This window comes from Peromyscus leucopus, chromosome 1, assembly GCF_004664715.2.
Source record: "Peromyscus leucopus breed LL Stock chromosome 1, UCI_PerLeu_2.1, whole genome shotgun sequence".
NCBI classification, from domain to species: Eukaryota; Metazoa; Chordata; class Mammalia; order Rodentia; family Cricetidae; genus Peromyscus; species Peromyscus leucopus.
Genome location: NC_051063.1, coordinates 56,435,006 through 56,563,431, shown reverse-complemented (window position 1 = coordinate 56,563,431; position 128,426 = coordinate 56,435,006). Strand labels below are relative to the sequence as shown.

Here is a 128,426-nt window from a genome sequence, read left to right as displayed (position 1 = left end):
TTGGGAGCAGAGGCAGGAGGATCTCTGTAAGTTGAGTTTGAGGCCAGCCTGGTCTACAGAGAGAGTTCTAGGATAGCCAGGGCTACACAGAGAGATTCTGTTGGGGCGGGGAGTAAAATAAAATATAAATGTCACTCTACCTGGGTGACCACTTTATCACAGCATATGTATAGCTTACCTATATTGCTATATCCAGGGCTGCTGTAAATACCAGTTGAGGTAAATACCAGTGTGAGGATTCCCTAGGGTGGGAGCCACTGGCCTGTGTTTTTTATAAAACCCCATCAGGCAGGAAGCCGACCATCCCACGAAGTCAAAGGGAAGTGGATTTTTGTGCTATATTAAGGACCTTGGTCTGCGAGCACTGCTCAGAGCATCCCATTACCTGAGCTGAGTGCTGTGGGGCCAGAGGGAGGACAGAAGGAATTCTGACATGCCCCTGAGGCTCCGGCCAGCGCCGTCACTCTGTGACAGCTACCGTTTAGAAGGGAGCTTTTACCCTCCCCCTCTTTTTTATTGCTTTGTTCCTGAGTCCTAGGCTGGCCTCAAACACATGATCCTCCTGCCTCAGCCTCCCAAGAACTGTAATTATAGGAGCATGTTCGATATCTCTGGAATCAGACTGTCTTACTTAGGGTTTCTGTTGCTGTGATAAACACCATGTCCAAAAGCACCCTGGGAGGAAAGGGTTTATTTCATGTTACAGCTTATGTAACATCTAGGGAAGCCAGGGCAGGAAGGATGCAGAGGCCCTGAAGGAATGCTGCTTACTAGCTTGCTCCCCATAGCTTGTTCTGCCTACTTTTTACAGACCCCAGGACTGTTTGCTCAGGGATGGCACCACCCACAATCACATCAATCACTAATGAAGAAAATGAATTCCAGACTGGCCTACAGACAAATCTTATGAAGGCATTTTCTCAATCCAGAGTCCCTCTTCTCCAATGACTCTAGCTTGTGTCAAGTTGACATAAAACTAGTCAGGACAGACAGCTCGGGGTCATCTCCTTGCCACCCCTGCCCCCAATTAAGCTGTGTGTCTGACATGTCACTTGATATCGAGCATATCAACCGACCTATAATGGTGTGATATTAACGGTACTATAAAGGCTGGCTGTAATCGTTAGATGTAGTGATAATAACATTTGAACAGTATTTAGCTCAACATTTGGCACACAGCCCATCCCAATAAACATTGGCTATCATTACCATGCTGGACATGAGCCCAAGGGCTGGTTCCCAGGGCCAGGGAACTAAGATAGATCACTTGCAAAGGTAAACCAACCAGTTAGCAGGTACAAAGATGCTTGGTTGTGCTATCCGTAAATATCCAAAGTGAATTCTAGTGTGGTGTACTTTAGAGTTGGACAGTTCCCTGCCAGCATTGGGTACTATCCCAGGATCCAGGAAGGTGCCCATATTAGGAGAGCACCGGAGGCAGAGGTCAAATCCTAACAGTACAGATGTTTCTCAGAGAAAGTGACAGCTTGACTCTGAAATCGTGTACCTAAAGAGGGGGGCTTACAGACTACTCTTGCTCTCTCTCTGTCTTTTGATTTAACTGAGTTTAAAGTATTTATTATTATTGCTTTTTGAAGATATGTTTTTGTTTGTCTGTTTTGAGACAGGGTTTCTCTGTGTAGTCCTAGCTGTCCTGGAACTCTCTTTGTAGACCAGGCTGGCCTCAAACTCACAGAGATTTGCCTGCCTCTACCTTGATTGCTGGGATCAAAGGTATGTGCAACCACCACAAGCCTTTTATCATTATTATTATTATTATTATTATTATTATTATTATTATGTATCTACATGTGCATAAGTGTGCGGGTGCCTGAGGAGGCCAGAGAGGTATTAGATTACTTGAAATGAGTTATAGGTGGTTGTGGGTGCTGGGAACCGAACAGAAATAATATGTACTGATACCTGCTGCACTAGCCCTCCAAATGCAGAATTGCTGTTCTGCTGGTTGCCTAGCTACCAGGCTTGAAGCTCTCAGCATGACTCAGCAGCAGCCATGGCTCCTTGGCAGAAGCTTACTTTCATCTTGCTAGAAACGTCTCTCACCACCACCCAAACCAGGAGCACTCTCCCAGAAGGATTGAGAGCTGTAATTATAGCCAGCCTATATAGACAGGGAACAAAGATTGTCCAAGATAGCCATTGGGAATGGTGACAGGCACCATTTCTATCCTCACACCTCAGTTCCCCAGCCTGGGTCACTCCAGCATCCTGTCAAGTCAGTGGCATCATCTTTCAGTGGTGATGTGGCCATTGCTACGTTATACTTTTGTAAAAATCATGACAGTTTGGTAGAGCCAGGTAAGCCTTCCCAAAAGCATACAAGCAGGGAAGGCAAATCCATGGCCTGCTGAATCCTTGTGTGACTCTGGGAACTGACTAGAGTAGTAAGAGAATGAAGAAAAGACAGCTGCACAGACAGAACATCTGGGATCAGATGACCTGGGCTCTCTGATGGAGAAGTCTCAGTACCCTGGAAGCTCAGTGTTTCTATAGTTGAACAGATAATTGGGGTTATTACCTACAGACGAATCCAGGAGGAGGGTTTTATGGTCTATGCTCAAACAGCAGGGTTAGCTAATTTCAGTAGGAGTAGTCTTTGTAGGGGGGCAGTACTAGGCTGTAAATATGAGAGGTGGGAGAAAGCTATGGTGAACATTTCTGCACATACTATCAAGATCTAAACATGGGCCAGGGGAAAGCTTGTCAGCCTTCTGAGCCTCGCTCCTGGGGGAAGGCGTTGCCATTTTCCCGTGGGTCTGAGGCAGTTGTCCTTGACATGGCCATGCTGATGTCAGCAGCACATATCCACTCCTCACAGTTCCCACAACTCACTGTTCCACTATGAACCAATCACAAAAACCCTAGCACAGAAGGGCCCTCGAATGTGATTAACTTGACACCATCTGTGATCAAAGGGAAGCCCATTATTAAGCCATATACACCCTGCATCTCATGTTGTCATGGTACTGCACTCGTGGACCAATCGTATAACATCAGGATGAACCCAAACAAAAGCTGGCCAGCATCCACAATGAAATTATGAAACTCAGGCATGCATACACTGCCACCATTCTCCCAGGTCCACTTGCCTTTGATCTCTCAATCACCATCTACAGCATTCGCCACTGCTCAGGATTCCATGCATACCCCTCTTCCAGGCCACTTATTTTTCCTTGCACACCAAGTACATGACCAAGTCTGATGCTTGAAGTTTTTAAACATTTCCTTACACACTGCTGTTTTTTTTTTTTAACTCTGGTTGAGACTGAAGAACCCAAGCAGACCATTTTTGGCTCTTTCTGCTTTCCACTGGCCCATCCCGAGTTTTTCTTCTCCGTTAGTTGGTCATTGGAAACTCCCAAGAGTTAAAGAAGAGGTATTGAGGCAACAGAGACAGGTAGAGCTCAGGCCATATGGCTATGAAACTTGGGCCTTTTGGGTCTTCCCAAGCCTAATACATCACATTGAACTTGGTGAGGCCAATAGTCCCTAATTTGTGATGATCAGGGGCCCAACTGCCGTCTTCTGAACATGAGTAGAGCTCTTTTTTCTCTGGGTCCTACTCAAACCTGGCATCTTTCCAGGGAATGGATCAGAGTAGAATTCCAAGATGACTTACATTGTTATCTAAATACAACAAAAGAAAAACAGAGGATATGGTAGTAGATGCCTTTAATCCCAGCACTGGGGAGACAAATATATATTAACTTGGTGCTGGAGAGATGGCTTAATAGTTAAGAGCACTGGTTGCTCTTCCAGAGGACCTGGGTTTGATCCCCAGCACCCACATGGCAGCTCATCATCAATTCCAGACAATCTAACATCCTCTTCTGTACTCCTTGGAAACCAGGAACACGTGTTCACATGCATACATGCAGGCAAAACACTCACACACATAAAATAATTTGAGACAGGGTTTCTCTATGTAGCCTTGACTGTCCTGGAACTCACTCTGTAGACCAGGCTGTCCTCAAACTCACCTGACTGTTAAATACCGACATGGCCTAAATTGTATTGTGTTGCTAAATCTACCTGTGTTATCCACCACACCTTTGCTGGGGGGGGCTTGTTTGTTTGTTTGTTTGTTTTTTAAGATTTATTTATTATATATACAGTGTTCTGCCTGCAGGCCATAAGAGGGCACCAGATCTCATTATAGATGGTTGTGAGCCACCATGTGGTTGCTGGGAATTGAACTCAGAACCTCTGGAAGAGCAGTCAGTGCTCTTAACCACTGAGCAACCTCTCCAGCTTCCTTTTCTTTTTTTCTTTCTTTTCTTTTTTCTTTTTCTTTTTTCTTTTTGTTTGTTTGTTTGGTTGGTTGGTTGGTTTTTTTCAAGACAGGGTTTCTCTGTATAGTTTTGGTGCCTGTCCTGGATCTCGCTCTGTAGACCAGGCTGGCCTCGAACTCACAGAGATCCACCTGACTCTGCCTCCTGAGTGCTGGGATTAAAGGCATACACTACTGCTGCCTGGCTTGCTGTTTTCTTAATTTTAGCACCATGATTAAAATTAGTGTGCTCAGTCTGGTGGTGGTGGTGCATGCTTTTAATCCCAGCACTCAGGAGGCAGAACCAGGCGGATCTCTGTGAGTTCGAGACCAGCCTCGTCTACAGAGCGAGATCCAGGACAGGCACCAGAACTACACAGAGAAACCCTGTCTCGAAAAAAAAAAGAAAAGTACTTAGTGTGCTCATTGGTGTTATTTCTCTTGCCTTAGAAACATACTAGTCTCTGCCACCAATCACCTTGTTTGTCTCAGGGATTCTTTTAATTAATTAATTAATTAATTAATTAATTTTTGGTCTTTCAAGGCAGGGTTTCTCTGTGTAGCCCTGGTTTTCTTGGAACTCACTCTGTAGACCAGGCCAGCCTTGAACTCACAGGGATCTGTCTGCCTCTCCCTCCTGAATGCTGGGACTAAAGGCGTGCGCCACCATGCCTGTCCCTGTCCCAGGAATTCTTTATCTTCTCCAGTGGCAGTATAGACATGTGGGAGTAAAGAGCAAAGCCCCTGGGTCTTTTCTTGGGACTGTGGCATAGTGTATGTGGGAAGCCTAGTGGTGATAGTTTCATTCCTCATTCCGCTAAGCTCCCAATATTCCCCTGCAGTCTACAGTTCCCTACTTCCTGTTCCAGATCTTGCTCCAGACATCAGCTTTCCTGGTTTGTCTACAGAAATGTTTGAACAGCATCCTTTTGAGCTGATCGTCTTCTTCAACATTGTCCATTTGTTCTCAAGTCAAGGGAGACTTCTCTGTGTTCATCCAGATTGTCATCCCCATCTTCAAGGGATGACATCAGCAGAGGATATGGCCCTCCACACCGATTTCTTCCCTGGTGGAGCCATCTTAGCTTCTTCTTGGCCACGTCACCATCCTACATCCTCTCCTGTGTCCTGTGGCATCTTTCAATCTTGCAGGAAATGCCAGCTCTAATCTCTTTTAGGCCGTCACCCTGACCATATCTGACAGCATCTGTGTCTCCCATGACAGGAGTCCTCCCTCACACATGGTCTCCACTTGACTGCCAAAGACAGCCCAGAGGCTGTGCTGGTGCTGAGGAGCCCTGGTTGGCACAGGGCTGGACAAACTCAAACTGGGGAAGGGCCAGAAGCTGGGCCATGGTCCCCACCATATTTGCCAGTAGGCAAGGTTTGGTTTGCTTGTTTGTTGTGCCTCCCCGCACCTTTTTTTTTTTTTTTTTTTTTTTTTTTTTTTTTTCTTGTTTCTTGTTTTTTCAAAGACCAGGTTTATCTGTAACCCTAGCTGTCCTGGAACTCACTCAGTAGATCAGGCTGGCCTGGAACTCAGAGACTGACCTGCCTCTGCTTCCTGCCTGCTGGGATTAAAGTTGTGTGCTACCAACATCCAGCTGCCTTTTGTTTCCTTCAAAACAAAACAAAATACAATATTTTGAGGCCAGCCTGATGTACATAGCAAGTTCCAGGCCAGCCAGGGCTACATAGTAAGACCTGTATTGAAAAGAAGGAAGGAAGGAAAGAGAAAAAGAAAAAGGATGAATACAGAGAATGTAGCTCAGTAGTAGAGTACTTGCTTAGCAAGGACCTGGGTTCTCCGAAGCACTGGGCAGGGGAAAGGCAGAAAAGACAGGTAATGTATTAGGAAAGAGAGGCACAGCGGGTGTAGCTCAGTGTCATCAGAACCGTTTCTTGAGACAGGATCTTGTGTCTTAGGCTGGTCCTGAACTCAGTGTGTGGTCAAGGATGACCTTGAATTTCATCTCTCAAGTATAGCATGAACCACCAAGTTTATGTGGTGCTAGAGATACCCCAAATGGAGTTTCATGTGGCCCAGGCTGACCTCAACCTACTGTGTAGCTGAAGATAACCTTGAGCTTCTGAGGCTGAGATATAGGCATGCATCACCATGCTTTTTCATCCCTAAAACATACTTTTTTTCTCTTTTTTTAGTGTCCATGTATATGCATTTGTGTGTGTGTGTGTGTGTTCATGCACATGTATAAGAGTGCATTGGTGTTTGTGTGTGTGTGTGTGTGTGCATGCACATGTATGTCAGTGCACTGGTCTCTCTCTCTCTCTGTGTGTATGTGTGTGTGTGTGTGTGTGTGTGTGTGCATGCACATGTATGAGAGTGCACTGGTGTCTGTGTGTGTGTGTAGGTCAGAGGTCAACTTTGGGTGTCTTGTTAATCTCCAATTTATTTTCTTTCTTTTTTCTTTTGATTTTTTTCAGACAAGCTTTCCCTCTGTAACAGCCCTGGCTGTCCTGGAACTCGATCTGTAGACCAGGCTGGCCTCAAACTCACAGAGTTTGCCTGCCTCTGCCTCCCAAGTGCTGGGATTAAAGGTGTGCATCACCTCCTGGCTTCCACCTTATTTTCTTATTTGTTCCTTTCCCTTTTTAATTCTTTCATGTGTATGAATGTGGTGTGTGTTCCTATGTGTGTGTGTGTTCATATGTGTGGGCACATGCTTGTGGAGGCTCTAGGTTGATATCCATAATTTTAATTGCTCTTTCACTTTATTCTTTTTTTAAAAAATATATTTTTATTTATGTGTGTTTGTTAGTATGTGCTTGTGTGTGCTGGTACCCTTAGAGACCAGAAGAGCAGATCCCCTCAAGTTGCCCCTGCACAGACTGATGTGGGTGCTAGGAACAGAGAGCAAGTGCTCTTAACTGATGAGCTATCTATCTCTCCAGCCCCTCCACCTTATTCTTTGAGGCAGAAGATCTAAAACAAACCCAGACTTGTGAACACTAGCCAGCATTCCCCCAGGATATCCTGTCTCTTCCTTCCAAGGCTGGAATTGCAGGTGACTCACCACACACACCTGATAGCCATTGGGTTCTGGAAATCGGAACTCTCGTCTTGCTCCACAAACACCTAAACTGAGCCATCTCCCCAGCCCCTCCGCCTTACTTTGTAATGAGACAGGGTCTCTTACTGAGCCTACTACTGACGGATTTGGTTAAACACTGACCCTCCAGGAGCTTCCTGTCTCCATCCCCACTCAGTGCTGAGGTTATAGACACAAGCCATGTCCAGCTTTCACATAGGCTCTGGGTCTGGAACTCAGGCCCTAATGCTTGCCTCTATGCCTCATTTTATTTTAGATTTATTTAATTTTTTATGTATGAGTGTAATGTTCTCATACATGACAGCACACTATATAATAGTGGCCTGGAGAGGCCGGAAGAGGGTGGTGGGTCCCATGGGACTAGAGTTGTAGATGGTTATAAGCCACCATGTGGGTGCTGGGAATCAAATCTGGCCCTCTGCTAGAGGAGCCAGTGCTCGTAACGGTTGAACCGTCTCCCCAGCTCCCCTCAAATATTTTCAAAAGAGTAAAACTGCTGCCATTTCATTTACAAATATGACAAGGAAACTAAAGCCCCTACGAAATACCAATGAATTAAATTCCATAGTGTGATCAATACACCACAGCCACGTTAGGGCCATCTTCGTTATATGAGCTGGTACAGTTTGTACTATTAGGAAAATTATGCCATTCTCCACAGTAGGAGATAAGCGAGAAAACCACGGATCCTCTGTAGATAAAAGGAAAGTGGTTAATAAAATCAATACTCTTTATCACAAACATTCTTAATAAATAGGACAAGAAATTAAAATAACCTGATCATGGGCATGAACTCCAAATTTAGACAATCTCCATTGAAAACTTTTAATTTGTGTGATTGTTTAGGAAAGACCATCATCAGCTTCTTGAAATCACACACTTATCTTTGGAAAATCAAGATTGTGTACAATCTTTAAAATCAGGATCCGGACTCTTTGTGGTAGATTGGTTATAACAATGGCCCCTAATCTTGTCCTTCTCTGGCAACATCCTTGCAACATGACTTCCTCCTGTGAGAACTAACGCTGCCCGTGAAATGGCTCAGCAGGCACAGGCGCCTGCTGCCAAGCCTTACCACCCAAGTTCCAGCTCAGGACTCAGATGGTGGAAGGAGAGAACCAGCTCTGGAAAGCTGTTCTGACCTTCACACATGATCTGTGGCGAGTATTCGACCACAGACAGACAGACAGACAGAGAGACAGACACACCCATTTAAAATGTGATTTTAAAAGAATAAGGGCCATCAAGATGGCTCAGAGGTAAAAGGACAATGACTTGTGATGACTCCCAGGATCCCACAATGGAAGGAGAGACCAACTCCTAAAAGTCCCGACCTCCATATACATGCTGTGGAATGTGCAAGCTAGTAATCATACACATACATACACACACAATGATAACAAATTAAAATTAGAATTAAAAGAAGCAAGCATTCTACTACTAAGCTACATTCTTTGTATTCATTCTTTTCTTCTTCCTTTCTTTTCAAGCCCTGGCTGGCCTGGAACTTGCTATCTAATTAAAATTTAATTCTAATTTAATTAGAATGAAAAGGATCAGGCTTGTGCTTGCCTAGCATGCACACAGCTCTGAGTTCAATCCCAACAACCACATAGACCCAACATGGTTTCATATGCCTGTGAGTTAGAGGCAGTAAATTAAGAAATTCAAGGTTATCATTGGCTATATACTTAGCTGGAGGCCAGCCTGGGCTATAAGAGGACCCATCTCAAAAATAAATGAATAATAAATGTATTGTAAACCTAGTTTAAAAACATGGGGCTGGGAAATGTCATGTCCTATTAGGGAAGTTACTTGTTTGTTTGCATAAGGGTCTGTCTTAGTCACTGATCTACTGCTGTGAAGAGACATCATGAACAAATCAAGTCTCATAAAAGAAATCATTTAAGTGGAGGCTTTCTTACCATTTCAGAGGATTCCAGTGGGTGACCATCGTGGTGAAAGACATGGCAGCCGGCAAGCAGGTGTGGTGCTGGGGCAGTGGCTGAGAACTTTACATCCCGGTCTGTACACAGCAGTAAGGGAGAGAGGAGGGAGAGGAGAGACTACGGGGGAGAGAGAGAGAGAGAGAGAGAGAGAGAGAGAGAGAGAGAGAGACTGAGACTAACTAGACCTGGACTAAAATCTCAAAGCCTACCCCCCAGTGACATACCTCCTCCAGCAATGCCATACCTCTTAATCCTTCCTAAACAGTCTACTAACTAGGACTAGGAACCAAATATTCAAATAATTACAGCTTCGATCAGTTCTGATCAGAGACACACATCTCAGCCAGCCACGTTGAAATTGTCTTTAGCTGTTTGTAGTCCAAAGCCGATCTTTGGGTGGTGTTTGTCAACTTAATGGCATGACTGTAGTCCTGGTGGAATCGTCCTTGGGGTGCCCAATCTTCTTTTGGAGACTTCAAAGATTGCTGTTAGGCACGGTCATGATTCACTGCAGAAAACTTAAATATTTTAAATGTCATAGGCAGCAGATCTTAAAGAGGTTAAAGAATCATAATTTGTTATATACAAACAGAGTACAAAAGCTTAATTCCTAGTTACCTGATAGAGACTCAAACCTGAAATCATGTACAGGATGTTAAATGAAGTCTTTTTCTAGAATTGGTTAGTACTCTATATGACCATTAATATCATGACAAAAAGTTTTTTAAAATATATATTATAAATTTTTAGATAATATTTATACCTTAAGAAGTTTTAAATGGTCAAAATAAAACCAAAGGATTATGAGATTAGTGGCAATAGAATAGTCCCTTATTTTGGTTTTTCTTCTGTCCCATATCAGGTGGCTCTTCTGACATGAGACAGAGATTTTTGAATTTTCTTTTTAACAAGCATGCTTCAGTTTAGAGAAGGAGAGAGTCACACTACAACTCCAAAGCCAGCTTTAATTTTTTTGTTTGTTTTTTGAGACAGGGTTTCTCTGTGTAGTTTTGGTGCCTGTCCTGGATCACACTCTGTAGACAAGGCTGGCCTCGAACTCACAGAGATCCACCTGGCTCTGCCTCTTGAGAGCTGGGATTAAAGGCATAAGCCACCACCATCCCACTGCCTGGTGCCAGTTTTAATTTTTCATTGAATTGGGACTACAAAAAGACCATTTGTCTTATATGTCTTTAGAGAACAGCAGAAACAAACATTTAGGAAAATTTATGAAATTTTATCCTGTTGGAAATGTGACAGATCAATAGGCCACTTTACTCTTTTTCTTGGGACATTTTCTTTGGATGATTCATTCTTTTTCTTCGGATATCTAATTTGTCCAGTGGTCTTCAGATTCCATAGCTGGTTGCCTTCATTCTCCTGAAAGACAAAAACAAAACCCTGCCCCAACCCTAACTTTGGGGAGTTTCCCTATTGACAAGTTATATCTGATTAAATGAAAAGCATTTGTTAGTTTATAAGTTAGTTTAGATTGAATGGTCATGCTGATTGATGAACTATCACCTCTTCTAATCAAGCAGTCTGTCCTGTTTGAATCTAATCTTTATCAACTTTGATGGTAGCCATAGCTTTTCTTCTCCTGTGGGAACAAAAGCAAATCCTCTTCCCCAACATAACACATATCATAATTTCCATTCTGAGGTCAACACATCTTTAAAGTATACAGGCTGATTTAATTCAGCAGTTTTTTCTATTAACCAATGTCTCTCCTCAGGTGTCGTTCCTTTCTCATTAGCATTTAGAAAATTTAAAGATAATAAAGCACTGTGCAATCTATCTCTGGGGGTCTTTATTACCCCTTTCTGTTTATTAAGCATATCTCTTAGACTTTGATTAGATATTCTATAACTGCTTGCCCTGTAGGATTGTGTGGTATACCTGTTATATGCTTTATATTGTAATATGCAAAAAACTGTTTCATTTTAACAGAGACATATGCTGGAGCATTGTCAGTCTTAATTTGTACAGGTATTCCCATAATGCCGATAACTTCTAACAAATGTGTGATTACAGAATCAGCCTTTTTAGAACTCAAAGCAGTTGCCCATTGAAATACTGTTTATGTATCTATGGTGTGGTATACATATTTTAATTTTCCAAACGCTGCAAAATGAAACATGTCCATTTGCCAAATTTCATTTCTTTGAGTACCCTTTAGATTACTTCCTGCAGTTAGTGGAGTTTGGTTATACAAGGAACAAGTAGGACATTTTCTTATAATTTCCTTGGCTTGTTGCCAAGTGATAGAAAAATCTTCAAACCCTTGCTATTGATATGGTGTTTTTTATGAAATTCTGAGCTTCTAGCACATTTACTACCAATAGTTGATCAATTTCATCATTACCTTGTGCTAGAGGGCCTGGCAGACCCATAGGGGATCTAATATGTGTGTTATATATAAGGGGTGATTTCTATTTCTGATAACTAAATAAATAACAAAGTCAATTCTGTGTCATCTGTAATAAATTCAGCAATTTCAATATGTAAAACAACTCTTTCTGCATATTAAGAGTCAGTAACTGTCTTAAGAGGTTCTAGAAAATCTAATAATACCATGAGAATAGCATATAATTCTGACTTTTGAACAGAATCATAAGGGCTTTGAGCCACTCAATATCAACCAACTTTTTTAAAGATAAACTGAAAGGATGATAAACAGCGCTGATTGCGGCACTCTGCACTGGCAGCATTTGGAGCCCACGTGACTGTGGACTTTGTGGCTGAGAGGCTGCAACAGAAAAAAAAAAAAATCCCAAACCTGCTGGGCAGTGGTGGCACACACCTTTAATCCCATCACTCGGGAGGCAGAGGCAATCAGATCTTTGTGAGTTCGAGGCCAACATGGTCTATAGAGTGAGTTCCAGGACAGCCAGGACTGCTTCACAGAAAACCCTGTCTCAAAAAACCAAAAAAGAGCCGGGCAGTGGTGGCGCACGCCTTTAATCCCAGCACTCGGGAGGCAGAGGCAGGCGGATCTCTGTGAGTTCGAGGCCAGCCTGGTCTCCAAAGCGAGTTCCAGGAAAGGCGCAAAGCTACACAGAGAAACCCTGTCTCGAAAAACCAAAAAAAAAAAAAAAAAAAAAAAAACCAAAAAAGAAAAGAAAAATCCCAACCTCACTTAGAGGGCTTGGGGAAAAAAGAAAGGAAAACCTAGCCAGCGAGGCAGTGACTCCGGCAGAAGCCCTGTCCCCCTGCCCCACTCCTGTCCCCCTCCCGCTCCCCCCCCCCCAGCTCAGGCATGTGCCAGTGGCTTTTTCACACATTCGTGCCCCAACACTTGGATGCCAGATGAAGCATGATCCTAATTAGTCTTAACAATACAAACCTGGAGTCAGATATTAGGGTGAAAGCTAAAAGATCAGAGAAGCAGAGCAGCTAGCTACTGGGACACTTACCTCTACAAATCCTCAGACTGAATGCGATGAGATCCTGTCTCCACCCACCTTATATTCCCATCTCTACCTCCTCAGTGCTGGGATTAAAGGTGTGTTCCACCAGCACCTGGCTCTGTTTCTCTCTCTCTCTCTCTCTCTCTCTCTCTCTCTCTCTCTCTCTCTCTCTCTCTCTCTCTCTGTGTGTGTGTGTCTCTCTCTGTCTCTCTCTTTGGTTTTTTGAGACAGGGTTTCTCTGTCTAGATGTCCTGGACTTGCTCTGAGGCTTAGGTTGGCCTCGAACTCACAGAGATCCTCCTGCCACTGCCTCCTGAGTGTTGGGATTAAAGGTGTGCCGTCCCGTCCCCCGTCCCCCCCCCCAACTGCCTGGCCTGCTCTGTTTCTCTTTTAGACTGATTCAATCTTGTATATCCCAGGGTGGCCTTGAACTCCTGATCTTCCTGCTTCCTTCTTCCAAGTGCTGGGATTAAAGGTGTGTGCCACCACTGCCTGGCCTCTGTGGTTAACTAGTGGCTAGTTCCATCCTCTGATCTCCAGGCAAGCTTTATTTGTCAGAATACAAACAAAATACCATACAACAGTCCCTTTCTTGTTTGAAGATGTTGCTGTTTATAGCTGGCCCTTGAGCTTCCGGAAATTCTCCTGCCTTTTTCTCTCATCTAAGTGCTGGGATTACAGGTGCTACTGCTACCACATGGGCTCTGAGGATTCGAACGCAGCTCTTCGTGCTTACATAGTGAGCACTTACCCATGAGCCATCTCCCTAGCCTGCTGGGGTTCTTTTGTTGTTGTTTTTGTTTTTGTTTTTTTTTTTTTTGCTGTTATAAGACAGAGTCTGACTGCATAGCTCGCTCACACTGTCCTGAAACTTGATATCTTCTGCCTCGGCCTTCTGGGTGCTGGGATTACAGGCAAGGGCCACCATACCTGGCTAATCATTTTCATTCAGTCTACTGATTGTGTGCTGACTTCTTCTAGAAACACCCTCACATGAATACTCAGAAGTGTCTTTTCAGCTATCTGCATGTCTCTTGGGCCATCGTGCTGACAAATGAAGCTAATCATTGCTTGTCCATTGATGAATATTTGGATTATTTTAATGATGGAGGTACAAACATATTTGGCTTCCTGCTTTCCATTTTTTTTTTTGTCTGTATCTAGAAGCAGAATGCTGCATTGTGTAATAAGTCTGCTTATCTTTTTTAGGAGAGCTATTTTATCCCTCAGTGGCTGCACTGTTTTATATTTCCACTCATAGTCTATGTGGTTCAGATCTCCTCCACCCTTCCTATCGTCTGTTTTCCTGATAACACCATCCCAGCACGCTCTCAGTAGGTTTTGTCTCCCTGATAGCTAATGTTCTCAACCATCCTTTCATGACCTATTGGCCATTGATGTTTCTTCTCTGGACAAATGTCTAATTCCATATCCATTTTTGAATTGTTTGGAGGTGTTGTTGGTCTTCTTGTCAATATTAGGTCACTACACTCGTGAATAGTGAACTAGAGAAACAGCTCGGTAGTCCAGAAAAAGCAGAGAACTGGGGTTCAGTTCCTAGCGCTCATCTTGTCTGGCTCACAGTGACTGAATATGAATCCACGTTGAATATATGGTCTGTAGAGTGGGAAGGATCTCAAAGGACTCCTCATAGCCAGAACAATCTGGAAAAGAGAACAAATTTGGAGAAGTAGCACTTCCTGATTTCAAAACTTACTACAGAGCTATAGTAATCAAGAGGGCGCAGTGGGGTAAAGAGTACACATGGGAGGCTGGAGAGATGGCCCAGTGCTTTCGAGTACTTGCTCTCTTGCAGAGGACCCATATTCAGTTCCAGTCACTCTCAATGGGTTGCTCACAAGGGCTTGTAACTCCAGCTCTAGGAGTTCTGCACTTCTGACCTATGAGGGCACTTAAGTGTGTATACTCACACACAAACACACACACACACACACAAACACACACACACATTCTTTTACTTTACTTTTGAGACAGGGACCCACTGTATAGCCTTTGCTGGCCTAGAACTCATAGAAATGGGTCTGCTTCTGCCTCCCAAGTGCTGGGGATTAAAGGTGTATGCCACTATGGCCGGCAGTTAAAAAATAAATACAATAAAATAGGGCTGAATCCACTGAGGTTCCCTATTCTTAGATATGTCTCTAGCTTGTGTCAGCTTGACAGAAAACTAGCCAGCGCACATGTGTTGTAGGTGTTTGTGTGTACAGGTGTGTACTGGTGCACTTGAATGTGCAAGCATGTGGAGATTGACAAGGCATGTTTTCCTTGACCCTGGCCTGTGGGAGGTGAAGAATGAAATTGAGGACAGTGCTATCTTTGTAGACACTGGGTCATAGCCTTCCAGAGACTGACCTTGGGGTCCTTACACATTTAAAAACAGTTGAACTTGTGAACCTTAACAATAGAAGTGGGTTCTATTGGCTGATACACAGAGCTCAGGGCTAGGGCCTAGAGAAGCAACTATGATAAGTATAAGGATAGAGTCTGTTGTGGAGGATGCAAAGAACATGAGGGCTATTTCATAGGGATGCGTTCAGTTCACTGCAGGATTAGGGCCTGAACAGTGCTCAGGCTATGGGGGGCTCAGGTGGGGGCTGGCTCCTAATACAATAGCAAGGAACAGTCTATGACTGAGGAAGTCAGAGCAGGAACTCAGACAGGCCAGGAACCTGGAGTCAGGAGCTGATGTAGAGGCCATGGAGGAGTGCTGCTTACTGGCTTGGTTACAGTTTACAGTTTCAGAGGTTTAACCCATTATCATTATGTGTAAAGCATAGTGGCACACAGGCAGACATGGTGTTGGAGAAATAGCTCAGAGTTCTACATCCAGATCCATAGACAGTAGGAAGAGAGAGACACTGTGACAGGCTTGGCTTTTGAAACCCCATAGCCCACCCCCAGTGACACACTTCCTTCAACAAGGCACACATACTCCAACAAGGCTGCACCTCCTGCTTTCTCTCAAGTAGTGCCACTGCCTGGTGATCAAATATTCAAATATATGAGCCTATGGAGGTCATTCTTATTTAAACCACCACATTCCACTCCTGGCCCCCATATCATAATGCAAAAATGCATTCAGTTCAACTTCAAAAGTCCCCATAATCTATAAAAGTCTCAATACTATTTAAGATTCCAAAGCTCAAAGTCTCTTCTGAGTCTCATGGCAACCTCCTAACTGTAACCCCTGTAAAATCATAATCAAAAAGCAGATCACAGGAGATACATCACCATTTCAAAAGGGAGGAAAGGGAGCTGAGTAGTGAGGAAATGCTGAACCAAACCAAAATCAAAAACCACTTGGCAAACTCCAAACTCTGCATCACCATGTCTGATGTCAAAGCACTCTTCAGATCTCCAACTCCTTTCAGCTTTGTTGACTGCCGCACACTTCTCTCTCCTGGGCTGGATCCACTCCTTGTTAGCAGCTCTCCTCAGCAGGTATCCCATGGCTCTGGCATCTCTAAAGCCACAACCACATGGATGAAGTTAACAAGTAATTTTGATTGCTGGGGCTGGAACTTGGTCCCTCGTTCAAACACATTTCCACTAGCTTTCTGGGTTTTTTGTTTTGTTTGTTTTTGTTTGTTTGTTTGTTTTGATTTTTGTTTTTTTGAGACAGGGTTTCTCTGTGTAGCTTTGCACCTTTCCTGGAACTCACTCTGTAGTCCAGGCTGGCCTCGAACTCACAGAGATCTGCCTGCCTCTGCCTCCCGAGTGCTGGGATTAAAGGCGTGTGCCACCACTGTCCGGCTGCTTTCTGTTTTTGATAGTTCCCTTCACTGCTTAAGCTTTTCTTTAATCCCTTTCACAAGTTGAAAGCTTAGCTGGGTGGGATTTTGTCCTGAGGTCACTACTCCCTTTATTCCATTTAGCATCAGGCTTTTTTCCCCCTTAACTTCTTATCTTCTTGAGCATAGGACTTAGCTCCATTACTTTTCCTGATGCTCCTTTTCTCCTCAAACTATACCTTTTGTATTTTTCCTTTCTCAGCTTACTCCTTTTCGTTATAGACCTTCATAGGACTGGCCACTAATAACACTCGACACAGTCAATACTAAGCTATCCTGAAATCTCTGCCAACATTATTAATTCAAAACTCTTTAATTTAGCCTCAGGCAGATTTTTTTTTTGAACAAGGGCATAAAGCAACCATATTTTTCACCAAAATATCACAAGAATGGTGTCTAGGATACTTACTAATATTCTCCCCCTCTGAAAACTTCTTGAGCTGGGCCTCCACAGTTCAAATCATCCTCAGTGCTGTCTTTCATGCTTCTACTAGTATGGCCCATAAGCTCTGCTTAATGCACTCAATTGCTTTCCTAATCCAAAATCCACATTCCACCAACAAGCAGCACGTCTTCGGGCCTGTCGAAATACCCTGCTCACTGTACCAACCTCTATCTTGGTCACTATTCTATTGCTGTGAAAAGACACCATGACCATGGCAACTCTTATAAAGGAAAATACTCAACTGAGGTGGTGGCCTACAGTTTCAGAGGTTTAGTCCATTATCATCATGGTGGCAAGCATTGTGATATGCAGGCAGACATGGTGCTGGAGAAGTAGCTGAGCGTTCTACATCTAGATCTGCAGGCAGCAGGAAGAGAGAGAGCCACTAAGCCAGGCTTGGGCTTTTGAAATCCCAAAGCCCACCCCCAGTGACACACTCCAACAAGGCCACACCTACTCCAACAAGGCCACACCTACTCCAACAAGGCACATCCTAATCCCTCTCAAGTAGTGCCACTCTGATGATCAAGCATTGAAATATGAGCCTATGGGGGCCATTTGTATTCAAACCACTACACTAACTTAAAACATTTTGTACACTTATGTATTTAGTGTTGAGAGAGAGAGAGAGAGAGAGAGAGAGAGAGAGAGAATGTTAATAGACTTAGGACCTGGAACATTATAGGTAAGTGCCCTATACTGAACCACACATTTCCAGTGTCTCACTATGTTATCCAGACTGGCTCTGAACTTACTCTGTAGCCCAGGTAGCCTTGAACTTGTAATACAAATCCTAATTGGTCTTAATAATAAAAACCTGGAGCCAGATATCAGAGTAAATGCTGAAGACCAGTAAAGGAGTCAGCCAGTAGAGAGACTTCTTACCTCTACTGAATCCTCAGCCTGAAAGGGAGCAAGATCCTGTCTCCACGAATCCTCAGACTAAATGCAATGAGCACCTGTCTCCAACTACCTTATATTCCTCTCTCCTTTCAGCCATATCACTTCCTGTCTCTACCTCCCTAATGCTGGGATTAAAGCTGTGAGATCTCAAGGGCTGGGATCAAAGGTGTGTGCCACCACTGCCTGGCTCTGTTTCTTATTTAGACTAGATCAATCTTGAGTAGCCCAGGGTGGCTTTGAACTCAAAGAGATCTGTCTGCCTTTGCTTCCCGAGTACGGGGATTAAAGGTCTGTGCCACCACTGCCTGGCCTCTAAGGGTAACTAGTGGTTGGCTGTGCACTCTGACCTTTAGGCAAGTTTTATTTGTTAGATCACAAACAAAATATCGCCACATGAACTTTTAATCTTCCTATTTCAACCTCCCTAAGAAGCTGGAATTACAGACCTGTACCACCTGGTTTGCCTGTTTTTTGACAAAAGTGAAATGTTTAAAATAATGAAGGCACTAGGAATGGAGCTCAATGATGGAGTACGTACCCAGGAGGTTGGGAGTCGGTCTCTCCTTCTACCATGGGGTTTCGGGGTTGAAACCCTAGCAATGCAGAGGTGGAGGAAGGGGGACCTGAAGTCCAAGGTAGTGCTCACCATGGACTTAGTGGCCATTGTTTGACTTACTCTGAGTGAATGTGTGGTGTACCTGTCCAGGGTCCACCCAGAAACAAAGACTGCATCCTATATCTGGAGTCCCAGACCAGAGTCCTCAGCCTTTTGAGGGGACACCATGATCTTTGGACTTTTGGGTTTTGCACATAGCATTGACTTTCTCTACTCCTTCACAAGAGAAACTACCCGAACAGCTAATGTCTTTGTTTATTTTCTATTCCACACTTCTCTGCCTCGTGGTTTTTTCTTTTCTCCTCGTTCTCTCAAAGCCCATTCCTTTGAAAAATCGATTTCTGGCTCAGGGGGTGAGGTGTTTACTCACAAACCCAGTGAGCAAACTGTCATCCCCAGAACCCACGTAGTGATGGCAGAAGAAAACTGACTCCACCAAGCTGCCCTCTGCCCCGTCCGTGCATATATGGCATAGCACACAGTAATAGTAAACTCTAAACTAACTACATAAGTCACTTCTGCTGTGTGTGCTGGTGTGTGTCTTTAATCCCAGCACTCAGGAGGAGAGGCAGGCAGATCTCTTTGAGCTCAAGGCCAACCTTGTGTACACAGCCAGTTCCAAGCCAGCCAAGGCTACATAGTGGAGACCCTGTCTCCAAAAGTACCCCTTTTTGAGGACAGGGAATGAATGAACTTTAAGATAGATGAACTTTGGAAATGTGTAACATGAAAAAACCAAAAACCAAATCAGCAGTATTGGTTGTGCTGGTGATGCCTACAGTCCCAGCATTTACGAGCCTGAGGCAAGGGGAGTGTCAAAAGTGAGGCCACCTTGAATTGCACAATGAGTTCTGGTCCAGCCTGGGGTACATAGCAGGACCCCATTTCACAAAGCCAAACAGGCTGAGATGGCTCAGAGGATTAGAAAAGCGCCTGTCACTGGGCAGTAGTGGTAAAAGCATTTAATCCCAGCACTCAGGAGGCAGAGGCAGGCAGATCTCTGAGTTCAAGGCCAGCCTGGTCTATATAGTGAGTTTCAGGACAGCCAAGGCTACATGGAGAAACCCTGTCATGAACCCTTCCCCAAAGAAAGACAGAAAGAAAGGCACTTGTCACATGCCACCAAGTCTGATGGTCTGTTTGATCCCCAGAACCCACATGGTGAAAAGAAAGAATTGAACTGACCCTGGCAAATTGTCCTCTGACCTCCACGTGACTGTAGCATGCTCCCACACGGATGTGTATATGTGAATAGGTTTTTCTTTAAAATGCAGAAATCTGCATGGGAGGAGCCTGAACTCAAGAGAGAAAAAAGGAATGGACAGTGAAGAGCACGCTGGTGGCCATGAGTGAAGTCAGTGTCCTATGTATCCCCTTAATTTTCTTGACTTTTTTTCTGGAGTATTGGATGGAAACCAGGGTCTCCATCATGCTAGGCAAGTGTTGTAGCACTTTGAGACAAAGTTACACTGTGTAGCCCTGGCTGGTCCAGAACTCCCTATGTAAACAAAGCTCTTTTTATTATTTTTTTATTTTGAGTCAGGGTCTATGCCGTCCTTGCTGTCCTGGAACTTGCTATGTAGACTAGACTACACTGACCTCAAACCCAGAGATCCTCCTGCCTCTGCCTCCCGAGTGCTGGGATTAAAGGCGTGCGCCGCCGCCGCCACCCAGTTTATCCTGTGTTTTCTATCTGTTTCTCTCCCTTCTATCTTATCTAATATTTCCTGGTACTTCTACTCAAGAGCACTCTGGGGGAAAGTGGGGGTGGGATGGCCCCCACATACACTGGTATTCGTTTTGATTTGAGTTATATGTCAGTTTTAAAAAGTGGTACATGCGAGGATCAGTGATGGCTGTGCGCCGTTAATCAGAGATCATAATTCATTCTGTCGCCTTGAAGTCCGCCCCCGCAAAACAGTAAACTGCTTTTTCTACTCTCCGCCAACTGAGAGTCTGAAATGAGTGGGAGGGGCGGTAACTATTTTCACTTTTGTCTTCCTGTTTTTTCAGAGCCTGGGAAAGCAAGTCAGAATTTCCAATCTTTTCCAATTCCCACATGATTTCCTAATTTAGAATGAATTCAGAGAAAATAAGTCTTTCTCCATGTGCTGAAGCCTTCTCATTCTGGCATTGGGAAAGCAGCCCGGGGTGGAGAGTACTCCAGCCCAGGTCCCCACACTCAACAGCACACCTAGGTGGCAATTTTCGCACCCTGCAAATGCTTTCATCCCTGGAGCTTGGGCCCCAGTGCTGGGCCTTCAGGAGATGCAAGCAAGATGTGACCCTGGCTGGTTGCGGAGATCCCTGAGGGTTAGACTTTAGCAGTCAGCACCTATCTGCAGAGCCGAAGCCCTGGGGTTGGACCCAGGGCGTCTTCCAGCACTCATTGCCCTCCGGGATTCTTAAATCAAGTCCTTAGAGAGGCGCAGGTGCCCAGCCCTCACCCCACGGCCGCAGTCACGGTGAAGCGGGCGACGCGGAGCACCGCTCCCCGACTCCTGCGCGCACTGGATCTAGGTTGGGGAGCCTGGGGCCTAGAACGCGCCGCGATCCCCAGAAGGCCCGGCACAGTTAGGAAACCGTGTGGAATTCAGTCACCGGCCTCTGCGGGCGCAGCAGGCCCGGGCCTCTCCCTGCTCACGGCGAAGGGCCGCAGCCTGCCAGCAGCCCTGGCTCTGCTCCAGAGCCGGCCTGGGTGACATCACCAAACGTCTGCGATCAGAGCGGGGCGGGGAACGGGACCCGAAATCCCCTAAAAACAGAGTGAGTAATCGCGGGCCCGCCCTCCAGGCGGGGCCGGGACCCCGAGCGAGCTGCGCTACGCTGCGCTGCGCTGCCCCGGAGCGGCCTGCAGCCGGGCGGGCCTCGGGACGAATCGCCTCGGCGCCCGCCCTCCCTCCGCGCCCCGGTGTCCCCGCCTGAGCGCCGCACACCTCCCGAGCCCCGCGCGACCTGCTCGCGGCCCCCACGCGCGGCGGTGGCGGCAGCGCAGCGCGCAGGCGCGGCCGGATTCCGGGCAGTGACGCGACGGCGGGCGCGCGCCGCGCATTTCCGCCTCTGGCGAATGGCTTCGCTTTAGCGCGCCCCGGGCTGAGCTGCGACCCCGGCCCCGCCCCCGGGACCCCGGCCATGGAAGGTGAGGCGGCCCTCTGGCCCCGCGGGGTGGCTGTCCTCGAGCCCCGGGGCCCGCGGCCGGAGCCCCCCCCCCGCGCCGTCTTCCGCCCCTTTCTGCGCCGCGGGGTGCTGCGCAGGGAGCCTCGGGCCGGATGGTGGCGCGGGGCGGGGCGGGCTGCGAGGGGTCTGACTCGGTTACCCCTCTCCGTGGAGGGCGACTTGCCTGACTCGGTGTCCTTCCTGGGTGGGCGTGCGGGTGGATTTTGACTCAGTTTCCTCGGCGCCCCCCACCCCCCCCCCCCCCCACTCCGTGTCGATGCGATTAGCTCTGGCTTCCTTTCCTTGTAAGGGAGAAAGTGTCTGACTCAGTGTCCCCTGAAGAAGAGAGAGGGCTAGTGCCCTTCCTCAGTGTCCCTTATGAACGTAAAACAGGCATTGACTCAGTTTCCCTGGGCAGAGGGCATGCCTCCCTGCCCTCTTTTCTCTAGTAGAGGGATGCTGCCGTCTTTACCGGGCCCCATTCAAGGCAGGCTGTGGGGTCTTGACTCAGTTTCCTTGGGAGGGAGCTTGGCTCTCTCACGCCTTCCCTGGTGGGGATGGGCGGGCAATGGAGTTTTACTGACAACGCGCCTTTCCTTTTCAGATCTATTTCCCCTCATCTTCCCCTCAGGTGAGTGGGCCATCCTTCCTCAGTGGATAGGGGCTGACCTGGAGTGGGGGGCGTGGGGGCAGCACCTGATGGCCCGCTTTGTCACCCACAGAGCCAGCCCAGGCTTCTGGGCCCTATGTGGAGATCATCGAGCAGCCCAAGCAGCGGGGCATGCGGTTCCGCTACAAGTGCGAGGGTCGCTCGGCAGGCAGCATTCCCGGTGAGAGGAGCACAGATACCACCAAGACGCACCCCACCATCAAGGTAGGCACCAGCCCCCGGGGGCTGAGCTGGGCGCTGATGTGGAGGAAGGCACGGTGGAGCCACCCGCCCGGCAGACTTGCCTCCCTGCTGCCGTGCCCTGTGTCTAGGAGCCAGGTTTGGGATTCCTGGCCCCTAGAGTACTCTGTACTTTGGACAGATCAATGGTTACACGGGACCAGGGACAGTGCGCATCTCTCTGGTCACCAAGGACCCACCTCACCGGCCGCATCCACACGAACTCGTGGGGAAAGACTGCCGGGATGGCTTCTATGAGGCTGAACTCTGCCCAGACCGCTGCATCCACAGGTGAGTTCTTTCCAGGCCAGGGCTGGGGTGAGGTCAGGGGATCGGAGGCAGGGTAGGAGCAGGCAGAGGGACAGGCAACTGTTACAGTGTTACCCCTTTCTAGACACAGGCAGAGCTCTGAGTCCTTGCTCTCTCTGTTCCTGGCTCTGCAGACAGGTCTCCTTTGTCTTAAATTCTTTGACAGACAGGAACTCCATGGGATAAGGATCACCTTATCACCTTGGAGCCACAGACCCTTGTGGCTAGACAGGCCAGTCTCTTAGTGTCTGTATGAGGAAGATATCCATAACGGACTCTCCTGGAGCCTAAATACCAGCTGGCAAAACCAGGTGATAAATAATTGTACAAACAGATAGACAAGATACCACTAGAGAATAATCATTTCTGTGATGAAAAGAAAACACAGTAATAAATTGGAAGGAGGAGGATGGCCTCATTACTTGGAGACAGTCTCATATAGCCCAAGCTGGCCTTGAACTCACTAGATTTCACCTGCCTCTTCCTCCCAACTCCAAGGATAACAGGCAGGTACCACCATGTCCTGCTGTTGGTCTCATGACTAGGGTTGGAAGGTTACAGAAGGCCTTTCTGCTAACACTTAAGTGATGAGAAAAACCAGACGAGTCGAAAAGAACATTCCATGCACAAGAAAGAAATGCAGTGACCTTGAGGAGGGAATGAGTATAGTGTGCTTAGGAGTGGGAAAAGACGCCCCTGTGGCTGAGGGACTTGATGGGCTGGGTCCCACAGAGGCTGGCCAGCGGTAAGGAGTGGGTTTCATCGCAGCGCAGTGGGAAGCTGATAGAGGGTGCAAAACCTAGACCTGGACCTGGGGAGGGGGAAAGGAGGAAGGGGCTTTGCCGAAGGCAGTAAACTGATGCCCGAGACACCATAGCTTCCAGAACCTGGGGATCCAGTGTGTGAAGAAGCGAGACCTGGAGCAAGCCATCAGCCAGCGCATCCAGACCAACAACAACCCCTTTCAAGGTAGGAGCAAAGCAAAGACATAGGCCTACCTGGGGTACACGCATCCCCATCACCTTCCCAGGGCCTCTGGCACTCACCTGCCTCCGTGGCCAGACAGACAGTTAAGTGGAATCTCGGTGCCAGTGTGGTTGGTACACGCTCACATTTTACCATGGAGAGTCAGGCCTAGAGAGGGTCCTGCCTTCCGGGTTGCAGTGGAGCCAGTGATGGACGGGTCTACAGTTTGTCTTCCTCTCCAAGCCTTGTGTCTTACGTGTCTCCTCTTCCCTTAGAACTGCCTGCCCGCCCTGACTCCTTGTTTTTCTGACAGTTCCCATAGAGGAGCAGCGTGGGGACTATGACCTGAATGCAGTGCGCCTCTGCTTCCAGGTGACAGTGCGGGACCCAGCAGGCAGGCCCCTCCGCCTGACACCTGTCCTCTCTCATCCGATTTTTGATAACCGTGAGTGGCCAGCTACAGTGAGGGGGAAGGGGGGCCTGGGAAGAGAAAGGAGGCTGGGGTGGGTGGGTGTGGCGTGCGAGAAGAGCTCTGGCTTCCCTTTAGTCATCCAGTTATGCTGGCAGGGGACAGGGCAGAGAAGACCCAGAGCTGCCCTCCATTGGAAGCCTCCAGGATGCCCTGATGGGGAGCGGCTGTTTTCCTTATCTTGCGTTGAGATGCTAGTGTGCCAGGAACTGTGCTCAGGACTTTAGGAAGCAAACTCCCAGGAACCAGATAATGCTAGACAGTGATAATTCAACAGTAACAGCTCACAGGAAGCTGACAGATGACCTGGGCTGATGGATTGCAGTCGTTAACAAGCAGCAGGGTAAATGAAAACAGAGGGGCTCTGGAGCCCCAAGGACTGGAAACCAGTACAAACTGGGAGTGAGGAGGGATGAAGCAAAAGCTGGAAATATGCTTGGTTGGCTGGAGGGAGACAAGGGGTGGTCAGACTGTTTCCTCTGGGCTGTCCGGTCTGTGTTGCTGTGTCCCTCTTTCTAAAGCCGTGCCCCCACAGCAGGGAGATAGTTTTTGAATTGGTGGAGGTGAAGAGCAGGTGGAGTGGTCTGCAGAGTGTGGTGAGCGAGCTGCACAGAGCTGGCTGGGCATGGCTGTCACCTCTCCTGTGGGGTAGGCTGGAGACCTCTGATGGCTCAGGGTTTCCTTCCTTGTCCCATTCTCAGGCGCCCCCAACACCGCTGAGCTCAAGATCTGCCGAGTAAACCGAAACTCTGGGAGCTGCCTTGGCGGGGATGAGATCTTCTTGCTGTGTGACAAGGTGCAGAAAGGTACGCACTGGGCTCTGCCCCCGCCCCCCCCCCGGGGGGAGTGGGGGGGGAGGCTGAGTAGGGTGACGAGTGCCAGGACTCTCAGTGGCTTCAGGGGAAGCAGGGTGGTGTCTCGGGGAAAATGTATCAGGAGTTGGGGACCGAGGTCTGTTGGGGTTCGGACACACTGATCCATACTGCTGCTGTTTCCTGCAGAAGACATCGAGGTGTATTTCACCGGACCAGGCTGGGAGGCACGAGGCTCCTTTTCTCAAGCTGATGTGCACCGGCAAGTGGCCATTGTGTTCCGAACGCCTCCATATGCTGACCCTAGCCTGCAGGCTCCCGTGCGTGTCTCCATGCAGCTTCGGCGGCCCTCTGATCGGGAGCTCAGTGAGCCCATGGAGTTCCAGTACCTGCCAGACACAGGTGTGAAGCTAGGGAGGGCAGTGCCAAGGCTTCTGTACCACGGCTGGGAGAAGACCAGGCTGGATGTCCAGAACCACACTTAGGATTTATGCATCCTGTGTTCATTGCACATAGTGTTTCTGTCAAAGTCAAACCATACATACCATGGTGGTCACATAAGACTGCACGGGCAGTGGTGGCGCACGCCTTTAATCCCAGCTCTTGGGAGGCAGAGGCAAATGGATCTCTGAGTTCGAGGCCAGCCTGGTCTATAGAGTGAGTTCCAGGACAGCCAGGGCTACACAGAGAAAAACCCTGTCTTGTGGGTGTGGGGAGGACTACATTGTCTAGTGATGTAAGTGTCTTAGTCTGTGTAAGTGTACTTTAAGATGTTCATATAATTAGCTGGGTGCTCCAGCAAGCATGTATAACGAGTATGTGGATGGTGTGGACACAGACAGACTGCTAGAACTACTTGGCCAGGCAGCCTTGCTGAATCAAGGTGATCCAGATTCAGTGAGAGGTCCTGGCTCAAAAGATAAAGTGGGCTGGACATGGCAGTGAATCCCTTTAATCCTAGCACTTGGGAGGCAAAGACAGGCAGATCTCTGTGAGTTTGTGGCCAACCTGGTCTACATAACAAGTTCCAGGCCAGTCAGGGCTATATAGTGAGATATTGTCTCAAATCAATCAATCAATCAATCATTCATTCAATCAATCAATCAATCAATCAGGTGGGTGGCACTAGAGAGGTGGCTCAGTGGTTAAGAGCATTTGCTGTTCTTCCAGAGAAGCCAGGCTTTACTCCCAGGACCCACATGGTGGCTCTCAGCCATCCATGTCTCGTTCCAGGGGATCTGACCCTCTTCTGAACTCTGCAGGCACTAGGCAGCATGTGGTGTACACACTACAAACAGGCAGAAAGCTACACAGAGAAACCCTGTGTCTGAAAACAAAAAATAAGGTGTTGAGTGGAATAAGGTGTAGAGGAAGACAGTCAGTATTGAGCCTTGGCACGCTCATGTACCCGTCTGCACACACATGCATACATCTGCATGAACACGTCAGGTACCACACACATAAATAAATGTAATAGTAAAATAGGTGTCCATACAATGACAGATTTGCCAACAGCGTGTCTTAAGATTGTCCCCACTGTTAGCGACGTGGAATTGTAGTCAGGGTCCCTTTCCTCCCTCCTTTAGTTGTGGCACCCAGCTTACTCAGCCCTGCCCACTGCATCTGCCCTTGCGGGGAGCAGCTCCTTAAGTGACTTGACCTTAGCCTCTCGTCACCTTCTGAGGGGACAGAGTGAACGGAACTCCCTAGCAGTAGAGGCTGGGTGCATCTGGACCAAGGTCACTTGGCTTGTGGACTTGGAGCCACCTGTGTCCCTGCCACTACCACGTAACCCAGCTTCATTTGGCTCGAGGCTTAGAGCACAGTCAGGGCCCATGTCTTGTGCTCTACATGAAAAAACCAACGGGACGGGGCTGCAGAGGGCTCAGTGGCTGAGAGCACCGGCTGCTCTTCCAGGGGACCCGGGTTCAATTCCCAGCACCCACATGGCAGCCCACAACCACTGTAACTCCAGTCCCAGGGCTTCGAGGGCACCCGGCATGCACATGGTGCACAGACACACATGCCGGCAAAACCATACACAGACAGTAAATAACTAAATGGGGGGGGGGCTGTGTTTTTGTTTTTTCGAGACAGGGTTTCTCTGTGTTGCTCTAGCTGTCCTGGAACTCACTCTGTAGACTAGGCTGGCCTCCAACTCACAGAGATCCCCCTGCCTCTGTCTCCTGAGTGCTGGGATCAAAGGTGTGCGCCACCAGGCTCTGCTGTTTTGTTTTTATAAATGAGACAAATTCCCTGCCCTTCACAAGCTTAGTAGACAGGTAGAGGTCTAAATGACACACCAAATGGGGATGTGTTCGCATGCTAAGGAAGTGCAGGGGCAGGGAGCTGAAGATGAGGAGGTGGCGTTTACCTGGGAGAAGGACCTGAGGTGTGTTCTTCAGGTCAGTGGCCTAGTCCTGGAAGGACAGGGATGTTGGGGAGTACACAGCCTATTCAGAGACATCTGTGGTGGGAGCTATCTTCAGGCAGTGAGCAAGCCCAGACAAAGGGTGGTCTTGTTAGGCTTAGCTGCATCTGGGGTTCATTCTGAAAGCCCCAGGGAAGAGACTTGACATGAGCTGAGCTGGAGGCTTAGTCTGGCTTCTCTGAGCAGAGTGTTAGAGATGGAGAGACTTGGGGCGGGGCCATAGCTCAGTTGATAGAGGGTCGTCTGTCATTCCAGTTAACTTGAATTCAATCCCACGTATCACTTAAACCAGGGATGGTGCTACACACTGGTAATCCCAGCACTGGGGGGTGGAAGCAGGAGGATCAGAATTCAAGGTCATCATCCTTGACTACATAGTAAGTTTGAGGCCAGCCAAAGCTACATGAGATCTTGTCTCAAAAAAGAAGAGCGCTGACAATATGGCTCTGAGTAAAGACACGTGCCGCTAAGCCTGATGGCCTGAGTTTGATCCACATGGTAAAAGGAGATAATTGACTCTCAAGTTGTCCTCTGACCTCACTCTTGCTGTGGTACACACACACACACACACACACACACACACACACACACACACACACACAACATAATAAATTAGTGGTTTTGTTTGTTTGTTTTGAGACAGGGTTTCTCTGTGCAACCCTGGCTGTCCTGGAACTTGCTCTGTATCCCAGGCTGACCTTGAACTCAGAGATCTGTCTGCCTCTGCCTCCCGAGTGCTGGGATTAAAGGCGTGCGCTGCCGCGCCGCCGCCACCACCACCCAGCTAATTGTTTTAAAAGATTTATTTATGTATTTTATGTATATGAGTGCTCTATTTGCATGTATGCCTGCTTGTCAGAAGAGGGCATCAGATCTCATTCTAGATGGTTGTGAGCCACCATGTGGTTGCTGGGAATTGAACTCAGGACCTCTGGAAGAGCAGCCAGTGCTCCTAACCACTGAGCCATCTCTCCAGCCTCCATAAATTAGTTTTTAAAAATCTGGGACTGACGGGCAGTGGTGGCGAATGCCTTTAATCCCAGCACTTGGGAGTCTGGTCTACAGAGGGAATTCTAAGGCGGCCAGGGATACACAGAGAAACCCTGTCTTGCGGGGGGGGGGGGGGGGGGGGGGGGGACACGCTGAGGCTGGGAGGCCATTTTGGAAGACAGTGCAGTGGTTCAGGAAAAGAAGACGGAGTGTGTGCCTTGTGGAGGGTATGGCAAAGGTGAAGATCACGTCTATCGCTGTCCTCCTAGGTCACCCTTCGGCACCATGGCCTTTTTGCCTGTGACAGACACCAAGCGGCTTCACCTTAGGATGTGTGTGTTGCCATGGCCTCTGCTTGGAATGCTTGGCTTGAGCGTTCATGACCATCTCACACCACCTGTCTTCCCTGAGCACCTCTGTCAGACCTCCCAACTTCACCTCCAGGGCTGCTCCTTATCTTGTTCATGGGTGTGAGCATCCTTGGCACTCTTGGCTTTTTGCTTTGTTTTGTTTTGAAGCAGAATCTCGCTATGCAGTCCTGACTTCCTTGGAACTTGCTATGTAGACAAGGCTAGCCTTGAATTTGCAGAGATCTGCCAACCTTTGAATATATGTGCTGCCACACCTGGCAACACTTTTTAAATTTTATTTATTCGTTTATTTTTACCTTTTATTTATTTGCATGTGTGGAAATCATGCAGGTGGAGATCAGAGAACAACTTGTGGGAGTCAGTTTTTAGTTTTCTCCTTCCACCATGGTGTCCTAGAGACTGAACTCGCCTTTATCTGCTGAGCCAGCTCACTAGCCCAAAGGTTAGAATGGGCATCCTGGCACTCTGTAAGGTCATGTTTTTGAGGATTAAGCCTCTTGTGTTTACCCATCTCCAGTGGCTAGGAGGAAAGCCAGCAGAGGATGTGCTTGGCAAGTTGTGTCGGGGTAGTATTGGAGTAAAAGGAAAGATAATGGTCAGGATAATTCCAGTTTCCAGTTTGGGTGCCAGGACAGACAAGGGGGACACAGGAAAAAGAACTCATTGTGTGACATGAGGTGATGAAGTTCACTTTGGAGGAAAGAAACTGAGGTGCTCTAGGCAGTTCTGAAAGCTTCAAGCTGAAGGCTGGAGCCTTTACCTGAGATGAGTCTGTGGAAGTCTTGGGCTGACTGCGATGCTCAGTACACTCTTGCCCTCTAGGCCTGGGTGGATCCTTAGGTGAGCAGCACAGGGGATGATAGGTGAGCTGCAGCCTCTTGTGCCCTGGGGCATCGATCCCTTACTTAGCATCACCCAGGGGCCAAGATTCAACCAACAAAGCTGGTTGTGGTGATGCAGGCCTTAATCGCAGCACTCTGGAAGCAAAGGCAGGTGAATTTCAGAGTTTGAAGTCAGCCTAGTCTACATCATGAGTTCCAAAACAGCCAGGGCTATATAATGAGAATCTGTCTCCAAAAAACCAAAGGGGGGCAGGGAGATCCATTCAGACCCTTCTCAGAAAGTCACACATCCCTTCTTAATTATTGGGAGAATAGGTCTTAGGAGAAGATGACCCTACTGCCCTCCTGAAAGGGCCCCAGGGAGAACTGGAGCCCAGCTAAGGAGCGTAAACCCTACCGTCCATATTGTTTTCCCAGATGACCGCCACCGAATCGAAGAGAAACGCAAAAGGACCTATGAGACCTTCAAGAGCATCATGAAGAAGAGTCCTTTCAGTGGTGAGCTGAGGAGCCCAGGGGAGGCTTGAGCTGATGGGCCAAGCTCTAGAGTCAGTGAGAGGTGAGAAACACCTGGAGTCTTAAAGCTGACCTAGCTTTTGTCCTGTAGGACCCACTGAACCCCGGCCTCCACCACGGCGTATTGCTGTGCCTTCTCGAAGCGCAACTGTCCCCAAGCCAGGTAAGGAATCCCTTTGTCCTACTTGAATGAGGGTCACATTTGTTCAGACTGGAGTTGCAGTTCTTCTGGAGCAGACATTGGTCTCACCTGCAGAGTTCTGAAGCCTCCCCTCTCTAGGGCCCGTGATTTTCAGGGGTGAGGCCTGAGGTTCTGTCGGATCATCCAGGGGGCAGTGCAGGTGTGGAGTTTTGGGCTCCACACAGGTTGATAAACTTGAGGCTTTGAAAGTGTGGCACAGTAACCAGCAATTTCCTGAGGGTGTTAATGTCCATGGAAGTCTGCAGCCATAATCCAGTTCAAGTCTGAGCCAGGTCCAGGCCTTGTGCTAACGGCCTGCAGTCCCAGCTACTCAGGAGGGTGAGGCAGGAGGTCATGGGTCCAAGGCCATCCTGGACTACAGGGTTTAGTTCAAGGCCATCTTGAAGAACCTTGTTTCAAGTTAAAAAGTGAAAGCAGGGCTAGGATATAGCTCAGTGGTGGAGTGCTTGCCTGGCATGCATGAAGCCCTAGATTCAATACCCAGTACCAAGGGACTAAATAAACCCTGACTTGGATACCTTGAGATACAGACATTGGAAATGGATAGTCCCTGCCCTTGGCTCTTGACTGAATTTAGAAAGAAGAAATCACCTCCAAAGATAGAAGTTATGGGGCTGGAGAAATGGTTCAGAGCTTAAGAGCACTGGCTGCTCTCGCAGAGGACTTGGGCTCTATTCTCAGCACCCACAGGGCAGCTCACAACTGTCTGCAGCTACAGTTCTAGGGGAGCCACTGCCCGCTTCAGGTCTGCAAGGGCACCACATCCACGCAGTGCACATACATAAGAGCAGGCAAACACTCTCACACACACAGTGTAGTAAAGGAAACAACAGGTCGTGAGTTCTGGAGTGTGGCTCAGAAAGTGGCACATGCTCACCACCACCCCAGGTTCCATGGGCTCGTCCTCTCGGTTGCTTTTGCAGTTATTGTGTGAGGAGAACTTTAAACATCAGGGGTGAGAGCTTTGTGAACTCCAGTAGTCAGGGAACACCTCAGTGTGGCCCTTGGAAGTGGACCCTACAAGTCAGATTTTGATCCCCTAGAAGGGGACTGAGTCTAAGCATTCTCGTGAGGGGCTGAGTGTGGAGGATGGGTAGGTAGATATGTCTCTAGTGCTTTTTCTGACCCTTCCCTCTTTGTCTTTTCTCCAGCCCCCCAGTCCTACACCTTCCCAGCACCCCTCAGCACCATCAGCTTTGAGGAGTTTTCCCCCATGGTGTTACCATCTGGGCAGATCTCGAACCAGGCCTTGTCCCTGGCCCCCTCCTCTGCCCCAGTCCTGGCCCAAACCTTGGTCCCCTCCTCTGCCATGGCACCAGCTCTGGCACAGCCCCCAGCCCCTGTCTCAGTTCTAGCCCCAGGTCCTCCCCAAACCCTGGCCCCGCCTCTTCCAAAGAGCACCCAGGCTGGGGAAGGCACACTGTCCGAAGCTCTGCTACATCTGCAGTTTGATGCTGATGACGACTTGGGGGCCTTGCTTGGCGGCAGCTCAGACCCGGGTGTCTTCTCAGACCTGGCATCTGTCGACAACTCAGAGTTCCAGCAGCTCCTGAACCAGGGCGTGTCCATGTCTCATCCCACAGCTGAGCCCATGCTGATGGAGTACCCCGAAGCTATAACTCGGCTAGTGACAGGGTCCCAGAGGCCCCCTGACCCAGCTCCCACATCCCTGGGGACCTCGGGGCTTCCCAATGGCCTCTCAGGGGATGAAGACTTCTCCTCCATTGCGGACATGGACTTCTCAGCTCTTCTGAGTCAGATCAGCTCCTAAGGGGCTGACACGGGCCCTGCTCAGAGCACCAGGTTTCAGGGTATTGGAGCCTTCCCGAAGCACTTACTGATTCTGGGGAGCGTGCTCCAACTGCCCCTGACTTCTTTGGGTGATATCTTCTGGGGGTGGCACATTTTATTCTTTTATTGGCAGTATCTCACTCTCTTTTGGAGGTGCTTAAGCAGAAGCATTAACTTCTCTGGATGGAGCTGGGAGGACTGACTCTTCTCCCATGCCTTGGTAGGGAACTCTGGAATCTCTCTTCCATCCTCCAGTTCTAGCACTCTCCTAGAGAGGGGGGCTTGCTGGAGCTGTGGCCTAAAGGCCATAAAGCCTTATTATCAAGTGTCTTCCTCAACATGGATTCCTGTACACCTTGATGCAAAGCAATGCTCCTAAGAGCAGCCCCTGTGTGGCGCTGCCTGACACCAGCACACGAGGGCCGATTCTCTCCTGTGGCACTCCTGCCCCGCCGCCGCCGGCTCTTTCCATGCTGAGCTGTGGCTGAGGGGAACAGGTGGGACAGTGCTGGCCACCTTCAGGATCCTGAGGGAGTTTGGTCTGAGACATCCCTGCTCCCCCTTTTCTCAAGTGCCTTAATAGCAGGGCAAATTGTGTGGAGTCAGGAGGCGGGCTGGAAGCTCAGCCACAAGACGGTCTTTGAGAAAGCTATTGGACTCTTGCTCTTTCTAACTCTGAACTAATAAATGTGTTACCATGCTGGCAAGAGAGTCGCTGTCTTTCAGCAAACACTGACCACTGCTGATCATTTTAGGTTTGACGATGGTGAAAGAATTGAGTGACTTTGTACTCGTCTAGAGGCCTGGGACCTGCAGATGCCCCCTGAAAGTCTTGGTTCCATCTGGTAGATGTAGCAACTAGGGCAGGGCTCCCACTACTACCACAAAAGGCCCGATAGAGCCCAGGAGTTGTGGGGTGAAGTCTCTTCCAGTGGTGGAGATCCCACTTGCTCCAGGTGTTATGTTAGCAGAGACACAGCCTGGTAAGGAGATGATGCTGAGATTACCCTGGGAATGATGAAGAACCCTGCATAGCAGTTGGGAGGTTGAGGCAGGAGCTTGGCCGAAACAAAATAGCTACTTTGCATCCCAGGTGATCAGTTCAAGGTCATCTCGAGGACTTTGAGTTTGACACCAACCTGAGTTATGTGCAACACTGTCTCAGAACAGCTTGTTCACTCCACCACACCGCCCCCCAAAAAGCTGGGCTTGGTGGTGCATGCCTTTGATCATAGCTTCCCAGAGGCAAAGGCAGGAAGATCTGTTCAAGGCCCGTGATGGCTACACAGGGAGACCTTGTTTCAAAAAAGCAAACTAACAAAAATCTCAAGCCTGCCCCAGTCCTTTTGATACTATGTTCCAAGAGGATCTCTAAAACTTATCGCCCCAGAAACCTAAACAAAGACCAGGCGATGGCTCCTGTGCTAAAGCTGGATACACTTCCGGTTTTGTTTTGCGCGCAGGCGTAGCAGCTAATGGTACCGGCCAGAGGGCCAGTCTATGCGCACGCGCTCTGCAAGAACTTAGCCCCGGGTGGTGTGGCGGCGTGCTTGTGGGGAAACCCCTGTGCTGAGAGACTTAAGTATGTGACGGGCGAGCTGCAAAAGTTAGACCTCTGGGAACAACAGGCCCTCGTGAAGACTCCTCCCTGCGGAGGAGCAGCAAGTGTTGGGCAACTGTCTGTGGTCTCCTACATAAACGCTGGGTGCACAAGCTTAGGGGGCGGGCCTGAAGCAAGGGTGTACTACCCAAGGACCTGGCTAAACACAACTCCAGCTGGGACAGAGCTCCAGCTGGGATCAGACTCCAGAACTTGCCCTGGAGAAGCCGACAGACGACAGAAGGCACTGGCGTTAGCCGCCGCACTTGGGGCGGCACCCCGCGAGTGAGAGGGCATCCTGCTGCGGTCCTTAGTATAGGTTCTCAGCCTCAGTTTGGGCAGTGCCTTGCTCTTGGCTTTCCCAGTGTCCTGCAGTAGCCTCCGGTGACCCCCGGAAGCCCTCTTTTAGCCCTTCCCACACTCCCTGAATGACCTCACCATACGAATGGCTCATCCGTCCCAAGTCTTTGTTTCTAGCCCGGGATTCTGCCTCCCTGGGCGCTAGCCACTGGACGGTTTTATTCAAACTCGCCCTGCTCCAAGTCTACCACCTCCTGCTTCCTCTGTCTTAACTATCACCCTCCCACCCACTAGGGGCTCCAGCCAGAAACTTGGCCACCATCGTGGATATCACCGCTTTTCCCTCACCAGCGTGCACCCAGCCTTTCACGAGGTTCAGGGAAATCCGCCCACTCCTCCCAGTTGTCAGCGTCTCTTGCTTCCGGGACAGCTGCTACAGCCTCCTTCCTCACTGGCCTCCCTGCAGCCAAATAGCTCACCCCCAGACCTTCCTTACCACTCCCCCTTTAAACATCCACCACAAGGTCAGATCCCAGAGCTCTGCAGACACATCCCCAGAGTGGCCAGGGCTTTTCCCTTCCTTCCACACTGCTCCACGAGGCTGCTCACTACAGTCCCTGTGACAGTTAGGCTTCGTTGTCAATTTGACTGGATTTCAGACCATCTAGAAGACATGCCTGGCTTGTTTGAGCCGGAATCCCAGTGAGTTTAACCAGTGGGAGATTATGAGTGGTACCATTCCATGGAGTGGAGTCCCAGGAGATAAAAAGGCAAGGAGGAAGTAGCTCAGCTAGCCAGCTTTCCTTTCCTGCTTCCTAACTAGATACAATGTATGGATCTCCTCCCATTCAGGACTTCTCCACCACGGTGGACTGAATCCCCTCACACTAGAGCCAAAATAAACCCCCTTCCTTAAGTGGTTTTTGTCCCATGTTTTAATCACAGTAATGAGAAAATTGGTCACCAACCAGGAAAGGATAGTGACCTTTGCATGCAGGAACTGCTGATTCCAGATCCCTAGTGCACCTTCTCATGACCCTTTCTGACCTAGCTCCAGTCTCTTTAACCCTGGGTTCCTTCATGTCCCCTAATTTCAGCCCAGTGGACCCTAGTCTGGTCCTACTGGAATACCTCTGACATCTGGTGAACTCAATTTTCCAAATGCAGTCCTCACACTACCTCCTCCAAGAAGCCTTCCTTCTGCTCCTGTCCTCCACTTTGCTACTTATTCTAGCTTATTCTACCACTGTGAGTAAGCCAATTTAGGGCCTGGGTTTCAGCAGAGTAACCCCTGGGTAGGGGCTGATGAGGCAGGTGCCATGTCTGGCCCTCAGCTGAAGCAGAGTGTTAAGATAACGTCCATGTCTGAACAGATGATGCTGGTAAGGGGAAAGGCCCAGCCTGGTGAGCACCGGTGGGTGTCATGCCAGCGAGAGAGAGAAGTAGGCTGAGGGCTACTGTCCTCTGCGATACAGAGAGGAGCCACCACCTTTGGAACGTGGGGCCTGCAAGAGGTGATCAGACGCCTGAGTCAATGATGCTCTCTAGCTCAGCCACTGAAGACATCGGGCCCGTCTGGGGCGATGGACTCCACAGGCATGGCCACACACCACCCTTCCTTGCCCTGCCCTGCAGGCTTGCTCTACTCCCATTCCTGCTCTAAATAAGGCAGATGTGGAATATGGCCACCCACTTCCCAAGAGAACCCAATCAATGAAGAGGAGAAGGGGTGGCCTACCCTCCCGGGCTCCCACCCTCTGCTTGGTGCCAGGTCCGACCAGCCCTAAGTCAATGTTCCTGGGACCTTTCTTACTGGTCCTGGGAGCTTGACGTGGCCTTGGAGACAACCCCCCCCACCCGTGTATCTTGAACAAACACAAATAGGTTTTGTTTTGTTTTTAAACTCTGATGTCCCCTTTTCTTTACAGAATATTTACAAACAGGGACAGGTAGGGGCACTTTCGCCACCGAAGTGGCTGGGAAGTGGGGGCAGTGCTAAGACGCGCCTCAGCGCGGGGAGGAAGTCCTGAGGAAGTTCACTAGGATGACCCAGGTGCCCTGAAGGGCCAGGCAGTTCCAATCAGGTCCGGAATCGGACTAGAGCCCGAGGTGAGCTTCAGGCCAGGTCAGCGGTGGGGGAGCCCAGCTGTCTGGAGGCCAGGAGCAGGCGGGTGGCAGCATTCTCGGACTCGGCCAGCAGGCGTTGGTTGTTGTGCCTGAGGCTCCGGACCTCCTCCTCCAGGGCTGCCCTGTCTGCCTTCTCCTAGGGTGAGGAACAGTAGTCGGAACCCTTTCCTGGGGCAGCCTTGGGCTTCAGGTCCACCCCAGGCCCCTCCTCACCCTCTGCAGGTCCTCCTGGAGCTTCTTGAGCATGGATTCCAGGTGTGAGACCTTTTCTGACAGGCTCCCGGGTTCTGGCCTGAGGACATGTGGTCAGAGTTCAGCAGGAGCAGCTTGGAGCCAGCACCACAGGTTACCTCCCAGACACACTCCTGACTGAGAATAAACCCAACTCTGCCTTCTGAGACTTCAGGTATTGGTGGAAGCAGAGCCTAGATAACATTCAACTCCAGTGCACAGGCAGGGAAGGGACACACACACACACACACACACGCACACGCGCGCACACGAGGGGGCCACGTGAGGGTAGAAGCCTTACTCAGAATCACACTTTGGAGCTCCTTTGGGGTCTCCGCTCTCTGGGATGGGCTGTCCTGTGGGAGAGAGAGACTGTGGGCGGGTCTGAGAGGGATAAAGAAGCCCACTCCAGCCCTCCTCCCTTGTGCCCTAATGGCCTCACCCTCTCGGGACAGTGACTCCAGAATTGTGTTGCAAGTGGAGGCAATCTCTGAGATGGACCGCCACTCATCCTCCAGGGTCTCGCTGCCAGCTTCCGACATAACTGCCAGTTAAAGGAGAAAGGCTTAGAGGGGACCCTAGAACCGGCTACCTTCCCCTGGCCTGCCCCTGACTCCAGACTCACTTTTACTGATGGAATTCCGCAGAGACAAGGTTCTGGGCAGGATGGAGGCCCTCAGTTCAGGTGCGGAGTCACTGGGGTCCTCATGGCTGCTGGGGCTGCCTGAGTGGTCCTGGGGGCAAAAGGGAATGGCCAGGCTGTAACACCCAATGTCATCGCTCCAGATGAATTCATCTCCAGATGTTTCTGCTTACCTGGGAGGGCGGTGTCTCTCTGCCAGTACCAGGTGCTGACGGGTTGTTGGTGGTGACAAGGAGGAGGTCTGGGGTGGTGTTGGGCAGGACTGGAGCCTCATCTGACAGGGAGCTAAGGAGGGAGGGTGCCTCAGAACTGAGAGCCAGCATGGTCCTGAGCTGTGCCTCCAGGTGCTAAAAGGCTGGCCAGAGAAGGGGAAGCCCAGAGGGTGTACCTGCGGGGTGACAGGGAGTTGTGGCTGTGTAGGAACTCCGTTCTCTCTTCAGTCAGGTCCCCAGGCCCTGGAGGAGGGCCACTGCTGTCTTGCAGGCAGAAATGCAGCAGCTGCTTTGTGGGGGGCAGCAGGACCACCTTTATGGCCTCCTCCTGTACTGGCTCTGGGACCCCACGGCGGCTGGGTTCCTTCAGCGACAGTGTGTACAGCTCGGAAAAGCTCCTGGAAGATGAGGGTGGGGGCATCATCAGGGAGCCCTCTCCAGCACCTCCATATCATCAAACCCACCACCCCGAGACTGCCAGAGGCTTCCCAAAGGAGGAGTGCTCCATGCATCCCTACCAACGTTGTCTGTGACAGAGCACTTCCCAGACCTAGGCTAACATGGCTGCTCTGCTCCATGTACCCTAAACAGTTTCCCTATCAATTTTTCTATCAAATGTACTAACAGTGCTGACTTTACTGTAGGCTGTGAGAGTTCAAACAACGTAATGTAAACTGATTAGTATCCACAGTGCACTGTGGTGTGTCCATACATTCTCTGGGATATGAATGAACACACACACACACACACACACACACACACACACACACACACCTGCCCAAGCCGTCTCCAACAGCAGTGCCTGGAGCCAAATCCAGTCCATGCTTTTCTCTTCTCTTTCCTTTCTTTTTATTAGCACACATACCAGTTTTTGAAACTCTTATCGGTTAAGAATAGTTTTTAGGCCAGGCAGTGGTGGTGCACACCTTTAATCCCAGCACTCGGGAGGCAGAGCCAGGCGGATCTCTGTGAGTTCGAGGCCAGCCTGGTCTACAGAGTGAGATCCAGGACAGGCACCAAAGCTACACAGAGAAACCCTGTCTCAGAAAAGCCAAAAAAAGAAAAAAAAAAAAAAAAAAAAAAAAAAAAAAGAAAGAAAGAAAGTAAAGAAAAAAAATTAATTAGTCTAATTTGGGGTTGCGTGCCTTTAATCCCAGCATTTGGAGGCAGAGGCAGGCAAATCTCTGTAAGTTTGAAGCCAGCCTGGTCTACAAAGTGAGTTCCAGGATAGCCAGGGCTGTTACACAGAGAAACCCTGTCTCAAACAAGCCAAAACCAAACCAAAAACAACAACAAAAATATATTACAGTCCGGACTTAATGTATTCCCACTTGGAATTTTTTGACCTTACACTGGATTTTTCAGCAGTAACCTTTATCTTTACAAGATAAAGAGTATCTGTACAAAATCCCGAAATTTCAGTCTCTATGGTTTTAGTGGATGCTCAGCCACACATTCATTTTCCTACTGTGGCAGAGAGCAAGTAGCTCCAAAAGCCTAAAAATATCCACTATTTGGGGCTTTGTGGGGAAAGTTTGCCTACACTGGGTTCAGAATAGTAAACGATCAATTAGTGTGCACATGGAGGGGAGAGCTAATGTCTTCAAATGATGGAAGCTGCTACTTGACCTTTAGAGCAGGGAAAGCATGGGCTTAATCGGTTTCAGTCTAGATGAGTAAAGTACGCTTCAGAGACACCAGAGTCGTGGCATCTTGAGCATGCTGGCGATGCTGACGCGGGAGGTACAGAACGGACCAGCTGCCGAGTCCTCCCACCTCCCCACATGCCGGGTGCCCTGACCTTCGCGGCCGGCCGCTCTCGTCTGGGGGCAGGACGGTGACGCAGACCTTGGGCGCGGAGCGCAGCATCTGGGCAGCAGCTTCTGGCCCCAGCTTGGGCAGCGTCTGGCCACACACTCGCAGCAGGCGTGCTCCGGGCCGGAGCCCCGTGGTCTCCGCGAACGTGAAGCGCTCCACGTGTGTGATAAAGCCCTCCGCATCCACCTCGAAGCCCAGGCGACCTTGGCCGTCTCGGGGCAGGGCCAGTTCTCTGGTCTCACAGCCGCGGCTCACCAGCTGAGCGAAGGGAGCAGGTGAGAGCGCCCCTGGGGGCGTGGCTCCCCAGAGCCGGCCCCCGGCCCCACCCCTGACTCATCGTACTTAACACCGCACGCCTCGGGCCCCTCAGCGCCCCACCTGACAGCTGAGCATCCCCGGCTCTGCGATCAGAAGTCTCCGGTACAAGCCCCTACCTACCCCTCCCGCCTCCGACTAGCCTAACGGGGTTTCCAGGGGGCTACGCCCCCAACACGCACCAGACCCCGGGAGGCTCGTGCCCACTCTTGGGGTTTATACACCCCACGGCCTTAGTGTCCCCCCCAGAGCTCACCTGCAGACGTGCCACAACTTCGCCCACCGCTTGCCCCGGGGGCCCGTCGAGCCGCAGCGTGATCGCCTCCCCGCGCCCGTGGTACAGATCGAGCTGGTGCTCCGAGAAGGTCCAGGCCAACACGTCGCGACAGGCACAGTTAAAGACGACACGGCCGTCGCGCGGGGCCACCAGCACCAGCGTCTCTGCCGAGATGCCCAACAAGCAAGGCACCTCGGCGCCCTCCGGACCGCCCGTCTCAGCTCCCGCCGCCACCCGCGCCCCTGGAGCCGCGCGCACGCCCCACATCAGAGCGCCCGCCGCCTGCAGCTCAGCGCCTGGGCCCCGAGGGGTGGCCCGGCGCCGGCCGCCCAGAGACGGCAGGCCGAACCGCGACGCCGAGTCCAGCGATGTAGTGGTCACTTCATTGGTAGCCAGGTCTTGCAGGTACTGTTGGCGTGTGCGTGTGGCCATGGCGTGGAACTGGCGTGCGTGGCCGGCCGCTTGCTCACCATTGAGCGCCTTGGCCAACAGAAAGGCCCGGAAATCGGCATTGGCTGCGAAGGGGCCTCCGCCACGTGGCAGCGCTGGGCCGAAGGCAGGAGTGTCCTGGGTGCGGCTCACTGCCACCCTGGGTGGAGGAAGGCTGTAGTAAGGGAACGAGGGGCAGGAGGGCGCAGGGAATGGTCCAAGAATTGGTGCCCATAGAAGACCTGAGACCACTCTAGCACCCACCTGTAGGAAGTGTGCGGCGTGCAGGGAGCATGCGCGCGCACCACTAAGAACACGTGCTGGAAGTGCGAGCGGATAGTTGTGGGACAGAAAGGTTTGCTACCCGGTTCCTGGAACACGATGGTCACAATATCATTGCCGATATGACGCTTCCTCAGGAGCTGAGGTATAAAGACAGGGAATGTGAGGTGGGCTTTGTGACCCCCAAATCTCTCCTCATTTTGGCATGGCAAAGCCTGGGCACCAGCAGTTCCTCACCTGCCTCTGGTAAAGGCCTGAGGGAGGTATTTGGGAAGGTGGTACAGCCAGAGGGGAGGGCTGTTGGCATCAGCAGAGCTCATGCCAAACTTCTGATATTGCCAATCAAGTAGCACCCTCCATGGCTTCCCAAAAGGTTTGGGCCTGTCCCAACCCCTCTCACACCTGCTGCTGGTTATTAGGCGTGTAAGGCAGCATCGTGGACACGTGGAACATGATCTCGTGGTCTTGGTAGGTGGTGTAGAGCGAGTGTGTGCCTGTGGAATCCGCTGTATCCAGACAATTGGGGACACAAAGAGAACAGGGGGCGTGTGGGTGACTTGAACGGGTCGGGTCGTCCTTGCCTGCACGTCTTTCTCTCAAGCCACCAGCTTATGCCCAGGCAATGAAGTCCAAGGGCCTCATCCTTGGTGAATTCCCTCCCTTCCCCCATAGGTTACAGCCTCACACCGGGGTGAAGGGGAATCAGGACAGGGATGCTGAAATAGAACAAACCCCAGAAGTGAGAAACGGTCTTGGAGGGAAACTCAGAGATCAGGGTTTCCAGCCCCTCATCCCTGCTGCACAGCTGGACTCTGCAGCTCAGTTCCCACCCTCAGGCCCAGTTCCCGGCCAACACTAAGGAATGCTGACAAAGTTCTGCCCCGGAACCGCGCCCCACCCCCCACCCCCAGCGCCTCACTTTTGGTATCCAGCTGGGCCCGGTAACTTTCAAAGCCTTTGAGCCGCACCACGTCCCCCAGCAAGGTGAGGAACTGCATGAAGGCTGCTCCTGCCTCCTGGTTGTTGTACATCTCTTCCTCGGAGCCCTGGCCGGCCCGGCAGTACAGGATGCCCACCTTGCGTTGGAAGCTCAGCTGAGGAGGCATGGACAACAGAGACAAATGCAGCCCCACCTCTGCCGTGCCTGGGAACAGTGACAACTGGCCTGGGGGCTGGGCTGCCATCTGTGTGGCTTTGCCTATCAAACCTGCCCCTCTTCTTGTGCTCAGGGGGCAGGGGGTGCAGGATTTACTTTTCCAGTGACAGAAGAGATGCCTCACAGAAAGGACCCTATGGACAATGCCTTCACTCCTAACAAATGTCCACACTATCCTCCTCAACTCAAGGCTCTAATGCGCTCTCCCTCAACTCCAACATAGCCTCACCTTTGAGGTTTTTAGCCATCTCTGTCCCCTTCCTATACCCACTTCTTTTTCCTTGTCTTTTTGATACAGTTTTGTACATAGCCCAGGCTGTACTTGAACTCACTATATAGCTAAGGCTGGCCTTGAACTCCTGATCCTCCTGTGTGTACCTCCTAAATGCTGGAATTATAGTCATGTGCCTGGAATTTTTGTTTGTTTGAAACAGTCTTGCTATGTAGCCCAGACTTGGCTTTGAATTCATGCAATCCTCCTGCCTCAGCTGCCTCATACTAGGATTACAGCATACCCCACCACAGCTGGCTTTTCTACATGTTCTTCTCCCAATGTCTTCCCATCGTAGAGAGCTATGACATAGGACCCCATTGATGTAATCTCGCCTCCCACTCCCCAGCGCTCACCTCCCTCCTTCATAGCTGACCTCCGTGTTTGAGGGCCTGCCTAGCATGCCTGGGGTCCAGGCTTCTGTCCCCTAGGGGAGGTGGAGGGAGCAAACAACAGAAGCCACCAGGCCCAGCTCCCCCCAGAGCCCAGAGATATGGCCTCTCCTGGCACTGTTGGCACTGTTGGCCCTGGTGTTGCGGGGACAAGAACCTCTTCTTGCTTGAAGTTTTCCACCTCTGTTCCTCTCCACGATTCCCTCCTCCTCCATGGCAGTTTCCAGCCCAGACCCTTTCCCCAAGCTCCAGGTCTGGTTCACCAGCTGCCAGGTGCCCTTCAATATCTTTTTCTTCTTGAGACGAGTCTCTCTACATAGCCCTCAGTGTCCTGGAACTCACAAAGATCCTCCTGCCTCTGCCTCCTGAGTGCTGGGACTAAAGGCGTGCATCACCAGGCCTGGCCCTTTCCAATATCTTGACCTCTCAACTATGACTCCTCTGCTCTCTGCCTTCTGTCCCTCCTCAAGAGTCCCTGGGCCCACAAAAAACCACAACTCCCAGGGACTAAGACTCGGGGGAATCTCAACTTTCCCACCTTTCAGTCGGCCACAAAGGGCTGGCCACTCTAGACTGTCACCTCCTTATCACCATGACCACGTCTAACCTGGACAACTTCAGCTTTGGGCCTGTTTGCCCTCCAGCCTAGGTCTATGTTGCAGCTAGAGAGTCACTGTGCCTCTCAGATCTGTTCTGAATCCCTCTGTGGCTCCCAATATCTATAAGACACCCCCCCCAAAAAAAAGCCTCCCCCATGCTGGTTCCACAAGCCCTCCACCCACACGAAACATCACGTGACATGCATCAGACCTCTAAACCTGCATTGCATCCCTCTGCCCAGACAACACCGTTCCCTGGCCTGGTTGCCGTCAGCATCCTCTGTGTGCCTCTAAACCCTGCTGCTCCGTCCTTCGGCAGGAGCTCTTGCCCATACTCAGGGACAGCACCTCATCTGGACCTGTTCCAGCGTCTGGTCTAGAGCCTGACACCGGGAAGATAGGAGATGTGTTTGTTCTATGACCCTTATAAACAACAGGATAGTCAGGGCCTCTGGACAGCTTTCAGCACAGAGTAGAGGCTTTCCAACTAGCTTGAGCGTCCTCAAGTGGAACAGGAAGTTCTGGGAAGGTGTGAGCCTCCCATATGGGGAGGAGACCAAGCAGGGCCTGTCAGGGATGACGAGGGAATTGCAGAGCGGCAGGGTGAGTCCGACAGGGTATTCTAGAACTGAGAACCTAGGTCTTAAAAAAAAAAAAAGTGTGGAGCCTGAGTTAGGAGGCCAGGGCTGCAGCCCCAGATTCTGCATTCCTAACAAGTTATGGCTGCTTTATAAGCAAGCCCTCCTTGGTCAAGTAAAGCTCAGATGACCTCTGACCCTTCTCTCTGAAATGCTAGAGGTGGATCACCTCTCCTGAGGTCAGTGCCCAGGTCAGGGTTGGGGAGCTGGGAGCTATCAGGCTGAGTTCAGACTGGTCTCCCTCGGAAACTGAGCCCTCCTTCCTCCTAGGAACTCACCACTTGCTCATCTAGAGTAAGCAGCGTGCGGGGCACCTTGGGAGAAGCTGAACCTAGGCGCAGGCAGGTCGGGCTCAGCCGTGGAGCCACGTGTTCCAGAAGCTTCTTCGGGGATAGGCCCCTTGGGGGACCAGGGGGCAACGCGTCCTCCGAGATGGTGCCACGGAGGGTCCGGAGCTGAGGATGGGATGTAGAGACATTCAGTTTCTGTCCAGGCTGTGGAGGAGGGAGCCCACCTTCTGAGCCTGTGACCCCAGCCCACCTGCGTGGTCCGCACGATGACGCGGTAGGTGTGTAGGGTGCCCCCTCCGCTGCCCTCTCTCTCCTCCCGTCGCAGGCTCACTGCTACCGGACCCAGCGCCTCATCCAGCCCAAAGAAGTTCTGGTGTTCTGGGGTGGGGGTGGGCAGGGGTGATCCGTCAAGCCTCACAGACTGCCCTATACCGTCTCGACCACGCCCACCACAGAAGTACCACCCTGGGCTCCTTCTTGCCAAGTGCTGAACCTGAGAAAAGCTTACTCCCGTCCCCTTCCAGTCCCACCCACAGCACCCTTGTCCCGGCCCCTGGGAACTATCGCCCAAGGGCTCCCAGGTTTAAATGCTGCCCTGGCTCCATCAAAGCTCAACTTCTCTTTCGGGGCCCTGAAGCTGCTTTCCCGATGATGGCGAGAACAAGGTTTCGTCAGACAGGCATGGAGATAGGAAATCGTTCCCTGGCCTACGAAGATGAACCAGATGGAAGGGGTACTCCCTGACTTCAGGGGTGACACCAGAGCTTGGCCTTAAAGCCATCAGAGCTCAATTCAGCTCCTGCTCCTTGGTCCAGCCAGGGACTTGACAGAGAAAGGGCAGCCCATGAGCCTCCTCCTGTGTGCACTGGAGACCCCAGGACCTCTGCCCCAGACCCTCTCCTGCCTCTCCCCGGCTCGCCTGCTCCTTACCTTTGCCATAGAAGTACTTCCGGTAGTAGCCTGCACCCAGATCGGCGTGCTCCAGGCTGTACGCTGTGGTTCGGGTCTGTGGCTCCTCCAGGACCGACACAGCCGCATTAGGCAGAGCAGGGGGCACAGGTGGAGACACCGGTCCACCCAGCCCTAGCTCGCCCTCACCGCCAAGCTCGCTCACAAAGCCAGGTGCCCCAAGCAGTAGATCTGAGGTGGCAGTCTGGTCCTCAGCTACGGCCAGGGTCCCAGGGCTGGCCTCTGTATGGCTTCCTGTCCCCCGAGGTCGTGGGGCCCAGTCAAACAGCAAGCTCTGCACATCATAGTGGGCAAACCACCGGGGTTCCAGCACCGGTGGGAAGGTGGGTTCTGGCTCCTCAGCCGGCAACCCAAAAGTGCTAGAGGGTCAGCGAAGAGCCGAGTGGGGGTTGCAGCAGGGCGGCTGGCATCCTCGTGGCTGTGGGCACGGGCACGGGGGCTGGCGGGTGTAGGGGGCCGAACTTCGCCGGCATCACTGCCACTGCGCAAGAGTGGGCCCCGAGCTGGCCTCGGCTCAAAGGTATGTGGTGTCAGTGGAGGTCGGGAGGGCTGGCGCAGCTTCCGGGCAAAGAGGTCATCTGTGGGTGCAGGGGCCATGCCCCGCCGAGGGCTCCCCACTCCGCCGGCCCACATGGGCATGCTCTGTGGGCCTGACTCTCTGAGGGCCGGGTCGCATTGGTGGGCACGGGTCCTTGGTGCCCAGCCAGCAGGCTGAGGTTTCAGTGATTGGTTCCTGCCCTGAAGGATGAGGGAGCTGCTCAGATGGGCCTGGGGAGAAAACAGGAACTCAGGCCCCCAGCCCAGTCTTCCACAACCCCCGTTGGCTTCCGGCCCCCTCCGGTACCATCAAAGCTGCTTCCGCTTTCCTGGCCACTTCCTTGTCTGCCTGGGGCTGAGGTTTCCAGCCCCCTCCCGGGCTTAGCGCTGGACAAGGCTAGGGGCGCAGCTTTGCCTCTGAGGGTCCCAATGTCTGGGCAGCAGGGGGGGAACCAGGGCCTCCCAGTTCCCACCTGTACACCTTGGGCCTAGTTCCACAGTCAAAGCCACCAAGTTCTGGACAGACAGTTTCCACTGGGACGGAAGTCAGTGTAGCCACTGGTGTCTGGGTCTTGCCCGCTTGACAAAGGGAGGACGTCCTGTCCCCAGAGACCTTCCTCCCTGGGACCTCCCACTTCCTCCAGGGTCCCCGAGGAGCTGAGCACCCAAGACCTGGTCTCAATGCCCTGGTTCCCGTAGCCTCAATACCTCAAGGACACAGGGACTCCTGGGGCAGCTGGGAAGACAGGAAGTGTCCCCAACTCAGCCCCCCCTCCCCCGGCTTGGCCCCTATATCCTGAGGAAGGTGCTCCGGTCACAACAGCTCAGTCACGGGACCCAAGACACCCAGGTCTAAAGACAGGCCTAGCACTAACCTCCTGTGCGTTACTATGCCCACGCCTGGGAGCAAGGGAAGGCCTAACGCTGGCAGAACCCCAGGGACGTCTGTCTACCTGGCCTCACGTGGACAGGGAGGTCCGAACCCCGCGGGACAGAAGGTCACAATGAGGCCTGGTTACGATGAGCTTGCCTGAAGTAGTTCCTCGTTCCAAGGAGAATTTGAACCTGGTCTGAGAATCTCTAGCCCAGTGGTTCTCAACCTTCCAAGCGCTGCGACCCTTTAGTACAGTCCTCATGGTGTGCTGACCCCAACCATAACATTATTTTCATTGCTACCTCATAACTGTAATTTTGCTACTGTTATGAATCGTAAATATCTGATATGCGACCCTGTGAAAGGATCATTTGACCTGTGAGGGGGTCACGGCCCACAGGTTGAGAACCACTGCTCTAGGGCTCCGCAGTGCTGTACCTGCCCCCTCTCCTGGTATGTGTAGGCGGGAGGCCGGTTTGTGAGAGAGGGGAGGTCTCAGGCTCACGGTCCCACAGGATGTAAGGCTGAGACACCCAAGGCCCCAGGGACCTGCTAAGTGCGGAAATGTGGTGAAGGCAGGCTAGGCAGGTGAGAACACGGAGGCCCACCTCTGGTGAACGTGTGGAGTCAACACCAGGGCAGGGGCATGAGAACTCTCAGTGAGGGTGCAGGCATCTGTTGGTGAGTTTTTGTACATCATCCAGTGCCATCAGTGGGGCTAGGCCAGAAGGGGATGGGGAGCCACTCGGTGGAATCACTCAGCTGGGTCTCCAGAACCAAACATGAGAAGACCTCCTCCTCCTCAGGCTCTTCCTGACTTGGTTTCTCCTAAGACAAGCCCTGATGCTGAACTTCTTGTTTTCTTCAAAGACTGCTAGGAAGCCGGGCGGTGGTGGCGCAAGCCTTTAATCCCAGCACTCGGGAGGCAGAGCAGGGAAGGCAGAGCCAGGCAGATCTCTGTGAGTTCGAGACCAGCCTGGTCTATAGAGTGAGATCCAGGAAAGGCACAAAGCTACACAGAGAAACCCGGTCTCAAAAAACAAAACAAAACAAAAAAGACTGCTGGGAAACTTGGAGGGTGAAGCCAGCCAGCTATGTTTGCACGTGGACTATGCAGGTCCCAGTTCCATGGACCAAGCTTTGGGCACATGCAGGCTTGGACTCAGGCTACAATGTAGCGAGTTGAGAGAGAACAGCAGGGAGGGTCTGTGAAGGCCCTTCTCCACATGGCTGCCTCTGTGAGTGTGGGCAGCCCAGCCCATGAGCTGCCTCTTGTTCTGGCCCTGCCTTAAGGGGTGTACTTGGGCTCTGCCCCCCATCCCACTCTTCACACAAGGTCCATTGAGGCCAGGACATTCCTCGGAGCCTGTGTCACTGAGGGGGAAAGGGGGCGCCCCGCCCCCACAGATCCGGAAGGCCTGGCTGCCCCAGGAGGAGGCGCTGGATGTTTCCCAGCACATCTGGAGGTCATGACCCCCTTTCTGTTGCCAGGGAGTGTTACAGATGTTTCCTCCTAGGCCAGACCTAGCATTGCAAAGGCTGGGAAAGAGGTCACACTGGGAGAAGGGGAGCCCCAGAAGATGGGGAACCCCAAAGATACTTAGCAGCAGAAGCAGTTGTAGGTGCTGCTCAGAGAAGTCCTGAGCCAATGACTCCACTCAGCAGCTCGTGCCGAGGAGGGAGTGGGAGCTGCCAGCAGGAGACAGAACTCTGAGCGTGCTGACTGGGGCAGGAGCTAGCGGGGTGCCGGCAGTGAAAGCAGCGACCAGTCCCGTCCCTCCCCACACTACACGGGTCCACGGCCAAGCCACTTTGCTGGGTATCCAGCTCTAGCCTGGTGCCTCCCATTCCCTGATCCCGCCAGTACCTCTTGGGTTCCCGCTGGCCGCCGCTGCCTTCCGCACCAGGGTCCCGCTGCCTGCGCTCACCGCTCCCGGCGCCGCCGCTCCGCCTGGGGGCGGGGCCAGGATGGGGGCGGCGTACGGCAGGGGTGGGGGTGGGAGAGGGCGGGACTACCCGGGAGTTGTCTAAGGCGGGAAGCACGGCGGGTGGGGACCTCCGGCAGGGCCTTAGGCAGCCCTGGACAGTCTGAAGCCCAGAGCGCTGTCCCAGGCTCCAGCCGCCCTTCTAACTCCCCGGTCGGAGCCCAATCCGTGTCCTCACCCAGAAATGGGAACAAATGACCGGCTTTCCAGACCAATCGGAGTGCTAGAGGCCACCTAGTGTCCAGCTGTGGCCCAGCAGACAGCAGGTGTTCAGGCCCAGAAACTATTTCACACTTGAAGGGCTGGGCCTAAGTTACTGCTCTACAAAGGCCGTCATTTGTCTGTAAAACGTCTCATTTACGCCAGGTGTGGTGATGGAAGCCATTAACCTCAGCACTTTGGAGGCAGAGGCAGGTGGATCCGAGTTCAAGGCCAGCCTGGTCTGCATAGGCCGTCCACAGTGAGACCCTGTCTCACAAACAGAGTAATCCTTCCTATGCAGGTGTGGCCCTCTTTAAGCATGGACGAGCTGAGGTTCGGAGTACGGTGTTGGTTAAGATCAAGGCTGACGACTATGTGAGGCACTAGGGCTGGGAGCCTGTCCACTCTAGCTGATCCCCACTTGGATGTAAGCCCACACCCTTCACCCTTGGGGTTCATTCTCCCTACCTTAGCCACCTCTAGCAACCTCACCTAGTCCCACATTAAAGAAACTGCCAACCAAAATCAAAAATAGTGTTATTAATTTGGTGTCTCTGAAGCACAGAGGAGAAAAACAAAGAAAAATGACAAAAAGAACGAAGGAAACCACCCTTGCCACGTGTCAGGGCCCAGGTCCAGGCTCAAGAGACCAGCCTTGTAGGCAGTACAGGCCCGGGACAGTCAGTCCTGGCCATGGGCTCAAAGAGGGACCAGCCCATGGGTTTGGCTCTTAGGCCTGGCTAGGAGGCTGCTGCCTCAATTTGGGGCATCCAGGCCGTGGGTCAGGGAGAGTCTGGTCACTCAGTTCCGACTCTGCCTGAAGTCGCCAGAGATCAGGGTGCAGTCGCCAGAGCCAGTCCGTTCTGTGGTGGAGCAGAGTCCGAGTTACTGAGTCCTGGGATGAGATCCAGTAGAGGCCAGGCTGCTCAGTACTGATGCTCCAGCAAGGGCTGGGCAGCTGGGCTCTCTCGCTCCTCTACAGGGACAGGCCAGTCACCCGGGGCGCCGGTGGGTGTGCCACTGTCAGGGGCACTGCTGTCCAAGCAAGGAATGTCTTGGGTTGTTCTGGCGGGGGAGGCCTCAGAACTGACGTCAGGACTGAGGCTGAGGTCTAGAGGGGCCTGTGGAAAGGAAGAGAGGTGAGCAGACAAGCAGACCTGAGCCTCCTGGGATCTCCTCCTCCCGCAGGTCCCTTACCTGAGATTTGGGGGTGCCTCCTTTGGGGCTCCCTGAGGATGGCTCCCCATCAGATCCCCCCAGTCCCTTCCGACCCCCTAGACTCCACTTCCCACTGGGTCCCTCAGAACTGAGGAGACCAGGGCCAGAAGGTCTTGAGGGCCGGGGACCCTCAGTGGGAGCAGGCGAGGCAGGGGGTGGTCCAGGAAGCCGAGGGGGAGGCCACTGCAGCAGAGGAAGGGGCCGCCCATCACCAGAGCCACCAAGGGAAGGCCGTGGCCCCCAGCTGGGACCTGGTGGGAGGGGCTCACTGCTGCCTGTAGGAGACAGATAAGAGCAAAGGCATCAGTCGGCCACAGTCTCCCCACAGGTCCAGCCCAGCTCTGCTTGCTCACCTGCTGTGTTTTCAGGTGTGGGGTGTGCCAAGGGGGGGTTACTGCTGAGGGAGGTCAGGCCGCCTCCCCCCCCACAGTCCGAGTCATCCACATTCCCACCGCTATTGCAGCCAGCGCCACAGCCCTTATGAAGTCTGGGTGGAAAAGTAGAGACGTGTGAAAGGGAGACCAGGGCTGAGGCCAGAGGTCTTCCGAGCCCTAGGAAAAGTCAGCTAACAGCCAAGTCTCAGGATTCTCATCTCTCAGGAAATTTTGCTGCCTCGTTTTCAAAGTCTTTTGCTTAAACATTAAAGTCAGCCTTAGGGGGTCGGGGCTCTCTCTGGGTAAAGGGTCATCTCTCAGGGTCCAGGCTCACTGACTCCAGGACTTCATCTCTGTGGCCATGGCGGGAGCTGTTTCGTTCACCCCTCTGTGCCCCTGCCACCCTGGAATCCCAGAGCATCAGGCCCTCAGCAAGAGGTGGCAGCCAGGGCTCACCTCTCCCAGCTGCGCAGGAGCCACCGGGCAATGGCACCCAGGCTGACAGGACCACCCCACAGCGCCCGCAGCTGGGGGTGGCTGCCAGCCAGGGATGTGGTGAGAGGTGACACGTAGATGGGGTAGCCCAGCGGCTGGTCACAGGAGGAGTTGATCATGTTGCGGAGGGCCTGCTTGGCATTCTGGATGCTGCCCCGCTCGGGGTTGCGGTTGCGCAGGAACACCAGCTCCTGCTGCTGCCCGGCCCAGAGCCCACGCACACACTCTCGGTTTACCTGGGGGGCCACACCAAAGTCAGGGCACGGCACCACGGAGGGCCTGGCCTGCAAGGCGGAGTAGGACCACCTGCCCCACCTTAATGACTCGGAAGCTGAGATGGCGCCGGTTGAGCATGATGATCTTGTACTCATCAGAAGCATCGTCCATGACGTGGCGCAGTGCCAGCAGGGAGGGCGTGTTGCTGAGGATGGCACTACGCCAGGCGGGGTCGCCCTCATGTGAGATGACCAGCCGCTCCTCATTGGCCGCAATGGCATCATAGAGGGCTGCCGGTTCCTCATACTCATCAGGAGATGTGAAATGATCCTGGTGGGGAGGAGCGGACAGGAGTCAGGAACTGCTGCCTTAGGGAAAGGCTTCATCCCTCACCTGCCCACTCTGCCTGGGCACACTCCTCCCCACCTGGTGAAGCTTGAGGGCCATGCGAACCCCAGGTGCCACCACTCGGTGAAGCAGGTCCATATCAGCGAAGACCCACTCATCACGCGGGGAGGTGATTCGAAAGTCCCCCTTGAACAGGGCGTGCAGGCCATAGAGGAAGGGTTCTAGGCTGGGTGGGGAGAAGACATTAGCAACAGGGAGAGAGCCGGAAGGGACTGTTCCCCACCTTGCCAAGGAAGCCAGCCTCTCCCTCACAGCGCAGTGAAGAGCAGGCGAGGCCAGGACTGGTCAGAGTCTTGTCCGCGTGAGACAAGAAGCACATCCAACAGGAATTTAGAGCTCCTCGGGGAGGGTAGAGGGAGAGGAGAGGCCCAGCTGGCGGTGGGCACTCACCTGGCAGACATGCTGTGTGCGGCTGTCCCCAGGGCCCGGCGACCCAGCACACACAGGCCAAAGCATAGTGTGACCAATGGTGAATTCCAATCCTGGTCCACGGGCTACGGCACAGAGACCCCAGTATGAGCACAGCTCAGTGTAGGACTGAAAACTTGGGGTTGAGGCTAGAGTCTAGACTGATTGTCACTAGGTTGAAGGGGGTGACCGGGAACTCCAAGTCCTTAGTCTGGGGAGAGGCAGATCTAAGGGAGTGGCGGCCTGACCTGGCTGCGCCGAGAGGCACAGTACTGGATCCATTCAAGGTGGACGGCGCAGAAGGACGGCAGCGAGAGGCCCGACAGGCGAAGGTCATAGTCCTCATCCACACTCAGTGAGAAGGTAGGGTCTGAATCAGCGTAGCCAAGGGCTCGCACAGGCCGTAAGGCAGCCGTGATGCCCTCATGGTTCAGCCAGGTCTCCAGCTTTGGAGAGCGGCTCACATAGTAGATGATGCTCTGGGAGAGGAGGGGCAGGAGTCAGGGGTACAGCTCCACCCCAAAACCCCTGCAATGGGGAGAAATCACTCCATCCTTGAGCTACAATGCTTCCTATGATGCAGCTTCTGCAGCAGCTCAGCTCAGCTCTCTGAAGCTAAGCAGGCACGTGACTCCTCTCCTGGGACGAAGAGTAAGAACCAGCAGGAGGCACCACACAGAGTGCTCCCACATTGTAGGCAGATCTGCTCACTGTCCTCTTCTTGCCATTCCTAGAACCCAGCCCATCTGTAAGGGGAATGGAGGCTCACATGGATGACAGTCTTGCCCAATGTCACCCAAGAAGGAAACTGGGCTGGAATGTGAAGACACTGTGCAACACCTAGCTCTCAGGGCCAGGAAGGTCAGAGACTGAGTGTTGCCTACAGCCCAGGGAACCTACATGACCTGGGTCATGGGTCCCTTTAGACAAATGACTATGACAGACATTAGACCTTCTCTACCTAAGTTCAGAGCGTCTGGCTCTTCTTAAGACACCCTGCTGGCCGGGCGGGTGGAGAGCAGCTTTGGGGAAGGAGGTAGCTGGTGGCCGGGACAGCTGGCAAACCGCGAGGTTATGGGGACTCCACGTGCCAGCCTGAGCTGAAGCTGATGGGGTTGGCCTTCTGCCTGGGTAAGGTTCACTAAAAGCCCAGGGTGCAGCTGGCCATGGACAGGAGCGCTCAGGCAGTAGGCAACCAAGCAGGATAACTGTGTGGGACATTGGGAGGCTGTGCCTGGGCAAAATGGCCAGGGTACAAGCTAGGACAAAACAGCTCCCCAGGTGGAGAACACGGAGTCAGTGAGTGCACAGCAGCACATCTGTGTGTGTCCATCAGATCCCTACACAGATGTGGCTTTGGCACAAGTCGATGAGAAGAAGTCTGGTGAGGACTGGCTGCTGACTTCTATCTCACTAAAAGGAAGGAACAGGAGTTGAATAAGGGAGCTTTGGCCTCCAGATTGACCTTCCTGCCTAGAGAGCATCGCTAAAGTCCAGGTACCACCACAGCCCCTGAGAAAAACCCAAAAGCATTGCTTCTGGGTCAGGGAGGAGCTGGCCTGGCACGTGTTAATGAAGTTCATTGTGTTCTATGACATGCCTTCTGAGTGATTCTCAAGATGACACCAAAGTCCAAGACTTCCTAGTAAGAGCTCCTGTCTAGAACACTCTCTGTAGTTGGTTGTACCAAAAATGCTGCCTGGGTACATTTCACTGACCATGCATGGGCCTCAGGACCATGGTGCCTTCCTGCACTTGGCCCACTGCCTATATGAGGTCTGAAAGCTGACTCTTCAGCTGTGATGGGGCCATCACACAGGCGCCATCTTTCCCAAGGTCCACCAAAGAATGCAACCTAACATGCAAAAACTAAGACCTTGAGGATGAGGCTTGGCTGCAGGTGGCTGCAGGGAGCTGGAGGCTCTGTGCCCAGAGACTGGATTTTATTTGTTACCCACTACTAAGTGATGCTCACAGGAAGGGCAAGACATGAGCAGAAATACCGTAGCACAGCCAAAGCTGCATGGGGAGGCAGAGTCTGGTCTGGCCCATCCAGAAGGTCTAAGCAGTGCCGTGGCCTGGGCTCCTGGCGCAGCTGCTATGCCTGAGCCCTGCCTTTCCTCCCAAGCTTTACTCCTACATGCCTTTTCACGTCTCCAAGCTGCTTCTGCCCAGGTGCTCAGGTACCGAGACGAAGGCAAACTGCATCTTCAGGGGATGGTAAAGCTAGCCAAGGCCAAGCACGTTTCCGTCGGCCAGCCTAAGCCTGACTAGTGCCTGGTGCACAGCAGTCTAGGGCACACCCAGGTCTGATAAGACTCGTGGGAAGCAGTGGGGTGGCCTGACAGAAGCTCCCTTCTTCAGAGGCTCAGGAAGGCAGACAGGATCTTGACAGCGGAGTGATCTGGGGTTAGAAATGAAGCTCTGGCCGGGCAGTGGTGGCGCACACCTTTAGTCCCAGCACTCTGAGGCAGAGCCAGGCAGACCTCTGTGAGTTATAGGCCAGCCTGGTCTACAGAGCAAGCTCCAAGACAGGCACCAAAACTACACAGAGAAACCTCTCCCAAAGAACCAAAAAAGAAAAAAGAAAAAGAAATGAACCTCTGGATTACTTCTGGCCTGCTTCTTGGTGAAGTGGAGAGTGGGCAGAGCCTTACAAACTCTTCCCTAGGAGTGGTTGGGAGGACAGAAGGAACAGCAGGAATTACGGTTTCTCAGGTTTTCCAACACATGACACTGAAGGATGTCCACAGGGCCTGGGGTAGAGGGACAGACTTGGGTTGTATGAGTCTGCCTTAAAGGGAACCTCATGAGGAAGGCTCATCTAACCCCAGCAGGTCACCACAGTTTCAGGGCAGGTCTTAAGAGCATGTAGGATCTGCACTGTGACCACCAACCCATCACAGTCTGTGGTGGTTTGGATGAGAATGGCCAGCAGAGGCTCATCTATTTCAATGTTCGGTTCTCACTTGGTGGACTATTTAGGAAGGACTAGGAGGTGTGGCCTTGTGGAGGAGGTGTGTCACAGGGCTGCGTGTCACAGGGTGGGTCATGTGGCTAAGACAGAAGCTCTCAGCCACTGCAAGCCTGCCTCCTACCATGCTCCCTGCATGATGATGTGGACTCAGCCTCTGCAACTCTAAGCAGGCCCTGATCTGGTGCTTTTAGAAGTTGCCTTGGCCGTGGTGTCTCTTCCCAGCAACAGAACAGTAAGGAAGACACTTGCACAGTGCCCCCTCCTGAGTGTCACAAAGCCTTGTCCGTTCATCCCCAAAGCCTGCGAGCCCCTGCTTTCCAAGGGGTAAACTGAGATAGGACAAGGGAGGCACTGTTCTAGGTCCCTGAAGCCCTACAATTCCCTGTCCAGTGCTCAGTCTCAGTGCTCTCAACGGTCTCAAGACCCTCCGGCCTGACTCAGAGCCCGAGGCCTAGGCAGTAAAACCTAGTGACTGAGATGCCAGGCCTGAGCCTAGAACCTGGCTCTGTCACCAACCAATGCCGAAATCCCAACCAATTACTTCACCTCTGCCAACCATTTGTCTACATGTGCATGTGGAGACCAGAAACGACATCAATTATCTTCCTCAATTGCTCTCTACCTTATTTTTGAGTCAAGGTATCTCACTGAACCTGGAGCTTACCAATTTGGCTAAACTTACCGGCCAGCCAGCTCCAGAGCTCCTTCTCTATCTGCCTCCTCAGATCTGGGACTATAGGTCAGGCCAATACATCCAGCTTTCTCAGGACTTGAATTCGGTCCTCATCCTTGCATGGCAAGCATCTAACCAGCCCTCTTTGTTGTGGTTGTTTGAGAGTCTCTCTCATAGTCCAGACTGGCCTTGAATCCTAACCTTCCTGCCTCCACCTATCAAATGCTTGAGTTACAGCAGGAGCCAGCTTCTATGACGGGACACCAGAGGCTTCTCCGTGTTTGTGTGGAGTCTATCCAGCTCAGGTGAGATGCCCAGCACAGAGCCCACCTTCAATGTGCAGTACTGCTGGGGTCCTGGGGCCACCTCACGACGCCTGTCAGCAAGCACCATCCATCACTGGGCAAGGCTGGTGGGCGGCTTTGACTGTTTTGGTTTGGGAACTATGAACCGAGTCTAGGGCCCGAGGCACGCTAGCCATACCGTCTACCATGCCCGTAGCCCCAGCTGAGGCCCTGAAGACACCTCAGCCCACTGTCACAGCTGGACCCTCCGACCTGGCAGGGGATCCACGACTGGGCTGCCCACCCACCCTCCACACTTGGGGCCGGAAACAGGCCTTCTGGAAGAAGGGGCACCAGGGAGCTCCTACTCGGGGTACCTGTTCACCAAGGCCTCGGTCGCCTGCTGTCTGATGGTAGCACTGTGAAGAACGCTTAAACTGAGTCCTATGTTTCTCTTGACCAAAACAGGCTCCCAACACTCCCGACGACAGACAGACTGAGCATGCTCACAGTAGGCGGACTCACTGGTCACTCCCCGGGGAGCAGGCACCCGCCGTACCTTGACATAGTAGGTGATGAGGATCTTGCGGAGGTCGAACACCTGCAGCATGGAGGCAGCGTTGTTGTCGCTGATGCTGTAGCCTTCCAGCACGTACTTGCTGGCTGTCACCTCCCAGGCCAGCCAGCGCTGCCCAAAGGCAGCATTGAAGGACAGGACTCGTGGCAGGTGGCCAGGCTCACAGCAGCAGCAGCCCTCATCTTCCTCCACACCTTCAGTGATGGCCTCCACCTCACGCTGCTGGCAATATGTGCCTGTGGGACAGGGTTGCCCAGTCAGGGCCGCTAGGTAATCCCTACCTGCCCGGCACGTCACTAGACCCACTGCTTCTCAGCTTCCACCCTAAGACACTGAGTAAAGGTTACTAAAAGAATGGGTTAACAAAGAGACCCTTTCTCCCCACAATTTCAACTGACAGAGAGAAATGGGTTCAGTCCCCCCATGTCATGAGGCAAAGATCAAAATTTATAAAGTGCCTTTCTCAAGGTCCTGGTGCTCATGTGCTATGCATGGAGCCTCTCTCTCTGCCCCAGAGACTTGTCTCAAGCTGGCATACAGCACGTATGAGCTCCTGAGAACAAGGAACCAGCTACCCACAATGCTGGCACGGTGCTTGTCAGGCACCCAGTTAAGACCCAGAGCGGGCCGGAAGCTGGCATCAGGGCCCAGGGTCTCAGCTTTCATCCCTGGACTCCCTGTGAGGACAGAGGTGGTGTGTGCCTGTGGCGGGTGTCACTGGAGAGTGAGCGGCCAGGGTAGAAAACCCAGGCTCAGGGAAGAAGACAGCCTTGCCTGAGATTACCAAGAGCTTGACTAGGATCGAGTCTCAACACGACATGAAATGTGTCCCAGCTCAGGCTCTGCTTACTCTGCTCCTCACCCCCCAGCTCAGCTGCGTGGCTCACCCCTGAACTCAAGGCCACGCAGCTGGAAGGTGACGAGGCCATTTCCAACCTCGATGAGGTGCACCAGCGCGTTGAGGTAGTCGGAGGCCAGGACAAAGCAGTCACCAGGGCCATAGTTGCCCCAGCGGCCCAGCACCAAGTCCCCACACAGGGTGTGCTGCAGCGAGCGCGTCAAGTGCTCATAGAAGATGGAGTTGAGGTTGTTGTCGTCAGCTCCTGGGACACAAACACACACACCCGGGCAAAGGTGTCAGGAAAGAGGGCGCCCTCCAGGGGGACACCTCACCTGCCTGTAAGCTCCTGGACCAGTGGCTACCCACCTGGGTTCCGGTCCAGCTGTGTCACCAGGCGGGTGTTGGAATGATCCACACGTTTAGTGCTGTTCAGAGAGTAACAATGGATCAGCCAGGGCCGGCAGCCCATCAGCAACTTCTCTGCCCAGCTTCCGTCCTGGTCCTCTCTAAAACACATCCCTGAGCTATGAGCAGATGCCATCTCTAACAGCCCACTGGAGCTGTCAGATAAGGAGGCCAAGTCTCCCGGACATAAAGGGACTCACACAGGACCACAAGGAGAGGGAGACCTGGAGAGGAATGGGTTCTAAGGCCAGGCAGCCTCTCTTGAGGCTTTGGCCTGGTACACGTTTGGCCTTTACCAGACTCACTACCTCAAGTATCCCCACTGAGGCCAAGCACCCACACCCTTGCTGTGGGTATCAGAGCCCCTTTCTGGCCAGGACTCCGGGGCCTCATCTTGCTGGTCACCAAATCCTCTCTCTCACGAGACTTACTTGTAGTCCCTCTCCCAGAACTTGAGGGGCCTTGCGTAGGACATGATGAAGACGGCACTACCCAGCAGGGGGTTGAGTGGTGTGGAGAAGAGCCCTGAGAGGAGGGCCTGGAGGAACAGCATGGCCGAGTCTGGGCGCAGGTCAAGGAGGTGACAGGCACATGGGACCTCCCACTCCTCCCTCTGCAACCCCAGGCTGCTCTCCACACCCCCCCACCCCCAAAGGACAGCTGGAAGCTGGATACGTGGTACAGCGAAGGGCTGGGCGAAGGCATGGAAGGCTGAGCCCCAGGTGATCTGCCAGGGCGCAATGTAGGTCAGCACAAAACGCAGCTTGTACAGCAGGTCCCACAGCTGCAGGTCATCAAGGCGGAGGGGACAGAACACAGACATGGTCACACACGGTGGCGAGATCTGCCAAACCTCCAGACACCAGTCCCATGGGATGGACGTCAAGACCTCTCCCAGCCCTTTCTGTCTGGACTTGGCTGGCAACACCTGAACCCACGGGAACTTCTACCTGGCTCTAAAGAGCATTAGCTAGTTAGTTCCATGAGGGCAGCGGGGGCTCCCTATTGCTTTCCCCGGTTCACAGATGGGGAAGGTCCCCTTCAGATAAAGGCAGAGGAGGGAAATGACTCTCAGGTCAGGTTGCTCAGTCGTCACTAATGAGAATTTCAAGAGATAACCCTAGGCCCTAGAAGGGTCTAAGGCAAGTCTGGTAGGCCGGTTTCTAATAGTTCCAGATATTTAAAAGATCACAAGTTTCAGGGCAGCTGGGCTGTAGAGTGAGTTCAGGTAACGTAGTAAGACTCTATCTCAAGAGTCCAAAGAGGGTTAATGTAACAGCTCAGTAGTAGAATGTCTGCCCAGCACAACTAAAGCCCTGAATTCAAATTCAAGCAAACAAACATCAAATAAATAAAAGTAGAAGACGACCTAATATGGAAGCTTGCCAGCAAACAAAAATCAAACTAAGAAAAATAATTAGGGGCCAATTGTGAGTCCCAGGACCATGACAGATGGCAGGTAGACCTTCATGATGATGTGGACAACGGTCCTTTGATCAATATGACCTGACTGGGGGATCCCATGGCCCATGGCCCAAGAGAATAGCTGTACACCCAGGCCCTAGGATATATACTCTCAGCTCTGAACTGGGTTCCGGTGGAGGCCGGTAAAGGGGCAGAGCTCAGAGGCTTTACAACATCCAGGCGACAGGGTCAGGTCTTGACATTGCTGATCCTGAGGAAGCTGGTTGTGAGGTCAGAGTGGCCATCAAGTCCCAGGAGGGCCTGATGTAGGTTCCCCCTCAAGCCTCAGTCTGCTCTCTGCAGGGCGAGGTGGAGGAATCCCTTCCACAGACCACTGCAAAGGCCCACAACCGAAGCCACACAAGACGGCAGGGGACAGGCCGCAGGTCCCGGGCACATTCTTTCCCTCGGACACAACAGTTCTGCTCTGTATGCTCTTGTCAACCTGGAGTCGGAGTCAACGCCGGCAGCTTACCTTGCTGCAGAGCAGGGACATGAGGAAGTAGTCGAGCAGAAAGCCCTGTGAGAGGCGCGGGTAGTCGAAGTGGAAGAGCAGGACGGTGAAGGCCAAGGTCAGGTACTGCTGGGGTGGGCAACAGAAGGCTGAGCGGAGCAGCTTCAGCCCAGCCACAGTCATCAGCAATGCCCGGCAGCTGTGGGTGGGGCAGGCATTCAGACATGGCAGGGCCTTAGGGAGGAGCGGGCACAGACACACATCTCTCACCGATAGGTCTGAACGCAACCCTAGGCACCTGCTGGCTGGCGACTAGAACAGTACCCCCGTTTTCTGTGTCAATGACTCTTAGGCTCAGTACCTCTGAATGAAGTGCTGGGGACACAGTTGCTTCAAACGACAGCTCATTAAGAGCTGCAGTCCTACTTTGCCTTGCTTAGATACTACCCATTCCTCAGTGGGATCAATGAGGATGCGGACAGAGAATGGCAGAGAGGGGAGTGAGTGGTCCTCACTAGAGGCAGAATTTGTCTGGATGGCTGACAACCGTGTGGGCATCCACTGTGAGAGCGTTGAGAACCACAGCAGGGTAGATGAGGTACTTCTCAACACACTGCAGGCCAGCATAGAGCTTCTCAAACCACATCACCTGGGCAGCACCTGCAACGGAAAGGCAGGGTGGGTGGCTGACAGCTGGCCCTCCACGGGGCCCATGAGGAGGGACCCAGAGGACGATCCACACAGGGCCAGAAAGCACCCTGAAGACGCTGTGCTGGCCTGGCCTCCTGGAGACTTTGGCTAGTGAGGAGGGAAGACTGTGGACAGCTCTGAATGAGGATGAAGAGCCCAGCAGGACAGGGGCTCTGCATGCCACTTAGCATGTCACAGGCTTGGGAGTGATGACGGGGGGACTTTGTTCTGTTTTTACTGTCCATGGAAACAAACCTGATTAAAAAAACAAAATAAACAAATAAAAAACCTCTTAGAGACCCACCAGAGATAGGCAAAAGTTATGTAGAATAGGCTGAGGGGGTCAAGAGGACCCCAAGCTGCAGGCCCTTCTGAGGGGCAAGCTCTTGGTTTAAGCTAATGAGAGGACAGATGGGGACGCTGGCCCAGGCCAACTGCCCATTGTTTGAGAAAAACAAGCACTACATACAAATAACAACTATGTACTGAGCAGTCCGCGTGGGTAACAACAATTAAAGAACACAGGGCCATGAATTTCAGAGTGAGCAGGAGGATGGACACGAGGGAGGGCTGGAAGGAAGAGGGAAGAGGGGAAACGATGTATGATCTCAAAAAATAAAAAACTGTTTAAAGAACCATTCAAAAAGGAAAATAAGGGAGGGGTGGCAAAATAGTCAGCCCCCGAACCTGATGAGTCCCAGGGGCACATGGTAGAGAGAACCAACCCCTGGAGGTTGTTCTCTGACCTCACACACACACACACACACACACACACACACACACACACACACACACACAATTCTGTTAATAAAACAGTAAGTAATGTGATCTTTGTATCGCCGGGTGGCGGTGCACTCAGGAGGCAGAGCCAGGTGAATCTCTGTGAGTTTGAGGACAGCCTGGTCTACAGAGTGAGATCCCAGACAGGGACCAAAACTACATGGAGAAACCCTGTCTTGAAAAACAAAATAGACAGACAGACAGACAGACAGATAAAAGTGCACATGTATGGGTGTTTTGCCTGCATGAATATCTGTGCATCATGTGTATGCAGTGCCTTTGGAGGCCAGAGAGGTCATCAGACCTCCTGGAACAGGACTAACAGCAGATTGTGAGCCAACACCTGGGTGCTAGGAATCAAACCCAGGTCCTCTGAAAGAGCAGTCAGTGCTCTAACTGCTGAGCCATCTCTCCAGCCCCACCAACCAAGATGTTAGAGGCTAGAGGAGCTTTTTGTTCTGAGACAGGATCTCACTATGAACCCCAGTTGGCCTGGAACTCGCTCTGTAGACCAGGCTGGCCTCAAGCTCACAGAGATCCACCTGCTTTCGCCTCCTGAGTGCTGGGATTAAAGGTGTGGACCATGTAGAACATTTTAAAATATAGCCTGGAAGATTTTTTTTTTAGAAAATACTGCCAGCAACAGGCACTAAATGGCTCTGACGCACAGGTGGCAATTCAGGATTTGAAATCCGTTTTGAAAGTGTTGGAATTCCTCTGCTGTTAGCAGCAGCAGGGAGGCAGGCCAGGGGTGGTGCACCGGTTCAGAGTACAGCAGAAACTGCACCAGGCCACGGAAAGGAGTAGGCGCAGAGGGCAGAGGGCAGGATGGCAGCAGGTGCCTTCTGCTGACACCCTCGGCCCAGAGGACCACACTTCTCATCACATTGTTCTCCGACCAGACTCTTGCAGCCCGGGCACCCGGAAGAAGGGAGCAGGCGGCACTCACCCCGCACTTCATACTGGCTGTATTCCAGCGGCTTCAGCACAGGCTGTGAGAGGCAGAACCAGGGCAGCTGTTTGCGGAGCTGGGGCAGCAGGTAGTGTGTGAAGAAGCCCACAGCCCCCGCCAGTGCGTACAACACAAAGCCCAGCACCGACTGCAGGAGGGAGAGGACAGAGGATCAACTCGGGCCCAGCAGGCTCTTACCAGAACCAAGAGGGGGTGACTTTCACCACACAAACCTTCAGGGCAATGAAGACGGTGCTGGCACTGATGGCAAAGGTGAGCACGGCGATCACCATACACATCACCAGGTCGGAGTGCAAGACCTCACGCTGCAGAGCCAGAAGACACAGCCTGACTGCCTGCTGCGTGGGTCACATGCCCCCCAGCCCCAGACCGGCCAGAGTTCCATACCCTGCACCCTCATCGTTCCCATCCCTCACCACCGACTGGCGCATCTTCTCTGGCAGCGGGTCTGGGGGCTCTGCCCGGGCGGTCTCTAGGCTCCGCTCCTCCAGCTCAGGGAAGAGCTTACTCCGGACTAGAGACCTGGAGGGAAGACGAGTCAGAGACCAAGGCAAGCGCTACTGTCCCTTCCAAGTCCCAGGCACGCATGCACACACACACACACACACACACACACACACACACACTCAAGGGTGCACATGTATGCACACAGACAGGCACATGCAGCACCCACCAGAGCACAGTGGGGTCACTGCTCTGCCGGCTTAGATGGTAGGACAATGCCACCAGGAGGCCACAGAAGACTGAGAAGAGGACAGGGACGTGCTGCTCCGGCCAAGGTGTCTAAAGGAAAGAACCCATGCTGGTCAGGGGTGGTGAAGAGAAGTATTGGAAGAGACACTGGGTGTCCCAGTGAGAAGCCACTGCTGAACTCCATTCACAGCCCTGTCCCAACAACCCCACAGGGCTCAGCACGCCCAGCCCCCACAGGCCAGCACTACCTTAATGGCCCCAAGGCAGAAGCCGTAGAGCAGGGCGGCAGCCAGCAGGCTCCGGGTGAGGCTGAAGACCGCAGTGAGCGGGCTGGTGGCGGCTGGGAGCAGGGAGAAGTAGGTGAAGCCCAGCTCTGGCCTCTGGGCATCTCCAACTCACCCTGTCCCACTGCTCCTCAATTCCCACAAGACCTCCCAGGACACCACCCTCCTCCAAGAGGCTCTCAGAGTTTCTAGTGTTCTGGGCTGAACCCACTTGCCTGGGGAAGGGAGACGAAAGAGGAGGAGAGGGAGAAAAGGAAGCACAGGGCCCTTGCAGCCACGATATGGATGCAGGGAAGGCTCTCGAAGAACTCCAGCTGTAGCCCCAATCTGTGGGTGGACCCTCCTGGCCCCTAAGCCACCTGTGGGCACAATACCTGTGCCTCCAAAGCCGTGCATGTCTATCTGCTCCAGGAGGTACATGAGGCAGGTGTTGACCTGGGGCAAGAGGCCCAGGAGGAAGACGAACGGGAAGCACAAGGTGAACACTGTTCAAAAGGGGGAGTGAAGGCCCAGTCAGTCTACCACCCTCCCCCCCAAGCCCACCCTCCAGACTCACTCCCTTGGGGTCACCCTTGCCCTGCCCTGCCTCACCAGTGGCCACGTCTCGGGCACAGAAGAAGAAAGAGGCAGAGAAGAGCGTGAGGCCGTAGAGAGAGACGGGTGGGAAGGGCTGAGCTGTGCCCAGGGCATCCAGCAGCCAGATGAGCAGACAGCAGATGCAGAAGTAGACGGGCCGGCTGTACGCAATCACCCAGTTGTGGCCCTAGGGAGTGGGCCGGTGAGGAACTGGGCATTCCCACTGACCACCCTGCTGGCACGTGCACATATTCCACACGCCCAGACTCGGCCACCTCCAAGCTGGGAAGCTGGGGAAGGCGGGGCCAAAGCGGGGAGTAAGGGAGCCCTGCCCCTCTCCCACCAGGGCCTGCACTGAGGCCTTGCGGCCAGAGCACTGACCTCACAGGTACTCACATGCATGGGAGATGCCGCATCGGGCTGCACACTCTGGAAGAGACAGGGTTGTATTGGCACCAAGAACCAAAGGGTTGTGTGTGCCCATACAAGAACCAAAGCACTGAGAGCTGCCCAGCTCCACCACTGGGCAGTAGTAAGTGACCAAGGCAGGACCCTGTTCTTGTCAGATGGGGAGCTGGCTACCGGGAACCTTAATCGGATTATCTATACCTCCCCTCAGACCTGGAACAAGGGGAAAGCTGTGGGTTCAGGGAGCCAGGTCTGACCTTGAGCAGGGAGTACTGACAGGAAGCGATGACCAGGCAGAACTGAAAGACCCAGATGTCAGTGAAGAAGCCTTTGAGCAGCAACAGGTATCCCAGGAAGGCAACCAGGCTGCTCAGTCCAACGCCAAAAATGTTCTCCATTATCCCCCTCGTCCTACAAAGAAATGGGAATCAGGGCACGGCTTCCCACCCCCGTTTCTAAGAAGAGTTGGGGAGACAGGACTCTGTCCTAAAGATCCACCTCTGGGCCTCTGAAAAGCTAAACTTCTGACCTCACAGGAAAGAGACCAGGTGACATTTGCTCTCAAAAACCATCTTGTTGGGTCACTGGCTGTATCCACTTCCTGTCCATGCTGACATGAGTTACAGTGTGCACACAGCAGGAGCGCCATGGTGTGTACACGCGCAGTATCCTACCTTCCCCAGTTGCAGGCTGAACAAGGGGGAGAGACAGGAAACCAGCCTGGGGGATCAGGCCCAACTCCTTGATGGCAAACAAAGGTCCTTTGACTTCATCTTTCTGGCCTTTGTTTCCCCTCTGAACATGGGAAAGTTTTGGTTTTTTTAAATAATTAAAATATCTATTTATTTATATTTTATGTATGAGTGCTCTGCATGTACACCTGCACATCAGAAGAGGGCATCATATCCTATTACAGATGGTTGTGAGCCACCATGTGGTTGCTGGGAATTGAACTCAGGACCTATGGAAGAGCAGCCAGTGCTCTTAACCACTGAGCCATCTCTCCAGCCCCCAGGAAAGGTTTTTGAGGCAATCAAGTTTATGAACCTATTTAGGTTACAGCACTCAGGCAAACAGAATAGAAGGAAAGAAAAACCTGATCCTGGAAAGGGAGAACAGTAAGGAGTCATTCATTTTGAGAAAGGCTTGGAAGGAAGGGTAGCCCTGTACCCCAACCCCTTTGTACTCCAGAGGAGCCTAAAGACACCCACTGCAATCAGGAGTGGTGCTTCAGGACTCTAGTTCTAGAACTTTCAAGGTTGAGGCAGAAGGATCACTGGAGGTCTGGACCAGCCTGGATTACAGAGTGAATTTCAGGCCAGTCTACGCTACAAACAAGACCTTGTCTCAAAAACAGAAACCAAGCCAGGTATAGTAGTGCACACCTGTAACCTCAGCATGGCAGGTGGAAACAGGATGACCAGGAGTTCAAGGCTAGCCTCAGCTACATATCGAATTTGAACCCAGCCTGGTTTATGAAACCCTTTCTTAAAAACCCAAAACAACAACAACAAAAATCCAACACAGCCTCCAGCAACTGCGCCATTCAGGACCTCTGACAGCATGGCCATCTCAACGGGTTCCGAGTTCGGAAGAGCAGAGCCCCAGCACTTTCTGGGGTTAGTAAACAATGACTGCAGGTACTCACCGGTCCAACAGAGCCAGCAGGGCCAGCCGCTCATAGCGCACAGAGGTCCAACGGCCGGGAAGGAACCAGTACTTATAGCTGTGCTGGGCCCGGGGCGGCGCCTCCTCCATCAGCGTCTGCTCCTGGGAGTCGTGCAGGGAGTCCTGGTCCAGCAGGTCAAACTGCAGTCCCCACAGCCGCGGCCATCAGCCCCCACCCCCACGATCTATCATCATCCCTCCCCCAACACACTGGTCAGACGACTGAGCATGTACTGTAGCACACAAGGTCACACTGTCTCGTGGCCCTATGCCTGCTCTGACTCTCAATCAGAAGGGCTTGCTCCTAGCTCTAGGTTCCTAGGACACGGCTGAATTGTTGCTACAGGCTGCCAGGTGCCAGAGTCACCAAATCTTATGTCCATCTTCCCCACTCAGGCAGACTCTTCAGTGAAGTCTACTTTGTCCTTCAGGACCTAGCACAAATGGTATCTCCTTCAACATGGAGCCACTATGGTCACCGGGACAACCCACTCAGGAGCACAGACCACCTGAGGACAGACCAGAGCTGTGTGTCCCAGAGAATAGTACTTAGCTTCTTTAGGCTGGTGTACACTTCATTCAACAGTGTCAATCAGTTGTCGGGATGGCTCAGAGGGAAGAGCACTTGCCACACAAGCCTGACAGCCTGAGTTCAATCCCTCAACTCCAGGGTGGATAGAGAACACTGACTCCTTCACATGGACACTGTGATATGCCTGTACGAGTGTGCATGCATGTGCATGTCCACATATACCCAGAGAGAGAAAGACAGACACACACACACATACAAACACACACACACACACACACACACACACACACACACACACACACACACACATCCAGAGAGAAAGACAGAGAGACACACACCCAGAGAAAGACAGACAGACAGACACACACACACATACCCAGATACCCAGACAGATACACACACACACACACACACACACACACACACACACACACACAGGGGAGGCAGGGGAAGGGGGCAGGCATGCACACACACACACACAGCATCTGCAGGATACAATGGAGACCCGAAGATGCACAGCTCTGCCCATAAACGACAAGCACACAGATAGCAAGGCTGCTGCTACCACGCCTCTACACAATGGTTCCATAAAATGAATGAGTCACGAAAAGGTAGCCAGGCTGGCAGCAATGACCTATAATCCCAGGTACTTGGGAAGCTGAGGCAGGAGAATCCCAAATTCAAGGCCTACCTGAGCTACAGAGTGAGGTTAAGGCTAACCTAATCAACTTAGTGAAATCCTGTCTCAAGATAAATAATAATAATAATAATAATAATAATAATAATAATAATAATAGAGGGCTGGGAAAACAGCCTGGTGATAGAATGTTTGCCCAGCATTCAATCCCCATTGTCTCACACAAACTGGCACATGGCGGATTCTAGCAGTGCTCAAAGTCCATCTGTGATCTTAGGTGTTAAGCATTTTGAGTTAGTCCTTTTAAGACTATTCTCTGAACTCTGCGAACACGTTTGGGTGGTGTTTTGTTTCGATCTGAGTGTGTATGTATTTTAATAGGCACAGGATCCCACTTTGTCCTCGAGGCTGGCCTTCCACTCTCGGGCTCGTGTGGGACTCCTGTCTCAGTCTCTGGAGAAGCTGGGACAATAGCTGAGGTCATGTTCTATACATTCTTAGTGCTTCTGTTACTACTGGCATGACTGTGGAAGTGATAACCGATCAGCAGTCAAGGAGGACACTATCACTAACCATGGGTGATGAGGTGCATTAACAGGTAACCTCAGGCAATCAGTCACACTTGGAGACTGCCAGGCACAGGACAAACTCAACTGCCACTCTGCAAGTCTCTCTGTGAAGCATCCATTACCCCGCTAGCTGCTGCACTCTAGGGCCAGAGAGGAACACAGCAGACACGTTCCCCGAGTAAGGAAACGTGAGACTTCAGAGCCATTCACCCCAAGTCTGTGCAACCTCTGCCAAGCCATTAAAGACGGGGACACAGTGGCACCCCAAGCTCTTCCTGAGGGTAATCTATCCCTCCTGGGATGCCCGGGCAGGCTATCTACCCAGGCCAGCCTTAGTCCTCTGCTTACATGCACCCTGTCCCCTTCCCTCCACACGGCCTCTCAAAGCTGCTCCTCACCTCTGGGATCTCCAGGGGCACCCTGCGCACCTGCATGCCCTGAAGAACCACCGGCCTGGGCTGCAGCAGGTTCAGACCCCCTGGGGCTTCAGGCACGTCAGCGGAGTGGAAGCTGGAGGAGTGTGAGTGACGGTCCCTGTGGGCACAGCAGGGAGGGGGAGGGCCGTGGGCAAACCCGCGACTTGGTGAGACGGAAACCAAGGCCAGGCCAGGGGGATGCCTGCCCCATGGCTGGGACCTCCAAGGGGCAAGAACACCGGGGTCAGAAGAGAGACAGTACAAGTGCCTCTCTTGCAGGCCCTGGCCGACGTGTAAAAGATGTACTTCCTCCGCCCTCCCCCCAGGAAGCCAGGACTATGCTTCCTAGACTTGGAAGCCCGGCGTGACGGCATGTCCCAGCCTCCTCCTCATCTTCCCCTCCCGGGCCTGTGCTGCCCACACAGCAAGAACACTAGGTTCAGGTGCTCCCCAGAAACACAGCCTACCAGGCCTTCCAGCCTAGAGACTCACCAGGCTCCATTGGCTGCCTGCTCCCCTGGCTGTCCCACGGGGTTCTCGTAACCACCTCCAGCTAGGCCAAAGGTATACGACCGCCGCACACCTGGGACAGAGGCACAGCAGCACTGTCAAGGACGGATCTAACGGGGCGTCAGGGCCAACCAACGAGGAGGAGCCCTGGGGTATGTCCCCTGCCGTGACAGCCCAGCCCTGGGGACCAAGTGTTAGACAGGAAGGGACCTAAAGATCCAAAGCCTGGGCCCTGTGGTCAGCCTGCCTCGGATCTGGCTCTGTTCTACCACTAGCTCAGCCTGTGGCGGCTTCAGGTGGCTTCCCATCCGCAGAGCGGGGATGCTGACACCCACACCTCAGAGATGCTGCAAGGGTGACATCGGGCAGCCCAGGCCAAGCACTTGCCACAGAGCCAAGGGAGGACTCATCGACCACCAGTGCTGTGGGTGAGTGCGGAGCCAGCGATGTTGTGGGAAGCACCGGGGACATGCTGGGCCGGCTTGGGCAGGGCTTACCGCTCTCGTCGTAGAAATAGTGCACAGCACCCTCGGAGGTGTCATCAAAATTGCTGGCTTCATGGACGTTGGGGCCAGCTCGGGTGAGCAGCAGGGAAGAGGCGAAGTGCAGGGCCGAGGGCAGAGTCAGTGCCCGGGAGTGGGAGGCAGCCCGGCCCCGCTGAGTCTCCTGCAGGCTGCTGGACAGCAGAAGCCCTAAGTCAGCACCAGGAGGAGGCGGCCGGCCCCTCTGCCCTGCAGCGAGGGGGCAGATGCTCACCTGGGTGGTGAGCCCATGACAGAGGCTGGAGGGGTGGGGTTGCTGCCCGCATTGTGTCGTCTCCGGATAGCCTGAGCTCGCCTCACGTTGCTCGTGCATTCCCGCTGACCTGTGTCCTCGGGTGCTGCCCAGAAAGAAGCCCCAAGCGTAAGTGACAGGCTCGGCTGGGCCGGGGTCAGGACAGGTGCTCCAGCATGGAGGAAAGGTTAGACTTAGTACAGTAACACGTGGTCTCAGGAACCCTGCCAGGGCATCGGTGGCCGTCCGTGCCTGAGCTTTCTCGTCTAGAAGCAAGGATGACAAGGATCTGGCCTGCCCCGCTGGTGGGCAGATGGAGAAGTGTGGTAGAGGATGTCCTCGGGGAACAGACGCTCAGGTGCTCACCGCAGGACCTGGAGCCAGGCCGTTAGCCGGGCTCCGCTGAGCCACCATTCCTAACCACTAAATCCACATCCATCTGCCTCCTGACACGGAGGCTAAGCTGATGCTGACTAGGTCTGCTGCAGCCGGCCCTTTCCCCAAGCTCGACCCTCACCCCTGGGGCCCACACTCACCTCCCCCCACAGCACCTTCCTCCTGCAGCTCCCCGCGCCAGCCAGGCTGGTTGGCAGCAGGTCCCCGGCGGGCTTCAGCGGGCTGCACAGCAGGCTCACCGGCAGCCAGCTCCACTCCGGGCTGGGCTTCCAGCTCCGCCTTGGAGCCAGCCAGGGGGGCTCTCAGGACATCTCCGCCTGCCCCGTCCATGCTCAGCACGCGGGCGTGAGTTTTGCCGCTGGCCGTACTGGGAGTCCGCTGGGTCCCATATGGTCGCTTAGGGGGCACAGCCGTTCCTTCTTCAGCCCCATGAGGGGCCCGCCGCTTCCGGGGACCCCCTGCTGCACCCCGGGAGCTCTCAGGGGAGTAGCACGAAGTAGATGAGGAGCTGTCAGTACTGTAGCGGCGCTGAGACCGGAGACTGGACGCTGGGCTCAGCTCACTACCTTCGCTGGTGTCTTCATCTTCAAAGAAGCCCGGACCCTCAAGCAAGGGCCGTCTCGGGGCACGGCCGGGCGGAGAGTGTCCTCGCGTGGGGGGCCGCCGTTTGTGCGGCCGAAGCAGGGCCAAGTCCTTGGGCCGAACAACCAGGAGCGGCTCGGCTTGGCCCGGTGGCGTCCCTGCTCCAACGACTGTGTCAAAGGAGCGGAGTGTGTCGTCGGAGGGGACCCCAGCATCTGGGGAGGCAGGCAGCTCAGCCTCCGAGGGGGGGTCGGTGTCGCTGCCCTCGGGGGCACGCCCACCAGGGGGGCTGTCCAGGTGTGTGGAGTTGGTCTTCTCACTCTTGAAGCTGCTCAGGGTCTCCCTGTCGGTGCCGCTGAAGCAGGAGTCTGAAGAGCCAGCCTTCTGGGGGGTGGGGTCGCCTGAGCCCCGCCGGTCCAGGGGCTGGTAGCCTCCGGTTCCTCGACACTGTTCCCGCCGACTGCTGGTCCTCACCAGGGCCCGGTCAGGCCGGGTCAGGGTCAGGAAGCTCTTGCTTAGCTCCTGGCTGAGGCTCCCCTTCAGTAAGGGGCTCATGGGAGTGTCTGCCACACTGCTCCCGCCCCAGGGAACGCCGTCTGCAGCCAGGGGAGAACGCTCCGAAGAGTCCGTGCTGGGGAGAGAGGGGTCGGGGACAGCCCCTGGGGGTGTCTGGGGAAGGTCTCCAACTGTCGGAAAAAGGAAGATGGGATGAGAGAGGGTATGTGGCAAAGGCAACTGGTGGTTAAGGGGACCTCACAACCTCTGTTTTCCCGAGGGTACGACCAGGAGGGGAACACCAGCGGGGTCCCATCCAGGAGCAACGTAGCCAAAGTTGGGATGAGACAAACACAAGCCGTGAGGTATTCCTGACAGACCCCTGCCCTACTGTGTGCACTCACTCAGTTTCTCTTGAGAGCTGAGCTTGAGCATCTCTCGATCGGCAGAGGTCACAATCACATTGTTGCTGCCCTGCTCCCGTACCAGCTCCTTGATGTCTATAACCACAGCACCAAGATTGTCACCAGGGCCCTGGGGTCCTCTATGTCCTCCTGTTCCACACTACCATGAGCCAGCCCAGAACAGCAGCCACCTACCTCTGAGGGGCCCAGAATCCTCCATCCGGGGCAGCAGTTCCTGGTAAGACAGGAGAGAGAACACAAATGAACAAAGAGGGCCAGAAGCGGGCTTGGCGCTGGCCCCCAGGACAGCAGCGAGACGAGTCCGAGACTGGGCCGACTCACCGAAACCTGGTTGAAGCCAAACACGGAATGCTGGGAACTGCAGCGTACGGGGGCGTGGAGCTCACTTTCCGGAACACTGTCATCTCCACACCGGGGTCCCTGCAACAGAGAGGAGAGCCGAGCGTGAGCTCTCAGCTAATCTCTCTTCACTGTTTCTCACCATCCTTAATTAACGCTCCTTCCTCTCCTCAAGGCTCCCTTTTACAGCTCTAAGACTGCCTGCAGTCAGTGCTCGGAGCCAACATCTCCTCGGCCCTCTCGAACTTCCGAGACACAGACACGACACAGAGACACGACACTCACTGGGGCAGCCGTGGCCCTACCCACCTGGGAAGACTGTTGTCGCCCTGGGCAGCCTCTTCTTCCTGCTCCCCCATGGTAGAGGTACGTTTCTCCACAATCTCACCCTGGTCAAACATGGCGTGCAGGCGATAGTTCACAGTCTTGATGGTCGCAAAGATGACAGCTACCACGAGGCAGTACACTCCGGCGACCATCAAGCTGGGGGGCAGGACCTGGAGGTGACAGTTAAGTCAGGTCCCCTCTCACAGAAGCTCCCTTGAGGGTGCACCTGCAACCACCGCCATGGCTAGGATTCACCAGTTTACAAAGTTCGTCACCCCTCACGCGGCAGTACAAAGACCCCGTTCGGAGCAGTTTTCTGTTTAACCGAAGAAACAGATTCAAGGCGGCACTCAAGGTAACCCTACGTAGGAAAGACTTGGTCTTCCCTCCACACACGCCCCGACTCCACGGTGACTAGTCTCACTCTAACACCCCAGGGCTCAAGACACGGGGCCCATCCCTGCCGGGCTGCCCTCCCTCTCCCAGCGCTTACAGGTGGTGGCAGGCTCTCACCATGTACAGCAAGAAGGGAAAGATGAGCAAGAAGATCCACACATAGAGATGGAAGCAGTTGGAGAAGGTGCTCTGATGCGGATCGAAGAACCAACCTCCAGTGAGCGAGGCCCACACCCCCTGGCGCAGGATCTGCAACACCTGAGACCCCATGGCCCAGCCGCTGCTGCGCACGCCCTCCTCCCGGGACCCTCATGGGGGCGGCCCCCGGCCCATGCCCCGCCTGGCGCCCGAGGGTCCCGGGATCTGATCGAGGGCTCACGCCATGGCCTCCCCCAGCGGGGGAGGGGATCGGAGGGGCGCGGGCGCGGGCAGGGGGCGGGGCCGGCCCAGGCCGTCAGCCGGATCAGGCCGGGATACAGGGGTGGGACTGCATCAGAGGCGGGGCCTGGGCCCCCTCTGGAGGCCCAGAACTGTGGTGAGGGGCCGGGCTTCAAGGCAGACGCAGGGCATGGGCTGGGCACCCGTCGGCGGCATCCAGAGGTGGGCGTGGAGTGGGTGCTCTCGCGTGCTGCTGATCGCTCTCTTGGCTCCGAACCGGCGACTGCCTTGGAACACTGAGGTCCACTTCCGGGGTCGCAGGTCACTCGCTTGGGGCTCGGCGTTCGCCCCGCTTCTACCGGTGCCGGCGCAAAGGGGAGGCCGGAAGAAGGAGCCGCGAGCTGCCAGCCTGCATTGGCGCATGCGCCCGCCAGAGCGAGGGGGGACCCGGAAAAGGAAAACCCGGTGGCAAAAGTGCGCAAGCGCAGAGAAGCAGCGAAGTGACGGGATGCAGGGGTGTCTCAGGCGTGCACGCAGTCTAAATCTAGAGAACCCCAAAAATGGGGAGCGATAGGGCGCATGCGCGCGCCCTGGGGGCTCGCCATTGGGTAACAGCCTTTGCGCTCTTCTAATGCCTTACAGGAGGGGGGCAAAAGCTGGAGGCTGGGGCTCCTCGCGGCTCCTTCCAGTTTGCGTCCCCGGGTCACGCCCCCAACCTGGGCCGCCCCTCCTAGTGCCAGACCGCAAGTCCTAGTCGTCGCTGGTCTGGAGCCCCTCTACTTCCGGGTCAGTGCCCGGACGAAGCGGAGAGGGACTCCTCCAGAACAGGCCTGAGTAGTCGCACAGGATGGCATAGTTTCTCTTAAAGTGACAGACACAAGGCAAGTGGGTTTAACCAACGAAGAGGTGGTTGGAGGCTCTTCTGCTCTCAACCCAATCCCGGGCAGAGTTCTGGACAACAGGTTCAGGTTTCTACCTGTTGGGGAGAGAACACGAAAAAGCGAGTTGTCTCTCAGGTGAAAGGAAGAGAATTTTACATGGTTCCAAGAGCTTGAGGTGTAGCTAGTTCTGAAGTTCCAATCTTCCCTGTCCCCCCACCCCCTCCAGCCCTGCAAAGCAGGGTATGTTGTTATTTCATGTATAAAAAGAACGAAGCTTAAAGAGTCCTGCAACTTCATAGCCAAGACCAGACTCGGATTTGGGGGCAATCGCAAGTGCGATTTTGCTGATGAGAACTCAGACCCAAGGACTGTGGCCTGTCTTTGCAGAGATCCTCTTCGATCCACCCTGAGGAGCGGAGGACATAACCTAAGGCTTTTCTTCCTAGAGCTGTGACGGTGTGTGGGTGTGTTGAGGGGGGCGCCCGGGACTACCTGGCCCGCCTTCTCCTTCTCTTGGCCAATCTCCCCGGGAACTCCCGGTCCCAGCCGCCGGGAGCCTCCGGGAGGGGAGCGGTGCAACCCGCCCGCGTCATCTGATGCTGTTTCCTGCAGGAGGGAGAAGAGCGGAAAAAAGTGAAACTCCACCCTCCACCTCTGCCTCCCGCCCCCGGGGCCAAAGTACAAAGGGAGGAGGAAGAAGGGAACGGGGTCGGAGCTGTTGGGGCCAAAGGCACTAGCCCGACAAGAGGTAGCTTCGGCTCAACTTGGGGACTTTTCTCTTCACCTCTTGCGCCTGAAGACGCAACCAGAGTCCGGCGCTGACCCCGGCAGGCCCCACCTTACAGTAGGCGGGCGCTGGAGCCAGGTTCCCTGGACTACTTCGGGACCGAGGGACTCTCTGTCGCTCCAATTCAGCCATGGTGAGGCGCCGGAGGCCAGGGGGCCCCACCCCTCCAGCCTGACCACACTGCCCTCGGTGCCCTCCTCCAGAAGCCCGAGATGCGGGGGGCCGGGAGGCGACACTCCTGGCTCCCCAGAGAGGCGTGGGTCTGGGGCTGAGGGCCAGGGCCCGTATGCCCAAGTTCCGGCACTAGGGCCTCAGAAGCCCGCGGGGGTGGAGACCACGGGCACCCGAAGAAAGTCCCCCATACATTCCAAAGCTGGCTCCCGGCCATGGAGCCCTTGAAGAACCTCTTCCTCAAGAGCCCGCTGGGGTCATGGAATGGCAGTGGCAGTGGGGGCGGCGGGGGTAGTGGTGGAGTCCGGCCGGAGGGGTCCCCGAAGGCAGCAGCAGCTTATGCCAACCCTGTTTGGACAGCCCTGTTTGACTATGAGCCCAATGGGCAGGACGAGCTGGCCCTGAGGAAGGGCGACCGTGTGGAGGTGCTGTCCCGGGATGCAGCCATCTCCGGAGATGAGGGCTGGTGGGCGGGCCAGGTGGGTGGCCAGGTGGGCATCTTTCCATCCAACTATGTGTCTCGGGGTGGAGGCCCACCCCCCTGTGAGGTGGCCAGCTTCCAGGAGCTGCGACTGGAGGAGGTGATCGGCATCGGCGGCTTCGGCAAGGTCTACCGGGGCAGCTGGCGAGGGGAGCTGGTGGCTGTGAAAGCCGCTCGCCAGGACCCTGATGAGGACATAAGTGTAACAGCTGAAAGTGTTCGACAGGAGGCCCGGCTTTTTGCCATGCTGGCACATCCCAACATCATTGCCCTCAAAGCTGTGTGCCTGGAGGAGCCAAACCTATGTCTAGTGATGGAGTATGCCGCTGGTGGGCCTCTCAGCCGGGCCCTGGCTGGTCGGCGCGTGCCCCCCCATGTGCTGGTCAACTGGGCTGTGCAGATTGCCCGTGGGATGCACTACCTGCACTGTGAGGCGCTGGTGCCTGTGATCCACCGAGACCTGAAGTCCAACAACAGTGAGTTTCCAGGGGCGTGAGCAGGGGAACGGGAGGCATTGCCCAGCCAAGGCCCAGGTGTGCACATCTCCTCCTGACTCTTAGCTGAGCTAGTTGGGGAGATGTTGAAGTCAAGAACTCCTTCCTGAAAAGGAGTATTAGATATCCAGGGATACCTATAGCCTATCAGTGACCCCAAAATAGGAACCCCAAGCACCTGGCAGATTTCTGCCTCTGTCCTAGAAGTCTGTGATCCCAACCTGCAGCTGCAGTTTGGACAAGCTTAAAAAAAAAAACAGCTCTCAGGTGGGCCATCAGCATCCTGCCTAACCATGGCCACCACCTCAGGGAAGTCCCCTGGAGGCTGCCTCTCCCAGCCTTCCCCTTTCCTGAAATTCATAAACATGATGCTGCTGCTCTCCCCTCCCCTTAGGCAGCTCCATCAGGACAGAGATCTCAGAAGGGAGACCTTCCTCCCTGCTTGGGGATCAAGGCTGGTCCATCCCACTCTTCCCTGACTGCAGGGTCACAAGCCGATTGCTTCAACTCAGAGCCTCCAAAAAAGAGAGCGATGAGGAGGCCAGAGCAGCGTAATGGCCTTCAAAAGCCCCGACACAGGATGCCCAATGATGCAGATATTTTCTGGCAGGATGGCCAAGAGGGAATCAGGCGGTAGGGCTGGTAGTGCCTAGTGAAGGGAGACTCCCCTCTCACTCTCTCAGACTCCCATTCATAGGAGCTATCACAGGCTACAGACACGTCAGTGACAGGTGCACACGGCTTCCTGAAGTGGGCAGGTCTCAAGCCAGTCCAAAACAGGCAGCATTTTGTGAGGTGTCTGGGCAGGGCCTGACCACAGTGCAGGCTCAGAGGCAGGTCCAGCAACGTGGGGACACCAGGCCCTGGGTCTGCTGGAGCAGAGGGTACATACAGCTGGGGAAAGGCAGGGAAGGCAGTGGGAGCAGTGCTCAGTGGGATGACTGGAGAGGAAAAGCGTGGCGAGCCTTAGGGGGATCAGCGCGGGCATTTTGAGTCTCTTGGCCGTGGCTTACTGTAAAGCTGGAGCTAGAGGGAAACAGCAGAACCAGTGATTTTCAAGTCCTTGCCAGAGCTGAGCAGTGCGCCCCAACATCCAGAGAGCAGAGTGGACCCCAGCCACCCAGGGACCCCACTCCCTGCACTAGCCTGAGGGGGATTCCCCAAAGGCCCAGGGGGTGGGGGCTCCTGTCTTCTGTTTTTCCTCCGTTCTCTTTCCAGAAAAAAATGGAACAATAGTCCGGGCCCCTGCTCCCCACCCTCTACACCGCTTCCTGTGTTTCCTGCTGCCCCTGGGCTGGCTTCCTGCCCCAGCTCCAGCCCCTGTTCCCTCCCTAGCCCAGCTGCCTGCAGGGGAGGAAAGAGCTGGGGGTGGTAGGGTTTCAGGAGAGGAAGGAGCCAGGGATTGCCCCCCCCCCCAGCCCGGGACCTAGTTCCCTGCTTCCCTCTCAGTCTGGGTGGTGGTGAAGGGCAGGCAAGGTGCCCTCAGCCTGAGTCTGGCATCCAACTTCACAGACCCAGTCCTGGGCCTGAGTTGCTGTCTGTGGGATTGGGGTGGGGGGAGTCCCTGGGCTGGGGGGGGGGCTCAGGCAGTAAACAATGGCATGATTTTCCTGGACAATGGGGGCCTTGTGAGAAAGCCTGGCTGGGAGAGAAGGGGGAATTCTCTAGGCCCACGAGTCACAGGACTGACCAGCCAGCCCGGCCTGGACCTGACCTCCCCCAATTCGCCCCCAAAGAACACCCCCCCCAAGTTAGCCCAGGCCTCCTAGAAAGGAGAAGTAGGGACCATGAGAGGGAAGAGGAAGAGGTGTGAGCTGGCCAGGCTACTCCCTAGCCTGACAAAGGCCGGGAGGGGGTGGGGGACAGTAAGGAGGTGACTGTAGGCTTGCCCCAAGGCTTGGGCTCTCTAGCCCCAACTAGGTGGCCACTGACCACCCATGCCCAAGGTCCCAGTCAGGCATCAGAACAGTAACTTAGGTTGTGAGGAATTCAGGACCCAGGCAGGGTACAAAACAACCTGGAGGAAACCCTGGGGATGCAGAAGTGAGATGATTGCAGATACCAGAGTGGAGAGTGGGGAGGGAGCAGAATGCCACAGATACAAAGTCCTGAAGCTGCTACTTCTTTCTGAAATTCAGATTCCCCAGCCCAAAAGAGGGAGGTCGGCTCTCCTTGCTGAGAAAACGGTGCAGAAAGTGCTTTGCCTGTCTGTAGGCGCCCACAGGTGGCTAGAGACGAGGTTAAAGGCTGGGAGAGGTCCTCAGTGACGGGTGGGTCCTGGCTCCAGAGCCTGTACTCTGCATCCTGCCCAGCCTGTGGCTGTTCCTCCGGAGAGGAGCTCACACAGGCCCAGCCACGGTCCGGTTGCCTTCAGCAGCCTGACCTGGGGCCGGGGTCAGGATTGAGGGTGGAGAGGAAGGAGTGGACGCTCACAGCAGGGAGCGAGATTGCGAAGGCAGGTGATAGTAGTGGGAACAATCTGCCAGCTGTCAGGCTCCAGGCTTTGAGATGTCTGGACTGGTCTAAGACTCCTCGACAGTCCTGTGAGATACGTTTGTTGTCATCCTATGCTTTGTCTATGCCAGACTCAGTCCCAGTCCAGAAGAGGGGCAGGTGGAGTTCAAGACCCTACTCTGAATTAGGAGAGACTGAGTCTGCCTGGCGTGGGGGCAGACAGACTAACAGCCGTACTCTGTGGACTACTGTCTCGCCTAGATGCCAAGTTTAAAAGATGCCATGCAGGAGTGGGGCTGGCACTGGAGGAGACGGAGGCAGCCCAGGGGTGGTAAGGAGAGTCTGAGAATGGGAGAGGCTGCAAGGAAAGAGAGACCCCCAAAATGGAGGGTTTGGGGGTGGCTTAGGCAGCAGTACCAAATCACCCGTGAAACTTCAGGGCTTGGCCAGCAGTGGAAACATGGGTTCTGGATTCAGGCTTTCGAAGATGAAAACCTGGTCTGACCCCTCCGCCGAGAAGCCCTCCCTGGCTTACCTGGCCACATAGGTGCCCTTCCCCGCTCCCTCCCTCTCAGCACCTATCATGTCCCCATTGCGGCCCTGACATCCTGTGCAGGAGAGCTGGAGGATGTGCCTGACACATGTTCAGAACAGGTGGTCCTGCTCACCAGGAATGGACCCGTGAGGTTTCTGTGACTTTGTCCTCCTGTTGCCCTAAAACTTGTCACTTGAGCTGGGATTTTTTGTTATTGGTGGTGGTGGCTTTTGCTTTGTTTTGCTTTGTTTTTTATGACAGGGACAGAGTTTCTTTGTGTAGCCCTAGCTGTCCTGGATCTCGCTCTGTAGCCCAGGCTGGCCTCGAACTCAGAGATCCACCTGCCTCTGCCTCCCGAGTGCTGGAATTAAAGCCGTGCGCCACCCCTGCTGCTTGAGCTGTTTTTATCCTGGCAAGAGCTGTCTAAGTTGCTGCCCCTCCTCCCTGTCCTGAGAGTGGTGGCCACACTCGGATCAAAGCCCGACAGCCCTGCTAGGTCTGACCACCAGCCGCCACCCTCCCTTTCTCTTCACACCCAGCTCCCTCTGTAGACACCTTCTGGAGTCTTCTGCCTGAGAAGCTGTGAGAGTCACAGGGCTGGGGGCCCCAGCACCCCCAGGCTTTTGCTCACTGAGGGCTTCCCTCCTATTCCCCAGCCTAGGTTCCGGTCCACACTCCTGCCTCAGCAAAGTGGCAAGACATTCAACAGGTTCCCCTCTCTCTCTGTTTTTGTTTTTTTGAAACAGGGTTTCTCTGTATAACAGCCTTGGCTGTCCTGGAACTCACTCTGTAGCCCAGGCTGGCCTAGAACTCAGAGATTCACCTGCTTCTGCCTCCTGAGGCACCTTGCCTGGCTAGGTTTTTCTTGAAAGCAGAACCACCAACACTGAGAATCTACCACATTACAGTTTTTATTCCATTCAGTGTCAGAAAAAAGCTAGAACATTAGCTTTGCAGCCCTAGGCTGAATAGAATCTCTACTTTATTTGCTATGACCTTGATCAAGACATTTCCTTACCTGTAAAATGGGAATCAATTGCCTGACGGTGGTGGCACACACCTTTAATCCCAGCACTCAGGAGGCAGAGGCAGGTGGATCCCTGAGTTCGAGGCCAGCCTGGTCTACAGAGTGAGATCCAGGACAGGCTCCAAAGTTACACAGAAAAACCCTGTCTCCAACCCCCCCCCCCAAAAAAAAAAAAGAATTCCTACCTGTTTGTTTCATTTGGTTTAGTTTGGCTTGTTTATTTTAGTTAGAACTAAGTGTTAAAATTTAGCTCTATCATTCAGAGGAGGAGAAAAAACAACTTAGAAATCCCTTGCAGTGAATGTGTGCCCCAGCTGTTATCTCCTAAGTCTCACCCCCAGATGTGAGCTTCTGGAAGCCAGATCCTCATGCGTTGCCCCTGTACTCAGTGCCTGGCCCGGACCTCCATCAGATGTGTGTGCCACATGCCCATCCCCTAGCGGTTAGCCCTCTTTTCCACACCCACGGTCCTGATCCACTTTCCCCCCAGTTCTGCTGCTGCAGCCCATCGAGGGTGACGACATGGAGCAAAAGACCCTAAAAATCACCGACTTCGGCCTCGCCAGAGAGTGGCACAAAACCACCCAGATGAGTGCTGCGGGGACCTATGCGTGGATGGCTCCTGAGGTCATCAAGGCCTCCACCTTCTCGAAGGGCAGCGATGTCTGGAGGTACAGCCTGGGTTGGGACTGACGGTCTGGGGCTGCAGCAGGTGAGAAGGGGTGCTTAAGACTAGGGGTGGCCAGTCAGGCTGAAGCCGGAAGGGCCCCAATCCATTTAATTACTCCTTGCTTTGGAGTGAAGAGAACACACAAATCCCTTGTCTCCCCTACAGCTTTGGGGTGCTGCTGTGGGAACTGCTGACCGGGGAGGTGCCCTACCGCGGCATAGACTGTCTTGCAGTAGCCTATGGTGTGGCTGTTAACAAGCTAACATTGCCCATCCCGTCTACCTGCCCTGAGCCCTTCGCACAACTCATGGCCGGTAAGAGGACGGGCTGGGCAGGCGAGGGGAAAACTCCCAAGCCCCAGACCCATATACCCAGACTCTCTTATCCTGCCCCGTTAGACTGCTGGGCACAGGACCCCCACCGCAGGCCCGACTTCGCCTCCATCCTGCAGCAGCTGGAGGCGCTAGAGGCGCAGGTCTTAAGGGAGATGCCACGGGACTCCTTCCATTCCATGCAGGAGGGCTGGAAACGCGAGATCCAAGGCCTCTTTGACGAACTGCGGGCCAAGGAAAAGGTGGGAGGACCCCGGCGATACAAGATGGGGCAGAGGATGGGGTGGGAGGTCTGGGTCAATGCTTGGCTGACCCCGCCTCCTTAACTCCCCGGAGCGCAGGAACTACTGAGCCGCGAGGAGGAGCTGACGCGTGCAGCCCGCGAGCAGCGGTCCCAGGCGGAGCAGCTACGACGGCGCGAGCACCTGCTGGCCCAGTGGGAGCTGGAGGTGTTTGAGCGCGAGCTGACGCTGCTGCTGCAGCAAGTGGACCGAGAGCGGCCACACGTGCGCCGCCGCCGCGGCACCTTCAAGCGGAGCAAGCTCCGGGCGCGCGACGGTGGAGAGCGCATCAGCATGCCCCTGGGTAGGGGGCGGGGCTCCGGGACGCCTGTCTGTCATTGGCTGTGGGTGTCGGGGGGTGTGGTCAAGCTTGTCTGCTGGCCGCTTCGGGATTGGTGTGGGGTGTTGGTGGAAGGCTGGAATAGGGAGGGGTTTATTTTGTTTTCCTGTGGGCGGGTCCTGACGGGAATATTTGCATGTCCAGCTGCTAGTGGCTGCCTGCCAGTGGTGCTCCTGAAAGTTCTGAGGACGAGAGGGTGGGGCCGGCCTGCCTGCACAGTAAACTAACTTATCTACCTGTGATGGGGGTCAACCACCGACTCTCTTTATTGAAGGCCTCGAGGCAGGAATGCATGAAGCACCCCCCAGCACACAGCCACTGTGGCCACTACCGGAGAGGCCTGGGAGCCTCCCCAGGGTCCCTGAGGTTTGGAGGGCTTCCTCTTCACAAACCTGCACCCGCCTTCCCCTTTTCCAAACCCAGATTTCAAACACCGCATCACTGTGCAGGCCTCTCCTGGCCTTGACCGGAGGAGAAACGTCTTCGAGGTTGGGGCTGGGGACTCGCCCACCTTCCCTCGGTTCCGAGCCATCCAGTGTAAGAAACTTGGTCTGCCCTGCCTTCCCCACAGCCCCTAAAACTACCCGTGGATCCGCCCCCTCACTGTATTCTGTCCTCTGCTTCCAGACTTCCCTCCTCTTCATGTAATTCTCTGCCCCCCAAAAAAAAACTTTACTTCCCCCCCCCCAATGAGGTGATTATATAATATCATGATTTGGGATTTTTTTGTTTTGTTTTTGAGACCGTCTTAACTTTGATCTACCTGAGTACCAAGATTAAAGGCCTGGGCCACCACACACCACCACACTTGATTCTTCCTTTTTTTTTTTTTTTTTTTTTCTTATTGGTTTTTCGAGACAGGGTTTCTTTGTGTAACAGCTCTGGCTGTCCTAGAATTTCCTCTGTAGACCAGGCTAGCCTTGAACTTAACAGAGATCCACTTGTCTCTGCCTCCCGAGAGCTGGGATTAAAGGCACTAAAGGCACCACCACTACTCAGCAGGTCATACAGTCTTTATTTTCCTGAATGCTTTGCAAATATTAACTCAGTAATTCTAGTGGATTGCTAAGTGTAGATGAGAAAAATTGAAATGAGTAATTTGCCACATGGCCAGTAAGTGGCCGAGCAAATATTCACACTCAAACAGTTGAAGGTGATTTGCTAACTGATGAGTAGCGAAGGTCAGCTGAGGGATTAAGTACGTGCTTCCACCTCCCTGCTGGCCCGGGGCCTAGACATACCTATCCCACCAGAGTCCAACCCAGCCCCTCCGTCCTGACTGTTGTGGTGCGGGAGGACAAGGGTGGACTCAGACCGCGCGGTGTCCCTTACAGTGGAACCTGCAGAGTCAGGCCAGACCTGGGGCCGCCAGTCCCCTAGACGTCTAGAAGATTCAAGCAATGGAGAGAGGCGTGCGTGCTGGGCCTGGGGTCCCAGTTCCCCCAAGCCTGGGGAGGCCCAGAATGGGAGGTGAGTGCCTGAGTGTCCCCAAGCCTGCTCTTGCACGCTTCTTTAGAGGCTTAAGACTCACAAAGCCTGCCTTCTCTGCCCCTCCCTGTCCAGAAGAAGGTCCCGCATGGATGACGCCACGTGGTACCTGGATTCAGATGATTCCTCCCCATTAGGATCTCCTTCTACTCCCCCAACACTCAACGGTGAGTGACTTTGTCTCCCCTATCGATCTGGCTTAACTCTTTCTGCGGGCATTTGGGGAGACTTTGAGAAGCCAGCAGGCAGAGAAGGAATCCTGCCTTTAGAGCTCTCGCTCAAGACTAGGGAACTGAAGCCAAAGCCGCACAGAAGCAGACCTGGAGCCCAGGTCACCAGTTCCGGCCTCCAGACTCACACAAGAAGGACTTGCCTGAGGCCTCGGGCTTCTAGAGACTAGCCCTCCGGTTAAGTAAGGACTTTTGCAGCTCTGGGTAGTGCTGTAACCTCAGAAGAGGTGGAGCTGTCCTGATGGCTTCCACAGTGCTTTTCAGAGTCCCTTCCGCAGACCCAGGGGTGGAGAAGAGGACAGTAAGACAAGGCTAGAGGAGATCTGGGACCCCCATCTGCGTCTCGGGGAGTCAGGACTTCCGTCTCTGTGATGATAACAGCCTTCCTGTGAGGGAGACGACATGTCTAACCCTGTGAGTGGGGAGCCAGTATTCTCCCCATGTTAGATACAAGAAAGTTGGGGCTCCAAGAGGGGAGTATGCTACCTCCAGCCCCCAGCTAAGGACTAATCAAGAGAACCTGCGGCTTCCTTGTTCTCAGCTGACTTCCTGGGAAGCTTTCCTCCTCTCTACAGACTTCTTAGGAAGCTAAGTGGCCTCCAACGCCAGAGGGAAGAGGGCCCAGCTCAACACTGCCCAGACTCCACAGAGCCAAGAGAGTGGTGGTTTGTCTGTGGGACCTTATTCCAACCTGGGAACCATTCAAAGGTTTCCCAGCCCCGCCTGCTGCACACAGCAGAATGTAGACCTTAGACCCTATTTTAATGGCCTGAGACTAGAGCCCTGTTCACTCAATAGCTGGCCCTTCCCATTCAGCACTCACCCGTAGCCATCGCCGCCTCTACCTGTGTCTATAATAACAACAGCTAATATTGGCTTTCTCCTATCTGCTGAGTGGATAGCATCATTGGCTCACTTTACAGAGGAGGCACAGAGAAGTTAAGTGCTTTGCTGTAGGGCACTGGCAGAGCCAGGATTTGAACCCTGGCTGATCTGACTCTGGAGACAGGCTCTTCAGCTTCCCTCTACTAAGATTTTGTTTTGTTTTATTGTGTGTGTGTGTGTGTGTGTGTGATTTTTTGAGACAGGGTTTCTCTTTGTAACAGCCTTGGCTCTCCTGGATCTCACTCTGTAGACCAGGCTGGCCTCGAACTCACAGAGATCCATCTGCCTCTGCCTCCTGAGTGCTGGGATTAAAGGTGTGAGCCACCACACCTGGTTTTTTTTTTGTTTTGTTTTGTTTTGTTTTTCCAGATAGAATTTCTCTGTGTAGCTTTGGAGCCTGTCCTGGATAGCTTGCTCTGTAGCCCAGGCTGGCCTCGAACTCACAGAGATCCGTCTGCCTCTGCCTCCCCAGTGCTGGGATTAAAGGCGTGCGCCACCACTGCCCGGCCTCACCTAGTTTTAATTATTGTTTTATATGTGTGTGTGTTGTCTGAAAGTGTGTATGTACACTGTGTGCATGCATTGCCTGTGAACACCACAAGGGGGAAGAGGGCATCAGACCCCTGAAACAGAAGTTACAGATAGCTGTGAGCCTCCATGTGGGTGCTGGGAGCTGAACCCAGGTCCTCTGGAAGAGAGGCCAGCACACTTAACCGCTGAGCCGTCTCTCCAGCCCCCACGTTTTGCTCCAGCAGTTGCGGCCCACAGTTGGCTGTCGTATGAGGGTTGAACTGAAATCTGGAAGACTAGAGGGATTGAATTTGTTTGTTCCAGAATGTACCAGGCCAGAAGGACCAAAGGAGGATTGGAGGGCCTCTAAACCCAGGTGGTCAGATCAGTCCTGTCCATGTCCTGCCAGGTCCTCTGGCCACGGCTTCCCTGAGTTCCTAGAGGAAGGGACACAAGACTTAGCTCCCACACCTCTCCCTCTGCTCACTCTTTGTGAGAGGACACTGCCACCCCCCCACCCCAACACACACACACACACACACACACACACACACACACACACCGCCTAACTGCTGACCAGGCCTGTGGTTCCCAGGCCTGCACTCTTGCTGCCATCTGGGTCCATGAGAAGAGTAATGACCTTACCTTCCAAACACCCACAGTCGGGACGCTGGCTGAGACCTAAGAACTGGGGTCTCTTAGAGGACCCACACGCAGAGCGTCTCATGCATAGGCCCCTACCAGGGACCCCTAGATGGAGGTTCTGGCCCTTAGGAACCTGGTCACAGTGAGTTGCTCTTTGGCAGCCTGCAGTTGGCCTGCGTTGACAGGAAACTGCCCACAGGGTATTGCCAGGAGCCACTCACCAGCCTGAAGCCCCTTAGAAGCAAGTTCACCTTTGTCTCCAGGTCACGCGTACCCTGCTGTCTTCTCCTAAATAGCAGGGTTGCTAACTAGTGACCTTGGGCAAGTCACTTAGCTCGGGGGACCTCTGTTTCTCAGAACTGACTCAGGAACTTCCGTTCACCCCGTTGGGTTCCAGGCTCCCCTCTCGCTTCCCTCTCTTCATTTTTCTCCTGCTTATTTTAATGCTTGTAGATTCTTTTTTACATTTTTATTACTATTTTGTTCCTGGAGATCCATTGCCTTCTACTGGCCTCCGCAAGCACCAGGCATGCACAGTAGTAAATACTCATACAAATAAAATATTTTTTAAAAAAGAAAACTCCCTGGGCCAACAGAACTCCAAGCTAAATCCTGTTCACAGCAGAAGCTCACATTCCCCAGCCTTATATTTCTGTGTCCAGCCGAACCAGATCTCCAGACTGGTCAGCTAGGTGCCTGGCACCAAGAGGGAGGACAAGGGATTAGAGCGGGGAGAGAGAGCTTTGATGATAATGCAGAGTGAAGGACTTTCAGGACAGCTGGCTAGGAGGTACAGGAGAGAATGAGTACCCGAGAAGGTCAGGTGAAGGTCACATGACCCTCCAGACCCTCCTATGTAGGGCTTTAAACAAGCCTGACTGGAGGGGGCGTCCTATGAGAAGTTACAGCTGCTCGGAGGAAGTGATCTGTTCTGCTCAGAGGATAGTTTCTACAACAGTTGCTTCCAAACTTTGCTCCAGGCCGTTGCCCCCGCCCTCAGACCCCTTCCCCTTAGCCAACTGTGTGTGTGGTAGGGAGGTTCTGCGGCAAGAGCTGCGCTTACAGATAGAGCCCAGGAAGATGGCCGTGGGAAGCAGAACTCGGTTCTTGTTCCAAGGCCACGGAGGGGTCCCGAGGATGCTCGCCCGGCAGGCATACTAGCCTTCATCTAACTACCCGTGCCACCGCTGCCCACAGGTAACCCTCCACGGCCCAGCCCGGAGCCAGAGGAGCCACGGCGGTCCGGGCCCACCGAGCGGGGCAGCAGCTCCGGGACTCCCAAACTGATCCAACGCGCGCTGCTTCGGGGCACCGCTCTGCTGGCGTCCCTGGGTCTCGGCCGTGACCTGCAGCCTCCCGGAGGCCTGAGCCGTGAACGCGGGGAGCCCCCACCAGCACCACCCCCTGCACAGATGCCCTCACCCTGCCCAGCCGAGATGCCCTCCACCCCGCTCATCCGCCTCTCACCCACAACACCCAATGCCCGTGGCCCACCCACGCCTGCACCCTTATTGCTGGACCTGGGTGTTCCCTCAGGCCAGCCGTCAGCCAAGAGCCCTCGGCGGGAAGAGACACGTGGTGAGTGACCCTAAAACTGAGTGTGAGCTAGAGGCCCTCTGAGAAAGGAGGAGGCTAGGAACTTAGAGGATCTCAGGCAGCTGCTGGGGACCCAAAACAGAGCCTCAGGCGCTGGACCACTGGTAGAGCTCTAGGCTCAGCTGTGAAAGAATAGAAATCTCCCTAATGGTGCCAGACTCATTGATTAGTTAGGCCAAGTACGTGTATCAAGCATTCTTTTTTAATTAATTTATTTTTATGAGCCTTGACTTGTGTTTCTGCCTGCGTATATGTCTGTGTGAGGGTGTCTAATCCCCTGGAACTGGAGTCACAGACAGTTGTAAGCCGCCATGTGGGTGCTGGGCATTGAACCTGGGTCCTCTAGAAGAGCAGCCAGTGTTCTTAACCCCTGAGCCATCTCTCCAGCCCTATATCAAATATTCTTTATTGTTTTTTGTTTGTTTGTTTGTTTGTTTTTTTCAAGACAGGGTTTCTCTGTGTAGTTTTGGCGCCTGTCCTGGATCTCACTCTGTAGACCAGGCTGGCCTGGAACTCACAGAGATCCGCCTGGCTCTGCCTCCCCAGTGCTGGGATTAAAGGCGTGCGCCACCACCGCCCGGCCCCTCAAACATTCTTATGCCCAGTTCTCAGATGAAGTACTTTTGTTTGATTGTTTGAAGCAGGATCTCCCTGTGTAGCCCAGTCCTCCTGGTTCAGCCTCCCAAGTTCTGAGATGACAAGCATGTACCACCATGCCAGGCTAAATGAGGAAATGAATTTGTTTTTACGTGTATTTATTCAATGGGGGAGGGGGGCACACCCGCCACAGTGCAAATACGGGGACAACTTACAGGTGTTCTCCTTCCACCACCTGGGTTCCAGGTTTGACCTCGGGTCGCTAGTCTTGCAGCAGCACCCTTAACTGCTAAGCTGTCTGCAGCTTAGATGAGGCAAAGTTAAGGCGCACAGAGCATATAGATGTTAAGGCCCAGGGCTCCCCCGGCTAGTAAGTCACCAAGCCCAGAGGAGTCTAGGTCAGCCTGTTTCTGCAACACTGTGTGATGAACAGACCCGTCATAGAGCATGAAGAGCCTTAGAATCATAGCGCGCGCGCGCGCACACACACACACACACACACACCACACACACACACACACACACCACACACACACACACACACACACACCCACACACACACACACACACACACACACACACACACACACACACACACACACACTATAGCCAGAAGCTTAGACCGGAGCAGGGCCGCCCCTTCTGGGGAACTGTTAGTAGGTGTTTAACCGTGTACCCCTTCAACACTCCATAGGAAGAACTGTCTCACCCCCACCAGGAATATCACGCTCGGCTCCTGGCACCCCTGGAACCCCTCGGTCACCACCCTTGGGCCTTATCAGCCGACCTCGGCCCTCACCACTCCGTAGCCGTATTGACCCGTGGAGCTTCGTGTCAGCTGGGCCACGGCCTTCACCCTTGCCCTCTCCACAGCCTGCGCCCCGACGGGCACCTTGGACCTTATTCCCAGACTCAGATCCCTTCTGGGACTCCCCACCTGCCAACCCCTTCCGGGGAGGCTCCCAGGACTGCAGGACGCAGACCAAAGATATAGGTGCTCAGGCCCCATGGGCACCAGAAGCAGGGCCTTGAGTGGGCCAGGCCACACCCCCACGCTCCAGCTGCCTTAGAGGAGGCATAGCATACACTGGAAGAGGAGCCAGGCAGGCCTCTGTGGCTGCCTTGGTTTCCCCCAGGGACCCCGGCCCCTTGCGGGGGTCAGGAACACTACACTGCACAGAAAGCCTTCACACTGGATGGGGGGCTACACCCCACATACCTACAACCTGTAGGTCCCCTGACTTTCCTGCCCCGCTGGGGCCTGACACTGTACCTAGCTGGTTGGGAGGACCAGAGCCTGTCTCAGGGAATTGCCCCGGAAGTGGTGCAGGGAGGAGGGGGAGGTACAGGGGAGAGGGGCTGACCTCAGGTGTCACCAGCACTTTTGACCAAGTCCTGTTACTGTGGCCCCTGTCCCCAAGGCCTAGTTCCTGGACCCCCTTCCCTGGAGGTTATCAGAGCCGGGGTCCTCTGGGTGCCTTTCTCCTGCCCCAGCCAAGGTTGGGGCCTTGGCCTGGGGAGCCAATGAAGCCAAATAAACTCGTAAGCTGTCTCCCCAAATGCAGTCTGTCACCTTTCTTGGAGGTAACCCAGTGTCCCTGTCCTCAATGAGCAGATAAACAGCCTGGGACAGATCTAGACCGCCTGTACCACACTTCTCTCCCAGGGCCCATCTCAGCCTCCCCGGCACTGCAGATACTGATCTCCTCCACCTTCTGACCATTGCCAGCCTTTGTCCACTCCACATTCCCACTTGAGCCATTTCCGCCATTCAAGTGAAGATCTGCCCTGCTGCACCCTGCTGCTGCGTGGTCCCTGCCAGTGGGGGCCCAGATGCAATGCCACCATCTCTAGCCATCCTTCTCAAGCCTTGCTATCCCCACGCTAAGTCGATCTCATGCCCATAGCTCTGGGAAACATCTTGAGGGTTTGCCCTGGGTTCGTCTCTAGCCCATGGCCTGGATCTAGGCAGAATAAGCACGCCCACCTGGTATCGCACGCCCACCGGGTATGGCAGTGACCCACCCTGGCATTCTCAACACTGCTTGGAACTTCTGTCTCATCTACTCCCACCCACTGCCTTAGGCCAGGGCCCCCCCATGGTTTATGAGTGAACCCACTGACACATGGCAGCCATTCCTGGTCTGTAGTCCAGCCAGGCAGAGAGGCAGGAGGTCCCCAGCAAAAGCTGGGGTAGGAAGTTTGGCACCTGTCCAGAGTGCTCCTACCTCATTTTCTCCACAACTACTTCCAACTAATCCCACAGTTCTTTCACCCTCTGCCTAGACCACCAGTGTTCCACACAGAGTGCCATAGAATCCTCTAGAGATTTCCCTGGGTCCACTGTCCCCAAAAGCCTGTGTCCTCAGACCCTTCCTTATAGTTAGTCTCTTGATTACTGTGACTGACTTACATAATTTTAATTTTTTTCATTTATTTATTTTGAGACAGTCTTATTCTGTAGCCCTAACTGACTTGGAACTCACTATGTAGATCAGGTTGGCCTCGAACTCAGAAATCTGCCCTTCTGCCTCCCAAGTGCAGGGATTGAAGGTGTGTGCCACCACACTTGGCCCTATATACTTTTTAAAATATAGAGATGGTTGTTCTGCCTGCATGTATGTCTTCACCAGAAGTGTGCCTGGAACTGGAGGAAGCAAGAAGAAGGGTCAGATCTCCTGGCACTGGAGTTGCAGGCAGTTGTGAGCTGCCATGACAGTGCCGGGGATCAACCCCAGACCCTCCGGAAGAGCAGCGAGTGTTCTTCACAGCGGAACCATCTTTTCAGCGCCACAACTGGCTTCTGTTCTGTTCTGGTTTTCCAGACAGGGTTTCTCTGTGTAGCCCTGGCTGTTCTGGAACTCACTCTCTATATAGACCAGGCTGGCCTCGAACTCAGGCTTGCTGCTGCCTTCTGAGGGCTGTGATCAAAGGCGTGCGTTACCACAGCCCGGCTCCTAACTGGCTTCTTATTCTCTGGCTGAAATATTACTTCGTTCAAAGAGTTCCCGAGAAGCTTGCCCTCCCTGGTGGTTTCTCAGCAGATTTCTTGTATGAGCACCAGGAGGGGAGAAACCCGCGTCTGCCCTCTCCCCGGGGCCTGAATGAGTGAACTGGAGTGGATACACGGCTGAGGGACTGTGAGTAGGTGGGAGACCCTCTCCAGGCAGCGTTTCTCCCCGACTCTTCCACCAGTGCCTTCCTCCACCTCCCCCCAGTGCCTGGCTGCCATGTCTTGCCCCAGAAACTGGGAGGCTCATCTCACCTCCCTCCATTCACACCCCAGTCATCTCAGCCACCTACCCACGCAGCACCTCCTCCCAGCCACGCCCTTCGCAACCCCTCCCTGGTGGCCCGGGTGACTTAGCCAGCTCCCTCGCCACCCAGACTCAGTTCCATGCCATGGGGAGTCTGAAACCCTGGGCCAGATACCTGCTCCTGGTTGTGGCCCACCTGCTGGCCCTGAGCCTTGGGGCAGTGGTGCTACAGGCCTTGGAGGGCCCCCCGGCACTCCAGCTCCAGGCCCAGCTCCAGGCTGAGCTGTCTACCTTCCAGGCAGAGCACAGGGCCTGCCTGTCACCTGAGGCACTGGTGGAGCTGCTAGGTGCCGTCCTGAGAGCACAGGCCCATGGAGTCTCCAGCCTGGGCAACGGCTCAGAGGCAAGCAACTGGGATCTGCCCTCAGCTCTGCTGTTCACTGCCAGCATCCTCACCACCACCGGTAGGCCGCCACCACCAGACAACCTAGGAGGAGGCTCTGAGGGCCCTAGAGCGCCGCCCTTCCCCCATCCCAACGCTCCAGACAAAGCCAAGGCTCTATCAGGCCTGACATCACAGCTGGGGCTCCCCTACACCACACACCCCAACTGGTGCCTCCACTTAAGCTGCCAGGAGGGGTGTGGCCTCCCCAGCCCCACCCCTGTGCACTCTGAATCCAGGAGAGAAGCCCAGATCACGTGGGCCTGAAGCCAGGCAAAGAATAGGGCAGGGTGGGAGAGATTCTTGGATGGAGAGATGCTGTAGGAAACGCAGCTTAGCCACCCTCTGAAGAGGGTGAGGAGAGGAAGGACTGATGTGCTCTGAGCCCAGGGTTGATGAAATTCCTGGCTAGGAGAACAGCATGTGCTCAGGCACAGGGAAATAAAAGTCCTAGGGTTTGGTTTGGTTGTGTTGTCCTGCAAATAGTCTAAATACTTGTTCAAGTGAAGTGTGCATTTCTAACTTCTTTTCCGGTTGGCTGGAGCAGAATGGGACCGGGCTCTGGACACATGCCCTCTGGCCCACCCAGTCCTCGCTGCTCTCCTACCTCACCTCTGATTCCTGTGAGTTCTGGGTACAGCCTGTGAACCCCGTTGATCCTGTTCTCCCAGCATGGCCCACTCCCACACCTCTCCTCTCTGCCTCTGACTGCTGTCTCTCGCACACGCTGAAAAAGTTCACCTTTCAGAACTTCTGGTTTTCTTGCTTGGGTCCCCCACTGTAAACCAGGGTCGGGCAGATTTAGATTCAATGTGGCACAAGATATGGCACACGGAAAGATGGCTACCCATGTGGGGAATGACATCAGACGGCACCCCCCGGGGTGTAGATTTGGAAATAGTGGTTAAGAACAGAACTGATCAGCCTCAGGATGGCGATGTCAGGCTAGGAGTGCATCAGTTGGAGAGCCCCTGCCCGGATTGCATGAGGCTCTCTAGGTTCCACCTGAAGTACAGGCAGAGAGGAAGGGCCTGTCAAAGACAACATCAGTTCTAAGTTCTTCCAGCTGCAGAGGCCTAGGGGAATGTCTTCAGGATTACTTTTCCAGAAAAGACAACAGGGACCTGCCCACCATCCATCCCGTCAAAGAGGATCTCAGCCCGAAGCGCTCATGTCATTTGGCTGCCCAAAGGCAGACTTGTGTGGGAGAAGATGGAGAGAAACGTGACCCCCAAAGGCATCCCACTCCAAAGCTCGCTGCCCACCGTTTTCTCTTTTGCAGGCTATGGCCACATGGCCCCACTGTCCGCAGGTGGAAAGGCCTTCTGTGTGGTCTATGCAGCCCTTGGGCTACCAGCCTCCCTAGCACTCCTGGCTGCCCTGCGCCACTGCCTGCTGCCTGTGTTCAGTCGCCCAGGTGCCTGGGTAGCTGCTCGCTGGCGGCTGGCGCCAGCCCAGGCTGCCCTGCTCCAGGCAGCGGCACTGGGCCTCCTGGTGGCCTGTGTGTTTGTGCTTCTGCCGGCGCTGGTGCTGTGGGCTATCCAGGGCGACTGCAGCCTGTTGGAAGCTGTCTACTTCTGCTTCGGCTCACTCAGCACTATCGGCCTAGGGGACTTGCTGCCTGGCCATGGACATGGCCTGCATCCGGCCATTTACCATCTTGGACAGTTTGCCCTTCTTGGTGAGTCCAGAAAAGAGGAGGGTAGAGGAGCCTCGACTACAACTCAGGGAGAGATCCTACCCTAGGGCACCAAGTGGGTGTTGTAGTCCAAAGAATTCTGGGGGCCATGTTGGGAGTTGCAATAGTACTAGGGTGGATCATCACACTGGGAAGTGGATGGGGAGCACTGTGAGCACCCTAAGAGCTGCCCTAACTAGCTCTTCTCCTCAGGTTATTTGCTCCTGGGGCTCCTGGCCATGCTGTTGGCGGTAGAGACCTTCTCAGAGCTGCCACAGGTCCGTGCCATGGTAACATTCTTTGGGCCCACTGGCTCTAGAACAGATGAAGACCAAGATGGCATCCTAGGCCAGGATGAGCTGGCTCTGAGCACCACGCCTCCTGACCCCCCAGCAGTGGAGCAAACCATTCCGGCATCAGCATCAGAACGGACCCCAGCTTGCTAACACACATCCGGTGACAGGGCTCCAGCTCGTTACGCTGGAGGACCTGGAGCAGGAGGCCCGGAGGAGTGCTGGGGAGCACAGCAGGAAGGGATTGTGGGTACCAGAATGTCAGGGGATAATGTTAAATAATTAAATGGGCTGCTTAGCATGCACCAGGAGGCTCTGGGCTCAATCTTCCCACACCGGAAAAAAATTCAATTGTGTGAGTACATGTACAACAATCAAAAAAAAAAAAAATCTACTGTGGTGGGGGAGGATATGGGAGGTGGTGATGTGGGGAGGGGGTGCACTCACATGTGGAGGCATGGAGGTCAAAGGACAAGTTTGTGGATTTGCTTCACTCCTGTTTGCCTTTAGGTGGTTCCAGAGATTGAACTCAGATTCTCAAGCTTGCCCAGCAAATGGTTTTATCCACTGGGCTATCTGAATGACCCATTTCAACTTTTTTTCTTTAGAACAATGTAAACCAGGCTGGCCTTGAATCCACAGAGATCTATCTCCCCAATGCTGGGATTAAAAATATGTGCCTCACCTTTAATCCCAGCACTCGGGAGGCAGAGGCAGGCAGATCTCTGAGTTTGAGCCCAGCCTGGGCCACAAAGCGAATTCCAGGACAGTTACACAGAGATACCCTGTCTTCAAAAAAAAAAAAAAAAAAAAAAAAAACCATAGTCAAAGCTGGTCTTGAACTCCTGATCTTTTTACTACCGCCATCACCCCAAATACTGGATTTATAGGTGTATACCACCACCATGCCCGTGGTTTCAGATTTTCTTTCAAAATGAGTTTTTCCTCTGGCCCTCATCCTTGGAAGGCCGCATCTGTGAACCGCCGAGCTCAGCTGGCCCAGGCTAGAATCACAGAGCCGGCATTATTAGCCTAAGTCCCACCCTCTTCCTTCTATTGAGGTCCTACTGAGAAAGGGCAGGCGCTGGTTTGTCCCAGTCCAACTTTATTGCTCCAGACACAAAAGGGAAGGAGGACGTAGGTGGCAGTCTCCTCGCCATGGCTTTGTAGACACAGGGGAAGAGTTCTGTGCAGCGCCCCTGGAATCCCGGCCACGGCCAAAACATTCACACACACGCAGATAAATAAATACTGCCTGGCGGGCTCAACTGCTCCAGTCCTAGGGTCTGGTCTGCCCTGTTGCTGCCCGTTGAAGGAGCATGGGGCGAGGGGCCTGTCCTCCGCTGTGCAGGCTTGGGGACTGGCGAGGACGGGTCCACGACCAGAGAAAAGAAGGACGAGAACCAGGCAGGAGGCTCAGCTCAACAAGCAGCGTTCCCGTCTGCTCAGCTGCCGGCTCACCTTGCGACGTCTCTGCTCTAGGCCGCGTTCCAGGCGCTCATCTTCCTCTAGAGCGCTGCGGACAAGGGGTCCAAGTCAGTCTCAAAGGTGGCCTTACTTGCAAGCCCTGAGATTCCAGACATGGCATCCCAGGAGTGCGCCCCGGGGCCTCTCCAATTCCCGGAACCTTCCAGGTCCCCGACTCACATGCGCTCCTTCTGATCCAGGTCCCGGACCAGCTCGTCCCTCTGATTCACTAGTGACACCAGCTCCTCCAGCAGGAGTTGTTCTCGGCGCTGCTGCGCGACAGTTTTCTGCCACTCTGAGAGACCAGGAGCCCGCGTCAGGAGGGTGCCCACCCTGGCCCTGTTCCTACCTCCAGCCTCCGCCGTCCCGTTTCCCACCTTCAATGGCCAGCATGGCCCGCAGCTCTCGGCTCAGCAGTTCAAACCTCCGCTCCAAGTCCTGCTCCTCGATGCTGATGGGGGAGGGGCCACGTCAGTCAGTGGGATGGGCAAGCCCAAGGCTGTGACCACTTCATCTCTACCAGTTTCCACGGCGACGGGCTCGGAGAACCCCAGGGCTCTGCCCACTCAGAGAGTGTTCCAGCTGCCCTCGGTCACACTCTAGATCTTTGTCGCTCCTTCCCCGCATCCCACTTTTATACACACGATACCCCAAAAGGATATCTGGATGAAAAAGCAAGCTAACGTTGTTCTGGGGAAGCAGAGCTGCCTCTGGCATGCAGGATGGTAAAGGCAGAGATGGGGAGAGCGGCCTGCCACCCCACTTCAGAGCCTGCTCAGATTTCTCGGAGCCTGTTTTTCTTACTGTAAAGCTAGGGTCGATTTGGAGGGCCTGTTTGCTCACTAAAGAGCTTTTATACAGTAAGTTAGATAAGACAAAACATTAGTAAGATTGCTGAGCAAAATCTTTCCCAAAAGATCTTTGCAGAGAGAAGAAAGACGTGACTAACCCTAAGCAGAGCTAAGATTCATTCTGTCTACGAGGCAGTCCTGAGCTAGCTGGCGGGTGGGCCAGCAGAGGCTCAGAGGGCCTAAGGAGGCCGGACTCACAGCAGCTGCAGCTGGTCCTGCCTCCGGATGAGCGCATTCTTCTTGTTGACCAGGGTGAACCACTCCTCAATCAGCACCTCCTCCTGCAGCCTGTTGGCACCTGAATTAGGCCAGGACAGTCACCAGAGCTGCCTCCTGTCCAGGCAGAGTGGCTGAGGATGGGGAGGGGGCTTCTTCTTTCCCAGTGGCCTCTCAGAAACCCGCGTTACAATGCCTCCAAAGGTTTCCTCCAGCCACCAGAGAGACTGGCTGTGCCTCTCCCACGGTCAGGAGGGCTGCAGGGCTGGGCAGACCTAGGGAGACTGTTGAGGAGTGCACCCCAAAACGCCTGTCCCACCTGACTCCATGAGGCTCCTCAGCTGTTTCTCCACCTCAGCAGCCCGCCCATCTATCTGCCTCTGCTCCTGTTCCAGGGCCTGCAGCTCTGCGTACACATACTGACTCGTGTCCTGGAACCGTTGCTGGGAGTGAAGGGGGAAGACAGGCCAGGGAGCTCATCACAGGCCCTGCTCAGAAAATACCTACCTCAGCAGTCCCACCCAGCTAGCCCTCCTTACCAGGCCAGCCTCTTCCCCTGGGCTGGGGGGTGGCTCCTCGGAAGGAGGGTTCCCACCTGCAGATAGAAACCAGGCTAGGTTCTTCCAGCTAGCAGAAGACCCCAGGAATCCCCAGAAGGATTTGTGATTACCCAGAGCTAAGCTGGGTCACCACCCCATCTCCCAAACCACTCACCGGAAGGCTGCTGGGGGGCTGGGGCTGTGCATGGGCCTGAGTCAAGGCTGGAGTCGGGGTTCGGGCCTTCCTGTGGAAAAAGTCTGCTGAGAGCTGGGATGGGTTTCCAACAGTCCCGATCAGTGCAGATAACCACAGCCTCTCACACACGGGGGAGGGAGGATCCTTAGTCTCAGACACAGCTGCTCCAGCTACTTCTCCAGGGCCAGAAGCACCTCCTCAGGGAAAAGCCTTCCTCAAGGGAAAGCCACGCCTTCACTCCCATCTGAGGCCTGGGCCCACCCACCAAACGCTCCTTCAGAGGCGTCGAGTTGCTAACTATTTTAGGGTAAGTCAGTGGTAAGAGGCTGGGTAAGCCACAGCAGAGGCCTGTCTTCTCCCTTTTTCCCATTCCTTCAAGAGCCCCCTCGGGTGAGTCATCTGGCTCCTGTCACTTAGCCAGTGCCCCTGAAGTGACAGAGAACTAACTGCCTTGCTATCCTGAGTCGGGATCTACCTTCCGGCCAGAAGGGGGCTCCCTCCTACCTGATAGGCTCCCATACCTAGAGACAACAATGCTCTTGACAGAATAAGTTCATCCTGGAAGGACCAAGTCTGGTCCCACTGTGCCCCATTCCCTGTTACTAGGGCCCAATTATTTTTACAAATATTTTAGATTTATTTATTTTATGTGTTTGAGTGTTTTTCCTGCATGTATGTATAGGCAGCATATGGGTGCCCAGTATTTGCAGAGGTCAGAAGAGGGTGTCAGATGGCCTGAAGATCCCTTGGAACTGGAGTTATGAACCACTGTGTGGGTGCTGAGAACCAAACCCAGGTCCTCTGCAAGAGCTTGCTTTTAACCCCTAAGCCTACTGCCCAGCCCCTGGGGCCTAACTTTGAACTCACTTTGACAGCCTGGCTCCTGTCAATACTGCTAGCCCTCTTTCTGGGTCCGAGATGTGGAACCTATCAGAGTTGGCCCACTGCTCACTCCAGTGTGTACCTCTCAGACAAGCCTTCCTGGCTCAGGTGCTATCATGTCTGGACTGGATTAGCTGTGGTGAGGCCAGCCACCATCATGCCCTGCCATTCACCTCACCCTTGAGCAGACAGGTCTTGCCCAAACGGATCTCAGAACAGTCACTCACGGTGAAGCTTTCTCCACACCCCATCTCAGCCCCCAGTCTCACTGCCTCAGGACAGTGGGGAGCTTCAGCCCTTCCCACCAGAGCCCCACCAAGTCACCGCCCTCTGGTCACAGCCATGGACTTTGACTTCCCTAAAAAGCTTCCTTGGTCTGAAAACCATCCTCCATCTTAAGCTGCTCCAAACCCACTGGACCTTCCTGGCCCCGTGGGGACCCCTCTGGCTCCTCAGACTTCCTTGCACACACTCTGCCTCCCTTCCTGGCCCTCGTGTGTCTGGAAGTTTGTCCTGGTCCCCCACTGAGGCAGAGATCACCCCAAGGCTTACTCATGGTAGCTCCAAACCCCACACGCCTCCTCATGCTATTGGCTACTACAGCCTCTCTAACTCACTAGAGATGACCCGTTTGTTTACTTAAGACAGGATCTCGCTATGCATCATCTTTGGCAGGCCTGAAACTCGGTATGTAGACCAGGCTGACCTCAAACTCACAGGGATCCACCTGCCTCTGCCTCCTGAGTGTTGGGATTAAAGGCATGCACCACTACATTTGACCATTGATTTTTAAAGATTTTTACATTTTTTAAAATTTATTTTTATTATTGTTAATTATATATATATGGATGTGTGCCTCTCTGTCTGTGTGTGTGTGTGTGTGTGTGTGTGTGTGTGTGTGTGTGTGAGTGTAGGTGCCTACAGAGGCCAGAGATATCAGATCCCTCTAGAGCAGGAATAAGCCATTGTGGGCCACCTGATGTGGGTACTGGGAACTGAACTTGGGTCCTCTGGATTACTACTATGTTCTCTTAACCACTGAGACATTTTCCCAGTCCTGTTAAAAAAATTTTTAAAGATTTACTTTTGATTGTGTGTATATGTTTGTGTCTGTGTGAGTGTATGCCATGTGTATATGGGCGCTCTCAGAGACCAGAGGCTTTGGATAACCTGGAGATAGAGTCATAGGCTGTTGTGAATTGCCTGTCTTGTGTGCTTGGAACTGAACTTGGGTCCTCCGGAAGACTAATGCTCACTCTTAACCACTGAGCCATCTCTCAAGCCCTGGTTTATTTTATTTTTAAAATCATGTGTATGTGGAAATGTGCATACAAGTGCAGGTACCCCTGGAAGCCAGAAGACGGTGTCAGATCCTCTGACGCTGGAGTTATAGGCAGCTGTGAGCCGCTGGATATGGGTGCTGGGAACCAAACTCAGGTCTTTTGTAAGAACAATTCATGCTCTTAACCCCAGGCAACTCTCCAAGAGACTGACCCTCTAGATAGGCCCGGGGTCCAGCACACCAGGTCCACGACTAAAGGTAATAACTGCTAAGCACTGACATCTCCTGGACCTCGTAAGGCGGCAGTTCGTCTCAAGGACTCCAGAAAGGCGCCTGGGGAACCATTCAGCTCCCATTTTGACACCATACAGTGGTGGCTTCACGTCACTTTGCAAAGGGTTTTCACACTTTTGATACTTATCCTCAGGGCCAAAACACAGAAAGTTTAAGTGGCTGGCCGGGGTGGGGGATGTTATCTGTGTGGAGCCCAGCAGAGGGCGCCAATTAGTAATGCAAGCTCAGAACCCACGTTCACAGCAACAGCACCTCCCTTTGCCTCTTCATCTCTCAACTTCACTATTCCCACCCTTAAAAGGCAGGAATCACGGCTTCCTGTGAGGGGCACCGTGGAAAGCTATGGAATCGTGGGGATGGCCCACCTGGCAGAGTAGGCAGAATCGGGGATGGAGAACACCAAATGTCAGCTGAATTTGTGCTTACTCACACCAGCCCTGGTGGGAATTCCAAAGCTTCTTCCTCATGTCTGACCTAAATTCCTCTTTTTTTACTTTCTTAGATGGGCTGCCCTAGAAGCACCCAGGTTTCTCACGCAGCTGCCTCTACCCCACCTCAGCCTCAAAGTGCCTGACCTCAGCCTACTCCAGGCCTTGGGGAGCTTCCAAGGATGGGGTGAGGCTGAACACCCTCCCAAAACAGTAGGGGCAAAAGTCAGCCAATGAGAGAGCCTCCTCGCGTCTCATGGGTCAAATATCTCTTGTGCAGCAAGGGCAGGAGGAGGGCCTGGCTTGGAAAGACCAGAGGCTGGGACTCGCCCCAGAAGCCTGACTCCTGAGCCTTCCCTCTGTGACTTAAAGAGCCACTGACCTACATTAGCCAGCTGGGCTACAAGTCCCTACCTCTCCCTCCTCCCGCAGGAAATGCCTCTCTGCCTCTCCTTCCCAGCTTCACCAGTCTCTGGACCGCCCCTCAGGGCTCCTGTTCTCAGGCTGGCCTCACTGGCATCTGAGGTGTGAATGCCCTGATGCCCCCTTTTTGCTTGTGTGGGTCTCCTCGCTTGAGACCCATACCTTCCCATCTTCTTCTTCTGTTTTCTCTCATGTTATATTTTTGTTTGTTATGTCTATGTGTGTGTGTTGCATGCTCCTGTGTACATGTGTGTGAGGGTGTGGCTGCCTGTGTGGATGTGTGTGTGGAGGCCAGATAACTGCTGTCTTCCTCTATCACACGCCACCTTGTTTTTTTCTTTTCTTTTCTTTAGATTTATTTATGTATTGAGGGAGGAGGTTGCGGGCCACAGCACAGGTGTGGAAGTCAGAGGACAGCTACTGTGAATGCTTTCTCTCCTTCCACCATGTGGGTCCCAGGGATAGATCTCGGGTGACAAAGACTTTCACCTGAGAAGTCATCGGCCCTCCACCTTGTTTCCTGAGACATCGCCTCTCACTGACCCTCGAGCTCACTAATTAAGTTACACAGGGTGGGCAGCAAGCCTCCTGTCCCCACCTCTCAGTACTGAGATTACGGGCACATGCCATCACACAAGCCGGATTTCTGCAGGCCTTTCACGTGGTGCTGGGGAGCCAAACTGGGGTCCTCGTGTGTTCAGTAAGCTCTTTACCTGCTAAGCCACACACCCCAGCCCTGTCATGCTTTGTTTGGTTTTGAAATGGCTTGAGCTCCTGATTTTTCTGCTTCTACCTCCCAAGTGCTAGGATTACAGGCATCTGCCACCCCGCCAGCATTTTGTTGTGATGTAGTGACATGGGGGTTTGAACCCAGGACCTCTCAGGCAAATGCTCTATCTCTGAGTTATTTCCTTAGTCCTCCCTTTTTCACCAGGGAAAACTGTCCATTGGACCATCACTGGGCGCAGGTGTGCAGCGGCTTCTGCTGCCCCTCTCAGCTGAAAGCCTGTGGCCAGCGTTCATCTCGGGTCCCTAAGCTTCGTGTATGGCCGTCTCTCCTCTAGCACAAGGAAGAGTGCGTGTGTGTGTGTGTGTGCGTGTGCGTGCACGCACATGTGTGTGTGCGTGTGTGTGTGTGTGTGTGTGTGCGCGCGCACGTGTGTGTGTGCGTGTGTGCGTGTGTGCGTGTGTGTGTGTGTGTATGCGTGCGTGTGCGTGTGTGTGTGTGCGCACATGTGTGTGCGCGCGTGTGTGCGCGTGGGCGTGCGTGTGTGTGTGTGTGTGCGCACATGTGTGTGTGCGCGTGTGTGTGCGCGTGTGCGTGCGTGTGTGTGTGCGTGTGTGCGCGTGTGCGTGCATGTGTGTGTATGCGTGCGTGTGCACGTGTGTGTGTGCATGCGTGTGCGTGTGTGTGTGTGTGTGTGTATGCGTGCGTGCGTGTGTGTGTGTGTGTGTGTGTGTGTGTGTGTGTGTGAGATAGGACCTGAGACAAACGGGTGGAGACACTCTCTCAGGCAAGAAGTCCCCCCTCCTATCTCCCATTAAGCCTCGGGTTAAAAATTCAAGCCAGAGATCTCCAGGCTGGGAGGAGCCACAGGGGCCACTAGAGAACAGTATCTCTTCCTCTTGCTATGGGTCAGGTGGTTGCTAAGTGACACCCAAGGCCACCCACAGAGAAAGAAAAGGCCCAAAGAGCAGGGGCTGAACTTGGAGCCTTCTGGGAACTTCCTGCTACAGCCCGTGTTTCTACAAACTGAGTACCAAATGTTAGAAACCACACACACACACACACACACACACACACACACACACACAACTGGCGGTCTAGGTGTTCTGTGGGCTTTGTCCCCCCCACAGGGTGCTCAGTACCACACCAGAGGACCCTTCCACAGCACCAGGGTCCATCTGATCGAAGTGGATGCATCCCAGCATTCAGCGCGAAGTGACCTCTCTGAAGTTGCCACTCCTGCACCAGCCCTGACGTTGGCACCATTCAGGACCCTTCTCTGAAAGCCCCCTACTATCCTAAGCTGCAGCAGGGTTGGGGTACTCACCACAGCCCCAGCTCCTGCAGGTCCTGCGCCGACTGCGGCCCCAGAGTCCGGGTCGTCCACGGAAAAGGAATTGCTATTCCGTAGCCTGGATCGTCTCTTCTTTAGCAAATCAGCGTCACGCACGTGGGAGAAAGAGCCATGTGCTCGGGGTGGGGGTACCGGCCCGGCCTCCCCATTGACCGAGGACCGTCTCAGTCTCACACCACTCATACCACCTGGTGCCCCCACTCCGTTTACCAACCCCTCTGTGGGGGCCACCGGGGACGTGGATGACCGGGCTCTGGGGCCGTCGGAGGGCGCCTCTGGGGGAATTGCTTCCTGGGTAGCCTCGGCCTCTCCATCCTTGGAGGCGCAGGCCAGGTCCATGTCCCTAGAGGTCACCTTTGGTGCCGCCCCAGCCCCGCGGTTCACAGCCTCCTTGGGCTCTGTGGGCGCTTCAGCCCCATGCTCCCGTAGCCGCTGCGCCAGGTTGCCTGCATCCAGACCGTCGGGCAGGCTCGGCTGGGCGTTGCCCACACGGTAAGTGCCAGAGCCACCACCGCCTTCCAGCTGTACCAGCTGCAGCTCCTGCCCAGTGCAGAAGGCTCGGATCTGGCACAGGTACGTCATGACGATGAGCTTGTCAGGTACAGACAGAAGAACCATGTCAGCTGGCTCCAACAAGCGAGACACACCCAGGGCAGCGAAGCCATCAAAAGCCTAGAAAGGGTGCGCTCTGGTCAGAAGCAGCAGCGATCCAGCAACGCTCCAGATCCAAGCCAGCCTAGGGGGTCCCTGAGACTCCAGAGCCAGGATTTGCTTAGCAACGCCTTCACCCTCCTGCAGAGGATAATCTGGCAACGAGGCCCGCCTTCACTGTTACCTAGCAACTGCACATCGCCCACCCAGTTCTCAAAGGATGAGTTTTGGCAAGAAACTCTCTAGGGAAAATATGCCTTTAAAATTAAAAACACCAAAACAAATCTAGGGCAAACAAGCAATTTGGTAACCAAAAAGATTTTAAAGTTTCCAAAAAGCCAGTCCAGGGTCCTGCACCTTGGCTCTCCAGTTCTCAGCAGCGGCCTGATCTCTAGCTAGACCCTCTCCTGAGCCGCGGCTGATCTCCAGCTAGACCCTTTCCTGAGCCGCGGCTGATCTCCAGCTAGACCCTCTCCTGAGCCGCGGCTGATCTCCAGCTCGACCCTCTCCTGAGCCGCGGCTGATCTCCAGCTCGACCCTCTCCTGAGCCGCGGCTGATCTCCAGCTCGACCCTCTCCTGAGCCGCGGCTGATCTCCAGCTCGACCCTCTCCTGAGCCGCGGCTGATCTCCAGCTCGACCCTCTCCTGAGCCGCGGCTGATCTCCAGCTAGACCCTTTCCTGAGCTGTGGCTGATCTCCAGCTAGACCCTCTCCTGATCCGCGGTTGATCTCCAGCTAGACCCTCTCCTGAGCCGTGGCTGATCTCCAGCTAGACCCTTTCCTGAGCCGCGGTTGATCTCCAGCTCGACCCTTTCCTGAGCCGCGGCTGCCCGCATCTCACCTGCTTGTTGTTCTGTTTGATGTCAAGGGGGTCAAGGGAGAGGTAGTCACTGCAGAGAGAGAGAGCTGGTCAGCATGGACGGCGCTGGTATGCCCGCAGGCTTACTCTCCACCGTCCCGTGTCCCCGGCTGCTCACATCTTGTCCGGGTAGAATCGATGTAAAATAGCACAGAAGGCCAGGCCGTTGCGCCAGGATGTGGTGAAATTGGTGATGCAGACACCACGGTAGCCCTTGGTGACCTCTTGACACCACTCCAGCAGGGACTGGCTGGAGCTGACCGGGGTAGGTGGTGCCTGGGAACACAAGGGTAGATTCAGAGTTTGTATTCTGATGACTTGTGTCCTCTGCCCTTTGGGGAAGTTCAGGCCTGGCATGAAACCACCCCGGTTCTGAGTTTGCAAGGATCACCAGAGACCACTGGCCAGAGCATTAGGTTTCCAGCTTGGGGTAAGGACGTTATCTGCCAAGGTCACCTAAAAGGTCAGTGGTGCCCAGGCAAGGTCAGAGATCACCAGCAGCCACATCTCAAAGTCAGCCCAGAAAATCAGCTTAAGGATATCCAGCTCCATGCAGCCTAGCAGGGTGAAAGGGCGAGGGCATCCTGAGGGAGGAGGGAGGAGGGAGGGGGAGGAGGGAGAGGGGGAGGGAGGAGGGAGGAGGGAGGAGGGACCTTCTTGAAGCTGAATCCCCTCCCCTCCCAAAACCACATCTCGGTCCAACAGGTGGGTCCATGCAGAGTCACTTTTCACTCAGCCCCAGGTTAGTGGAAGAAGCAGACTGGCCATCAGCGGCCCCCATCCCTACCTGGCTGCCCGGCAGCCTCCTGTCCTCTTCAGGCTCCTCTGGGGAAGAGGCCCCCGAGGGCCTGGGTACCCCAGCCCCTGCCCCACTGGCCACCTGTGCCTTAGTCAGGCTGGCCCCTTCGAGGCTTTCGTCAGCTTCTTGTCCCTTCACGGTTCCCAAGACCCCAGATTCTGCTTCCTGGGCCTCAAAAATATCAAATTTATTCTCTGAAGACTCAGACCCCTCCCTCTCTGCTTCCTGGGGCCCCAAGGTCCAAGACTTGGCCTCTACTATCCCTAAAACTTTCGCTTCTGTCTCTTGTCCCCTGGACACCTCGGCTGCTACCCCCTCAGCCCCAGAAACTCTTTGGTTAGTCACTGCGACTCTTAAGGTCTCACACTTGAGAGCTCCCCAAGCTCCAGGCCCCTGGACCTCCAAAGTGTCAGTCTTTGCCTCCTCAGACTCCAAAACTATACTTTCTGCGCACTGGGCCCTCAGTACCTCAGCCTCTGCTGTTCCAGCCTCTGGTCTGGAGACCCCAGAATCCCTTGCTTCTATTTCTTGGGCCCTGTCTATCTCAGCCTCTGTTTTCCGGGTTTCCAGCATCTCAGCTTCTGCTATCTCAGCCTCCGTTCCCAGAAGCCCCGACCCCCTTACTTCCATCTCTTGGGCCTCCAGAATCTCAGACTTCACTGTCCCAGCCTCTAACTCTGGGGTCTCCAAACCTCCTATTTCTGCCTTCTGGGTCCCAAATAACTCAGCATCCACTGTTTCTGTCTCTACCTCTGGGATCTCCCAAATCTCCACTTCTGTCTCCTGGGCCACCAAGATCTCAGACTCTTCCATCTTAGCTTCCCTCCCTGGATCTCCTGAACCCTCAGATGCTATTTTCTGGGTCCCCCCTTCAGGCTCTGCCCCTCCAACTTCTGTCTGTGATATCCCAGGGCCTCCCAGCTCGGTCTTCTGGGCCCCTGAGATCCTAGATTCTGTTATCTCAGCCACTATTCTCAGTGCAGCCACAGAAGCCCCAGGTAGCTCCTTGGCCTCCAGTATCTCAACCTCTTCGGCTTCTCTCTCTGGGACATCTGAAGAGCCAGCCCCGGTTTCCAAGACCCTGGCTCCCTCGGTTCCTATTTCTAGCACCTCAAAAGTCCCAGCTGCTGTCTCTGGAGCCTCTGAGATCTTGGCTTCTGCTGGCCCAGTGTCTACCTCCAGAATCCCCAAGTCTCCATTATCTGTCTCCAGGGACCCTTCAATCTCAGATTCTGGTTTCTCAGCTTCTACCCAAAGTACTCTGTGTCCTGCTGATATCTCCTGGGTCCCCAGGACGCCATTTTCTGCTGTCTGTATCACTGAAACACCTGAACCCCCCACCTCTGCCTCCTGGGTCCCTACTATGCTAGATTGTATCTGTGGGCGCCCTGGACCCTCAAATGCTACTTTGTGGATCCCCAATATCTCAGTTACTGCTGTTTCGGTCTCTGTCCTTGGAATACTCCAAGCCTCCTCCACCTCTGTCTCCCGCATTCCCAATATATCAGACTTTGCCATCTCTGCCTCTGCCACCTTTGGAGCCTCTGAACCCTTGGCTGCGACCTTCTGGGTCTCCAGTATTCCAGCTCCTGCCTCCCCAGCCTCTGTCTTTGGGGTCCCCAGTATCTCAGCCTCTATCTCCAGTACACCAGTGCCCCAATCTGCTATCTCCTGGGCTTCCAATATCTTAGTTTCTGCTGTCACTGTCTTGGTACCTAGAACTGTAGGACCCCCAACTGTTTTCTGAACCCCAAATTCCTTAGACTCCCTTATCTCAGCCCCTGTCCTCAGCATCCCCAGAACCCCAATCTCTTCATCCTGGGTCCTCAATACCTCAGACTGTGCCGTTCCAGTAGCCTCTGACTCCAGGGCCTCTGATTTTGCTGCTTCTGACTCTTGGGCCTCCAATATTTCAGATCCTGATGTGCCAGTCTCTATTTCTTGAAACTCAGGTCTCCCAACATCTGTATTTGGTGTCCCTGTCACCTTCCAAGGTACCCACTCAGCCTCTGTTTCCAGAACCCTTGGCTCCCTAACTTCTGCCTCCTGGGCCCTCAGATCTCCAGAGACTCCCCCCTGGCCAACACAGGGGACTTCCTGAAAGCTGCCCACCCGGGTCCCAGTGCTTGCTGCTCCAGCAAAGGGGCCCTGCTCCAGGCCTGTCCCCCCAATAACAGGGGCTCTGTCCCTGACCTCTGTGCTTTCTCTCTCCTGGTCTGCAGGCCTGGCACCCCTAAGGGGCCCGAGATGCCCTTCAGGCTCAGCTGGAGGTTGGTTCGGGTCACTGGGAGCCTCTTCCTGGGTCCGTACCCCCATCCTCCTCTGAGCACTCCTAGGAGGAGCCTCGGGAGTTTCCCCGGGTCTTGCCTTAGGCCCCAGGCCTGCAGCCTCTGGTCCCTCCATGGCTGTACGTTGTACCTTTGACTTCTGCTCAGCTGCTACTTGATGAAGTTTGGAACTCTCTTCAGCCTCTCCAGCTGTGATGCATGGCTCCTTAGTGTTCTTCTCTCTGTTTCCTGCCCCGCTAGCCTCTGGCCTGTCCCCAGTGTCGCCCTCTTCCACTTCAGATCTTTCTCCTCCTAAAACCTCCCTGGAGCCTCTGCCCTCAGTGTCTGGTTCTGGCTTGGCTCCACGGGCCTCTGTCCCTTCCTGAGAGCTTATCTGGACCTGGGTCTCCCCAGAAGAACCCATTCCTGTTGGAGGATCCTCTGAGGTACTGGGGTCCTCATCCCCACTGTAGGGGACTGGGGACCGGGATACATCAGAGCCTTTCCGGAGCCGAGGGGCTGGGGTGGGGACCATGTCCTGGCCTGGCTGCCTGGTGGACCTGAGGAAAAAAGCAGGAACAAGTGTTGTGGCGGCAGCCTCCTGTTGAGACTCAGACACAGCTCTACACCACCCTTGAGAATGTTAGCGCCTTAGAGAGGAGGGTGGAGACCGGGTGGTGTGCATCTGCTTCTGACAGCAACAGAGCTGGTTCCTTACCTTGTCTCTGGTGGGGACTGTGGGGGCCTTGGGGTTTCAGGCCCCACCTGGCCCCCGGCTATAACAGCTGGTTCTGACCCCTGGCCCCGGGAGGCCCTGGCCGGGGGCGCAGGGGCACTCACAGGGGCAGGGCTGGTATCTTCAGCACTAAAGGATGTGGCAGCTGGGGAGAAAGGGAGAGGATGCTGAGGGCGCTGCATTGTGACATAGGTCCAGTCCCCAACTCCAGTCTCAGGCCAAGTCTCACCTGCCTGCTGGGGCCGGGTGTGGCCTTCATCATCTTCTTCACAGAGTGTCTTCAGCTCTCGAGAAGGATCTGAAGGCGGATCCATTGGAGGGGTATAGTCAGGCCAAGGCAGGACTCTACCGTTTGAACCCCACCATGACCCCCAACTAGAATTCAGGGCCTACCTGGGAAACGCCCCAGTCTCAGGGCACAGCCCCGGCCTTGGAGAAGAGGGAGGCCCGCAGATGCAGAAAGAGAAAGAGTGAGAAAGAACCACAAAAATGAAGGCTAAAAGGCTTCAAGGAGGAGAAGGGAGGGAGAGCAGAGGGAGGAAGGAAGACCAGGGGGAGGAAGAGACTGGACAGAGCCCACACTTCATAGGACCCAGCTTCTCAGGCCTGATAGGAACCAAATGGGCATCCACACCGGGATGAGATGGCCCGGAACATGAGGAGGTATTGGAGACCCATTCTACAGGACTCTGCTCAAGACTGACGAACCCACAGGACCAAGAACAAGCTTGGAAAATCAGAGCAGCTGGACAGGTTGGAGGTGCTGTGATGAGGACCTCTCTCTGGGTAAGCACAAGCCGGCCCTGCCCCAGAACACCCAACACGTGATCCATCTTAGGTCTTAGCAGTCTCCACCCGTAGATAACCGTGAGCCCACCTGACTGGGAGCCTCGCGCCCGGACCTCAGGGGCCCCAGGGCCATTAGCTTCATCCTCGTCACTCTCAGCAAAGTCATCCAAGTTGCCCACGTCACTGGGCTTCACACTCATGAGGCTGGCCAGACTCTGCATGTCATCATCCCTGTGGGTTTGGAGTCAGGGGTGAGGGCTGGGGTCAGAGAGCACCAGTCGGGGCCTGGGAGGACAGGTGAAGACTTACGTGGCGCGGCCCTCACGCAGCAGCACCCCAGAAAGAGTGACGCTCAGCTCAGCGTGCACTACCTTCACAGATTTGGGCTTCAGTCGTAGACGAAGTGGAACCTGAGCAGGCACAGGCCCTGCATGACGAGCCAGGTCCACATCAACCGTGGCCAGGACCTTCCGCTGTCCCTTGGATTCCTGTGGGTGGGGGTAGGCCAACGGCAGAAGAAGTATCAGTGCTGTCCTGAGGTCCCTGAGACTGCAAGTCCAACCTACCCAGACACTCACGTTTTCAATGATAAAAGTCCATTCTTTGGCTTCATACTGGTCCACGTGCGGGTCCTGGAGAGGGGAGCGCTGGTGAGCACAGGGTTTCAAGGAGGGCAATGCCAGAAGAACAGTCTGCACTGGGTTGGGGCAGGGCCGTCACACCTGCTGCTCCCTGCTGGAATGCGCTTTGGCTTCTCTGAGTGTGCATATGTGGCACTGGACTGAACCCCAAAGCCATGCATGCTCTACACCTGAGCTCCAGCCAGCCCTGTACTCTGACTCTTTTCTTTTTCTTTGTAAAATGATTATTTACTTTGATTTTGTGTGTATGGGTGTTTTGCCGGCATTTATGTCTCTGCACCGTGTGTGTGTGTGTGTGTGTGTGTGTGTGTGTGTGTGTGTGTGTGCAATGCCCCTATAGGACAGAAGAGGGCGTTGGATCCCCTGGAACTGGAGTTGCGGATGGTTGTGAGCCACCATGTGTGGGCTGGGAATGGAACCAGGTTCTTTGGAAGAACAGCCAGTGCTCTTAACTGCTGAGCCAGCTCTTCAGTCCTTGTGCCCTGGCTTCTGATCCCAGGTGACTTCCTTACTACAGGTTGGGTAAATGCTGCCCCCACCCCCCAACAAGAAGGCCTCTCCAGCCACTTGCAAGAAACCTACAAAATTCCTGGTCCCAACACTTGGTTCTTTCCTGTGGGTGAAGAGCACACCAGTGGGGTCACATACTCCGCATTGCTAGTCTATGCCCAAGCTCTAGAGACTCACCCTGTACAAGGTCACAGAGATGTCCACGTTCTCAGGGACCATCCACACCACAGTGCCACGGTATGGGTTCTGGATGCCGGGCTGCCAGCTGTGGGCCTGCAAGAGGCAGTAGGGGTCCTCGCCTGAGTCTCAACTCTTCCCCCATCACCCTCAGGCCCTTATCTCCTTCACCTCATCTTCCTTTCTCCCTGCAGACGCGGAGATGACATGAACCTGATTACACTCTCCCATCCACTCCCATCTACCTCCCCCTCGGCCCTTCCTCCAACATGGAGTCCCAGCTGCCCATCTTTTTCACCTTGGAGCAGATACGTCGGTTCCGCCGCGTCCATACCACTACCAACTTGTCTGGCTGCCTGGAAGAGAGGCAAGAGCTGCTTGACCAGGCCCCATCTAGCTTCCCCATTTTCTCTTCCTCCTCTCCTAGCTCCCTGGGGTCTCTCCTGGTCCCCTTCCCAAGGAGAGGGCATGGGCAGCTTCTTATCTGGGGTCACAGGTTGTAGGGTGGGGCTGCCCGGGCAGGGAGGGGCAGGGACCGAAGGGCAAAGGCCTGGACAGTGGAGATTGGGGCATCATGGCCCAGCAGGGCCTTTGAAAAAGAGTGACAGACAGGAAGAGTCACACACATGTGTGCTCACACAGGAACATGGGAAGACGAAGACTTGGCGGTAAAGGAGTCCATTTATTCACAAATAATGTGGACTACCTCTGGGGCCCAGCTTGTTCTGAGGGCAAAGTAAAGGAGGGAGAAGACAGACTCAGTGGCTGAGGCAAGACCCCCGGGGACTGAGGCAAGACCCCCGGGGGCTGAGGCAAGACCCTTTGAGGTAGAAGGAAGATAGGAGAAAAGTATAGACAAAAAGGAAAATAAGCCTAGCTTGGTGGTGCAGATCCTTAATGCCAGCCCTTGGGAGGCAGATGGAGGCAGGTCTGAGTTCAAGGGCAGCCTGGTCTATACAGCAAGTCCCAAGCCAGCAGGGGCTACATGGTGAGACCCTGTCTCAAAAAAAAAAAAAAAAAAAAGAAAAGAAAAGAAAAGAAAAAAGTATGTGTATGTGTGTGTGTGTGTGTGTGTATAAGAAAATAAATTAGTAACGACCTTTACGGGCTGTGAAAGAGCCTGCCTGCTGTCTCTTTGAGCAGAGGCCGGAGTGGAGGAGGTGGTTTTGATCTTCAGAGGAGGCTCCAGCTGGAGGAACCAGCCACGTACAGGGTCTGAGGCTGGGGAGTGGCCGAGACAGAGTGAGGTCAAAGGGAGGGGTGAGGCCAGAGAAGCACAGGGTTAGCCAGGCACGAGACACCCCCACACCGAGGGTCCGCTGCACTCCGGGGCATTGGCTGGCCTGAGGAGGGTCAGGCAGGACTCCTACATCCTCAAATCCGGATCCACTGACCATCGCTCTGAAGGGCCGGTGACAGTGGAGCCCAGGGGAAGTCTGAGGAGACTTCAGGCAAGCTGAAGAGCAGCACGTGGTGGAGACTCGGGAGAGGCCGAGACAAGCAAGGACAGCCGCACAGAGCTAGTCCCTGACAAGGTGCTGACTCGTGCCTGGGCCTCGGGGACGGGGCCTCTTTGGGTTCGAGTCTAACCACTGCCCAGGAGGGTGGGCTTGGTGCAGGAAAGGGCGAGGTGAGGGCAGCCTGAGAACCTTCCCTGCTTGTTTCCAGCCCCATGCCTGGATGCGTAGGTCTGCCCAACTCACGGCCTCTCTGGAGGCTGAGACAGGACAAGCGGCTTGCTCTTAACCCTTGAGGTTTCTGAGACAGAGAAATGGGCCAGATAAGGTCACACAGCTGAGTCTCGAGTCCTCTGACCCAGAAGTAGGCAAACCAGCCCCAAACCACAGGCAATGGCCCAGCAAGGCCTTCCCAGAAAAGGGAAACAGCAGGGGTGCCTAGGGAGGGTGTGGCCTGCTTGGGCAGCCTGACTCAGGACAGGCACGCCTTCCTGGGAAGCTATGACCTAGGCAGGGGCAGCTTCCTGTCCTGGGCTCCTGGCTAAGAAATCCAGCAGGCCTTAGCCATTGCTGCTTGTGACTCAGCCCACTGACACTGTCTGTACCCTCTGTCTCCTCACCAGCACCATGCCCAGCGTCCCTTTGGCCTCACCCAGAATGCTGGAGCAGGAACCAGAGGCCAGAGTTCAAGTGCCAGCTCTGCTGTGTTCCCTCAACTAGCTCCCATTCTCCCTCAGCCTTGACTGCATAGGGGGCCTCCCAGGAGGCCTAGCGTGTTCAAGAGAGTAATGGCGGCTGCCCCAAGGACCCCAGCCTCTGCTCATGCCCCTCCCTTTAAACCCCTTGGTTCCGGCCTACCCCTGCTCTTCCCCCTTGGGACTCTATATTTAGCCCCGCCTGGCCAGTGAGGCCCCCACAGCTGTCCTAATCCAGCCAGGGGAAGCTGACACCAGCGAGCACATATATTTAGGGTGTGACGCAGGGACCTGGGCAGCTGCCCCGTGGGGGCATGTGAGCCAGATGCCCCCAGGGCCCTTTGACAGCCCAAGACAAGGCCTGCACTCCCTGCGAATTGGCCCCTCACCCTGCCACCGTTCCCTCGACAGATCCTCTCCTCCCGGACCCACCAACCCCTAGGACCTCGGGCCCCTTTAAGCCTCTCCCCGCCTCCCCCTTCATCCCTCCAAGCTCAGTTTCCCCTTTTAAGGACATTGTGGAAACATCTTCAGCCTCTGGGGCCCACTCCGGCTGAAGGGGGAGGGCGGAAAAAGAGAAGGCCACCTCTTCCCTCTGAACTGGACTGAGATCCATGAAGTCTGTCCCCAGCCTTGGCCACCTGGAGACCTCAAAACTTGTTCCGTTTTCCACTGCCACCCTGCACCGCTCTTGGCTCGAGGAACGAAGCCTCCTCCCTCAGCCCTGACCACAGCTGATTTAAATGTGAGCACAGATTCTTCTCCTGCCTCTGAGTCTTGCCTCAACAAGGCTCTCCGCACCTCTCAACTCCTGGGGTCCCCCAAGCTGCAAGACACACCTAGGACGAAGAACCCCTTTAGCGGTCTGACTTGGAACGATTTTCTCAGGCTCAAACAGGTCAAGCTAAATGGAGTCCCACATCAGTCTTGGGGGGACCCCCTCAGGCCTCCCTTCTACTCACCATTTCTTGGTACACTCCAACACCAGCTCATGGTAACAAGCCACAAACTGGAACTTGGCGGCCCGCTTGCCCACTCGCTGCAGGCGCTTCCACACCGAAGTCATGGCCCTAGCGGCTCTTGCTGCCCACTTCTCAGGCTCGGGGATCCCGCTTGCTCGCCACTGCTGGTCCTGAGAGGCTCCCCATGGTCTCTGGGCGCCCTTTCTGCTACGCCCGTCCTGTCCGCCCCGTCCGTGCAGAGGTGTCTGGAATTTGGGTCTAGGCCGTGCTCGCTGGGGCGGCCGCTGGGGTCCGCCGGGTGGGCTGGCTGAGTTTGCGGGGCAGTCCCGGCGCGTCGAACGCTGGTCGGAGCTCCGAGCTGCGAGCGAGCGAGCGCGCCGTTTCCTGGAGCCGCACCCCCGTCTGAAGGCGGGCGGGGCTGCAGCGCGGGGCGGGGCGGGGCGACCTTGCTTCCGGGACCTAGCGTCGCGACCCGGGCATCGACACCCGGCTTGGGGGTGGAGGGAAGGCGTCCCGACCGCAAAGCGGGCCTGGTGGGCGCCCGCGGGCCGGATAGGGTGGTGGTGGGGAAACGTGTGCGCTCCAAGAGTTGACAACCCTCAACTTGGTGCTGCCCTCCAAAGAGCTCGCCCAGCCGCCTCCCTTCCTGCCTGCAACCTTGGGTAGTGCTTGGTACCCCGTTTCCCAGGCTTGTAAAGCAGAGACCGAGAAAGAAAAGCGGCCTTGCTCTCCGGAGTGTCTACTGGGCCAGAGCCAAGGTGGGAGACTCTTGTAACACTCACGTCTTCTTAACCAGAGAAGAGTTCAGAGGGGGGAGCCAGCCTTGGCGGGATGCACCTGGGGTCTCAAAACCTGACTTATCAGCTGGTACGAGGGGAAACAGTCCTCACTTCTCACAAGCGATGCAAGTTTCGAATATTGGTTTCTAATCAAGAGTGCCATCTTGGACAAAGCACTGACACTCTGAGCCTCAGTTTTGAAGCCTGTTAAATGGGGCCAATTATAGTTCCATTTTTTATGGCCATAGAAGGTTGAAACCTGGGGAAGCGGTTAGCATTGGGCCAAGCTGATTTTGCCATGTCTCATTAAATGCGATCCGTTATCAGGTCTAGAGGAAATGTGTATATGGGTGTTTCCCTCCTCCCCTGGGAAGTCCCTGGGGCGTTAGCTGTTGTGTTAACGCCTAGATTACTCCTTATCACTCACCCATCCAACTCGAATGGTAATGAGCCTCTGCAAGGTGTCTTACCGTCAGTTAGAGAAGTGTCCTGGAGCAACACATCTATGTGTTCTCTCCCTCCCCAATGTCTGGCAAACCCTCACGTTGGAAAGGACGCCTGGTCTTCCAGGAGAGCCAGCTGGGTGCATCTCCTGCAGGCAAGTGACTGCGATAGGGAATGGGGATGAGGTGCCCGGGTGCAACCTCGAGAATGTGCAGGCTTTCGTAGGCTGGACACCGGTTTTGCCTCTCCACCCCATCGGTGTGGTCCTCTGCTTCCTCGAGGAAGCCCTTTGTGTACACCGCTGCAAGTCCTTAGTGCTGAGGTCGGGGAGGCTGAGTGGTCTGAGACTGCAACCGACCCCAATTTTCTTCTCTGAGTCTCCAGAAATGGAGCTGAGCCCTGGGGCAGCCTCGCTTCCAGGGCTTGTCTACAGACCAACTTCACTCCCTTCGGCCTCCACACCCCTCCCTCTTACGACCGCCCCCTACAGCCCACGGGGTACCCACTCCAAGGAGAGAGTCTTGTAGCTTTCCCCACTCAGGCCAGTGGGCCCCTGGGTCCGCCAGATCTGGCCCACCCATTTCCTGTGCCGCTGCAACTCCGCCCCTCACTGGAGGTGGAAAGTTTCTCCCCTCAAGATGGGCGGCTCCTTCCTTCCCGGAAGGCTCAAAGCAAGGGGGAAGGGGATGCTGGGACCCAAAGCTTAGAGGCCAGGGGACAAGACTTGACTGCTGTCATACGCTGCAGAGCCAAGCCCCAGTAGCCTGGAAAACTTCCAACTTTGCCCGGAGAGGGAAGTTTCACACCCTGCGCCCACTAAGCTTTTCACTAGGGGGTCTTGGGCGCCACCTGCCGGCAGAACTCGGACCACACTTGCCAGAAAACACGATTCCCAAAACAGTACCAATCAACCAATCAACCAGGCAGTCAGAATACAATGTTGAAAGTATTTATTTATTTTCCCATCCAGGAACTGGCCCCTAAACTTAAATATCCGGCATAGAGACCTTAGCCTTTCTGGCTTGTGAGTGGCTGCCGGGATGGGTCCTGGAGCCCTTGTCCCAAGCAGTGAAGCCCTGGGGCCACAGGTAGGGATGCCCCTGAGCCAGCAGCTGCAAGCGGCAGCAAAGACGAAAGAGATGGAAGCTAGGCACTCATCCCAGTCCCAGAGATGCCAACGGGAGTGCAAGACGCTCTGGACCCCACGGTCAGACTAAGGGCTGGCCAAGCTGGGGTGCACACGTGTGGGACAATGGGACACCCAGTGCACTGGGCATTGGCTGCAATCTTGGCCTGAAGGGTATTTATATGCCTTGCCCTCCTGAAGTGAAGTGAGGTGGTATTGGTAAAAGAGCAGGCACTGTCGACTAAGGACTTGCTGAGGGGCAAGTTTTGAGCCTTTTGTATGGGTGCATTCCTATCCATCTCAGCATTTCAGAGGCTGATTTGGAAGGCATCCTGCAACCACTGGTCACGGGCATTGTGTGTCTGGGGCACGGTGAGAGGTGGAGGGTCTGGGGGCAGGCTGGCATCAGGAGGCTCATCATCATCAGACAGGCCGGCATCAGGTGGGTAGGAGCTGTCCGAGTGGAGGGAGGATGACAGGTCCTGGCACAAGCTCAGGTCTTGGCACAGATGCTTGTAGTCCTGGATCGACTCATACAGGCCCCACAGCTGGCACAGCAGGGACATATCCAACTGCCGCAGCCCCACCTGCAGACAACTGACAGTGGGCTGGAGTTGGGGGTCCAGGCCACCCTCAGCCCCCAAACCCAAAGTCCCCACCATGAGCCACAACCCTACCCAATTTCCTGCACCTTCTTACGTGGAAGTTCTGGGGACAACAGATGGCACTTGCCAACTGTGAAACCTTGAAGCCAGTCGCTGGCACTCATTTATACAATGGTGCAACACCGTCCAGCAGGATGAAATCAGGCAAGTTTTTAAAATGCAACAATTGCTACACATTGTTACCATCACAGCTATCCTAAAGCCCTGTGACCGGATGCCTTCTGCTGGCCTGAGACCTAGGGCACCCGTCCCAGACTCATCTCTGCCCTTTCCGCAGAGCCCACCACCCCTGGTGGGGCGCCCACCTACTCACCATTTCCTTGCGCAGCGCGGCTAGTGCCGAGTCCAGGTTAACCGGGCGGCGTGCGCCTGCTGCAGAGCCCGAGTTGGCAACGCCCGCGGCGTGACGGGGACCGTCCGGGGCGCGGGCGGCACGGCTCAGCTCGTCGTGGATGCGGCTCCGCTGGCTGTAGACGCGCTCCAGCTCCCTCCACGAGCCCCCACTAGCGTTAAGGAGGCCGCTGAGGCCCCGCGGTAGAGGCGGGAGCCCGGCCAGAGCGCAGCCCGAGGCGCCCGGCGCCTCAGCTGAGGGCAGACCGTTCATGGCCCGGTCGAACTGGACCGCGAGGCCACCTGGATCCCTCCAATGTTTCACTCGGGCTGCGGCCCACAGGCCCTGCTCCCGGTGGCCCAGCCTCCGGAGGGATCCCAGCCGCCGCCCGCAGGCCGCGCTTTGTTCCTTCCCAGACTCCTCGGACTCCGCCTATGCTCCACCCCCTCCGCATGGGCGGGGCTTCCCTTAACGCGGCGATGGCTGTGGGGCCGAGCAACCCACCAAAGAAAGGAGAACTGGAATAGTGAGGCCGAAAGGGTCTTGGGCTGCTCTTTTTGCGGCCTCATTTCTACACAATTCCTCTCCCAAGGGAAAGATTCTAGAAGTGTGAGGATGTGGGAGCCGGAGAATGGAGTAAGACTGTGCCTGGCTCTAAAAAGTGCTTCCCTGGGCCGCCCCTCAACATGTCAACATCCCAGTGGGCAATCAAGATGCTCAGAGGGGCCGGGCGGTGGTGGCGCACGCCTGTAATCCCAGAACTCGGAAGGCAGAGGCAGGTGGATCTCTGTGAGTTCGAGGCCAGCTTGGGCTACAGAGCTAGTCCAGGATAGGATCTAAAGCTACACAGAGAAACCCTGTCTTGAAAAAAACAAAACAAAAACAAAAACAAAAAAAGATGCTCAGAGGGAAGGAAGCACCAAGGCAACTGAAACTTCAAACGGCACTCAGGTCCAGAAGGTGGAGGAAGGGGTCCAGAAGGTGGAGGAAGGGTACCGGATCAGACAATGCCAGCGGCCCAAGCCTTTGAGGAGGCTGAGGTTACCTCCTTGGAATAAGGAGTCACTTATCCCTCTACCATTTACCCCTTGTCCTGAAGGCAAAAACCTCACCATTCAGGTAGAAAAGGCCATGAAAAGGTAAGATGCCAAAAGAAAAGGCGCGAATAGAGCTGGAGCTCGCATGCACACAGAACCAAGAAAGCAACACACCACACAGGAATCGCTGTTTTTCTAGAGGGTTCTTCTCAAGGGAACATGGGTTGGAGTAGAGGTCTCAGTGCTGCAGCTGCTTCAGGCTGCATAGAGCCTCAGCACAAGCCCGGATGAGCCCGCACAGCTGGACACTAGTCTCCAAGGAGGTGCTAGCGCCCAGCTCAACTGACGCCCAGGTTAGCTTCTGCAGAAGGGCTGTCTGTGTGGAAGCCACCACATCTGCATTCGGAGGAGCACCAGGAAGAGGAGGCCCCTGGGCTGCCTTGAGCCCTGCTGCGGCTCCCTCACAGTGCTCTGGGCGGGGTACAGGGGGCTGGGGTGTGGACCGAGAGCCCGTGGCAGGCTCTATAGCAGAGGCGAGCTGGTGTTCCCGAGCTTGAGAGAGGGCCGCCTGTGCATTCAGAGCTAAAAGGAGAAAACAGGTGGAATAAATGTGAGGATGTGTGGTGCACCGATGCCCTAGGCCATCTGCTCTTTGTTGCCCCTCCCGCGCTTCTGGGGTTCTCCGTGTGGGGCAATCCATCTAGTTCCTATCTTCTTTCTTACGCATGCCAGGCAAGCGATGTACCGCTGAGTTTACACCGCGAGCACCAGCTGACTGACAGCTGCCCTGACCTCATTTATCCATCAAATCTGCCCGGAAGGATGGGATGTGTACTCCAGGGGTAGAGCGCTTCCCTGGCATGGGCAAAGCCCAAAGCTGCTCCTCCCCTCGGCACGTGGGGATGGCTGGAGTTAGTGTTTTCCCTCCTCTCTAGGGCCGAAACGAGAAGGCACCTGAATCCCACCGCACGCAGAGGCCTACCATTCCTGCACAACCATCACGGTCCATCCCCCAGAGCGCACAATCGGCCCCTCACCAGGATTGTCTTTATCCACATCTGAGTCGAGCTCCTGACAAGCCACGCAGTAGATTTTCCGCTGTTTATCCTGGAGGAGGATCGTCTGGGAACCAGAAAGCACACGGACACGGGTGAGCCTGAGCGACAGGGTCCACGGAAGGGAGAGCGGAGGGAAGGACGTGCGGCCCAGTCCGAGGCCTCATCCTCGCCACTCGCCTCACCCCGCAGTCCGCGCACGTGTCGCCCAGCATGCGGTAACCACGGAGCAAGTAGTCGCCCATGAGACGGGAGATGCGATCCTGCCGCTCCCGCCGCGCCTGCAGCACCTTGGTCTCAGCTTCCGTCGGAGGCTCCCAGGCGAAATCGTCCACCTCTAGGGAAAAGAGGAGCGAGGAGATGGAGCCAGGGCGGAGAGAACGGCCTCCCGCACCCCACGGCCGCGACCCAAGCAGCCCGAGCCCTCACCAGCGCCGTTCAAGGCCATGTTGCCGTGGTCACTGGTAGGCTCGCCGGAAGTGACACAAATAAGACGCGCCCCCCTCCGGTTCCACCTCTCACACGTGGTCGACGAAAGCGGAAGTGACGCACAACGGGGCCATGGGCGTCGCCTTACAGGGGGCGTGGCCGCTGCGCATTTGACCCAGACCAGGAGGCGTGGCTCTTAGCTGGAGTTATGAAGGGTACCGCCGTCTCCCTGGTAACACTTCGGTACTTGGATGTGGCTTGTCATAGTCTCCTCTTACGCCTGCGGCAGATCGAGGGGCCCTTGGCCTGAGAAATGCCCACTTCCTTCGCGGTTGTCCTTTCACAGGTGATCAGGAGGCAGGCTGGACAGCGGCGTCCGCACTGGAGTCGCCGCAATGAAAGGTCCCCTGCGAGTGTGCAGAACCTCTTTAGGCCTCTTGGACCAGGCTGGCTACACGGGGGACTGCCTGTTTCAACACCCCTACCCATCGGTATGTCGGGTGTCCGTTTGCCTGACCACCTCTACCAATGCCTAGAACTGGTACAAAGACGACTGTCTTAGGGTTACTGCTGCCGGGAACACCATGACAAAAACACCATGGGAGGAAAGGGTTTATTTCACTCAGTTCCGTATAACAGTTGATCAAAAGCAGTGAGGGTGCCAGGCGGTGGTGGCACTCGCCTTTAATCCCAGCACTTGGGAGGCAGAGGCAGGCGGATCTCTGAGTTCGAGGCCAGCCTGGTCTACAGAGTGAGATCCAGGACAGTCATGGCTACACAGGAAAGCCCTGTCTCGAAACTAAAACCAAAAAACAAACAAAAAAAATAAATAAAAACAAAAAAAAAAACAGAAAAGGTAGTAAGGGCAGAAACTTATACCCTGGAGGGTTGCTGCTTACTGTCTTGCTCAACCTGCTTCTTTTTTTTTTTAAATGTATATGAGTGCTCTAACTACATGTACAACTTTATGCCAGAAGAGGGCATCAGCCAGTTGTTTTAACCACTGAGCCATCTCTCCGGACCCTCAACCTGCTGTCTTATAGAACCCAGGACCATCACCCTGAGGGGTGGTACCATCCACAGTGGGCTGGGCCTTCCCTCCAATCAATCACTAATTAAGAAAATTATAGGCTGGCCCACAGCCGGATCTTAGGGAGGCATTTTCTCAATCCAGGCTTTCTCCTCTCAAATGACTATAGTTTGTGCCAAGTTGACACAAATCTAGCCCGCATACCTGCAGGAGTATTTTGTCTTAGTGAAAATTGCTGTGCCTGACGCCTAGGGGTCCGATTCCAGCTTCAGCTGTGCCTGCCTGTGAGAATGGCTTATACTCATGTCTGGGTGGATTGCAAATAAATTACCATTCCTCCTCATAATTCCGGGTTCTTTGTGAGAGCAACGAGTAATTTAAAAAGAGAGAGAGAGCGGGGCGGTAGTGGTGCACGCCTTTTATCCCAGCACTTGGGAGGCAGAGCCAGGCGGATCTCTGTGAGTTCGAGGCCAGCCTGGGCTGCCAAGTGAGTTCCAGGAAAGGCGCAAAGCTACACAGAGAAACCCTGTCTCGGAAGAAAAAAAAGAAAAAGAAAAAGAAAGAAAAGTGGCATGGTGTAGTAGCTAAGTCATACAGTTTCCCAAATGTGAAATAGAGAATGTCAATAAAGAGAACCCTTCAAAAATGTATGGCTATAGATAATGATGTTTTAAGCTACCTAGAAACTGTGTATCACTTAAGTAGATGCCCATTCTCTGAGAAGGCTGTCTTGAATGAGGCTTCTGATCTCCATTCACTGCTGGTTGCTCTTCTGGGATTGTCTCCATTTCTGCCTGATCTATCATTGTAGCAAACAGGGCAACATATAGACACAAAGTATACTAAGCTTATGGTGCTCAGGCTACCACTCCATGCCAGACTTGTGGCATTTTCCAGAAGCTGACCTTGTGATGAGAGAACCGCAATGTATATTGCATTGCCCTTGCCACTCCAGGGAGATGAATGGTTCCTTCGGCTCCCCATTGGCAGGCTATGGTGATAACTCACAGTATTGGGTTTGAGTGGTTTTATTTTGGCACACTCTGCCAACCCTAACCATACCACTGTAGTTCTTGAGATGAACCTATGTCACGGAATGTGCCATTTACAGCTAACAGTGGTGGGTCTTTTACCCCAAAAGCCACGGTAATAAGTCTTTTTCTGTCCAGCCAGCTACCAAATAACTACATGGAGACTTCTTATCAATTATGAAAGCTCGGCCTTAGCTTAGACTTGTTCCACTAGCTCTTATAACTTAAACTAACCTGCTTCTATTAATCTACATTTTACTATGTGGCTTTTTACCTTCCTTTCATTTTATATGACTGACTCCCTCCGTGTCTCGTTGGTGTCTCGTTGGCATCTTGCTGGCATAATTCTCGAACCTAGATTCCTCCTCTTCTTCCGCTCTCTCCCCAGAAATCCCACCTATCTTCCCTGCCTAGCTATTGGGTGTTTAGGGTTTGTTTTTTGTTTTGTTTTGTTTTTCAAGACAAGGTTTCTCTGTGTAGTTTTGGTGCCTGTCCTGGATCTCGATCTGTAGACCAGGCTGGCCTTGAACTCAGAGATCCGCCTGGCTCTGCCTCCCGAGTGCTGGAACTAAAGGCGTGTGCCACCGCCACTGTCCAGCCTGGCTGTTTAGTTTTGTTTTTTTTTTTAAGATTTATTTATTTATTTACTTATTTATTTATTTATTTATTTATTTATTTATTTATTTATTTATTTTGTATACAGCATGTATGACCAGAAGAGGGCACCAGATCTCATTGCAGATGGTTGTGAGCCACCATGTGGTTGTTGGGAATTGAACTCAGGACCTCTGGAAGAGCAGTCAATGCTCTTAACCTCTGAGCTATCTCTCCAGCTCCAGCTGTTTAGTTTTTTATTACACCAATAACAGCAATAGATCGTCACAGTTTACAAATATCCAACAACAAACCATTCAACCATAGCTGATAGTCCGGTGTTCAGCCTGTCATTGCTCTGTGATACTATATAGTCCGGTGCTCAGCCTGTCATTGCTCTGTGATACTGTATAGTCCGGTGCTCAGCCTGTCACTGCTCTGTGATACTGTATTGCTGAGTGCTGAAATGACTTCCTCAAATTAACTCAAAAAGATTTCTCTGATTTTTCTCCTCATCCATGTACCCTAGTGAGGAAGCCTCATCACTGCATTTAGCTGTCCCAAGAAAGGGACAATCTCCTCTTGGTCACATTCTTTGTAATGATTATAAAAAGAGACATGTAGATTTATCTGGAGCAATTTAGAAAATTCCAGGCTTCGAATTTACCATTCCCATGTATGCTGCTTCTTTTGACCCACAGTGACCCCTGGCCTGTCTGGTTGGCACCATCTCAGGTGGCAGTGCAATCCAAAGAGTGCCCAGGAGATTGGAGTTTAATGATGATCTAGATGCCAGGACTCTCTTGTTGGACCAACATGGGCTCTGGACCATGGCAATACCTGCTGTGCTGAGTTTTGTTCCCTTCTGTCTTTGAGTCCGTCAACGGTGGCCCACTTGCGGAGTGGGGCATCTAATAAAAATGCCCTTATCCCTCTCCCACCTGACTCTCCCAGTTGAAATGTCTGGGTTGGGGGTGCTTGGGTCAAATGGTGACGTTCTAATAGGAATATATGAACCAGAGGAAGTTGGATGACTATGAGTTTGAAGCTAGTCTGAGCCACAGTGAGTTCCAGGTTAGCCAGGGCTATATGTAGTAAGACACTGTTTCAAGGGGTTATGGGGGGGGAAGGAATTTGTGGATTTTGTGAGAGAGCAGGGAGAGCAATCACCTTGTTACCAAGGAAGGGATGCCTTAAGAAGATATGGCAGGAAAGACATTAATGAGCTTTGTGTACCTAACCCTTTTCCCCAGATCATTCCTTACCAAGGAAAGCACTTAATTCTACTGCTCCTAAAAGTGTCAGAAATTCATTAGATTTAACCAATTTCTGGGCCTGTTGTGCCTCAATAGCTAGTTGATTGGCTGCTGTTCTAAGCAACCTCCCAAGGGGGTGGGAAACAGCAGGGGTTGTCCACTGAAGGGTCATTACGGTCAGCTCCAAATCACTGACCAAGGCTGGTGTGATCATAGACTCGCTAGGCCTTCTTTGTGGATCAGGACAGTCTTTGCAGTTGTTTTCATTTGATTATTTTTATTTTATGTGCATGTGTGTTTTGCATGTGTGCATGTCCGTGCCCTATGTGAGTGCTTGGTGCCCATGGAGGCCAGAAGAGAGCATCAGATTCCCTGGCACTGGAGTTACAGATGGTTGGGAGCCACCATGTGGGTGCTGGAAAGGAAACGAAGGTCCTTTGGCAAAGCAGCAAGTACTGATGAGCAGCCATCTCTTTCATTTACTCTTGGTGACAAGTTCTTACTACATAATCCAGGCTGGCCTAGAACTTATGTAGCCCAGGCTGTCCTCAAACTCAGATTTCCCTTGCCTCTGGAATTAAAGGTATGGGCCACCACACCTGTTCCCTGCAACATGAATTCACCTGACCTTTCTGCTAAACAGGACAGGACTTGGCTTTTGGAGTATGTGAGTGGAACCCAGAACCCTGGGTGTGCTAGGCAAGTACTCTACCACTAAGCTGCACCCCAGGCACTTGATGGCATATCTTCTTTAGAGCAGGCATTGAGCTAAGTGCTTCTCAGGAAAGTATTTCAGTTAATTTTGTTGCTAGGGTCTGGTATTTCTGAGGCTCAGCTGTAACTCATTATGGAATGGAGGCTGACTTTGAACTTTGGGCCCCTCTGCCTCCACCTCTCAAGTGCTGGGAATCACAGGTGTGCACCACCATGCCTTGTCTATCCTGCTTAATTCTCTAGAGGACACTGAGTTAGGTCAAACCATCATTTCCGCTTGCCAATAAGGAAACTGAGGCTTGGAGTAGATAAGCTGTTTTCATGGTCACCTGGCTGGGATGGTCCATCCCTCCATTCTGAGAACTGTGCTCCTCTGGTTCTCATCAACAGCCTTTTCCTGCATGGGAAGAGGGAGAGGAATAGTGCAGCAGAAGAGGACTGGGGTGTGGCTCAGCCTCAGTTCATCCAGTGTGGAGAGGACTGGGGTGTGACTCAGCTTCAGTTCATCCAGTGTGGAAAGGACTGGGGTGTAACTCAGCCTCAGTTCATCCAGTGTGGAGAGGACTAGGGTGTGATCAGTTCAGTTATCCAGTGTGGAGAGGACTGGGGTGTGACTCAGCTTCAGTTCATCCAGTGTGGAAAGGACTGGGGTGTGACTCAGCTTCAGTTCATCCAGTGTCAAGAGGACTGGGGTGTAACTCAGCCTCAGTTCATCCAGTGTGAAGAGGACTGGGGTGTGACTCAGCTTCAGTTCATCCAGTGTGGAGAGGACTGGGGTGTGACTCAGCCTCAGTTCATCCAGTGTGGAAAGGACTGGGGTGTAACTCAGCCTCAGTTCATCCAGTGTGGAGAGGACTGGGGTGTGACTCAGCTTCAGTTCATCCAGTGTGAAGAGGACTGGGGTGTGACTCAGCTTCAGTTCATCCAGTGTGAAGAGGACTGGGGTGTGACTCAGCTTCAGTTCATCCAGTGTGGAGAGGACTGGGGTGTGACTCAGCTTCAGTTCATCCAGTGTGGAGAGGACTGGGGTGTACTCAGCTCAGTTCATCCAGTGTGAGAGGACTGGGGTGTGACTCAGCTTCAGTTCATCCAGTGTGAAGAGGACTGGGGTGTGACTCAGCTTCAGTTCATCCAGTGTGAAGAGGACTGGGGTGTGACTCAGCTTCAGTTCATCCAGTGTGGAGAGGACTGGGGTGTGCTCAGTTCATCAGTGTGGAGGACTGGGGTGTACTCAGCTCAGTTCATCCAGTGTGGAGAGGACTGGGGTGTGACTCAGCTTCAGTTCATCCAGTGTGGAGAGGACTGGGGTGTGACTCAGCTTCAGTTCATCCAGTGTGGAGAGGACTGGGGTGTGCTCAGCTTCAGTTCATCCAGTGTGGAAGGACTGGGGTGTGACTCAGCTTCAGTTCATCCAGTGTGGAGAGGACTGGGGTGTGACTCAGCTTCAGTTCATCCAGTGTGGAGAGGACTGGGGTGTGACTCAGCTTCAGTTCATCCAGTGTGGAGGGACTGGGGGTGGGAGAGTGGGGGGAGGGGTGTGCAGTTCATCCAGTGTGGAGAGGACTGGGGTGTGACTCAGCTTCAGTTCATCCAGTGTGGAGAGGACTGGGGTGTGACTCAGCTGAGAAGAATTTGCTGAGGATGCTAAGGCTCTGAGTCCAATCCACAGTTCATTTCATTTCATCATCAAATCTTAGCAGTGTTCATTATTTTAGTAGCCACAGCAAATGATACATCTGAGCTAGCCATGGTAGCATGCATCTGTAATCCCAGCATATAGGAGGCTAAGGCAGAAGGATTGCTTTGAGTTCAAAGCCAGTCATGAAACTCCAGCTCAAAATATAAAAATCGGCTGGGAATGTGGCTCAGTGGTAGCCTGCTTGCCTATTATGTTCAAAAGAGAGAGTGGCAGGCACATTTAGTGTACCATCTTTTTTTTTTTATTTTACATGCTTTAATCACATTATTCTTTATATTTTTTTTGTGCTTCACCCTGTGCCACCTTGATTACTCCTCTTTGTTATTTTCTTGGCACCTTTTTTTTATTTTATAATTTAATTTTACATATCAGCCACGGATTCCCTTGTTCTTCCCCCTCCCGCTCCCCCCCCCTTTTTTTTTTTTGGTTTTTCAAGACAGGGTTTGTCTCTGTAGCTTTGCACCTGTCCTGGATCTCACTCTAGCCCAGGCTGGCCTCGAACTCACAGAGATCCGCCTGGCTCTGCCTCCCGAGTGCTGGGATTAAAGGTGTGCGCCACCACCGCCCATAGTGTACCATCTTTGGAGAGAGATCTTCAGAACAGAGTTGTCTCCCTGCAGGCCCCTGTAATGCCAACCTTTTTCTTTAGATTTGATGAGCAGCCAGGTGTGATGGCAAATGCCTTTAATCCCAGCACTCAGAAGTGAGAGGCAGGGGATCTCTGTGAGTTCAAGACCCGCCTGGGCTACAGAGTGAGTTTCAGGACAGCCAGAGCTATATAAAAAGAGACCCTGCCTCAAAAAAAAAAAAAAAAAATGATGTGATGAACAGTCCCCATCTCCGTCACCCGACACCATCCCCAGAACCACGTCTTTCCTCACAGTCTAGAAGCTTCCCAGAGACAAAGCCAGGCATGTGTCAGTCCTATTGAATTGTCCAAGTACCACCCAGCTCACTGTAGCTCCTTGAGCCATATAAAAATACAGAACTAACATATGCCCAGCTCTAGCTAACATGAATATTAACAGAGATATTAACTCACTGATCCTTGTTGAAAACTGAGGAAAGTGGGTGGAACTCACAAGTTTAATCCCAGCACATGAGAGGCAGAGGCAGGTGGATCTCTGAGTTCGAGGCCAGCCTGGACTACAGAGTGAAACCTAGAGCTGCACAGAGAAACCCTGTCTCAAAAGATGGAAAAAAAACAAACAAACAAAACTGAGGAAGCAGAGGTGTGGGGAACCTGAAGGATTTTTCTAATTGACACACCTGGCCCCATGCAGCCAGCATAATGAAGGCTGTAACCTCGGTGGTTGGCTTTCTCCTTGGCTCTCCTATCTTCATCAATCTCCAGCCAGTTCTTATAGGCATCAGGAGTCTGCACACCAAGGGTTCCAGTCATGTCCCCATGGTGGCCTGTGTAACCCTAGTCAAGTCCCTGCCTTCTTTTAGCCTCAGGAAGTTGAGTAATCCACACATTCTCTGACCCGGGTCTGTGCTGCTTCTTCGTCTTGTTGACCTGTGAGTCCCACCCACCTATCTTCAGGACATTTGTGGGGTTTCCCTTCTCATTCTTCATTCTAGAATCATGGGCAACCTTAAAATCAGGCATGCTCTGTTTGGTTTCTGTCCCTAACTCACTGGGTAACCTGAGTCAAATTGTTTCACCTTTCAGAGGTTTTCCCCTGTGCATTGATTGTCACTGAATGGATGAAGTGACCGAACTACCTAGCTGTGTATGTTGTAAATGACAGATGGTCTCGTCACCCTTCATGTAGTCAGTCAACAAAGCCCAGCACCCATGGTTGTCTATCATTGCTCTGGGATCTGGAGACAAAGCTGCGCCTTCTTTAGAGGGTGGGGAGATAGACAATGAGCAAGTGGCCGTGCTGATCCTGAGAGAAGGTTTCAGGGTTGGAAGTGAACTCACGGATCGTGCGTGCGTGCGTGTGTGCGTGCGTGATGTGTTGGATCCCAGCACTTCACAAGCCTAGTATGGTGTGGTGAGTGCAAGCCCAGCACTGGGGAGGTAGAGATAGGGTAGAGGTCACCCTTGACTACACCTGCAGGTAGGGTAGAGGTCACCCTGGACTACACCTGCAGGTAGGGTAGAGGTCACCCTGGGCTACACCTGCAGTTTGAGGCCAGAGACTCTAAAAACAGGAGGCAGCTGGGTGATGGTGGCACACGCCTTTAGTCGCAGCACTTAGGAGGCAGATGCAGCCAGATAGCTAAATTCCAAGAAAGCCAGGGCTACACAGAGAAACAATGTCTCAAAAAAAAAAACAAAAAGTACTCCCTTCTCTTGCAAAAGACCCAGGTTCAGTTCTCAGCACCACATAGCACTCACAACCATCTGTAGCACCAGAGGTTCTGGAGATCCAGTGCCCTCTTCTGGCCTCTGAAAGTACCAGGTATGCACATGGTGCGCAGACACACACACAGATACAACGTGCACACAAATAAAAATAAACAAATAGAACCAAGCATGGTGGTGCATGCATTTAATCCCAGCACTGGGGAGGCAGAGGCACATAGATCTCTGTGAGTTCAAGGCCAGCCAGGGGTACATAGTGAGACCCTATCTCCAAATAAATTTCTACAATTTATTTACTTACTTTGGTTTTTTTTTTTTTTTTTTTTTTTTTTTTTTTTTTGAGACAAGGTTTCTTTTTGTAGTCTTGGCTGTCCTGGAACTAGCTCTGTAGACCAGTCTGGCCTCGAACTCACAGAGATCCACATGCCTCTGCCTCCCAAGTGCTGGGATTAAAGACTTGCACCACCCTCCTAAAAATAATTATTTAATTAAAAATATTTTATGTGTATTAGTGTATTAGTGTTTTCTTTGCAAGTATGTCTGTGCACCACATGCTTGCAGTGCCCAGAGGCCAGAAAAGGACATCAGATCCCCTGGGAATAAAGATAAAGACAGTTGGGAGCTGCCGTGTGGGTGCTGGGAATTGAATCTGGTTCCCTGGAAGAGCAGCTATTGATCTTAACCACTGAACCATCTCTCCAGACCCTTGAAAAAGTTTTTTTTTTAAAGATTTATTTGTTTATTATGTATACAATGTTCTGTCTGCATGTATGTCTGCAGGCGGGAAGAGGGCACCAGATCTCATTACAGATGGATGTGAGCCACCATGTGGTTGCTGGGAATTGAACTCAGGACCTCCGGAAGAGCAGTCAGTGTTCTTAACCTCTGAGCCATCTCTCCAGCCCTTGAAAAAGTTTTTAAATATTTGTTCTATTTTATGTGTAGCAATGTTTTGCCTGCACACATGTTTGTACACCACATTCCTGCCTGGTACCTGAGACGGTCAAAAGAGGATGTCTGATACCCTGGAGTGGAGTTACTGATGGTTGTGAGCTTCTATGTGGGTTCTGAGAATCAAACCCAGGTCCTCAAAAGAGTAACAAATGCTCTTAACTTCTGAGCCATGTCTCCAGCCCTTGAAAGATGTTTGTTTGGGTTTATTTGGTTGGTTGGTTTTGGTTTTTCCAGACAGGGTTTCTCTGTGAAGCCTTGGCTGTCCTGGAACTCGCTCCATGGATCAGGATGGCCTCAAACTCACGAAGATCCGCCTGCCTCTGCCTCCTGAGTGCTGGGATTAAAGTCGTGCACCACCAACACCTGGCAAAAGTATTTCTTTAAAAAAAAAAATAGGTGGACAGCCATCCTGAGGATGACAGCTGAAGTTATCACTGGTCTCCACTGGCAAGTGAACACACATATACCATTCACCCCCACAAGTCCCCTGCATCTACACAGAAGTACACAGACATATACACAGAAAATAAATAAGATAGGCAGCCGTGGAGGGTGAGGAGGCTAGAAAAGACAGGTAGAGCAGGATGCCATGTTGAACCGTCTCAGTTTATCCTGCAGGTCCACTCCATCTTCCTACAGCATAATGGGTGGTCACAACTGGCTTTTGCACCCCCAGGATCAGCTGGAACTGGACAGGAGGAGACTGGAGATATGATTCATTTCTCAAGCTCCTTTCTGACTAACTGCAGCGGCTCAGGAGCCTTAGGTGTCTGTTGAAGACTCACAGTGTCTGAGAGTTGCCCTCCAGGGTTCTCTTCGGTTAGCCTGGGGATGTAAAGGCTCTTCTCATAGTCTCCTCGGTGGTGGTGGTGGTGGTGGCGGTGGTGGCGGCAGTGAGAAGCTCTTCCCTCTGTTATTAGTCAGCAGGGGAAAGGGTTCTTTCCTGGACGGTTCCTCCACTCTGCTCCACTCACCTACTTGAAGGTTGCCAGTCACTTCTTGTTAAGGCCTGGGAACCTAAGGAGGCTGGCAGTGATCTCGTGTGGACCGTCTCGGTCTAAGGTGGTCTAAGCTGCTGCTCTCTCATTGTTCCTTGTCCCTGAGTCCCTGCAGCAGCCCAGGACAAGGGTTGTCTCCACGCCAGGCACTACTGGTAACGCGCCCCTTGTAAAACATTAATCTTGGCTTTTCCACACCAAACTCCTTCCGAGTCCCTCTGATGCCTTCTGGGTCTTTAGTGGCTCTCTCTCCTCCCCGGTGCACAGGAATGGTGACTTACCTGGTTTCTCTGGGCCCTTTCCTCACACCAACCGAGTCACCCTTTCCCACAGTGTAACTGTTCCCTGTGTGCTGAAGACTGAGCCTCTGTCCCGTCTGCCTTGGGCTCTGGTGGCTCTGCTTAGAAGACTTGAAGTGGCCGGGCGGTGGTGGCGCACGCCTTTAATCACAGCACTCAGGAGGCAGAGCCAGGCAGATCTCTGTGAGTTCGAGGCCAGCCTGGTCTACAGAGCCAGATCCAGGACAGGCACCAAAACTACACCGAGAAACCTGTCTCAAAAATAAATAAATAAATAAATAAATAAATAAATAAATAAATAAATAAAAAGGAGAAGACTCGAAGTGGACCTTCCCAGTGTTTCCCTCTCCTCTCTTTTCTCCC

At 53.7% G+C, this 128,426-nt stretch overlaps 8 protein-coding genes across 22 annotated transcripts; 3 read left to right on the top strand and 5 right to left on the bottom strand.

Annotated features, from left to right (window-relative positions):
• Positions 1 to 21,311: 21,311 nt before the first annotated feature.
• Positions 21,312 to 32,948, top strand: Rela (RELA proto-oncogene, NF-kB subunit). Its single transcript, XM_028855915.2, has 11 exons — positions 21,312 to 21,636; positions 22,258 to 22,284; positions 22,376 to 22,527; positions 22,685 to 22,833; positions 23,729 to 23,820; positions 24,131 to 24,262; positions 24,988 to 25,092; positions 25,288 to 25,500; positions 30,150 to 30,230; positions 30,340 to 30,411; positions 31,602 to 32,948. The coding sequence occupies exons 1-11, from the start codon at positions 21,630 to 21,632 to the stop codon at positions 32,219 to 32,221; spliced, it is 1,650 nt and encodes a 549-aa protein (XP_028711748.1). The 5' UTR covers positions 21,312 to 21,629; the 3' UTR covers positions 32,222 to 32,948.
• Positions 32,949 to 36,022: 3,074 nt separating this feature from the next.
• Sipa1 (signal-induced proliferation-associated 1) lies at positions 36,023 to 48,171 on the bottom strand. Its single transcript, XM_028855919.2, is given in 17 exon segments — positions 36,023 to 36,404; positions 36,482 to 36,560; positions 36,801 to 36,855; positions 36,942 to 37,043; positions 37,125 to 37,233; positions 37,316 to 37,427; positions 37,531 to 37,752; positions 39,156 to 39,430; positions 39,744 to 40,353; positions 40,458 to 40,615; positions 40,878 to 40,981; positions 41,395 to 41,569; positions 43,810 to 43,986; positions 44,072 to 44,199; positions 44,752 to 45,144; positions 45,147 to 45,558; positions 48,069 to 48,171. Coding segments are annotated over 16 exon segments (3,129 nt in total). The 5' UTR covers positions 45,430 to 45,558; positions 48,069 to 48,171; the 3' UTR covers positions 36,023 to 36,257.
• A 736-nt stretch (positions 48,172 to 48,907) lies between these two features.
• Pcnx3 (pecanex 3) lies at positions 48,908 to 72,103 on the bottom strand. Its single transcript, XM_028855861.2, is given in 36 exon segments — positions 48,908 to 49,508; positions 49,585 to 49,880; positions 49,959 to 50,092; positions 50,436 to 50,710; positions 50,790 to 51,020; positions 51,117 to 51,264; positions 51,489 to 51,592; positions 51,755 to 51,985; positions 56,000 to 56,253; positions 56,905 to 57,120; positions 57,225 to 57,283; positions 57,695 to 57,824; positions 57,939 to 58,047; positions 59,203 to 59,380; positions 59,697 to 59,841; positions 61,601 to 61,751; positions 61,837 to 61,929; positions 62,041 to 62,146; positions 62,298 to 62,407; positions 62,566 to 62,657; positions 62,976 to 63,086; positions 63,193 to 63,364; positions 63,574 to 63,606; positions 63,843 to 63,996; positions 65,234 to 65,355; positions 67,390 to 67,525; positions 67,900 to 67,990; positions 68,415 to 68,593; positions 68,674 to 68,797; positions 69,228 to 70,355; positions 70,569 to 70,664; positions 70,764 to 70,803; positions 70,911 to 70,957; positions 70,960 to 71,009; positions 71,238 to 71,425; positions 71,769 to 72,103. Coding segments are annotated over 36 exon segments (6,081 nt in total). The 5' UTR covers positions 71,922 to 72,103; the 3' UTR covers positions 48,908 to 49,313.
• Positions 72,104 to 73,577: 1,474 nt separating this feature from the next.
• Positions 73,578 to 87,993, top strand: Map3k11 (mitogen-activated protein kinase kinase kinase 11). 2 transcript variants are annotated; one of them, XM_037208165.1, is made up of 10 exons: positions 73,578 to 74,825; positions 79,350 to 79,530; positions 79,695 to 79,843; positions 79,928 to 80,103; positions 80,203 to 80,446; positions 80,906 to 81,019; positions 81,817 to 81,952; positions 82,049 to 82,137; positions 85,438 to 85,818; positions 87,128 to 87,993. In XM_037208165.1, the coding sequence occupies exons 1-10, from the start codon at positions 74,084 to 74,086 to the stop codon at positions 87,463 to 87,465; spliced, it is 2,550 nt and encodes an 849-aa protein (XP_037064060.1). In that variant the 5' UTR covers positions 73,578 to 74,083; the 3' UTR covers positions 87,466 to 87,993. The 2 variants fall into 2 exon arrangements, with proteins under 2 accessions (XP_037064060.1, XP_028711695.1); XM_028855862.2 differs by having other exon boundaries at positions 73,579 to 74,825; positions 82,046 to 82,137.
• Positions 87,994 to 89,780: 1,787 nt separating this feature from the next.
• Kcnk7 (potassium two pore domain channel subfamily K member 7) lies at positions 89,781 to 92,408 on the top strand. Its single transcript, XM_028855947.2, has 3 exons — positions 89,781 to 90,154; positions 91,415 to 91,813; positions 92,024 to 92,408. Exons 1-3 carry the CDS (start codon positions 89,836 to 89,838, stop codon positions 92,254 to 92,256), a joined length of 951 nt encoding a protein of 316 aa, XP_028711780.1. The 5' UTR covers positions 89,781 to 89,835; the 3' UTR covers positions 92,257 to 92,408.
• Positions 92,409 to 93,188: 780 nt separating this feature from the next.
• Positions 93,189 to 111,716, bottom strand: Ehbp1l1 (EH domain binding protein 1 like 1). Of its 14 annotated transcripts, none has more exons than XM_028855873.2 (21): positions 111,306 to 111,716; positions 108,490 to 108,547; positions 108,192 to 108,287; positions 107,442 to 107,495; positions 107,173 to 107,351; positions 106,952 to 107,094; positions 106,468 to 106,503; positions 106,304 to 106,372; positions 106,057 to 106,219; positions 104,905 to 105,898; positions 103,060 to 103,242; positions 102,391 to 102,548; positions 102,255 to 102,303; positions 100,736 to 101,434; positions 95,352 to 95,421; positions 95,177 to 95,232; positions 94,957 to 95,080; positions 94,620 to 94,719; positions 93,948 to 94,021; positions 93,751 to 93,865; positions 93,189 to 93,619 (listed from the first exon to the last, which is right to left on the bottom strand). In XM_028855873.2, exons 1-21 carry the CDS (start codon positions 111,407 to 111,409, stop codon positions 93,520 to 93,522), a joined length of 3,624 nt encoding a protein of 1,207 aa, XP_028711706.1. In that variant the 5' UTR covers positions 111,410 to 111,716; the 3' UTR covers positions 93,189 to 93,519. The 14 variants fall into 14 exon arrangements, with proteins under 14 accessions (XP_028711706.1, XP_028711707.1, XP_028711709.1 ...); XM_028855874.2 differs by having other exon boundaries at positions 103,060 to 103,236; XM_028855876.2 differs by having other exon boundaries at positions 105,490 to 105,898; positions 111,306 to 111,715.
• A 1,745-nt stretch (positions 111,717 to 113,461) lies between these two features.
• On the bottom strand, positions 113,462 to 115,446 carry Fam89b (family with sequence similarity 89 member B). Its single transcript, XM_028855924.2, has 2 exons — positions 114,633 to 115,446; positions 113,462 to 114,241 (listed from the first exon to the last, which is right to left on the bottom strand). The coding sequence occupies exons 1-2, from the start codon at positions 114,921 to 114,923 to the stop codon at positions 113,963 to 113,965; spliced, it is 570 nt and encodes a 189-aa protein (XP_028711757.1). The 5' UTR covers positions 114,924 to 115,446; the 3' UTR covers positions 113,462 to 113,962.
• A 425-nt stretch (positions 115,447 to 115,871) lies between these two features.
• On the bottom strand, positions 115,872 to 117,272 carry Znrd2 (zinc ribbon domain containing 2). The gene is made up of 4 exons (XM_028855925.2): positions 117,172 to 117,272; positions 116,928 to 117,079; positions 116,725 to 116,809; positions 115,872 to 116,269 (listed from the first exon to the last, which is right to left on the bottom strand). The coding sequence occupies exons 1-4, from the start codon at positions 117,188 to 117,190 to the stop codon at positions 115,926 to 115,928; spliced, it is 600 nt and encodes a 199-aa protein (XP_028711758.1). The 5' UTR covers positions 117,191 to 117,272; the 3' UTR covers positions 115,872 to 115,925.
• Positions 117,273 to 128,426: the final 11,154 nt, after the last annotated feature.

What these genes read in the sequence shown, in the direction of transcription:
- Rela (XM_028855915.2), top strand. An exon ending in AGACGCACCCCACCATCAAG is followed by an intron (nt 22,528 to 22,684) that starts GTAGGCACCAGC and finishes TACTTTGGACAG; the next exon opens with ATCAATGGTTACACGGGACC. An exon ending in CGCAACTGTCCCCAAGCCAG is followed by an intron (nt 30,412 to 31,601) that starts GTAAGGAATCCC and finishes TCTTTTCTCCAG; the next exon opens with CCCCCCAGTCCTACACCTTC.
- Map3k11 (XM_028855862.2), top strand. Translation starts at nt 74,084, where the DNA reads ATGGAGCCCTTGAAGAACCTCTTCCTCAAGAGCCCGCTGGGGTCATGG. An exon ending in AGACCTGAAGTCCAACAACA is followed by an intron (nt 74,826 to 79,349) that starts GTGAGTTTCCAG and finishes CTTTCCCCCCAG; the next exon opens with TTCTGCTGCTGCAGCCCATC. An exon ending in AACTGCGGGCCAAGGAAAAG is followed by an intron (nt 80,104 to 80,202) that starts GTGGGAGGACCC and finishes CCCGGAGCGCAG; the next exon opens with GAACTACTGAGCCGCGAGGA.
- Kcnk7 (XM_028855947.2), top strand. Translation starts at nt 89,836, where the DNA reads ATGGGGAGTCTGAAACCCTGGGCCAGATACCTGCTCCTGGTTGTGGCC. An exon ending in CAGCATCCTCACCACCACCG is followed by an intron (nt 90,155 to 91,414) that starts GTAGGCCGCCAC and finishes TCTCTTTTGCAG; the next exon opens with GCTATGGCCACATGGCCCCA. An exon ending in TGGACAGTTTGCCCTTCTTG is followed by an intron (nt 91,814 to 92,023) that starts GTGAGTCCAGAA and finishes TCTTCTCCTCAG; the next exon opens with GTTATTTGCTCCTGGGGCTC.
- Ehbp1l1 (XM_028855871.2), bottom strand. Translation starts at nt 111,409, where the DNA reads ATGACTTCGGTGTGGAAGCGCCTGCAGCGAGTGGGCAAGCGGGCCGCC. An exon ending in CAGTCCCCACCAGAGACAAG is followed by an intron (nt 105,899 to 106,056) that starts GTAAGGAACCAG and finishes TTTTTTCCTCAG; the next exon opens with GTCCACCAGGCAGCCAGGCC. An exon ending in CTGGATCAGAAGGAGCGCAT is followed by an intron (nt 93,620 to 93,750) that starts GTGAGTCGGGGA and finishes CCTTGTCCGCAG; the next exon opens with CGCTCTAGAGGAAGATGAGC.
- Fam89b (XM_028855924.2), bottom strand. Translation starts at nt 114,923, where the DNA reads ATGAACGGTCTGCCCTCAGCTGAGGCGCCGGGCGCCTCGGGCTGCGCT. An exon ending in CCGCGCTGCGCAAGGAAATG is followed by an intron (nt 114,242 to 114,632) that starts GTGAGTAGGTGG and finishes AGTTGTCTGCAG; the next exon opens with GTGGGGCTGCGGCAGTTGGA.
- Znrd2 (XM_028855925.2), bottom strand. An exon ending in ACACGTGCGCGGACTGCGGG is followed by an intron (nt 116,810 to 116,927) that starts GTGAGGCGAGTG and finishes TCTGGTTCCCAG; the next exon opens with ACGATCCTCCTCCAGGATAA. An exon ending in TGTGGATAAAGACAATCCTG is followed by an intron (nt 116,270 to 116,724) that starts GTGAGGGGCCGA and finishes TTCTCCTTTTAG; the next exon opens with CTCTGAATGCACAGGCGGCC.